This window comes from Tamandua tetradactyla, chromosome 17, assembly GCF_023851605.1.
Source record: "Tamandua tetradactyla isolate mTamTet1 chromosome 17, mTamTet1.pri, whole genome shotgun sequence".
Classification (NCBI taxonomy): domain Eukaryota; kingdom Metazoa; phylum Chordata; class Mammalia; order Pilosa; family Myrmecophagidae; genus Tamandua; species Tamandua tetradactyla.
The window spans coordinates 60,584,389-60,728,567 of NC_135343.1; the positions used below are offsets into that span (position 1 = coordinate 60,584,389).

Sequence of the window (144,179 nt, forward strand, 5' to 3'; positions counted from 1 at the left end):
GAACCCTCTAGATTTCAGGACTTATCTGAACCAGGGACACTTCTGGAGGTTGCAAGTTTTTGGAAAGCTACACTAGTGCATGGAACCCATGTGGAATCCTGTATATTGCCCTAGGTGTTCTTTAGGATTGGCTGGAATGGTCCTGATTGGGGTTTGGCAGGTTAGGAAAAGTAGCGATGTCTAACTGAAGCTTGTATAAGAGCAATTTCAGAGTAGACTCTCGACTCTATCTGAACTCTTTCTGCTGCTGATACTTTATTAGTTATACTTCTTTTTTCCTTTTTGGTCAGGATGGAATTGTTGATCCCACGGTGCCAGGGCCAGATTCATCCCTGGGGGATGACAGGGAAGCATAGCATCTTTAAGTATCCACTGCTGATGCCCCTATCTAGGACAGGTTGAAACAATGGCTGCTCTCAGAGCCAGCCTCCAGTGATCTGAATTTGCTAATCCAAATCTCTGATCAACGATTGGCTGTACCCACCCCTGTTCTTGGCACAGGGAACTTTTACATTCCTTTTTGTCTCCAGTGAGCTATCTAGAATTTGGACCCCACCACAGCCTGCCAGGAGACTGGGGAATGGGTGGCATTGGCTGCAAGGTGGAGAAGCAACTTACTGTTTTTTTATCATTATTTATCAGTCTCTCTCTTCTGCTGTTCCCTAAATGCTGTACAGTATTCTTCTTGGGTTTTGGAATGTCTAAACAATTGTTTCAGACAGTTCCTCCCTGTTTAACAGCTATTTTTGGTGGAAGGACCAAGTCCTGGAGCTCCCTATTCTGCCATCTTCCCCAGAGGTGTTCCTGCTCTGTTACACAAATTGTTATTTAATTCTCACAACAACTCTACTTCCACGATGAGTAAACCACAGTACAGAAAGATTTAAATAACTTGTCCAAGGAGTAATTTGAACTGTCTGGCTCCAGATTCCAAGTTTTTAAACACTACACTATAAGGAAATCAGGATGAAATTTGAGAAAATAAAATGGCCCTAGCAGCTAGAAGCTGACAGGGAAGCTGCTGTGTTCCCAAGTAAACATTAAAAACTCACACACAATATAAGTAATAATTGGGAAGTACCACTTGGGAAAGTGGTGGAACAAGACAGACAAGGTCATGCTGCAAGCACAAAAATCATCAAACATCCACCTCTTCTGGCTAACAGAGTGACGACTATCGCTTTATTAATGGAACTTGAGCTCTGCTGGAGTACTCCCACCTTTTAGATAAAACCTACTAAGATAGAGCTCAAGTGCTCTCTCTTGTTTTGTTGATGAAAAACAATTACAAGCCAGAAGCAAATTGACTTAAAAAGAAAAACTATCAAAATGCAGCCCCAATTTGGTCTGTATAGGATACTTTCATTGTTTGTACAACATTTAATTTGGGTACTAAATTGTCACATACTTTATCTACAGAACAAAGATGCTAGTTATCACATAGTGGGAAATCTACCAAGATATCCAATCACCAATATGTCCTAGATTCTCGACAACATGCACTCCAAAATCAACCTCTGCTTTCCCCAAACCCTACTTAGAATCACCCACCACAAAACCAAATCCTAAAAGCTTCTCTCAATTCCTTTTTTTCCCATTGTTCCTTTCATGCAGATTCTTCAGCAAATTAGATAACCCTAACTTTGGTTGATGACAAATGGGATGGTCCTTGGATGGTGGGCTTCTACATCTTGAAAATCCTATCATGGGTAGTCACTATACATTTACTTATAGACAAAGGTGGGCAGCTGACCAGCTAATTAGATTGTTTCTTAGTTTACTTCCATATGTGATCAGAGCCTACTGTATGAATTAAGCAGCACCTCTTCCTTCTCTTCCCAAGGATTACATGACTCTACAACCAGCAACTGCTCCAGTTTTATGCAAAGGGCATTTGTTTAAAAGATTCACATCAAAACTTGCCATTATTTGCAGACCACAAATTATACAACCAAAATTATGGATATTAGAGCATAGATGCATGTGATGAAAACACTTATGTGGTAGTTAGGTTTAGGTGTCAACTTGGCCAGGTGACAGTGCCTAGTTTTGTGGCTGTGGACATGAGCCAATGGCATGTGATTGGCTCATCTGTTGCTGATTACATCTGCAGTCGACTAGGAGGTATGCCTGCTGTAATGAATGATGTTTGATTTATCTTGGCTGGTGCTTAAATGAGAGAGCTCAGTGTAGCACAGCCCAAGTGGCCAGCACACCTCATCTCAGCCTGGCAGTTCAGCCCAGCCTTTGGAGATGCAGAAAGGAATCACCCCGGGGAAAGTTGTTGGAACCCAGAGGCCTGGAAAGAAGGCCAGCAGAGATCGCCTTGTGTCTTCCCGTGTAAAAAAGAACCTCAGTTGAAAGTTAGTTGCCCTTCCTCTGAAGAACTGTACACTTTTAAGTAAATAAATCCCCTTGTATTAAAAGGCAATCCACCTCTGGTGTGTTGCATTCTGGCAGCTAGCAAACTAGAACAATTTGTATCCCAAGTTTCTCCAGGAGTAAGTATGTGTGATGAAAACAGTTAAACCCCAAGTTTCTCACATAGCGGACCTAACGTGGGCAAGGGATGAAGGACAAAACCCAGACACAGTATATTTTCCCGTGATTTGGGAACAAAAAGTTTAAGAAGATAATTGTTAATATAAAATGATATTTTCATATTAAAACTAACTGATATTTTATGGAAAAGATGCAAAATTCATACTCCAAGGCTATTTCCCACTTAATGATCTTTCTCCAACACTCCTACTGGGCTGTGTTAACTTTCCTCTGCAGTCACCTGCACTTCAGGGGAAAATCTGAAGCTCCACTTACTGTGACTGTCAATATTATAAAGCACATCAAATAATTCAGCAGACTTTTCAGTCAAGGTTGGCTTTAGTTCACTAAGGCTGCCAGAATATAATATGCTATATATGGTCTGGCTTTTATAATGGCAATTTATTTAGTTACAAATTTACTAATTTTGGAAGGCACATGGCAACATCTGCTGGGAGAGTTGCCCTCTCTCCTGGCTTCTGGGTTCAAACAGCTTTCTTGGGGGTGTCTCCTTTCTGCATCTCTGAACCTCTGGGTATGAACTGGCTCTATATGCTGAGCTGTGCTGGGTGTGCTGAGGTGTGCTGGGCTACTGAGCTGTATCTCTTTCTTCTGACTTCCCCCTTTTAAGTCTCCAGCTAATTAAATTCAAGGTCACTCATTGCAGAAGGGTCTCCCTTTAGCCCATTACAGATGCAATCAGCCATAGATGAATTTCACATGCTGATGATTTAAGTTCACAGAACAACTGGACACCATCATCTGGCCAAGCTGACACCTGGGCCTAACTACTACAGTCACTGTTCAACCAGACACGAACCAGCTGGAGATATATATTAAGAGACTGTTGCAAAAAATTGGATTTTGTGATTTGGGGGGATGGCTAGGCAAGTCCTAAAGCCAAAGGGTAGGTTTTCAGGAAGGGTGGGTGAAAACTCTTGGGCCTGAACAGAAGCTGCTGTTCACAGGCATAATTCCTTCTCAGGGAAGCTTCAGCTCTGCTCTTAAGGTCTTCCCACTGATTGAATCAGACCCACCAAATTATCTAGGATAACTTCCCTTACCTAAAGCCAACTAACTGATTATGGATTTTTATCACATCTACAAAATACCTTCATAGAAGCATTTAGAGTTTGATTGAATAACTTCAGACTGTAACCTAATCAAGTTGACACATCAAAAAGACAATATATAGATCCTCATTTACATAACTCTTGTACTTAGTTGAGAATATATAAACATTACAAAACTGTTGTGAAGTTATTTAAAGTTTTAAAATAATTCTGTATTTTATTAATTTTAATAGCATATATATATTTGAAAAGTTATGAGGTAAACAATATGTTCTGAGTCTATAGACATAGTGCTTGTTTTCATGGCCCTTAGCCATGAACTGGTGCCTTTCTCCTTAAATTATAGTTGGCTTATTGTGTGACAGCTACTTCAAGGGAAGGATGTTAAAAGTACTGCAGGTAAACAGCTGTCACCTAGACTTTCTGCCGTGATTACATTTAATTTCGGAGTACTTTTTTTTTGTTTAAAAAAAATATATGGAACGCTTCAGGAGTTTGCGTGTTATCCTTGTGCGGGGGCCATGCTAATTCTTCTCTGTATCGTTCCAATTTTAGTATATGTGCTTCCAAAGCGAGCACTAATTTGGGAGAACTTTTGAAGAAGTTGGATTCTAAAATTAGGTACGCTCATCTTTTAAAAAAAGATCTCACTTGCAAAATAAGACAATCAGTATGATTATACCTGTGTGATATAAAAATAGTCTTAACCTCCACTACGTATCAACTGTAATATTCAAGGCTTTTATGGTTAAAAACACTTCTGTTAATTACCTCTTTTTAGCTGTAATAACAGAAGACATTTTCCTTCATCCCTTTCGCCATTCCTATATTAAAATTACTTTTTCAGACAGTCTGAGAGACACCATCTGGCTTGAGATTTTGTCAAATATCCCACTGAAAAACAGCTTACATCCATCCATTTCTTCCTGAAAAATAACAAACCACGTAGTGTAGCGGTACCCTACCCTGAAAAATCGCCCACTAAGCATAAAGGACGCAGAGAACACCCCAAGTATAAAGGAACCTGGACGATCCTCCAGTTTCTTCCTGATAGTATTTACTTTCAGAGGCGGGAGAGTAGGGCTGAAGGAGGTAATGGCAGCACTCATGGCCTCACTGTCTGGACCCAGTACAGAGGGCCCCTGCCAAGAGGCCATGGGCGGCGAGGGGCGTGGGGCACGCACCCATGCACCACTGCCAGGGAGGCATCAGTGAGGCTGCCACCTAGCTTGGGCACGACTGCGGCCTGAACCAAAGTTGTGACAGCTGGGAAGGAAGGGAGGGAGGGACGGCTAGAGGTCAGACACATGGATGGAAAAGTGAGACTTGCTGGGGCTTGGAAAGAGGAGGAGGTGATGTCCAGGTGCTCATGAGTGGGGCGGGCGCCCACACAGACAGGCGTAGACTTGTCAGGAGGAAGGGGAGGTCATTTTTAGCTTGATGCACTTAGGTGCCCAGGGAACTCAGAGGCTAGGCTGCTCGGAGAGCGGGTGCAAACGTACGTGGCCGGTAATAGATACAGACCCCCGCGCAACAACAGACTGGCTTAAGCGAAGGGGTCAGGAGCCAGTAACCACCAAATGTAGTATTAGAAAATAATAATAATAAATAAAATTATCGGGCGGGCCACGGTGGCTCAGCAGGCAAGAATGCTCGCCTGCCATGCCAGAGGACTCGGGTTCGATTCCCGGTGCCTGCCCATGTAAAAAAAAAAAAAAAAAATTATCTCCCACAGAAATAGTTGTGACCCTTCCCAAAACAGCCCATCCTCGGGATCGGCAGCGCCCCACCCCTGACCTGCGCAATAGTGCCCTTCCTTCAGACCCACTCCTGCGCACGCGCACTGTCCTCGCCGCCACCGCTCCCTCTGCGGGCGCCTGGGCTCCCTCCTCTTGGCCGGCCCCGCCCAGGCGGCTGCCCGGTAGGGAACGGAAAGCCGGAAGGGGCAAGCCGAGTCCAGTTCGCCATGGGGCTGTTTGGGAAAACCCAGGAGAAGCCGCCCAAAGAGCTGGTAAGGGACAGGGTAACGGCACATGAGTGGGTAGGTTTCTGGGGGGCGTACAAGAGTCGTTTAGCCTCGGAACACTCTCTCCCCTGCGGTCCGCTGAGTACCGCCCGCCCCTCATTTCCGGGGCTTTCCACTCGATAGGGGCCGGGAGGAAGAGTCTCTGAGGGGATTGGCTGTGAAGAGATAAAGCCCCTGTACGTGGACCCTTAAGCAGGACGCCGAGGGATAGATCGAGAATTCCTCGGCCTCGCCCCAGGGCGCGGAGACAGCAACGCGGTCCGGGCCTCGGCAACCCCCCCTTCGCTCGTTGGTACGTTCCTCCCGGAAGCGTTTCCAGCGCAGGCTCCGCCCTCGCACCCCGGACTACTGTCCTGCGCACCCGCCCGGAATGTTTTTCAGGGAGGACCCGTTCCGGCAGAGGGTAAATTCTTGGCACCGCACCTACACTGAAGTAGAGAAAGGCTTCGCCGCACTGCAAATTTACACCGAGCCCAGACCTCAGAGCAGGGACACGATTCAGAAAAGCGCTCCTCTAGGGCGCTCAGGACTCGTCTTCGAATTCTGGACCTGCCTCTTACCAGAGCCGCGGTCTGGAGGCGGACAGGAGTGCCCTGTAGGGTCGCCACACCCCAGCGTGGGATTTCGGCAAAGTTTACTTGTCTTTGCCTTGGTCCCACGGTCTAGTGGATGATGGTCCTAGCGCTTCAGAAAGATTGAAGGTTAAAGGTGTAACGTGCCGAGGGCTGTTTCTGACACATAACATGTACATTAATGTTTTTGTTATCATTCAAAGATCCTTGAACCGTAGGCAATTAAATACTGGTCCCTCAGGCATATTATTCAATTTCACTCTCTGCCAAAATAAAAATATTGGAACATATGTGAGATAGGGTGAGTGATATCACTTTGCAAATGGTGGAGTGTTAGAATATTATATAGATGGGCATTTTGTGGCATGTAAGTAGTAAGCATGTAAAACGCTTGTTATTGTAGAAGTGTGGGGGGTTTTTTGTTTTCTTTTTTTTACATGGGCAGGCACCGGGAATCGAACCCGGGTCCTCTGGCATAGCAGGCAAGCATTCTTGCCTGCTGAGCCACCGAGGCCCGCCCAGAAGTGTGTTTTTGATGGTAGGGGAAGGTTATTTATTACCTTTAAGTGTTTGGTGTTACCTTTGCGATTCATAAAATTCTACAGCCTATACTTAAAACTGTTGTGCCTTTTATGCTGCTTCCCAGAGTGAAGTAACAATGAAATAAGCTGCCAAGGACATTATCATCTAGCAAGTAAGAAAATCATTTCAGGAACAAGTCTGGGTTGGATATCACATGTACATATAGCACAGTTCCGAGATTGGAGTGATCAACCATAGAGTGGGGTTATCAGAAATGATTGGACCCTGCACTCAGGTTTTCCACACATCTCCTGCTTATGAATTGGTTCTTTTTAAAAAATGTGTATTTTTTTATTGACAAGACAACATACAAACACAAACATTCTTAACATACAAACATTCCATACTTGGAGTATGTGCTGGTTTGAAATGATTTATGTACCCTAGAAAAACCATGTTTTAATCTTAATCCCATTTTGTAAAAGCAGCCGTTTCTTCTATTCAGCATTTGTATGTTTGAAAGTATAATTAGATCATCTCCCTGGAGATGTGACTCAATCAAGAGTGGTTGTTAAACTGAATTAGGTGGAGATGTGTCTCCACCCATTCAGGTGGGTCTTGATTAGTTTACTGGAATTCTATAAAAGAGGAAACATTTTGAAGAATGAGGGAGATTCGGAGAGAGCAGAGAGAATGCCACAGCACCAAGAAGCAGAGAGTCCACCAGCTAGCGAGTTTTGGAGATGTAAAAGGAAAATGCTCCTGGGGAGCTGGAGAGGAAGCTAGCAGATGATGCTGTGTTCGCCATGTGCCCTTCCAGCTGAGAGAGAAACCCTGACTATGTTCGCCGTGTGCCTTTCCACTTGAGAGAGAAACCCTGAACTTCATCAGCCTTCTTGAACCAAGGTATCTTTCCCTGGATGCCTTTGATTGGACATTTCTATAGACTTGTTTTAATTGGGATGTTTTCTCAGCCTTAGAACTGTAAATTAGCAACTTATTAAATTTCCCATTTTAAAAGCCATCCTGTTTCTGGTATGTTGCATTCTGGTAGCTAGCAAACTAGAACATTGTACAGTCAATGGCTCACAATATCATGTGAATTGGTTCTTGACTAATTAGTATGTTTTTTCATGTTAGATGGTCTTCTGTCTGGTGCTGGAGATACTCTACCCAATATTTTCTTCCTTTCCCCTTCTCACTAGTACAAGGTACTCTTTCAGTTCTGATTATATCTTGTTCTAGTTTGTTAGAAGAGTATCTATGTGCTTTATGTTCGGCTTCTACCAGGCAACCAAGGAAGGTGTTTGGTCACCTGCCACAGTTAGTACTGAGTTTGTCAATTTCAGAAGGTGCTAATAAAGCAGGAATGAAAAATGCTTTTTTCTCTGTAGAGCTGCTGACCCTGAGATAAAGTATTAGGAGCTATATGTGAATAAGAAGCCAAGTAAGTTTGGCATTTTTAAAAAAATGTTCAAAGTTATAAATGAAAAGGACAGTTTAGAAAGAGATAATGAAGGCAGAGAGAAAAAGGAGCTAGAGAGAGGGAAGCAATCAGCTAAATACTCTCTTCTCAGCTAAGCAGCTGTTAAGTTGGGATAAATTTACAGTGTGCGTTCACCTGGGGAAGAGGGTGGTGTGTGGGTCCTGGTTCCGACAGGATAAGAGGGGCTGGGTATAGCCGTGCCACATCAACATGGTTGTCAAGCATAGTACCATTTAGGTCATGGTGACTGGTCAGATCAGAGAAGAAAGTTAACTTATAGGTGGAGTTCCAAGACCTCTGGTACAGTATACAGCAAAGAGTAGAAAAATAAATGTTTAAGTGTTGAATGAATATCAGATTAAGGTTAGCTAAGATTTAAAGTCAAGTAATCCCATGAGTAGTGTTACAAAAGAATACTCCAAGGAAACATTTGCTATGTAAGGAGCCTCTACAGACTGAAGGCTTTTCCGCTAGGTTGTCTAAGAGACACTTTGGCAGTCATATCTTAGCAGAGGAACCTGTTTTATCTGAAAGGGTCCAAGCAGGACTAGGCTGGGCCCGATGAGGGAGCCTGGTAATCCGTTTAGAAACCTTGTGACTATGGTGGAATGGGCGGCAGGGGGTTACATCTTTTCCTGCACTTCAGATTCTGCTGGTAGGTTTTGTGGTCCTTATTTAGGACTTAATTGATTTAGCCTTTGGGTGGGGTAGTCACCTTTCATGGAATCAGAATTCTTAAGTCAAATAGTTATATGTTATGTTCTTAGACGTGGTTGTGGGATGCTCTAAGAAAGAGGAAGCAAATGAGAAGAGGAGAGATGGGGAGGAAGGTGGAAAAAGCCTCCTTCATTTAGTTCATATCCATTTATTGAGATATTTTGCTGTCCATTAGGTTGGGTACTAGGTTCACAAAAAGAAATGACATTGAATAAACTTCAAACAACACCAAGTTTACTGGGGAAGAATGACGTATGAACAAATACTTATACTATAGGGAGATAAAAGCAGTAATAGAAGTCTGTGAAGTCACAGTGGAGGGAGTGATCAACTGTCCAGAGTGAGGAAGGGGTGTTGGTCAGGGGAGGGTATCTGTGTCTGGTTGGATGAGGATTGACAAGGATAAGAGTAGGAGAAGGTATTCCTAGCAAAATGAACTGCATATGCAAGATGTGGCAATGTGGAACATAGGTTGAAAGAACTAGAAAAAAAAGTTGAGAATGAACTGTTATATCTGAGTGAGGGAGGAAGAATCATTGGAGTGATAAGAGAGGTGGGTTGAGGCCAGGTTAGCAAAGCCCTGTGTGTTTTGTCTGCCAAGGTTAGGGAGCATTGATAACGGGTTTAGAACCTGAATTGGAGTGAAGAGAGACTTGGGTAGGGAGGCTAGTTAGTGACCCAGGTGAGAGGTGATGTGATGTGAGTCAAAACGAAGAGTGGCAGTGGGAATGGAGAGGAAAGGATGAATGTTAGAAATATTTAGGAGATTTAGTCAGAATCTGGTGACTTACTGAATGTGGGTGAGAGTAGAAAGATGATTCATAGGTTTTCATATAATCCCATTCCCAATCAATCCTCTTTGTCTCCAAAGGGTGATGCCATGAATGAAATGGAGAGAATTCAGATAACAAGTATGTGTGTTGGGCTGGTGATGGTAGAGGAGAAAGGAGCCAAGGAGCTCAGTTTTGGAAAACATTTAAGAGATCCAGAGAAAACACTAGATAAAGGGTTATCTCAGGAGAATAGTTTCTGTTATTTGTCTCCTCAGCAAAATTGTTAGCTTCTTGAGAGCAAGGATCATGTTTTTATTTATTCTTTATCATCCAGTGAGCCAGCACAATGCTAACTCCTTGTAAGGTGCTCGTTGACCACTTTTTTGATGAACAGAAGTAGAGACATGAAAGTTAAAAACACTTAAGACTTTGAAGTGTCTAGCATGATAGACCATTTTCCATTTACTCAGCAAACAGTGATCTGAATAGGTATATTTTGATCTAAGTTCACTTTTATCTAAGGCTTTTTAGTTTTCTATATGTTTTGCTGCATATTTTCAGTATATTTTTCTGTATATTATAGAGTGTCTTCAAGGATGCACAAAATACTAGTTACAGAGATTGCCTCCCAGTAGAAAAACTAAGTAATTGGGGGTAAAAGTAAGAGGGAAAGTTACTTTCACTCTGTGCCTTTCTACATTTTTTTATTTTATCCATTAGAATATATTATCTTGTCAAAAATTATTTTTAAAAGTTTTTCTAGAATTGGTGTTGTATTTCCCCTTAAATAGTTTTTTAAAAATAAAACTAAAGAAAAATGTAACTCCCAAAAATTGCATTAAAGAAAACAGTCAAAACTGAAATGATGGTCTAAAATGAACAAAAATGAGAACATTATCTATCAAATCTTGTGAGCTGAAGTCAGAGTAGTTTTTAGGTAAACATTTTTTAGCCTCAAATAGAAATATTTGGGTAGATAGAAAGTGCATTGTAAATAAGAGCCTGGGCTCTGGAATCAGACACCCTAGGTTTGAATCCCAGCTTTAACTTTGATGACTTCTAGCAAGTCACTTAATCTCTGTTTCAGTTTCCTAATCTGTTAAATGGGATAATATCTTAGCTAAATCACTGTAAGGATTCAGTTACATAATGCCTGCAAAGTGGTCAGTACTGGGCCTCAAATACAATAAAGGCTTGATAATGTTTATTATTAAGGTATTAAATTATAAAACAGTTGGATAAAAATTATCGATGTTGCTCTGTATCCTTGTTTTTATTTACTTGAGTTTTTCGTCTCAGAGATATGTTAAAGTCTCCTGCACTATAAGCTAATTTGTTAATTTTTCCTTTTATTTCTCTAGTTTTTTACTTTATAGTTGAGTTACAACAGTAAATAAAGCTTTGAAAACTACTGTCTTCTTCATAAATTGTTGAATTTTTATCTGTGTGAAGTATTTTTTCCTTTTTAATTGTTTTTGCCTTTATGTGATATTTCTGCTTTTTAAAAAGATTTTTTTATTATATTTCGAACCTTTTATTTCTCTTAAAGAGAAATTTATGTAATTTTGAAATTATATAATTGAAACAGGATATGAGATAACAGTATATCTGTTCTTCTGTTTCAGTTATGTAATTGTGGTAGGCTAAAAATGGCCCCTCAAAAATATGAGGCCCTAATCTCTGGAACCTGTAAATGTTATCTTATTATAATTCTATAATTTCTTCCTCATTTGTTAGCTGGCAGTCTTCTGTAAAAATCTACTCCTCATCAACTGGCGCTGAAAAGGCAGGATATGTGCTTAATGCTTTTCCTTTAATTACTAATGATTAGAATGAGGAATTGGAATAATTTCTAATGGTGTCAGAAGCTTTCTTTCTTTCTCTTTCTCTCTCTCTCTCTCTCTCTCTCTTTTTTTTTTTACCTGGGCAGGCACCAGGAATTGAACCTGGGTGTCTGGCATGGCAGGCGAGAACTCTCTCCCTCTTTTAAGTATTCTTCTTGTCTCACAGATTTTTATATATTTACAGAGTTTGTATCAGTCGTTTCCAAAGCTGTTATTCTTTTGATACTGAAATTTGGCCAGTGAGAGTTACTTCAAGCCAATTTCTGTGTCCTTTTGACATGACATTATGAGTTATTTTTTTTTAATGTTGAGATTATATTTTATTCTAGAATTTCCAACTTCAAGATTCTAAATAAATTCATATTTTCTACTATTAGATGCATACCACATTTTATATTCTTACTTTTTTGAACACATGATTTAATTGTGCACAGCACTGCATAAGCTCCTGAATCAAGAAAATAGCCATGGAGTTGCATGCAAGGTAGAAAATTTTAGAGTAGAGTTGAAAGAACTGGATGATTGATTGGCAGAGGAGAGGGTGAGTGATTTGGCAGATTCTACCTTAGAACCATGGGTGGGTCCAAACAAAAGCACAAGGGAGAAAGCGAAAATTTGGAGGAGTATGGTAAATCTAAACTGTTTATTAATTCTTACTGCATCATACATATAATTTCATGGTGGTAGGAGATTTTTTTTTCTAAATCTGTATGTACTAAGGGCATGTTTCTTTTTTTAAATATTTTTATTGACAAATCTTCACATGCAGTCCATACATGGTGTGTAATCAGTGCCTCACAATAGCATCACATCGTTGTGTATTCATCACCATGATCATTTTTAGAACATTTCCATCACTCCAGAAAAAAAGAAAAAACTCATACATCCCATGCCTAATGCTCCCTCTCATTGACCACTAGTATTTCAGTCTACCCAATTTATTTTACCCCTTATTCCTCCTTTTATTTATTTTTTATCCATGTATTTTTTTACTCATCTGTCCATACCTTAGATAAAAGGAGCATTAGACACAAAGTTTTCACAGTCACACAGTCGTATTGTAAAAGCTAAATAGTTTTAAAATTGTCTTCAAGAGTCATGGCTGCTGGAACACAGCTCAACAGTTTCAGGTACTTCCCTCTAGTCACTCCAATACATCATAAACTAAAAAGGGATATTTTTATATAATACATAAAAATAACCGCCAGGATAACCTCTTGACTGTGTTTGAAATCTCTCAGCCACTGAAACTTTATTTTCTCTCATTTCTCTCTCTTCCCTCTTTTTTTTTTTTTCTTTTAAATTTTTTTATTAATCAAAAAAAAGAAAAGAAATTAACACAACATTTAGAAATCATTCCATTCTACAAATGCACTCAGTAATTCTTAGTATCATCACATAGATGTATGATCATCATTTCTTAGTACATTTGCATCGATTTAGGAAAAGAACTAGCAAAACAGGAGAAAAAGATATAGAATGTTAATACAGAGAAGAGAATTAAAATAATAATACTAATAATATATATATATATATAAAAAGGAAAAAGAAAAAACAAAAACAAAAGATACAAACACACAAACAAACAAAAAACCAGATTTCAGGTGCAGCTTCATTCAGTGTTCCAACCTAGTTACATTACACTTAGGTATTATTGTGCTGTCCATTTTTGAGTTTTTGTATCTAGTCCTGTTGCACAGTCTGTATCCCTTCAGCTCCAATTACCCATTATCTTACCCTGTTTCTAACTCCTGCTGGTCTCTGTTACCAATGATATATTCCAAGCTGATTCTCGAATGTCGGTTCACATCAGTGGGACCTTACAGTATTTGTCCTTTAGTTTTGGGCTAGACTCACTCAGCATAATGTTCTCTAGGTCCATCCATGTTATTACATGCTTCATAAGTTTAGTCTGTCTTAAAGCTGCATAATATTCCATCGTAGGTATACGCCACAGTTTGTTTAGCCACTCGTCTGTTGATGAACATTTTGGCTGTTTCCATCTCTTTGCAATTGTAGATAATGCTGCTATAAACACTGGTGTGCAAATGTCCGTCTGTGTCTTTGCCCTTAAGTCCCTTGAGTAGATACCTAGCAGTGGTATTGCTGGGTCGTAATCCATTCTGCCATTCTATGTCTTTTGATTGGGAAATTCAGTCCATTAACTTTTAGTATTATTACTGTTTGGATAATATTTTCCTCTACCATTTTGGCTTTTGTATTATATATATCATATCTGATTTTCCTTCTTTCTACACTTTACTCCATACCTCTCTCTTCTGTCTTTTCGTATCTGACTCTAGTGCTCCCTTTAGTATTTCTTGCAGAGCTGGTCTCTCGGTCACAAATTCTCTCAGTGACTTTTTGTCTATAAATGTTTTAATTTCTCCTTCATTTTTGAAGGACAATTTTGCTGGATATAGGAGTCTTGGTTGGCAGTTTTTCTCTTTTAGTAATTTAAATATATCATCCCACTGTCTTCTAGCTTCCATGGTTTCTGCTGAGAAATCTACACATAGTCTTATTGGGTTTCCCTTGTATGTGACGGATTGTTTTTCTCTTGCTGCTTTCAAGATCCTCTCTTTCTCTTTGACCTCTGACATTCTAACTAGTAAGTGTCTTGGAGAACACCTATTTGGGTCTATTCTCTTTGGGGTGCGCTGCACTTCTTGGATCTGCAAATTTAGGTCTTTCATAAGAGTTGGGAAATTTTCAGTGATAATTTCTTCCATTAGTTTTTCTCCTCCTTTTCCCTTCTCTTCTCCTTCTGGGACACCCACAACATGTATATTTGTGCGCTTCATATTGTCATGCAGTTCCCTGATCCCCTGCTCAAGTTTTTCCATTCTTTTCCCTATAGTTTCTGTTTCTTTTTGGAATTCAGATGTTCCATCCTCCAGTTCACTAATTGTAGCTTCTGTCTCTTTAGATCTACCATTGTAGGTATCCATTGTTTTTTCCATTTTTTCTTCTTTGTCCTTCACTCCCATAAGTTCTGTGATTTGTTTTTTCAGATTTTCTATTTCTTCTTTTTGTTCAGCCCATGTCTTCTTCATGTCCTCCCTCAATTTATTGATTTGGTTTTTGAAGAGTTTTTCCATTTCTGTTCGTATATTCAGCATTAGTTGTCTCAGCTCCTGTACCTCATTTGAACTATTGGTTTGTTCCTTTGACTGGGCCATATCTTCAATTTTCCGAGCGTCATCCATTATTTTCTGCTGGTGTCTGGGCATTTGATCAGATTTCCCTGGGTGTGGGACCCAGCTGGTTGAAAGGTTTTTCTGTGAAATCTCTGGGCTCTGTTTTTCTTTTCCTGCCCAGTAGGTGGCGCTCGTGGCACTCGTCTGTCTGCACGGCAGTCGGCCCGGGAAACTGCGCATGGAGGCGGGGGTCGCTGGCCACCGCGGCTTGGGAGAGTGCCGGTCCTAATTGCCCAGCTGGCCTGAAATGCCAAGCGTGACAGGAGGGCCCCGCTATCCAACGTTCCCAGTCAGACCGGGGAGCCACGTGCGTGGAGGGGACCCCAGTCGCCAGCCGCCCCAGCCGGGAAAATGCGCGCCCCTCGTGTCTCACCGCAGCAGATTCTCCCTGCCCGTTCAGCTGTTCCAGAATGGGGTATGCTGTCTTTTTGGTCTCTGTCGTGACTCCGGGAGCTGTTTCGTATTGTTTCTGTTTCTTTAGTTGCTTTTCTGGAGGAGGAACTAAGACCCGCGCGTCTTACTAAGCCGCCATCTTCTCTCTCTTCCCTCTTTTGATCAAGACGGCTTACTCGATCCCATGATGCTGGGTTCTGGCTCATGGTAGGAGTTCTGGGCTTTGTTGCCAGGGAGATTTACACCCCTGGGAGTCTGTCCCACTTGGGGGCTGGGGGGAGGGCAGAGGCCACATATGGGCAACAAAAGAGGTACTCTTGGGCTGACTCTAAGGCATTATTATCAGCAAGCTTAGCCTCTCCTTTGCAGGAGTAAGCTTCATAAGGGTGAGCCCCAAGATTGAGAGCTCAGCCTATTGAATTGGTTGTCCCCACTGCTTGGGAGAATATCAGGAATTCTCCAGATGGGGAAGTTGAATTTTCTTCCTTTTTCCCCAGTCTCCCCAGGGGACATTGCAAATATTTCCTTATTTACTTCCCAAATTACTCTAGGATATAGTGGGGAATCACACTAACCTGGACAAGCCAATGAGATCTCACGGCCTATTCAAGATTCCATGTACTTACGGTGTTCATCTAAACTGATCATACAAGTTAAGTTAGGTAATGTACTACCCAGAATATAAATTTTTCACCAACTAAACATCTCTCCCTTTGGTCACACATAGAAGTTGAAGTTTTTAGATATGGGTGATATCATCCTTTAACCTGTCTTCTGCTGTACCTTAGTCCTATCCAGATCAGCTTCATTTATATCTCTAATCAAAGTCTGATCCCTTTTTCAACTGTTTAAACAGTTCTGTGTTGGGAAATACTGGCTTTCATAGCTTCAGAGCTCTAACTCTGAGTCACATAAACCCCTGAAGTTTCTGGGAATGACCATGTTATAAACGAACAGCTCAGTATCTCAGAATTTAGAAATAACAGTTAAATTCATGAATATATGTGATTGGTGTAAAGAGTTTACAATCCGGGACTCTTTACAATAGGCCCAACCTGATAACCCATACTCTCTACTTCAATTCACTGTTTTTATATTATGTTAGTCTGTATGAGTGAGGCATGATAGTATTTGTCTTTTTGTTTCTGACATTTCATTCAACATGCAGTTTTTAAGGTTCGTGCAGTTAGTTGCATGCCTCGTGACTTTGCTCCTCTTGCGGCCAGTCCGGAATCCACTGTATGTATGCACCATAGTTCCCCCTTCCATTCCACAGTCATTGTACCCTTAGGCCGCCTTCATCCATTGTGGATTGTGAACACTGCCACCGTAGACACCAGTGTGCAAATGTCCATTCATGTCCCCACACTCAGTTCCTCCAAGTATATTCTGAGCAGTGGGGTTTCAGGACCATATGATAACCCTACCCCTAGCCTCCACTGGAACCACCACACTCATTTTCCCTACTAATTGCCAAGAGATGGAAACAGCCCAAATGTCCATCAATGAATGAGTGGCTAAACAAGCTGTGGTATGTACATACAATGGAATATTATGCAGAGTGAAGTCATGAAGCATGTAACAACATGGATGAACCTTGAGATGCTGCACCTCTCATTTTCCCTACTGGCAGTGAATAGGTACATCTCTTTCTCTGCATTTTCTCTAACTTAATTTTCTCTGTATATTTTTAAATGGTTTTATTCAAACATCATATAATACAACCTAAGTGTATAGACATGTCTTCACCACCATAATCTACCTAAAGACATTTCCTTTTCTTCCACAATGAATCCATACCCCTTGCCCATGCTCCCCTCCTGTTGACATTTAGTTTTGGCATAATGCCTTTCTTACATTCAGTGGAAGTATATTACAACATTAATGTTGACTACAGACCCTAGCTTGTGTTGATTGTACATTTTCCCATATACTGTCTATTTTCAACACCCTGTAATACATTCATTTGTTCTCCCTCACACAAAAAAACATTTTTTTATTTGTACATTTAATCACCATCATTGTCGACTCTAGGCATTCCTAAATTATACTGTCTTTGTCTTTTTCCTCTATCTTCTGATTTCATATGTGTCCTCAGCCCTTCTCCCTCTATTGTACTCACATTCAGCTTCATTCGCTACTTATATTATTGTGCTACAATCAGGTAGTATTGTGCTATACATTCTGAATTTTTACAGTCCTGTTGCATAATGTATATTCCTTCAGTACTAATTGCCCAATCTCTGCCCTGTTTCTGTCACTAGTATTATGCTATCCATTTCTGAATTTTTACAGTCAGTCCTATTGCATAATTTATATTTCTTCTGCACCGATTGCCCAGTCTCTGCCCTGTTTCTAGCTCCTGATAATCTGTATTCTTAACTTCAATTCTCCAAGTTTGCTCATTAATGTTAGTTCATTGTAGGGAGACTATACAGTATTTGTCCTTTTGTTTCTAGCTAATTTCACTCAGCATAATGTTCTCAAGGTTCATCCACGTTGTTACATGCTTCATGACTTATTCTGTCTTACAACTGCTTAATACTCCATTGTATGTATATACCACAGCTTGTTTAGCCACTCATCCATTGATGGACATTTGAGCCATTTTCCTCTCTTGGCAATTGTAAATAATGGTGCTATAAACATTGGTGAGCAAATATCCATTTGTGTCCTTGTCCTCATGTCCTCTGAATAAACACCTAGCAGTAGGATTGCTGGATCATATGGCAGTTCTATACTTAGCTTCCTGAGGAACTGCCAAACTGCCTTCCAGAGCAGTTGTACCATTTTACGTTCCCACCAACAGTGGATAAGTGTGCCTCTTTCTCCACATCCTTGTCATTTTCTGTTTTTTGAAAATGGCCATTCTACTGGGTGTCATATGATATCTGATTTTGGTTTAGATTTGCATTTCCCTAACAGCCAGGGAACTTGAGCATCTTTTCATGTGACTTTTAGCCATTTGTATTTCCTTTTCTGAGATTTTTGTGTATAGATATTTTGTATGCTTAGTTAAATTTATTCCTAAAGATTTTATTCTTTTGTTTGCTATTGTAAACTGAATTTTCTTCTTGATTTCCTCCTCAGATTGTTCATTATTACTGTATAGAATCCCTACTGATTTTTGGATGTTGATCTTGTACCCTGCCCCATTGCTGTAATCACTTATTAGCTCTAGTAGCTTTGGTGTAGATTTTTCAACATATAGTATCATATCATCTGAAAACAATGAGAGTTTTACTTCGTCCTTTCAAATTTGGATGCCTTTCTTTTCTTTCTCTTGTCTAATTGCTCTGGCTAGAACTTCCATCACAATGTTGAATAATAATGGTGACTGGGCATCCTTGTCTTCTTGTTCCTGATCTTAGAGGGAAAGCTTTCAGTCTTTCCCCATTGAGGATGATAATAGCTGTGGATTTTTCATATATTCCCTTTATCATGTTGAGGAAGTTCCCTTCTCTTCCTATCCTTTGAAGTGTTTTCATCAAGAAAGGGTGTTGAATTTTTGTCACATGCTTTTCTGCCTCAACTGAGATGATCATGTGGTTTTCCATGTTGACTTATTGATATGGTGTATTACATTAATTGATTTTTTTATGTTGAACTATCCTTGCATAACTGGAATAAATCCCACCTAGTCATGGTATATAATTCTTTTAATGTGCTGTTGGATTCGATTTGCAAGTATTTTGTTTAGGATTTTTGCATGTGTATCATTAGAGATTGGTTTGTAATTTTCTTTTCTTGTAATATCTTTGTCTTTAGTATTAGAATGATGTTGGTTTCATAGAATGAGATAAGTAGCTTTCCCTCCTCTTCAATTTCTTTGAATAGTTTCGGCAGGATTGCAACTAGTTCTGTCTTAAATGCTTGATAGAATTCCCCTGTGAAGCTGTCTAGTCCTGGGCTTTTCTTTTTTGAGAGCTTCTTGATGACTGATTCAGTCTCTTTACTTGTGATTGGCTTTTTGAGGTTGTCTGTTTCTTCTTGAGTCAGTACTGATTGTCATGCCTTTCTAGGAAGTTGTCGGTTTCATCTAGGTTGCCTAGTTTATTAGCATATAGTATCATCTCATTGCATCCGTTATTTCTGCACAGTCAGTGGTTATGTCTCCTATTTCTGATTTTATTTATTTGCATCGTCTCTCTCTCTCTCTCTCTCTCTCTCTCTCTCTCACTCACTCACTCTTTTGTCCACCTAGCTAAGGGCCCATCAATTTTTTTTTTTTTTTGGTTTTTCATTCCAAGATTTATTCACTAGTAAATTATTTCTCTAATTACAGGAATCATGGGTAGGACTCTGAGTTGGACAAATAGAGCTGCTTTCATTATTATTCCTAATTTAACACTTCATTCATTCAAAAAATGGTAAGCTCCTCTCATTGTTTTTAACTTTTTTTTATTGTATAGTATAACATATATATATATAAAGCAAAGAAAGAAGAAAAAAGCAATAGTTTGAAAAGTACTCTTCAACAAGTAACTACAGGACAGATCCCAGAGTTTATCATGGCCTACCATGCCATCATCTCAGATATTTCCTTCTAGCTGTTCCAGAATATAGAAGGCTAAAAGGAATACATATTTTTTTTATCATCACAACTGACTTTTTTCTTTTTTTGTGGAAAATAACATATATAAAAAAAGCAATAAATTTCAAAGCACAACACACACAACAATTCATTGTAGAACATATTTCAGAGTTTGGTATGGGTTACATTTCCACAGGTTTTTTTTTTTTTTTTTTTTTTTTTTTACTTCTCTAGCTGTAAGATGCTGGAGACTAAAAGAAATATCAATTTAATGATTCAGAAGTCATATTTGTTTGTTAATCCCTACCTTCTCTGTCTAACTCCACCATACCCTTGATCTTCCTATCCCACTGTTTAGCGGTATTGGGCTATGACCATTCTAACTTTTTTATGTTGGAAGGGGCTGTCAATAATATGGGGTAGGGAGATGGCACTAGCTGATGTTCTGGAGAGGCTGGAGGGCCCATCATTGATTTTATTGATTTTCTCAAAGAACCAACTCTGGTTGTTCTCAATTTCATTTATTTTTGCTCTAATCTTCGTTATTTCTTACTTTTACTTTGCTTTGGGGTTAGGTTGCTGTTCTTTCTCTAGTTCTTCCAAGTGAAGAGTTAATTCCTCGATTTTGCTCTTTCTTCTTTATTAATATGGGCATTTAAGGCAATACATTTCATTCTTAGTACTGCCTTTGCTGTGTCCCATAAATTTTGATATATTGTGTTTTCATTTTCATTTCCCTTGAGATATTTACTGATTTCTCTTGTAATTTCTTCCTTAACCCACTGATTGTTTAAGAGTATGTTATTTAACCTCTATATATTTGTGTATTTTCTGGCCCTCTGCCTGTTATTGATTTCCAACTTTATTTTTTATGATCCAAGAAAGTGTTTTTTTGGTAACTTTAGTTCCTTAAAAATTTTTGAGACTTGCTTTGTGACCCAGCAAATGGTCTATCCTTGAGAACGATCCTGAGCACTTGAGAAAAATGTATATCCTGCTGTGTGGGATGAAATGATCTGTAAATGTCTGTTTAGTCTAGTTCATTTGTTGTATTATTCAAATTCTGTTTCTTTACTGATCCTCTATCTAGATGTTCTAGCCATTGATGAGGGGGGAATTGAAATCTCCAGCTATTATGGTACACACGTCTGTTTCTCCCTTCATGTTGTCAGTGTTTGCCTCATGGACTTTGGAGCACTCTGGCTTAGGGCATACATATTTATGATTGTTATGTCTTCTTGTTTAATTGTACTTTTTATTAACACATATTGTCCTTCTTTGTCTCTTTTAATTGTTTTTCATTTGAAGTCTAATTTGTTGGATATTAGTATAGCTATTCCTGTTCTCTACTTATGGTTGTTTACATGAAATATCTTTTCCCAGTCTTTCACTTTCAACCTGTTTTTGGCCTTGGGTCTAAAATGAGTTTCCTGTAGACAGCATATAGATGGGTCCAGTTTTTTAATCCATTCTGCCAGTCAATGTCTTTTGATTGGGGAGTTTAATCCATTAACATTTAATGTTATTACTATAAAGGCAGTACTTCCTTCTACCATTTTATCCTTTGGATTTTCTATGTTCTAGTTTGCTAGCTGCTGGGATGCAATATACCAGAATCAGAATGGCTTTTAAAAAGGGGAATTTAATAAGTTATTAGTTTACAGTTCTAAGGCTGAGAAAATGTCCAGTTAAAACAAGTCTATAGAAATGTCCAATCAAAGGCATCCAGGGAAAGATACCTTGGTTCAAGAAAGCTGGCGAAGTTCAGGTTTTTCTCTAAAGTGGAAGGGCACATGATGAACATGGTCAGGGTTCCTGTCTCATCTGGAAGGGCACATGGCAAACACAGCGTCATCTGCTAGCTTCCGCACCTGGCTTCCTGTTTCATGAAGCTCCCTGGGAGGCATTTTCCTTCTTCATCTCCAAAGGTCACTGGCTGGTGGACTCTGCTTCTCATGGCTATGGTGTTCTGCTCTGCTCTCTCTGAATCTTCTCATTCTCCAAAATGTTTCCTCTTTTATAGGACTTAAGAAACTGATCAAGACCCACCCAAATGGGTGGAGACACATCTCCAGCTAATCCACTTAACAGCCACTCTTGATTAAATCACATCTTCAGGGAGATGATCTAATTACAGTTTCAAGCATACAGTACTGAATAGGGTTTAGAAGAAATGGTTGCCTTTACAAAATGAGATTAGAATTAAAACATGGCTTTTCTAGGGTATGTACATCATTTCAAACCAGCACATATGTCATATCTAATTTTTTTTTCTCTTTTTAACTTTACTGATAGTCTTCATTTCTACACTATTCTCCAGACCTCTCTCTCCTGCCTTTTCCTATCTGCCAGTAGTGATCCCTTTAGTATTTCTTGCAGAGCCAGTCTCTTGGTCACAAATTCTCTCAGTGATTGTTTGAACATATTTTGATCTCTCCCTCATTTTTGAAGGACAGTTTTGCTAGATATAGAATTCTCAGCTGGCAGTTTTTCTCTTTTAGAAGCCTAAATATAATCATACCACTGCCTTCTCACCTCCATGGTTTCTGCTGAGAAATCCACACAAAGTTTTATTAGGCTTCCCTTGTACATGGTGGATTGCTTTTCTTTTGCTGCTTTCAAAATTCTCTCTTTCACTTTGACATCTGACAGTCTGATTAATAAGTGTCTGGGAATATGTCTCTTTGGATCTGTTCTGTTTAGGGTATGCTGCACTTCTCGGATGTGTAATTTTATGTCTTTCATAAGAGATGGGAAATTTTCAGTAATAATTTTCTCCATTAGGCTTTTTCTTCCTTTTCTCTCTTCTTCTTCTCGGACACCTGTTCTAGTTTGCTAGCTGCCGGCATGCAACACACCAGAGATGGATTGGCTTTTAATAAAAGGGGATTAGTTTTGTTAGTTCTTCAGAGGAAAGGTGGCTAACTTTCCACTGAGGTTCTTTCTTGTGTGGGAAGGCACAGGATGGTCTCTGCTGGCCTTCTCTCCAGGCCTCTGGGTTCCAACAACTTTCCTTGGGGTGACTTCTTTCTGCATTTCCCAAGGCCTGGGCTGAGCTGCAAGTGCTGAGATGAGGTATGCTGAGCTGCTTTGGCTGTGCTACGTTGCACTCTCTCTTTTACGTACCAGCCAGTTAACTCAAACATCATTCATTGCAGCAGGCATGTCTCTTAGCCGACCGCAGATGTAAATGAGCAACAGATGAGGTTCAGGTACCATTGGCTCATGTCCATACCAACTGAACTAGTTGTCAAGTTCTAGTCAGATTGTCAACCTGGCCAAGTTGACAACTGAATCTAACTACCACAGGTCCACCCCTTGTCAACTTGGCAACTACACGCATCACCTTAAACAGGTGCAAAAAAATTCTCTTCTGGCTGTGGACCTGTGAATCTCAAAACAATTTATCTGATGCCAATGTGCAAAGGAGGACAGTCACAGGATCCATAGGGAGAAACTGGAAGGAAAACCTGCAGGGCAAACACCACTGGATTTCAAAGTCTGAAAGTCATTTATCCTTCGGCTTAGAAAAACACCAACGACACGTATATTCATGTGCTTCATATTGTCATTCAATTCCCTGAGACCCTGCTCATGTTTTTCTTTTCTTTTCCTTATGTTTTCTTTTGTATGTTGGATTTCAGATGTCCAGTCCTCTAGTTCACTAACCCTTTCTTCTGCCTCTTCAAATCTATTGTTGTAGGTTTCCATTGTTTTTTTAATCTCTTCTATTTTGCCTTTCATTCCCACAATTTCTGTGATTTGTTTTTTCAAGCTTTCTATTTCTCTTTTTTCACCCAACATCTTCTTTATATTTTCCCTCTTCTCAATTATTTGATTTTTGATGAGAATTTCCACATTTGTTCACACATCCTGAATTAGTTGTTTAAACTCCTGTATCTCATTTGAATTGTTGGTTTGTTCCTTCAGCTGGGTCGTATCTTTGATTTTCTAGTATGTCTTGTTATTTTTTACTGGCATCTAGGCATTTGATTTCCTTCTTTAGTTATTCTGGAGGTTGTTTTCTTTTACCTAGGTTTTTTTCACCTAGAATTTTCTTGCTGGTTGGCTTTGTTCTCTATCTGTTATTTGACATTCAGTTTAACTTACTCTAGAGCTCTAGCATAGGTTCTGTTTGAGCAGAATTTTTCAGTCCTTAGTTTTCTTTTTCTTGCCCTGCCTATATGGAGCTTTTTTTTGAGGAGGGTCTCCTCAGGAATTACAGTCCCCAGTCAGATTTTCCTAGACTGGACTGATCCATATCTTAGAAGGAGAATCACCAGCATTAGTTTTCCCCAAGGGTGAGACCCAGCAGATTGTCAGACTTTCCTAAGAAACCTCTAGACTGTGTTTTTCCTATCCTTCCCAGCATATGGTGCTTCTCTGCCCATGGCTTCCCACCAGTGTTATGCCTTTAATTTCAACAGACTTGCCCTGTCAGGGTGTGGTTGAGACAGAGGTGAGGGTGTAGGCTGTTCTTAATGGCTTCAATTTTCCAGCCCCTGGTGCCTGTGTTCCTTGAAGGAGGAATTCCAGTTGATCTGGGCCCCACCTTTCCCTGTGTAAGATACACCCTTTAGGGAATTAACTCCTTTCACCTGAGTAGTTACCTTGTCTCTCAGGCAAGCTTAATTCTGCCCTTGTCTGGGCACTGTTGGAGCCTGAGAAGACTTCCGGTTCTATCTGATCAGCTGTTAAGAGGTAGAGGGTAAAAAAAAAAAGCCTTTTCAGAGCAGGATCCATGCTCTTAGGGTTTGTCAATCAAGAGCTTAAATGGGTAGGAGGCTCTGTGTATCTCCAGGCTCTTTGTGCCCCCTGTTTTTGGAGTCCAGCTGTTTGCAGTATTTTGTTCTGTTCCACTCAAAAAGCCTCTTTTTTATTTTTTTCCCCATCAGCCCCACACTCTCTCTGCCAGGGCAAAAACTCCTAGTACCTTGAGCACTTATTCCAGGTTTCTCTGTGCTGGGGACTATTTTCACTAGTCAGAATTTGTTAATTAATTCCACAAGTGAAGCTTGTTTGAACTAAATGCTTGCTGCTTGTAAAGTCTGTTTCATTTCCCCTGGGGGAACCGGCCTGCCTTGCCCATGGGCAGGGGTCACTGCGTCTGTGGCTTGGGGGACTTATAGTTCTGTGTGGGTTCTTAGCTGGTCCACCTGGTCCAGACTGGTGTACAGTGTGTGTGGTCACTGGTGTGGCTTTGGTAGTTGTTTTGTACTGTTCCTGGCTATTTAGCTGTTTAGCTGCTCTGGAGGACAAACTAAAATTCTACACCTCAGTAAGCTGCCCTCTTGCCCTGCCACTCCCCTTCACTCTTGAAGTATAATTTTGTTGGACATAGAATTCTAGGTTGGTGTTTTTGTCTTTCAGCACTTGAAGTAAATATTTCACTCCACTCTCTTCTGCTTGCGTGCTTTCTGATGAGAACGCTATTGTATATCTTATCCTTGTTTCTCTATTGGTAAGTTTATCCTTGCCCTCCACCTCCAGGATTTTGTATTTTGGTTTTGTCATTAATTTTGGAAAGTTCTCAGCCATTGTTATTTCAAATAGTTCTTATCCATTTTCTCTTTCTTTTTCTAGTCTTGCAACTAGACTTATGTTTCATCTTAATTGTCCCACTGTTCTTGGATATTCTGTTCTTTTTAAAAAAATCTTTTTATTTCCTTGCAGTTAATTTAGGGAGTTTCTATTGACTTGTCTTCAAATTCACTGAAAGTTTCCTTGGCCATGCCCAATCTACTAATGAGTCCATCAAAGGCATTCTTTATTTCCATCGCAGTATTATGGTCGTTTCCATTTCTGACATTTCCTCTGTATTCCACCCCAGTGTTTCCATCATTGTGCTTGCATTACCCATCTATTCTTGCATAATGTCTGCACCTTCCATGAGAGCCCTTAACATGTTAATTGTGGTTATTTTACGTTCCTTTTCTGATAATTCCAAAATCTACGTCATATCTGAGTCTGTTTCTCATGTTTGCTTTGTGTCTTCAGATTGTGATTTTTCTTGTCTTTTAGTGTGCCTTGTAATTTTTTGTTGAAAGCTGACATGATGTATAGGATAATAAGCAACTGAGGTACATAGGTCTTTAATATTAGGTTTTATATTTATCAGGCTAGGAGTTAGGCTTTGTTTAATTTTTGCTGTAGCTATAAGTACCAGCAACTTCAAATTCCTCTGATGTCCTCCTCTCCCCTGTTGTCTTTGGGCTTCCTTAAGAACTCCTCTTCATAGAGTCCGCACCTCACAGTGCTTTCAGCTCTAACCCACTGTTGTTATACTGGGGGTTCTGTTAGTGTGACTGTGATGTATGGGAGAGAGGAAGTGTTTTATAATCATGTGATTAAGTCAGTCGTTTATTTGGGCCTGCGTTCCTTGTCTGTGACCTTCACAAGTGTTTCTTAACCCCCTCCCTAATTCTTTAGAGAAGCTGAAAGGCTTGAAGCAACCGGAATTGGGTAAATGCCCTTCCCCAGGGTGGGTGTTTTAGTTTGTGAGGTGTCAAAATGTGATATACCAGAAATGGAGTAGTTTTTTTAAAAAAAGGGGAATTTACTAAGTTTACAGTTCTAAAGCCATGAAAATGTCCAAATTAAGGCAAGACCACAAAAATATCCAAATTAAGGCATCCAGGGACAGATACCTTGGTTAAAGAAGGTTCATGACATTCAGGGTTTCTCAACTGAAAAGGCACATGGCAACATCTTCTAGCTTTCTCTCCAGGCTTCTTCTGCAGCCTCTCCAGGGATCTCTTGGTTGTGTTGGCTCTCTTGGTTCTGGTGGCTCTAAATCTTTTTCCAAAATTCGTTCCTTTTAAAGGGCTCCAGTAAGCAACCCTACCTTGAATGGGTACAGATGCATCTCCATGGAAACCACCTAATAAAAGCTTACACCTGCAATTGGCTGGGTCACATCTCTGTGGAAACAGTCAGAAAGATTGTACCCAGCGATACTGAATGAGGATAAAATGACATGGCTTTTCTGGGGTACACAACAGATTCATATTGGTACATTGCACCCTTTGGATCCCAAAAGACATGTTCTTTCTAAATGCAACAATACATTCATTCCATCACAACATCACAAAGCCTTAAACCATTTCAGTAACAATAAAAATACAATACAAAGTCAGAAGTAGCATAAAATCTCATCAAAGTCAGCTACAAGCATGGGTCTGTCCTAAGGCAAAACCCTCCTCTGGCTCTGGACCTCTAAAACTTAGACTGAGTTAACTGCTACCAACATACAAAGGAGGGATAGTCTTAGGATACATGTTTCCATTGCCATAGGGAGAAATTAAAGGGAAAATGGGTCACTGGACCCATACAGATCTGAAAGCCTGCAGGGCAAACTCCATTTATCCTCAGTGGTTTGAAAAGCGACAGTCCCACCCTTTCCAAGGACCTACACAACAGGCTGGCTCTCTCACCATGCAACCTTGGAGGATATTGTGGAGGCCACCTTTTTTTTGCCTCCACCCTCTCCAACCATCGGGGCTGCACCCTTTGCCATCTCCGGGGCACATGCTCACCCCCTCTAGAACAATGGGGTGGCAACCAGGCTCTCCCCAGTCCCCAGAGAATGTGCTGTACTTCTCCAAGGCCTGAGGCAGCACATCTCTTCCACTGCAATGAGGTGGAAGTCCCAGCCTCTGCTTTTGGGTCAAACTCACCCTCTCAAAGCACTTGGGTATATCCACTCTCCTGGCCTGACCTTAACTTCCATGGTTCTGCCTTTGAACTTATTTTTCCTCCAAAGTGCAAAGTGTCCCTTTTCTGCCCCTCTCAGTTAAGATTAGCAGTGGTCCCGTTTATACAGATCCCACAGCACTCTTGTTGGCTTTCTATGTAGTAGACAAGAATCATGCCATCAGACAAAAGGAGTTTGCACAAATCCTTGCTGGATAACTCCACTTCCAATCCTGGCTTTTTCTGAAATGCCTGACTGGTTCCATGTTGGATTAAATTCTCATGTGGGGCACTATTCTCTGGGGTCTCCCTTTCTGGAATGCCAGAATTTTTTAGAACATCATTTTCTAGTTTCTTTGTACCCAGGTGTTCCGTTCTCAGCTTATCTCTTTCCTGTTGCATTTTGCTATAAGCTGCAAGGAGAAACCAGACTATACTTTCTACACTTAATTTGGAAATCTTTTCTGCTAAATATCCAAGTTCATGGCTTTTAAAATCTGTCTTCCATCTAAAACTAGTGGTCAATTTTGCTAGATTCTTTGCCATTTTAAAGCAAGGGTCACCTTCCTTCCAGGTGGCAATAACACATGCATCATTTCTGTCTAAGGCCTTATCAAAAGTATTTTTAGAGTCCACATTTCTACCAACAGTCTCTTCAAAGCATTCTAGGCCATCTCTGTCATGCATCTCACAACTCTGCCAAAATTTTCCCCTTATCCATTTGAAAAGCCATTCCAACATGTTTGTTATTTGGAAACTGCAGCAGCACCCCACTTTTCTGGTACCAAAATCTGTTTTAGTTTGTAAGCTGTCGGAATGCAACATACCAAAAATGGCTTTTTTAAAAGAGGGAATTTATTAAGTTGCAAGTTTACAGTTCTAAGGCTGTGAAAATGTCCAAATTAAGGCAAGTCTATAGAAATGTCGAACCTAAGGCATCCAGAGAAAGATACCTTGGTTCAAGAAGGCCAGTGATGTTCATGGTTTGTCTTTCAGCTGGAAAAGCACGTGGCAATGTCTGCTAGCTTTCTCTCCAGGTTTCTTCAATGGCTTCCCCAGGGCTCTGTCCATTCTGTTGGCTCTGTTGGTTCTGGTGGCTTTAAAGCTTTTTCCAAAATGGTTTCCTCTTAAAGGGCTTGTTCTAGTTTGCTAGCTGCCAGAATGCAAGACATCAGAGATGGATTGGCTTTTAATAAAAGGGGATTTATTTCGTTAGTTCTTCAGAGGAAAGGCAGCTAACTTTCAACTGAGGTTTTTTCTTATGTGGAAGGGCACAGGGTGATCTCTTCTGGCCATCTCTCCAGGCCTCTGGGTTCCAACAGCTTTCCCCAGGGTGATTTCTTTCTGCATCTCCAAAGGCCTGGGCTGAGCTGCAAGTGCTGAGATGAGGTTTGCTGAGCTGCTTCGGCTGTGCTATGTTGTGCTCTCATTTAAGCACCAGCCAATTAAGTCAAACATCATTCATTGCAGCAGGCACGCCTCCTAACCAACTGCAGATGTAATCAGCAACAGATAAGGTTCATGTACCATTGGGTTATGTCCACAGCAACAGAACTAGGTGCCTTCACCTGGCCAAGTTGACAACTGAATCTAAGTACCACAGGACTCCAGTAAGCAACCCCAATTTGAATGGGTGGAGATGCATCTCCATGGAAACCATCTCACCAGAGTTTACTACCTGCAATTGGGTGGGTCACATCTCCATGGAAACTTATGAAAAAGATCATACCCAGCAGTATTGAATGAATGAGTATTAAACGACATGGCTTTTCTGGGGGTACACAACAGATTCAAACTGGCACAGTGGGAAACACACCTGTGCAGTTTAACCCCTGGAAAATAAACCTTGTAATAGAAAACCCTCTGGGGGCGTATGTTTCAGTTTGTTAAAGCTGCTGGAATGCACATACCAGAAATGGATTGACTTTTATAAAAGGGATTTATTAAGTTACAAGTTACAATTCTAAGTCCATGAAAATGTCCAAATTAAGGTACCAACAGGAGGATACATTTACTTAAGAAAGGGCCAGTTGAGTCCGGAGTTTCTCTGTCACATGGGAAGGCACTTGGCAATGTCTCCTGACCCCTTCTCTCCAGGCTTCTGGTTTCAAACAGCAATCTCCAAGTGAATGTGTCTGTGTCATCTCTCTGCTCTCTGTATCAGCTTTGGGGTCTGTCTATGCTTTCTGCTTTTTATTATCTTCATACAGGGCTCCAATAAAAGGATTAAGGCTCACCTTGAATGGGCGATGTTACATCTCCATCTAATCAAAAGGTCTCACCCAAATAATAAATCTACACCCACAAGATTGGATTAGGATTAAAATAACAAGGCTTTTCTGGAGTTGCCTTTACCTCTGAAAGATATTTTCCGTTCTAAAGTCGTTATGGAAGATTGAGTCTTATACCCCAACAAAAGACAAGTTCTTAGTCTTAATCTGCATTCCTGTGGATGTGAACCTATTTGAAAAAAGACCCTTAGAAAATGAATTATGTTAAATTGTGGACTCATTTGTGAACAAAAGAGGAAACACAAGGAGGGAGTGCCCCAATGACAGAGAAGAGGTGCCAGCCAAGGCACCCGAGATGAGGTAAAAGTATGGCTTGCCAATTCCTTGATTTTGGACTTTAGCCTCTGAATTTATGAGACAATAAATTCCTGTTTATTGTTAAGTCAAACAATGTGTGGTATTTGTCACAGAAGCTCTGACAGACTGAGATAGTTATTATATGTCACAGTGTATAGATACATGTTTATTCGCTATTGTCTGTCTTCATTTGAATGTAAGCTTCATCAGGGTGACATCTCTGATTGTTTTGCATCCTACTGCATTGCTATTTCAGTGACCTGTGCCTGGTAGGTGTAGGTGCTCAGTAAACCTTTGAATAAATGTGTGAATCTTGAATTCACCTAGTTTCAGAGAGCTCTGGTTTGCCTCCAACAGTGTCTTCAAACTTCTTTGTTCATCTATTGCCTAAATTAATTTCAAGTAAGTGTACCATCTAGGGAAAATTTTAAATTGGCTTAATTAGAGTTGGATAGGATCCGATTTTCTGCATGTTGTAAATATTGTTGTGTATAAATAAAACTGTCACATCAATTTTTAAAAAGTATCCAGTTGTCTATCACTGAAATTTGATATGCATCATTATATAAAACATACATGTTCAAGTAATTATTTATAGCCAGATGTTTTTCATTATTTTTATCCTTGACCTTTTATTTCCATTCTACTTTCACCTCATGGATTTCCCCCTAAAATGTAGTAATTTTGTGTTTGAAATAATTTATTAACCTTTCTATTTTATTTAGAATAAAAATATGTACACAGACCTAATATTAAAATTTTTAAAAAGTTATGACCATACAGTTCTGAGTACTTAAAATCTTTCTTCCAGGTGGAGTTATTGCAATTATAATTAGCTTATGTAAATACTTTACAGATTTTGTTATACAATTATTAAACAGGAAAAAGTAAACTTTATTGAAAAATTCAAATGATAGGTATTTTATTTTTATTTTTTTGCCATTCAGTTCATGTATCCATGGATGAATATTACATGGATAAATTCTCTGGGGTTCATCATCAATCCAGTCCCTATTTTATGTTTTATTAAGCAGTTGAGAAGCCTGGTGTTGAGGAACCTCAAGTGTTGAGAAACCTTGTTAACCTAAGTAAGATGAGGAAGGAAGGAGTTTTTTAATGGCAGTGCCCCTCAATTCTTTGAACTTCCTCTGAGTCATATACCAAAAAGCAGAATTTAGTATAAAAGTTACCTTTAATGACTTAGTAACAACTCAGTTAAATCCTCCAATTTTTTTTTTGAAAGTAAAGAATTGGAAAACACTTGCTTGCATAAAATTTGATAATCATTAGAGACATTGGCTATGTTCTCAACACCTACACCAGTACTTCCAGTTTACCCTTTGTATTGCGCCTTATAGGTTTTTTTTTTTTTACATGGGCAGGCACCGGGAATCGAACCGGGTCCTCGGGCATGGCAGGCAAGCACTCTTACCTGCTGAGCCACTGTGGCCCACCCTGCCTTATAGGTTTTTGCCACTCAGGGAAATATATCATACTAATGAGAGAGAATGGTTAGAAGAATCCCTTCCTTTTGTAAAATAGAGAAGTGTTATTGTGAAAGGGAAGATAGAAATGGTGAATTCTCATGACACAAGTATGTTCCAGACAGAGTAATTTTTGACCTGATTATGTATAGAAAATGAAAATTTGTAAATTGATGCCCTTGAAACTGTCTATACATCTTGAAAATTTTTTTTGTGTACCTGAAATGTATCATACTCCCTCTGAGGTCTTCTATGAAGTGCTTCTTACTGCTACCTTTATTTAAGAATCTTTGTATAGCTTTGGGCATCTGTGTACTGTGAATAAAAAGAGGTGGGTAAAGAAAAAATATAATTTGGGTCTCGCACTCTTTTGTTGACAGTGGTTTTATTTTATTTTGTGTCTAGAATGAGTGTAGAAATAACATAAAATTCTTTAAAAGTTAAATTAGGAGTATTATCATTTTTATTTTTTTACTTTTTCCCAGGTCAATGAATGGTCATTGAAGATAAGAAAGGAAATAAGAGTAGTTGACAGGCAAATAAGAGGTAAATTGTCATTTTATGTCTCCTATTCCCCACCTTCTTGCTATATTTTGCTTTATTTAATTCATAAAAATACTGTATTTATATCCTTCAAGATATAATTTATATTCTTTCATTAATTGTAGCTGTCCTAATTATTATACTTTTTAATTCTATACTCAATATAGGAAAAATGAAAGAGATAATGAATTCAAAGGAACTTTACATTTTGTATCAGGAATAAAAAGGAACAAAAGAAATCTCTTGCTACCTATAAAGAAATGTCTTTTATGGAATTCAAATTAAAGAAATTGTGCATAAGTAAGAAATATAATTCCATTAAAGTTGTTGAAGTTGTGTATCTTAGCATGGCATAAATTGAGGAAACTATATTTCTAAAGTTGATTTTTTGAGTAGCACTTAAAAGTAAGGTAACTTGCAAAGGAATGATAACATTAAGACTTTCATGGTTTTAATAGTTTCATGATTAGAGAAAAATTAGTACAAGAAAGGTATTCCAAAATCACTTCCTTTAAAAAAAATTGGAGAAGATGTATTTACAAAGAAAAGAAAGACAAAAGCAAGAATTTTCAAAGCACACTTCAACAAGCAGCTACAGAACAGATCCCAGAGTTTGTCATGGGCTACCATGCCCTCATCTAAGATTTTTCCTTCTAGCTACTACAAAGCACTGGTGGCTTTATCAGAGAAGAGACTTCTAGCCATGATGGAGTAGTTGGTTTCAGATTTGTCCTCTGGTCATAAATAAATAAAAAACTAGATAAAAATCTATGAAACAACTGTGTCCAGACATTGAACAACAGGTGGTACAGGGTTGTAACCACTGAGAGAAGGGAGGCAAAAGGAAAGAACCCCATTTCGCCCCAACTTTCTATCTAGAGATGCCTTCTGGGTCGTAGCCCAGGGAGACGTTTTCCAAACAGTGCATGGTGGTCTCATTGAGTTGATGAGAGTTTACAGAGACTTAAGTGGCTAGAATTTGTGGGACAGAATACCAGAGAGAAGAAAATGTCCAGATAAATGACTCCAGAGATCTGCATGGGTCCCTTTGAGTCTTTAGCTGAGTACTAAGCTGTTCAAGATTAAAGTGAGATCTTAAGAGCTTGGGCAAAAAAGCGGTCATGAAGATGCCAGGAGCCTTAAATTAAATAATACCCAGAGCGCACACAGGATTGAGTTCTAACCAGCCACAGTGGAGAAGATTTGTTGACTAGATAGGATATTCAATCGAGACCCCAGAAGGGTCACACTTTAATGTTAAGGCTAAGGTAGACCTAGAATAAAGGCGATCATAAACCTGCACTAACAAAGTTTACAACTAATTTGCAGGTGACCTACCTGCCTACTGACCACAGATCAGACATCTAACAATGAAAGATTCAAAGCATCCAGCATTCAATGAAAAATTACTGGGGAGAATTAGGAAATTGTGATCACATACCAGGAGAAAGATCAGGCAATAGAAATAGACCTGGAAATGACAGAAATAATGGAACTAGCAGATAAGGATTTTAAAGAGTGATTATAAATATGTTGAGAATTTTAAAGGAAATGCGAACATAATAATGAGATAAATAGAAAATATAGAAAAAACAAAATGGGACTTCTAAAGATGAAAGATACAGTATCTGAGCTAAAAAACTCAATGTGAATAGACTTCATGGCAGATTAGAGATCCCCTAAGACAAGATCAATATATTGAAAAACAGAATACAAACTATCCAAACTGTAGTACAGAAGAAAAATGTCTTGAGGTAAAAAAGTGAACAGAGCCTCATGACCTGCTGGACAATGTCAAATGGTCCCCAGAAGAGGAGAACTCCAAACAAGATAAACCTAAAGAAACCATACCAAAGCATGTCATAATTAAATTACTAAGAACTAGCAATAAAAAGAGTAAACAGCCAGAGGGAAAAAAGACACACTAAATACAGGAAACAAAAATAGGAATGATTGCAAATTTCTCACCATAAATAGTGCAAAATGGAACATTCTTAATCTAGTAAAGGGGGGGGAAACAGCAATCAAAAAACCGCCACATCAACCAGAAATTCTCTATCCCATGAAATTAGTCTTCGAAAGTGAAGGTGAAATAAAGATATTTTCAAATAAAAGCTGAATTTGTTGCAGTAGAGCTGCGCTATAGGAAATGGTAAAGCAAGTTCTTTGGATTGAAGGAAAATTTTGCCAGATACAAACTTAGATATATACAAAGCAATGAAGAATGCTGGAAATGATAAACTTGTGAGCAAATATAAATGGCTTTTTTATTTCTTTTTTTTAAAAATTTCTTTTAAAAATTGACTAAGGCAAAAATTCTGTATACATGAGGTAATATGTAGAAGTAAAATATACGGCAAGGATGGCACACGTGATTGATTAGTGTCACCTTAGAGACTTCATAGAGATGCATAAGCATCTGCCAGCCTTGTTTATTCTTTGTGCTTTGCTCATTTTATTCCTTCTCTCAGCTGTGGCTCATCCATCCTTTTAAATCATTCTCAAGCCCTGTTCTTCCATTGAAGTTTCCTAAAAGCAGTTATTTAATTAACCAGCTCTAACATGGTTATCAGAGAAAGATCCTGGGGTTTGGAGTCTCAACACTATCAGGTTTAAACCTCCTCTTTGCCGTTAATTAGCCTTGTGTTCTTACTAAACTTTGAGCCCTATAGAATTGTTATGACAATTAAATCTGTAAATGTATGTGCCACGCTTAGGACAATGCCTGACTGATGGTAGGTCTTTTCTAATTATTGATGGTAATACCCAAAAACAAACAAACAAAAAAGGCACTTTATAGACAGTGTGAGACCATCAAGTGATGTGATTGCTTTACCTTTGACTGGTGGAGGCCCATGAAGACTAGTCATAGATACACTTTCCGGAATGTTTTATTTTAAATATTAGTGCTGTTAGAAGTCAGGATAGCAGTTGTCCTTGCTGGATGTGTGGTGATTTAAAAGGAATGTTAGGGTGCCTAATGGCATGCTGTTAGTATTCTGTTTCTTGATCTGGGTACTGGTACACGGAAGTGTTAATTTGTGAAAAGTCATTGAGCTCTACACTTACGTGTACTTTTCTTCATGTATATTATATGTTAATAAAAAGCTTAAAAAGAAAAACAAAATAGTACCTTCAATAAAGCAAAGTATAAATATGGGTAATCCTCAGCTTCTCATGTAAGCCTCATAGTAGTCCACATGTTTAGTTTTATGTCAAATGTAACACATTGGCTTGAAGAAAGGGGCCACATCTGAGCAAAAAAGAAGCTCTCCAGGAGTGACTCTTAGGCATGATTATCAGCAGGCTCAGCCTGTCCTTTGCAGGAATAAGCTTCATAAGGGTGAGCCCCACGATTCAGCCTATTGAATTGGCTGTTCCCACTGCTTACGAGAATATCAGGAATTACCCAGATGGGGACGTTCAGTATTTCTTTCTTTCTCCTTGGTCTCTTAAGGGAACTTTGCAAACACTTGTATTCAGTGTCCAAATTACTCTGGGATATATTGTGGCATCACACCAACCTATACAAACCAACAAGATCTCATGTCCTATTCAAGATTCCATGTACTTATGGTACTTAAGTTAAATTAGATGATGTGCTACCTGAAATATAAATTTTGCACCAAATAAGTGTCTCTCCCCTTGGTATTACACAGAAGTTAAAGTTTGAAAATATGGGCCATATCATTCTTTTTTTGGGGGGTGCATGGTCCGGGAACTGAACCCAGGTCTCCCGCATGAAAGGCGATCATTCTACCACTGAACCACCCGTGCACCTGGGCCATATCATTCTTTAACCAGTATTCTAATTTACCTTAGTCTTATCTAGATCAGCTTCATTCATATCTCTAATTGAAGTCTGATCACTTTTTCAGCTTTTTTAAGTTGTTTAATGGGGCAGTGCTGGCTTTCATAGCTTTAGTGTTCTAACTCTGAGTCTCAGGTGTCATATAAATACCCAAAGTTCCAGGGAACAACCAGGTTATATATAAATGGCTCAGCATCTCAGAATTTAGAAATATCAGTTACAAATCCTGAATATATGTGACTGCTATAAGAGCCTACAGTCTAGGAACCTTTACAGTAGGCCCCAACTTGTTAACCCATGCTCTCAATTTCAATTCTCCGAGATTATATATTATAGTTAGTCCGTATGAGTGAGGCATGTTACTCTCTTTTTGTTTCTAACATTTCACTCAATATACTGACCTTAAGGTTCATTCATCTAGTTGCATGCTTACAACTGCATTCCTTCTTTCAGCCGCTAGCTCAGAGTGTGTTGTATGTAAACACCGTGGTTCCTTCTCCCATTCCTCAGACATTGTACCCTCAGGCCACCTCCATCCGTTGGGAATACCAAACAGCAGTGTGCAAATGTTCATTCTCAGTTCCTCTTGTAACCCAGCAATGAAGTTACAGGATCATATGGCTACCCCACCCCTAGCATCCTATAGAACCACCATACTGCTCTTTGGAGAAGCTGCCCCTCTCAGCTTCCTTACCAATAGTGAATAGGTATATCTCTTTCTCTACATTTTCTCTAGCACTTATTTCTCTCTGTTCATTTTTAAGCAATTTTATTTGCACATCATACAATCCAGCCTAAGAATATAACTGTGCCTTCACCACCATCATCTACATTTCCTCTTCTTCTGCAGAGACTCCCATACCCCTTCCCCATGTCCCCTGCTTGTTGACGTTTAGTTTTTGCATGATGCTGTTGTTACATTCACGGAAAGCATATTACAGTGTTACTGTTGACTATAGACTCTAGCTAGCATTGATTGTATTTTTTCCCTGTATACCATCTGTTCAAGTTTGCTAGCTGCTGGAATGTGATATACCAGAAATGGAGTGGCTTTTACAAGGACAAATTCATTAAGTTGCACATTTACAGTTCTAAGGCCATGAAAATGTCCCAATTAAAGCAAGTCTATAAAATGTCCAAATTACGGTGCCACCAAGAGTTTACCTTCACTCAGAAAGGCTGATGAAGTTCAGGATTTCTCTCTCAGCTGGACAGGCACATTGTGAACATGGTGACCTCTGCTAGCTGTCTCTCCAGGTTTCTGGTTTCATGAAGCTCCCCAGGGGGCCTATGTTTTGGTTCGCTAGCTGGTGGAATGCAATATACCAGAAATGGAATAGCTTTTAAAAGGGGGAATTTAATAAGTTTCTAGTTTACAGTTCTGAGAAAATGTCCCAATTAAAGCAATCCTATAGAAATGTTCGATCTAAGGCATTCAGAAACAGATACCTTGATTCAAAAAGGCTGATGAAGTTCAGGGTTTTTCTCTCAAGTGGAAAGGCACATGGCGAACACAGTTAGGGTTTCTTTTCGGGCTCGAAGAGCACACGGCGAACATGGCATCATCTGCTAGCTTCCTCTCCAGCTCACCAGGAAGCATCTTCCTTCTTCATTTCCAAAAGTCATTGGACTCTCTGCTTCATGCTTCTGCAGCATTCTGCTGTAGCTTTCTTGTGGTTCTGTCATTCTTCTCTGCTCTCTGAAATCTCCTCCTTTCTCCAAAATGTTTCCTCTTTCATAGGATTCCAGTAAACTAATCAAGACCCACCTGGAATGGGTGGAGACACTTCTCCATCTAATCCAGTTTAACAGTCACTCTTGATTGAGTCACATCTCCAGGGAGATGATCTAATTAATGTTTCAAGCATACTGTACTGAATAGAGATTAGAAGAAATGGTTGTCTTTACAAAATGTGAATAGGATTAAAGCATGACTTTTCTAGGGTACATATATTCTTTCAAACCAGCATAGCATATTTCTTCTTCAGTGTGCCAATTTGAAAGGATTACACACCTAGACGAGTTGGAAACTTGATTAGATTATCTGCACAGAGATGTGATGTGCACAATTGTGGGCATTAACTTTTGGTTAGAGGGAGATGTGATTCCATTCATTTCAGGTGGGTCTTGATTAGTTTGCCAGAATCCTTTAAAAGAGAAAGCATTTTGGAGAACACTTCAGAAGGATGGCATTTATCATAGTATATAGAAGAATAGAATATTTAGGAACAAATTTAACAAGAAAAGTATACAACTTGTAAACTGAAAACGACAGAAATTGTTGAAAGAAATTTGAAATGGCCTATATAAATGAGAAGGCATCTTCAGTACATGGATTACAAGACTTAAGGTGGTAATATGCTCCAAATTGATCTACAGAGTTAACAAAATACAGCTGCTTTGGGGGCAGAAATGGAAAAACTGATCCTTAAAATCATAAGGGAAATACATAGGACCAAGAACAGCCATAGTAACCTTGAAAAAGAAGAACAAATTTGGAGGATTCATACTTGCTATTTCATAACTTACTTCAAAGCTACAATAATCAAGACTGATGCTGACATAAGGATAGACATGCAGATATAATAGAATTGACAGTGCAGACATAAATCCACATATCTATGATCAGTTGATTGCACAGGAGTGCCAAGACACTTCATTGGGGGAAAGAATAGTCTTTTCAACAAATGATTCTGGGACAACTGGATAGCCACATGCCAAAGAATGAATTTGGACCCCTACCTCTCACCACATATGAAAGTTAACTCAAAAATGTGTCAAAGACCTAAATATAAGAACATTTTAAAACTATAAAGCTCTTAGATGTAAACAGAAGAATTAGTCTGTGCCCTTCACAGTGGTTTCTTAGATTTGGCACTAAAAGCACAAGCAGACATTAAAAATTAGATAAATTGGACTTCATCAAAATGAAAAACTTTTGTGCTTCAAATAGCACTGTAAAGAAATGGAAAAGACAGTATGCAGTGTGGGAGAAAGCACTGGTAAATCATGTATCTCAAAATGTTCTAGTATCCAGAATATATAAAGGCCCCTTGGCACAAAACAGTAAAAAGGATAAACAACCCAATTTAAAAATGGGCAGGGATTGGGGGCAAGATGGCTGCTTGGTGAGATATGGCTTAGTTCATCCTACAGAGAAGCTAGTAAATAGCCAGGAACCAGTACAGAACAACTGCTGGGGCTACATCAGTGACCAGATACACAGCATACACCAGTATAAACAAGACCCAACACAAACTGTAAGTCCCTTAAGCTGTTGGAGGCCAGTGCCCCTCCCCCTCAGGCACAGCAGCCTGGTTTCCTGAGGGGAAAGGGAACAGACTTTACTAGCAGCAAGGGCTTAGCTCAACCAAGCTCCAATTGCAGACTTAATTAACAAATTCTGACCTCTGAGAATAGGCCCCCCAGCCCAGAGAAACCTGGAATAAGTGCTAAAGGTACTAGGAGTTTTTGCCCCAGCAGAGAGGGAGCAAGGCTGATAGGAAAAAAAGGAAAGAAAGAAAGAAAAAAAAAAAACAGGATTATTTTTGAGTCAGCGCAAAATATCAGAAAAGGGCTGAACCCTTGCAAAAGGGGGCACATAGAGCCTGGAGATACATAGAGCCACTTACCAACTTAAGCTCTTCATTGACAAACCCGTGGAGCAGGGATCCTGCTATGAAAAGGATTTGTTTTTTCTACTACTTAATGGCTCATTAGATAGAACTGGATGAACTCTCAGGCTCCAGTGCTGCCCCAGGCAAGGGCACAATTAAGTGTGTCTGAGAGACAAAGTAACTAGTCAGGTGAAAGGAGTCAGTTTCCTAAAGGCTGTACCTTCCCCAAGGGAAAGGTGGGGCCCAGCTCAAGTGGCATGGCTTCTTCAAAGAATTCAGGCTCCAGGGTCTGGAAAACTGAAACAATTAATACCAGTTTACAGCCTCACCTCTGTCTCAACCACACTCTGGCAGGGAGAGTCTGCTGGAATTAAAGGCATCATATCACTTTACCATGTTGGGAAGCCACAGGCAGACAAGTGCCACATACTGGGCAGGATGGGAAAGTCAGAGTCTAGAGGCTTCTTCGGAAAATCTCACAACCTGCTGGGTCTCACCCTCAGGGAAAAAACGATGCAGGCAACTCTTTCCTCCAAAGAGGAGGTCAGTCCAATCTGGGAAAATCTGACTGGGGTCTATAATATCAAAGGAGACCCTTCTCAAAAAAGAAAAAAAGTTTCATATAGGCAGTGCAAGAAACTGAAAAATTCTGATCAGTTTCTGATCAGCACTGAAAATGCTAGAGCTCTAGAATAAGTTGAACTGAATGTCAGAGAACAGTTAGAGAACAAAGCCATCCAGCACGAAAATCCTAAGTAAAAGAGTGAAAACATTTTCCAGAATAAGCTAATTAAGGAAATCAAATGCCTAGATACCAGCAAAAAATAATGAGTCATACTAAGAAAATTGAAGGTATGGTCCAGTGGAAGGAATAAATCAACAATTCAAATGAGATACAGGAGTTGAAACAACAAATTCAGGATATTCGAACAGACAGGGAAAATATCAAAATTCAAATCAATGAATTGATGGAGGATATAAAGAAGACATTAGGTAAACAAAAACAAGAAATCTGAAGTTCGAAAAAATCATAGAACTTATGGGAATGAAAGGAACAATACAAGAAGTGAAAAACCAATGGAAACCTACAATGATAGATTTGAAGAGACAGAGGCAAGGATTAGTAAACTAGAGTACTGGACATCTGAAACCTGATACACAAAGAATATATAGGAAAAGAATGAAAAAATATGAATAGGGTCTCAGAGAATTGAATGACAGCATGAAACACATGACTATACATGTTGTGGGTGTCCTAAAAGGAGAAAAGGAGGAGAAAAACTAATGGAGGAAATAATCACTGAAAAATTTCCATCTCACATGAAAGACATAAAATTACAGACCCAAGAAGTGCAGTGTACCTCAAACAGAATAGATCCGGATAGATTCAAGACACTTACTAATCAGATTGTCACATGTCAAAGAGAAAGAGAAAATTTTGAAAGGAACAAGAGAAAAGCAATCCATCACATATAAGGGAAGCCTAATAAAACTATGAACTATGTGTGAATTTCTCAGCAGTAACCATGGAGGCAGTGGTATGATATATTTAAGATTCTAAAAGAGAAAAACTGCTAACTGAGAATTTTATATCCCGCAAAATTGTCCTTCAGAAATGAGGGGAGCAGGGCACAAAGGTAGTTCAGTGGTAGAATTCTTGCCTGCCATGCAGAAGACCCAGGTTTGACTCCCAGCTTGGGTACTTCCCAAAACAAGCAAACAAGCAAGCAAACTAACTAACTAAAATTCAACATAAGGTGCTGCAGTAATTGGAATCCTTGTATGGAAAAAGAATGAAATCTGACCCCTGTCATACAGCATACAAAAAAAAAATGAGGGAGAGACTAAAACATTTTCAGACAAACTGAAAGAATTTGTGACCAAAACTGCAGCTGTGTAAGAAATGCTAAATGGCACTCTGCAGGCAGATAGGAAAAGGCAGAAAGAGGTCTGGAGAAGAGTGTAGAAATGAAGACTATTAATAAAGATAAAAAGAAAAAAAAATCACATAGAAAATCCAAAAGGCAAAATGGTAAAAAGAAAGTACTGCCTTTACAGTAATAACACTAAATGTTAATGGATAAAACTCCCCAATCAAAAGACATAGACTGGCAGAATGGAATTAAAAGCAGAACCCATCTATATGCTGTCTACAGGAAACTCATTTTACACCCAAATGACACAAATAAGTTGAAAGTGAAAGGTTGGGAAAAGATATTTCATGCAAACAATAATCTGAAAAGAGCAGGAGTAACTATACTAATATCTGAAAAATTAGACTTCAAATGTAAAACGATTAAATGAGACAAAGAATCACTCTATGTATTAATAAAAGGAACAACGTAACAAGAAGACAAAACAATCACAAATATTTATGCACCGAACCACAGTGCCCCAGAATACATGAAGCAAACACTGACAACACTGAAGGGAGAAATAGACACCTCTACCATAATAGGTGGAGACTTCAGTATGAGACCCTGCTCATATTTTTCCATTCTTTTCCCTATATATTCTTTGTGTATCAGATTTCAGATACACAATGGGTAGAACATCTAGACAGAGGATTAGTAAGGAGAGAGAATTTGAATAATACAATAAATGGGCTAGACTTAACAGTCATTTACAGAACATTACACTCCACAATAAAAGGATCCAATTTTTTCTCAAGTGCTCATGGATCATTCTGAAGGATAGACTATATGCTGGTTCACAAAGCAAGTCTCAATAAATCTAAAAAGATTGAAATTATGCAGAACACTTTTTTGAATTATAATGGAATGGAATTGGAAATCAAAACAAGCAAAGGGCCAGAAAATTCACAAATATAGGAGGCTAAACAACCACCAGGTCAAGGAAGAAATTACAAGAGAAATCAGTAAATATCTCGAGGCAAATGAAAATGAAAATACAACATATCAAAATTTATGGGATGAAACAAAGGCAATGCTAAGAGGGAGATTTATTGCTTTAAGAGCAATATATTAATTGTGCAATATATTACTATATTAATAAAGGAGAGAGCAAAAATTGAAGAATTACGGTTCATTTGGAAAAACTAGAGAAAGAACAGCAACCTAACTGCAAGGCAACAAAATGAAAGAAATAACAAAGATTAGAGCAGAAATAAATGAAATTGAGAACATGAAAACAATTGAGAAAATCATGAAAACCAGCAATTGGTTCTTTGAGAAAACCAGTAAAATTGATGGACTGTTAGCTAGGCTGACGAAATGAAAAAAAGAGAGGATGCGAATAAACAAAATCAGAAATGGAAGAGGAGACATAACCACTGACCTCACAGAAATAAAGGAGGTAATGAGAGGATACTATAAACAACTATATGCTAATAAATTAGACAAATAGATGAAATGGATAACTTTGTAGAAAGTCATGGACAACCAACACTGACTCGAGAAGAAATAGATGACTTCACCCAAGTAATCACAAGTAAAAAGATTGAATCAGTCATCATGAAGCTCCCAAAAAAGATGGGTTCAAGACCAGATGCCTTCACATGTGAATTCTACCAAACATTCAAGAAAGAATTAGTACCAGTCCTGCTCAAACTCTTCAAAAAAATTGAGGGAGGGAAAGCTACCCAACTTATTCTGTGAAGCCAGCATCCCCCTCATACCAAAGCCAGACAAAGATACTACAAGAAAAGAAACTTACAAACCAATCTCTCTAATGAATACAGATGCAAAAATTCTCAAAAAAATACTTGCAAATCGTATCCAGCAGCACATTAAAAGAATTATGCACCATAACCAAGTAGGATTTATTCCGAGTATGCAAGGATGGTTCCGCATAAGAAAATCAAGTGATGTGATACACCATATCAACAAATCAAAGCAGAAAAACCACATGATCATCTCGATTCATACAGAAAAGGCATTTGACAAATTTCAGTATTCTTTCTTGATGAAAACACTTCAAATGAACAAATAGAAGGTGTTCTAGTTTGTTAGCTGCCAGTATGCGATATACCAGAAATGGAATGGTATATTCCATTTTTATATATAAAAAGGGGAATTAAATTATTAAGTTATAAGCTTACAGTTCTAAGGCTGTTGTGCTGGTTTGAAAGGATTTATGTATCCTAGAAAAGCCATGTTTTAATCCTTGTTCTAGTTTGCTAGCTGCCAGAGTGCAATATGTCAGAAATGGAATGGCTTTTTAAAAGGGGAATTTAATAAGTTACTAGTTTACAGTTCTAAGGCCAAGAAAATGTCCCAGTTAAAGCAAATCTATAAAAATGTCCAATCGAAGGCATCCATCTATCCAAGGAAAGATACTTTGGTTCAAGAAGGCTGATGAAGTTCAGAGTTTCTCTCTCAAGTAGAGAGGTACATGGTGAACACAGTCAGGGCTTCTCTCTTAGCTAGAAGGGCATATGGTGAACATGGTGTTATCTGCTAGCTTTCTCTCCTGGCTCCCAGTTTCATCAAGCTCCCAGGAGGCGCTTTCCTTTTTTCATCTCCAGAGGTTGCTGGCTGGCTCATGGACTCTCTGCTTCGTGGTGCTGCAGCGTTCTCTGCTCTCTCCGAATCTCCTTTCTCCAAAATGTTTCCTCTTTTATAAGACTCCAGAAACTTAATCAAGATCCACTCAAGTGGGTGGAGACATGTCATCACCTAATCCAGTTTAACAATCACTCTTTTTTTTCCTTTTAAAAAAATTCTTATTTATTAATTAAAAAAAAATTAACAACAAATGAACAAAAACATTCTTAACATATGATCATTCATTCTACATATATAATCAGTAATTCATAATATCATCACATAGTTGCATATTTATTATCATGATCATTTCTTAGAACACTTGCATCAATTCAGAAAAAGAAATAAAAAGACAACAGAAAAAGAAAATGAAAACAGAAAAAAATATGTATACATACCATACCCCTTACACCTCCCTTTCATTGATCACTAGCATTTCAAACTAAATTTATTTTAACATTTGTTCCCCCTATTATTTATTTTTATTCCATATGTTCTACTCATCTGTTGACAGAGTAGATAAAAGGAGCATCAGACACAAGATTTTCACAATCACACAGTCACATTGTGAAAGCTATATCATTATACAATCATCATCAAGAAACATGGCTACTGGAACACAGCTCTACATTTTCAGGCAGTTCCCTCCAGCCTCTGCATTACACCTTGAACAACAAGGCGATATCTACTTAATGCTTAAGAATAACCTCCAGGATAACTTCTCGACTCTGTTTGGAATCTCTCAGCCATTGATACTTTGTCTCATTTCACTCTTCCCCTTTTTGGTCGATGTTTTCTCAATCCCTTGATGCTGAGTCTCAGCTCATTCTAGGATTTTTCTCAATCCCTCTATGCTGAGTCTCAGCTCATTCTAGGATATCTGTCCCACATTGCCAGGAAAGTTCACACTCCTGGGAGTCATGTCCCACGTAGATAGGGAGAGGGTGGTGAGTTTGCTTGTGTTGGCTGGAGAGAGAGAGGCCACATCTGAGCAACAAAAGAGGCTCTCTTGGGGGTGACTCTTAGGCCTAATTTTAAGTAGGCTTGACCTATCCTTTATGGAGTTAAGTTTCATATGAACAAACCCCAACACTAGGGGCTCAGCCTGTAGCTTTGATTGTCCACACTACTTGTGAGAATATCAAGAATTCAACTTGGGGAGGTTGAATTTTCCCCCGTTCTTACCATTCCTTGAAGGGGACTTTGCAAATACTTTTCCACTCACTGATCAAATCACTCTTGGATTCATCGGGGCATCACTGTGGACAAACCAACAAAATTTCATGTCCTACCCGAGGTTCCATGTACTTATGGTGTTCAACCAAGCTATCTACATAAGTTACAAGTTTAACAATCACTCTTGATTAAATCACATTTCCAGGGAGATGATCTGATTATAGTTTCATACTTACGGTATTAAATAGGGATTATTATTATTCATAAAAGTAGCTTTATGAAATGGAATTTTGATTAAAACATGTCTTTTCTCTAGGGAACATATATCCTTTCAAACCAGCACAATCCTAATCCAATTTTGTGGGAGCAACCTTTACTTTTGATCCCTATTCAATGATACAGGTTGGAATCCGATTAGATTACCTCCATGGAGACATGATCCCCTCAAGTGTCAGTATTAACTTTTGATTAGAAGGAGATATGACTCTACCTATTCAGTTGGGTCTTCATTAGTTTACTGAAATCCTTTAAAAGAGGAAGCATTTTGGAGAAAGCTTCAGAATGATAGCAGAACCTCGAGAATCACAGAGCCCACACAGCCAGAAACCTTTGGAGATGAAGAAGGAATATATCCCCAGGAGAGCGTCATGAAACAAAAGGCCTGCGGAGAAAAATAGCGGATGTTGCCACGTTTGCTTTGTGCCTTTCCAGTTGAAAGAGAAACCCTGAACTTCATTGGCCTTTCTTAAGTGAAGGCCTCTTGCTGGTACCTTAATTTGGACATGATTATAGATTTTCTTTAATTGGGATGTTTTCATAGCCTTAGAAATGTAAACTTGCAACTTATTAAATTCCTCTTTTTAAAAGCCGTTCCATTTCTGGTATATTGCATTCCGGCAGCTAGCAAGTAGAACAGCCATTAAAATGTCTAGACTGTTCAGATATAGACCCTCTCATCTATGGAAACTTCATCTTTGATAAGGTGGTCAAGCCAAATCACCTGGGATAGAGCAGCCTCTAAATGGTATGTGGTGAACTGGATATCCATATGAAAAGAATAAAAGGGGATCCATATCTCACACCCTATATAAAAATTAACTCAAAATGGATCAAAGACCTGTACATTAGAGCTAAAACCATAAGACTTTTAGAAGAAAATGTAGGGAAATATCTTCTAAAACTTGTAATAGGAGGGGGTTTCATAGACCTTACACCCAAAGCACGAGCACTGAAGAAAGAAATAGATAAATGGGAACTCCTCAAAATTAAACACTTGAGCATCAAAGAACTTTGTGAAGAAAGTAAAAAGGCAGCCTGTGCAATGGGAGACAATATTTGGAAACCACCTTTCAGATGAGGGCCTAGTATCCAGAATATATAAAGAGATTGTTCAACTCAACAACAAGAAGACAAACAACCCAGTTACAAAATGGGCAAAAGACATGAACAGACACGAAATATAGATGGCTGAAAGGCACATGAAAAGATGCTCAACTTCCCTGACTATTAGGGAAATGCAAGTCTAAACCAAAGTGAGATATCATATGACACCTACTAGAATGGCCATTTTCAAAAAACAGGAAACAACAAGTGCTAGAGAGGATGTGGAGAAAGAGGTGCACTTATCCACTGTTGATGTGAATGTAAAATGGTACAACCACTCTGTAGGGCAGTTTGGCAATTCCTCAGGGAGCTAAGAATAGAATTACCATATGATCCAGCAATCTTGCTAGATATCTATTCAGAGGACATGAGGACAAGGACACAAATGGACATTTTGCGCACCAATACTTAAAGCAACATTATTTATGATTGCCAAGAGATGGAAACAGCCCAAATGTCTATCAACAAATGAGTGGCTAAGCTGTGGTATATACATATGATGGAATATTATGCAGCTGTTAGACAGAATATAGTCATGAAGCATGTGACAATGTGGATGGACCTTGAGGACATTATGCTGAGTGAAATTAGCCAGAAACAAAAGGACAAATACGTATGGTCTCACTAATAAGAACGAACATTAATGAGTGAACTTTGAGAATTGAAGTTAAGAACATAGGTTATTAGGAGATAGTAATAGGGTAGAGAGGGGTAGTTGGTGCTGAGGGAATGCATATTATGCAACAGGACTGTCTGTAAAAATATAGGAATTGATAGCACAATACTACCTGCTTGTAGCACAATAATATAAGTACACTGAATGAAGCTGAATATGAGTATGATATAGAGAGAAGGGCTGGGGGCAAGTGTGAAACCAGAAGGAAAGATAGTGCATAAAGACTGAGATGGTGTAATTTAGAAATGCCTAGAGTGTACAAATGACTGTGATTAAATGCATGAATTAATATTTTTGCATGCCAGAGAACAAATGCATGTCAGTATTGCAGGTTGTTGTAAATAGATGGTATATGGGAAAAAGTCCAATCAGTGTAATCTAGGGTCTGTAGTCAACAGTAACATTGTAACATATTTACACTGAATGTAGCAAAAGCATTATGCCAAAAGTGAATGTCAGCTGTCAGGGTGATCAGGAAAGGGGTATGGATTCTTTGTGGAAGAAAAGAAATATCTACAGATAGAGTATGGTGGTGAAGGCATGTCTATACTCTTAGGTTGGATTGTATGGTATGTGAATAACACTATTCAAAAATGAATAGAAAGAAGCAGGTGCTAGAGAAGATGCAGAGAAAGAGCTGTATCTGTTCACTCTAGGTAGGAAAATGAGAGGTACAGCCCCTTGAACGGTGGTGTAGTGGTTCCACAGAAGGTTAGGGGTATGCTTGTGATATGATCCTGGAACCCCGCAGCTCAGTTTATACCTGGAGGAACTGAGTATGGGGACATGAATGGTCATTTGCACACTGGTGTTTCTGGTGGTAGTATCCCTGATCCACATGAATGAAAGTCGCCTAAGGGTACGACAATTTGAGGAGTGGAAGGGGGAACTATGGTGTATATACACAGCGGACTACTGAGAGGCAACAAGAAGGAATGAAATTGTGAGGCATGCAATTAGGTAAATGAACCTTATGAGCTGTATGTTAAATGAAATGTCAGGAATGAAAAGACAAATATTATCATGCCTCAATCATGTAGACTAAGAATAATATAAAAATTTGGTGAACTAAGGTTGAGAGCGTGGGTGATCAGGTTGGGACTTATTGTAAAAGGTCCTAGATTGTAAGTTCTTAACAGGAGTCACATATATTCAGGAGGTGTAACTGCTAATTCTAAATTCTGAGATACTGAGCTGTTTGTATATAACCTGGTCTTTCCCAGAAACTTCGGGCATTTGTGTGACACCTGACACTCAGAATTAGAGCTCTGAAGCTGTGAAAGTCAGCAGTATCCATACTGGAACTATTTAAAAATTTGAAAAAGTGGTCACACGTTGAGTAGAGATATGAATGAAGCTAATCTAGATAGGACTAAGGTATTTCAAAAGACTGGGTAAAGGATGATATCGTCCTATTTTAAAACTTCAAGTTCTGTGTCAGACTGAAGGGAGAGAGATTTATTTGGTGCGAAATTTATATTCTGCGTAGTGTGTTTCCTAATTTAACTAGTGTGGTCAGTTGAGTTGAACACTATAACTACATGGAATCTTGAATGAAGCATGAGATTTTGTTGATTTGTCGAGATTAATGTGATGCCCCAATAAATCTCAGAGTGATTTGGGCAGTGAATAAAGAAGAATTTGCAAATTCCCCTTGAGGGAACAGGAAGAAAGGAGGAAATATAAAACTTCCCCATGTGGAGAATTTCTGATATTCTCACAAGCAGTAGGGACAACCAAATCAATAGGCTGAGCCCTCAACCTTGGGGTTCATCCTCATGAAACTTACTCCTGTAAAGGATAGGCTAAGCCTACTTAAAATTATGCCTAAAAGAAAAGAGTCATCCCCCCAGAGAACCTCTTTTGTTGCTCAAATGTGGGCTCTCTCTTTAAGCCAGCTTGGCAGGTGAACTCTGCCCTCCCAGCTATGTTGCACATGACTCCCAGGGGTAGTCAACATGGGATGGAAATTGCAGGATGAGCTGGGACCCAGCATCAGGAGATTAAGAAAGCCTTCTTGACCAAAAGGGAAAGAGAGAAATGAGAGAAAATAAAGTTTCAGTGGCTGAGAGATTTCAAATAGAGTTGAAAGGTTATCCTGGAGGTTATTCTTATGCATTATATAGACATCTCTTTTTAGTTTATGGTGTATTGGAGTGGCTAGAGGGAAGTAACTGAAACTGTTGAGCTGTGTTCCAGTAGCCTAGATTCTTGAAGACAATTATATTAAAATATAAAATTTACAGTGTGACTGTGTGATCATGAAAACATTGTCTGATGCTCCTTATATCCAGGGTATGGACAGATGAGTAGAAAATATGGATTTAAAAAATAAATAAATAATAGGGGGACAAAGGGTAAAATAAATTGGGTAGATGGAGATACTGGTGGCCAGTAAGAGTAGGTATTTGTTATGTATGAGTTTTTCCTTTATATATTTTTTTATCTTAAGTGATATAAGTGTTCTAAAAAATGATCTTGGTGATGAATATACAACTATGTGATGATATTGTGAGCCATTGAGTGTACACCATTTATAGAATGTATATGTGTAAAGATTTCTCAATTAAAAAGACATTCGATTCTTGGTGCCTGTCCTTGCAAAAACAAACAAACCAACCAACCCAAATAGCCAGTAAGCACACGAAAAGATATTCAACATCATTAACCATCAGGGAAATGCAAATAAAAATCACAATGAGATATCACTTCACACCCACCAGGATACCTAAAATCAAAATGACAGACACTAACAAGTATTGGTGAGGATGTGGAACCATTCAAGCCCTGATGTTACTAATGGGAATATAAAATAGTGCAGCCTCTTTGGCAAACAATCTGATAGTTCCTTGAAAACTTAAACATGATTTGCTGTATGACCCAGCAGTTCCATACTTAAGTATATACCAAGAGAAGCAAAAACCTATATCCACAGAAAAACTTAATAGCCAAAAAGTAGAAACAACCTGAATGTCCATCATTTGAGGAATGAATAAACAAAATGTGGTATATATGTAGAATAGAATATTATTCAGCAATAGAAAGGAGTGAGGTGCTGATTCATGCTACTACATGGATGCACCTTGTAGACATGCTGAGTTGTGTGGTGGAGTAATGGGTGTTATCCTTGTGTTTCTCCTGTCAGGGGCAGGGGCATTTTAGATTGTGGGCATGGTAAGGATTAGAATTGAGACCTCAGTGTTTATATACTCACAACCTTTTGTTCACAAAGCATATGATACAAACATGCCCTTCCACTAGTTGATACTGATGGGATGCTTTTAATATATACAGCTTTCCTTATGTTGCAGGTTTGCAAAAATTGTACATTATTATATACAGATTGTACTCCCATCATTGCGGACATACTTCTTATTGATTACTTGATGAAGTGCTGGGAGACATTTATAGTATTTTTAAATTTCCTGGGTAGCAGTACCGACAAATGTTAAAATGGGCTGTGCACAATCTAAATCAGCCTTCCTGACTTAAAAGATAGCTCATTTAAACAACCCAAACACATGAAGCCTAGAGGGCTTGTAATTCTGTATAGCTTAATGTAATACCCAGATATATCCTAATGTATCTTGGGCAGATAATTAAAAAGTATTCACAAAGTCCCTTGAGGGACTGGAGAAAAAAGAATGACTCTCATAAACTTTCCCACGTGGGAAACCCCTGATACTCTCTCAAACCTTAGGGATTCCCAAATTAATAGGCCAAGCCCTTAATCTTGAGGCTTGCTTTTCTGAAAAGTATTTCTTTTGTGGAGAAGACAAGCCTACCTATAGTTATGCCTAGGAGTTACTTCCAGAGAACCTCGTTTGTTGCTCAGATGTGGCCTCTCTCTCTCTAAGCCCATCTCTGCAAGTAAAATCATTACCCTACCCCCTATGTGGGAAAGTCTCCCTGGGAATGTGAGACTTGACTCCCAAGGATGAGTCTGGCCCTGGCACTATGGGATCTTCAATGCTTTCCTGACCAAAAGGGGGAAAAGAAATGTAACAAGTAAGCTATCAGTGGCTATGAGAGTTCAAATAGCGTTGAGAGGCTATTCTATACAGGCTAGTCTTAAGCAAGCTTCAGCTAGATATTGCTAATAGTCACCGTTTGCCAACCTCCAAACGAAATCATTCCTATTAACCCTAAAGAATACTCAAGGGTCTTTCTGAGATTCTACAAAAGTTTCATGCACTAAGTTTACTTTCCAGAAACCTATAACCTTCAGATGGTTCCTAGGCCAAATAAGTCCTGAAACCCAGAGGGGCCAGCCTCTCCAAGAACCTCAACTAATTCCATTCCCCTGTCTCATATTGTTAACACCTCTTTTCAACATGAAAAAGTTAGAATGGGCATAACTCAAATATCCCTAAAGATTGGGAGAAGGATCAAAGGAAGAGGAGTTATAACAGAGATGGTAGGTTTTGGCAAATGGTTATGGATCCTGAGTCATTATATTGATATTTCTTTTAGTCTGCAGTGTTTGTCAGCTAGAAGGAAAAACCTGAAATTGTGAAATTATAACCCATACCAAACTTTGGTATCTGTTCTATAACTGCTTGTTACAGTATATTTGGAAATTTATTGGAGTTTTGTGTAGTTATATTTCATACAGAAAAACAGACTGTGCAAAAGCGCTTCTGAAATTTTGTCAGATATAATAGGATTATTTCTCTCCTTTTACTCTTAACCTATTGAATGTTGTTTCTAGAAATAATGACTACTGATAACATTAATTATTTTGGATTTGTTTATATCCTGTTCTCCTATTTAATTTGGCACATATAGATCACGATAAGAACGGATTTGAGTGCCAGTAAGTCTTCTGGTTTACCTATGATTTTGGCCGTTTGTGTTATGTTCTAACTATAGATATCCAAAGGGAAGAAGAGAAAGTGAAACGATCTGTGAAAGATGCTGCCAAGAAGGGCCAGAAGGACGTCTGTGTGGTCCTGGCCAAAGAAATGATCCGCTCGAGGAAGGCCGTGAGCAAGCTCTATGCCTCCAAAGCGCACATGAACTCAGTTCTCATGGGAATGAAAAACCAGCTTGGTAAGGCGACACTTTCTATGCCAGTGCCCCTGCCGCTGTCTCTGTTGGTGGTACTCTTGAGTAGGAAGATGTAACTCCACTCTGGTTTTATTCTTTGTGTTATCTTGAGTGAGGCATATTACTATCATTTTTTGTTGGTATTTGTTTTCTTTTGCCAGTGTTTTTGATGAAATAATGACAAAATCTACAAATAAATCTGCTCTGTTTAGAATTTAGAATATCTTTCCCAGGTTAATATGTCAGTGACCTGATTGTTGAGTCTTAGGAGCAGGATCCTGGCCTGTTTGTTAGAAGGAGGAGGAAAGTAGCCCTTGGCAAAATTTAAAAACGGGGCATTTGTCTTGGCTTCCCCCCACCTCCTTTTCTGCTTCATCTCTGCCTGTGTTCCTATGGCCGCCTCAGCTCTCAGGGATCAGTAGACCTGTGAACTAACAACTTCTAGATACTTTTAAAAACTCATCACAGTGTTTAAAATTAAAATAAATCCTAATTTAGCTTCCTTTCAGTGTCTGGTAAAGTAATGTTTACGGTCTTTCCCAGGTACTTGTCTCCAGGTCAGTGACAGCTTGAGAAATAGGTCAGATTTCACACTCATTTGGGTTTTTTTCTTAATTAGTTTCTACTAAATTAGAAAGTCCTAACTCAGAATGAGAGTTCTTTGAGAATGGTAATAGTCATTGTCACATTTAGATTGAATATGAACTCAGAAATTGAGGAGATGTTTTTCACTAAGTGGTATTTTCAGCACTCTGTCAGATACTATGGTGATGAATACATCAAACTCAAAATTTGGAAGACCAAATGTTTCAGTTTAGGCAGTGGTGTCAGGTTCATTCCATTACAATAATAATAATAATAATAATAATAATAATAATAATAATCCATTATTTGGTTCTATTTGGCTCTAAAGGTGTTTCTTAATGTTCAATTTTGACACTAGGATATTGTTTTTTGTCATGTCTAATAATGAACGTATTATGAGTTTCTTTCTCCAGAGACTGAAAAAAATCACAGAGGGTTAGGAAAGAGTTAAAAAAAAAAATAGGGCAAACTGTTTGTACTGTATCTTCTTTAAAAATACACCAGCATGATTTTTGCTTTTAAAAATTCTGTTATTTCAGCCATAAGATGATGGCTCTTCAAAATATGGGATGTATCACCTAGATATGCTTTCTGAACAAGCTGAGTATTCAGTGTCAAGAAGAAATGATTTTATCTTATCTGTCATTTCAAAAGCTTAAGTAAATACCTTTGCCTTTTACAGCTAGCTTTGAAAGTTTCATATTTATTGCCTATTTTTTCTGCACTGTACAGAAAAGCTGCATGTTCACTTAACCATGATAACCTTATTTTTAAAAATGTTCACTGTTTCCTTACTGGATCAAGATAAGGAAATATGTTGCTTACTCTACCATTTTTTCCCTTATGAATAAAACAGTATATTTACAGCCTCTCTTTTCCCCAGTGGTGAAGATAAAAATACGTAGAATAATATAATAGATGGCTATGTACTTATCACCCAGAATCAAGAAAATTTGGCATTTTGTTATATTTGCCTCAGGTTGTTTTTTTTGTTGTTGTTTGTTTGTTTGTTTTTGCATGGGCAGGCAATGGGAATCGAACCTGGGTCTCCCGCATGGCAGGTGAAAAATCTGCCTGCTGAGCCACTATGGCCCACCTGCCATTTATTTATTTATTTATTTACCTCAGGTTTTATGGTATAAAAGAAATAGACCATGATTAATAAAAGTTGAAGCTCCTTTAATACCTCTTCCCAAGTCCATTCTCTTCTCTTTAACCTGCAGATGTACCACTGTCATGATTCTTAAAATTTGCATAAATGGTATCATACCATAGATACCTTTCTACCTCTTTTTTTTTCCCCATTCATTGTTGTGTGTTAAATATATTTGTAATGATAAATACAGAGCTAGTCCATTCATTTTAATAAGTGGTGCCCTGTCATGCAAAAATACCACTTGCTATTTTTCTGTTCTTTATGTAAGATGTTTCCAGGTTGTGAACATGGCTGGTATGAGTTCCCTGTGGCACATAGGAGAGGGTTTTCATATTTATGTACCCAGAAGGAGAAGTGCTGAGCTACAGACACTTAAACATTGTTAGACTTGCAAAATTCCTCTCCGAAGTGACTTCACTAATTTAGAGTCCTACCAGCAGTGTATGAGAATTATTTTTTGCCTACTTTTTTCAGCAACACTTGATATTGTCAGACTTTAATTTTAGAGGAATTTATTGTTTTAACATTTCTCTGGGAACCAGTGAACTTGTGCATAGTCTTTACCCTTTTCTGCTGTGCATGATTTCAGAGTACCTTTTTGAGCAATGATAGCTCACAAATAATCATTAATCTTAATGAAAAAACAATCTCCTCTAGCCTGCACTTTCAATAGTAAACATAACAGAAGTTCTCTAAAAACTGCAGTAAGAGCCTATGACACTTTAAATACATATCCATGGAAATATATTACATTGTTTATTTCAAATATATGTTATTTTATACAGATGTATACCCTTCACAGCAGTAACTTTATCACAACTAAAAAGCAAAGTATCTGCTATTTAATCTCTGAATATTACAGCTCTCTAGGACTCAGTTCTAGGTTCCTGTCCTCTCCTCTCCTCCATCTTAATTTGTTTCCATTAGGTGATCTCATGTAATCCTGTGCCTTTAAGTACCATTTCCAAGTTTTTATCTTCAGGACTTTATCACCAGCTGTGGAGTTGGCATCTCCATTCAGCTCTCTGACGGATATGGCCCAAATAGAACTCTTAATTTCCGTCACCCACCATAAATACTTGCTTCTTTTCCAATCTTATCTCTGTAGATGGACCCATCATCTACCCAGTTTCCTTGAGCTGAACACTTAGGATTCACTCTTCATTTCCTCCCTTTTCCTCACAATCCTTTCACGTAGCCCCCAAAGCAGAGCATCACATTTCCCCTCTTAAATAAACTGCTGCCACCTTTGGTCAAGCTGGTGTCATCTCTTACCTGTATTACTTCAGCAGCCACTTAATCTCTTAGCCTCCTTACTTGTTGACTCACGCGACGACAACAAATTGTTGATTTGTTCCTTTAATTAATACATAGTATCATTCTGTGTCTCTTAATTGTTTACCTTTGAAGTCTAATTTGTTGGATATTAGTATAGCTACTCCTGCTCTTTTTTTCTGATTGTTGCTTGCATGAAATATCTTTTCCTAACCTTTCACTTTCAACCTATTTTTGTCCTTGAGTCTAAAATGAGTCTCCTGTAGATGGCATATAAATGGATCCTGTTTTTTAATCCATTCTGCCAGTCTGTGTCTTTTGACTGGGTGATTTAATCTATTAACATTTAATGTTATTACTGTAAAGGCAGTACTTCCTTCTACCATTTTGTCTTTTGGATTTTATATGTCATATCTCATTCCTTTCTCTTTTTACCTTTACTGATCATTTTAATTTCTAAACTCTTCTCTAGACTCTCTCTCCAGCCTTTTGCTATCTTGCTGTAGTGCTCCCTTTATTATTCCTTACAGATCTAATCACTTAGTCACAAATTCTCTCAGTTATTGATTTTCTGAAAATATTTTAATCTCCCCATCATTTTTGAAAGACAACTTTCCTGGACATAGAATTCTTGGTTGGCAGTTTTTCTCTTTTAGAATCTTAAATATACCACTGCCTCCTCAATTCCATGGTTTCTGCTGAGAAATCCACACATAGTCTTCTTGGGCTTCCCTTGTATGTGATGGATTGCTTTTCTTTTGCTGCTTTCAAAATTCTCTCTTTCTCTTTGACATTTGCAGTCTGATTAGTAAGTGTCTTGGAGTATGTCTGTTTGGATCTATACTGTTTGGAGTTGGCTGCACTTTTTGGATCTGTAATTTTATGTCTTTCATAAGAGATGGAAAATTGTCAATGTTTATTTCCTCCATTAGATTTTCTCCTCCGTTTCCCTTCTCTTCTCCTTCTGGGATACCCACAAACACATATATTTGTGAGCTTCATATTGTCATTCAGTTTCCCTGAGACCCTGCTCAAATTTTTCCATTCTTTTCCCTATATTTCTTTTGGGTGTCCATTTTCAGATGTCCAGTCCTCTAGTTCACTAATCCTTTCTTCTGCCTCTTCAAATCTGTTTTTGTAGGTTTCCATTGTTTTTTTTTTATCTCATCTATTGTGCCTTTCATTCCCATAAGTTCTGTGATTATTTTTTCAAACTCTTGAGTTCTTTTTTGTGTTCACCCAGTGTCTTCTTTATATCCTTCCTCAACTCATTGATTTGATTTTTTAATTTATTTTTATTATTTTTTTATTGATTTGATTTTTGATGAGATTTTCCATGTCCATTTGAATATCCTGAAAGTTGTTTCAACTCCAGTATCACATTTGAAGTTTTGGCTTGTTCCTTTGACTGGGCCATATCTTTAATTTTCCTAGTATGATTTGTTAGTTTTTGCTGGTGTCTAAGCATTTGATTTCCTTAAGTAGTTTATTCTAGAGGTTGTTTTCAGTCTTTTACCTAGCGTTTTCTTGCTGGATGGCTTTGTTCTTTATCTGTTCTTTGACATTCAGTGCAGCTTATTCTAGATATCTAGCATAGGTTCTGTTTAGTCATAATTTTTCAGTTCTTGTTTTTCTGTTTCTTTTCCTGCATATAAGGAGTCTTTGTTTTTTCCTTTTTGAGGAGGGTTTCCTCAGATATTATAGACCCCAATCAGATTTTCCTAGACCAGACAAGCCTCTGACTTAGGAGGAAACTGTAGCCAGCATCATTTTTCCCTGAGGGTGAGACCCAGCAGGTTGTCAGAATTTCCCATGAAGCCTCTAGACTCTCTTCTTTTCCTGTCCTGCCCAGCATACGGTACTTGTCTTCCTGCAGCTTCCCACCAGCTTAAAGTAATGTGGTGCCTTTAATTTCAGTAAACTCTTGCTGCTGGGGTATGACTGATACAGAGATGAAGTTGTTGGATGGCTTAAATTGCTTCAATTTTTGAGGCCATGGGGCCTGAATTCCTTGAAGGAACCATTCCATTTGAGCGGAGTCCCACCTTTTCTTTGTGGATGACACACCCTTTAGGGAATTAACTCCCTTCACCTGACTAGTTACTTTGTCTCTCAGACAAACTTAATTCTGCCCTTGCCTGGGGCAGTGTAGGAGCCTGAGAGTGCTGCCAGTTCTACCTAATGAGCTGGGGGTGGGGAGGGAAGTAAACAAACAAACGAAACACCTTTTCAGAGCAAACCTCTCCTCATTGGGTTTGACAATCAAGAGCTTAAGTTGGTGCACGGCTCTGTGTGTCTCTGGGCTGTATGGGCTCCCTTTTCTTGGGGTCCATCCCTTTTCCAGTATTTTATGCTGTACAACCCAAAAAGCCTCTTTTGTTTTGTGTTTTGTTTTATCCATTGGTCCCAGCTGCCTCTAGGGCAAAAACTCCTAGTGCCTTTAGTGCTTATTCAAGTTTATTTGTGCTAGGGGCCTATTTTCAGTAGTCAGAATTTAACTATTTCTGTAGTTGGAGCTTGGTTGAGCTAAGTCCTTGCTGCTAGTAAAGTCTGTTTCCTTTCCCCTCAGACAACCAGCCTGCCAAGCCCACTGGGGAAGGGTGCCGCTCTGCCTGGTCCTGGCTGGTGTACATACGCTGTGTTTGTTAACTGATGTTCTCCCAGAACTTGTTCTGTATTCCTGGCTATGCACTAGCTGCTCTGGAGGACAAATTAAATTCCATACCTCACTATGCTGCCATGTTTGACAGAGCTCATCCCATAGATTTTGATATGTCATATTCTCATTTTCATTCGATTCCAGATAGTTACCCATTTCTCATGCAATTTCTTCTTTTACCCACTGGTTGTTTATGAGTATGTTGTTTAACCTCCATATATTTGTGAAAATTCTTTTTCTTTGGTGGTTATTGATTTCCAGTTTCATTCCATTATGGTTTGAGAAAGTGCTTTGAATAATTTCAGTCTTCTTAAATTTATTGAGACCTGTTTTGTGCCCTAGCATATGATCTATCCTGGAGAACATTTCATGAGCACTAGAGAAGAATGTATCTCCTGTTGGGATGCAACAATCTATATGTATCTGTCTGTGTGCACTTCCCAAGCTGTGTGGCGGGGACAGTAGAGGACCGGTCAGTATTGGATGAAAGTTTCCTTCCTGATATTTTTCTTTTTCTTTGATTCTGCTTTTGCAAAATCTTTCTCCAGTCTATACTTTTCTCTAGATTTCTGTTCAAGTAGAAATAGTACTTTTTTCCCACTGTATCTCTACAGAGAAGTTACCAGTAGTGGTTTATGTTGCCCTGTTGATCATTCATTTCATTGTAACTTTTATGTTGTCTGCCTTCTCCCTCTTGCTCTTTTATTTCCAGCTCCCAGAACTGTGTATGGCTTCATTAATATTTGTCAAAAAATAAATCTGCAGCATGTTCAAGTGATTCTAAGTTCTCTCCCAGATTATACATCTTGATTTATTGTGTAGCAGGATTACTGAACAAAAGAACTTTGCCAGTAGACTATTCTTTCTCTCCCAACGGAATATTTTTCATGGACTTTGCAGCTAGTTTTATGAATTTACTGGCAATAGTATGGCCTTTCTTGGTTTTGCTATGGGGAATGCAGTCTTGAATGATGTCTTTTGAATTCTGGTATCTTCTCTACCTGTAGAATCAGCCTCATCAGTTTCCTGTGGGTCAGCATCAGCTTTGCACATGTTATAGAACAGTAGTTTCCAAGTATGGTCCGTGGATTCCTAGGAGTCCTAGCACCCTTTCACAGAGGTCCACAAGATCAAAACTGTTCTTATAATGATATTAGCATGTTTCTTGCCTTTGTCATTGTGTTGGTACTAATTGTGCAAAATTAGGTAAAACTGCTGAAATCTTAGCACAAACCAAGCCAATGGCACTAAACTACTCACAGTTTTGTATTGTTCACTGCCCCACAATTGTGATTGAGAAAAACATCAATTTCACTTAAGAATGTCCTTGATGAAATAGAGCGTTTTATTTTATTAAATCCTGACCATTTTGTACATGTCTTTTTAATATTCTCAGTGAAGAATGGAAAGTTGTATAATTTATTGTATAAATTTCCCTTGATTGACTGTGAATTATGGCTTTCAGACAACTGCTTATCTTAAACGTTAGATTACTTAGGACTGTATTTTTATTTCTTCAGAAGTAATTGAAGTGTATTTCTGCACCTCTCATTCATCACATTTTTAAAGCAGTTTTATTGATTATATACCATATAATCATCTGAATTGAACAGTTATTGGTTCACAATATTATCATAGTTATATATGATATATAGCTGTGCATTTGTCATCATAATTGATTTTTGATCATTTTTAATACTCCAAAAAAAGAAAAAATAAGAAAACAAGTAGAAAAGAACACCCCAAACTTAATTATCCTCTCCTCTCTATTATTTATTTAGTTATTTTCTTACTCCTCTGTTCATACATTGGGTAAAGGGAGTGTCAGTCATGAGGTTCTCACCATCACATGGTGTGCTGGTTTGAAAGGATGTATGTCCCCTAGAAAAGCCATGTTTTAATCTAAATCCCGTTTCATAAAAGCAGAATAATCCCTATTCAATACTGTATGTTTGAAACTGTAATCAGATCATCTCCCTGGAGATGTGATTTAATCATGAGTGGTTGTTAAGCTGGATAAGGTGATGACATGTCTCCACCCATTTGGGTGGGACTTGATAAGTTTCTGGAGTCCTGTAAAAGAGGAAACATTTTAGAGAAAAGGAGATTCGGAGAGAGCAGAGAATGCTGCAGCACCATGAAGCAGAGTCCATCAACCAGCACTTTGGAGACAAAGAAGGAAAATGCCTCGCAGGGAGCTTCATGAAACAGGAAGCCAGGAGAAGAAGCTAGCAAATGACGCTGTTTGCCGTGAGCCTTTCCAGATGAACGAGGAACCCTGACCGCGTTCACCGTTTGCCTTTTCAGATGAGAGAGAAACTCTGTGTTCGCCATGTGCCCTTCCACTTGAGAGAGAAACTCTGAACTTATCAGCCTTCTTGAACTGAGGTGTCTTTACCTGGATGCCTTAGATTGGACATTTCTATAGACTTTTTTAATTGGGACATTTTCACGGCCTTAGAACTGTAAACTAAAAAAAACAATAATTTAATTAAATTTCCCTTTTTAAAAGCCATTCTGTTGTGGTATATTTCATTCTGGCAGCTAGCAAACTAGAACACATGGTCACACCTTAAAAGGTGTATAGTTATTCATTCACCATCAGGAATGAAAGCAATTGAATTATAGTTCAACAGTTTCAGGTATTTCCCTCTAGCTATTCCAATATACCAAAAACTTTTAAAGGGATCTCTGTATACTGCATAAGAATAAACTCCAGAATGACTTCTCGACTCTATTTGAAATCTCTCAGCCACTGAAACTTTATTTCATTCTCTCTTCTCCCTTTTGGTTAAGAGGTCTTTCTCAATCTCGTGATGCCAGGGCCAGGCTCATTCCCAGGGTCATGTCCCATGTTGCCAGGGAGATTTATGCCCTGGGAGTCATGTCCCACATGCGGAAGCTTACCTGTGGAGTTGGCTTAGAAAGAGAAGCCACATCTAAGCAACAAAAGAGGTTCTCTCTTTGGGTAACTCAGGTATAATTATAAGTAGGCTTAGCTTCTCCTTTGCAGGAATGAGTTTCAAAAGAGGAAGCCCCAACATCAAGGACCTGGCTCATCAAATTGGCAGTCCCCAATGATTACAGGAATATCAGGTCTTCCCCAGGTGGGGAAGTTTAATATCTCCACTTTTTCCCCCAGTTCCTCAAAGAGACATTGCAAATACTTTTTTTTTTTTTTAATATTTTTAATCCTCTACCCAGATTACTCTGGGATCACTCATCATATTCTTATATACATTCATGGATTTTATTGTGAGGAGGGAGAAAAATGAAAATGTTATAGCTTCTTACTGATACATCTATATTTCTTTAGATTTTTATTTTTTGGTTTTGATAATAAAATAGAAACCAAGAAATATCTTGCTTTGGGGACTGGGGCATGATTTTCTAGCACTTGCTCAGCTTCTTGACCATGTAGAATGGTAGGAAAAGCCTTTATTAGCAGTCATTTTATTGGGTAGAATTTAGTCTTTCTTGACATTTATGTTGAATATATAGAGGCTAAGAATCTTGACAGAGGGCATTGTCTTTTTCTGTTGTTGACTTAATTCATTGCATATGTAATGTCTAAGAAGGGTATGGCAACCTTATGTTCCTGATTCTCTTATATATATGTGTGTGTGTGTGTATATATATATATATATATATATATATACACTTTTTTTTTTTTTTTTGCATGGGCAGACATGGGAATCAGACTGGGTCTTTGGCATGGCAGGCTGGAACTCTACCACTGAGCCACTGTCGCAGCAGCTTCTGATTCTCATATATTTTTATGTATTTTATCCCATAGCCCTGATAAAGGATTATCATATCCCAGAAAATACAATACTCTGAGGTCTAGCAGGGTCTTAATAGAAGCAGCACAGAATTTACCCTAAATTTTGGTGTGGAAAGTACAATCACTTCAATCATGTCCCACCTTTGAGTGTATTTTAGAAACGTGTTCTTTCCTTTTACCCATATAATTTCCAAGTGTGGGTCAAAGATTAGCTATGAAAAATTAAAATCATAAAGGTACTGGAAGAAAACAGGTTCAGTATTTTTGTAATCTTGATGTGGGGAAACCTTTTTGAAACCTAACATATAAACTTTAGCAAACTTAAAGAAAAAGGGTTGTTATATATTTGACAACACAACATTTATAGCATCTGAATAAGAGCAAAAACCTCATTACAAAAAGTCAAAAGATATACCAGTTAAGCATTTGCATTAAACAAAGGACTTTTATTCAAAAAGCTTTTTCACATCAGTAAGAGAAAAAATAAACAATTTAAAGAAGAAAAGAGTAAAGGCAAATATAAAAACATGTTGCTCACTAATAATGTAAAAGGTGTACTTTAAAATGAGATACCACATTTCTCCTATCAAATTGACTTGAGAGTTGGGAAATACACTCTTAGATACAGTTTGGTATAACTGTAAATTGGTGTAAAAATTTGAAGTGCATTTTGGCAATGATAATATAAGTATACACCTCCTTTCATGCACAAATATACCTTCAGATGCAAAAGCATTTATTTATAAAAATTTTTGTTAGGCGAATTTTCCAAACATGATGCTAATAAACCCCTGCAGGGAATATATTCTAGTGCCTTTGATTTTCTGTTTGTTTGATTTTTTAAACTTTTTTATTGTATAGTATAACTTATATACAAAGCAAAGAAATAGAAAAGCAATAGTTTCCAAAGCACTCTTCAAAAAGTGGTCACAGGAGAAACCCCAGAGTTTGTCATGGACTACCATATGATTCTCTCATATTTTTCCTTCTAGCTGCTCCAGATTATAGGCGTCTAGAGGGCTTAAATACTTTTTCATCATCACACTCAACCTTTTTTTTTCTCCTTTTTTTTTTGTGAACAATAACATATATAAAAAAAAACTATAAATTTCCAAGCACAGCACCACAATTAGTTGTAGAAAATATTTCAGACTTTGACAGGGGTTACAGTATCACAATTTTAGGTTTTTACTTCTAGCTGCTCTAAAATACTAAAGATTAAAAGAGGTATCAATTTAATGATTCAACATTCATATTCATTTGTTAAGTCCTATCTTCTGTGTAAAATTCCACCATTACCTTTGATCTTTCATACCTTTCATTGGGGTTGTTTGGGCTATGGCAATTTTAAATTTTTGATATTGGAAGGGTCTGTCACTGATATGGGGTATGGAGATGGAACTATCTGATGTTCTGAAGAAGCTGGGCTGGCTAGATGTCAGGACTTATCTGAACAAAGGACCCATCTGGAGATTGTAGGTTTCTGTCAAGTTACTTTAGTGCCTGGAACTCTTATGGAATTTAAAAAATTGTCTTAGGTGTTCTTTAGGATTGACTGGAATGGTCCTGGTTGGTGCTTGGCAGGTTATGATAGGTAGCAAGGTCTAACTGAAGCTTGCATAAAAGCAGCCCCAGAATAGCCTTTTGACTCTATTTGAACTCTCCCTGCAACTATACTTTATTAATTACATTTCTTTTCCCCCTTTTGGTCAGAATGGAATTGTTGATCCCAAGATGCCAGGTCTGGATTCATCCCTTGGAGTTATCTCCCACTTTGCCAGGGAGACGTTCACCCCTGGATGTCTTGTCCCATGTAGGGGGGAGGGCAATGATTTCACTTGCAGAGTTGGGCTTAGAAAGGCTGAGGCCAGATCTTAGCAATTAAAGGGGTCCTCCAAAAGTAACTCTTAGGCATGCCTATAGGCAAGCTTCTCCACCACCTACATAAGCTTCACAAGAGCAAGCCTCATGATTGAGGGCATGGCCTATTGATTTGGGTGTCCTAAAGTTTAACACAGTATCAGGGGATTCCCTGATGATTAGGTTTAATAGTTTCGTAGTCTTTCTCCCCTTCCTCAGGGGACTTTGCCAATACTTTTTGATTATCTGGTTAATATACTCTAGGATGTTTCCAGGCATTGCAATAAACTATGCAGAATTAAAGAACCTCTTTCTCATTTTGTGTTCTCTGTGTTTTAGTTGTTCGAATGAGCTATACAGATAGATTGAATTAGATTATGTACTACAGAAAATTTCAGTTCCAGAAGAAATAAACCATTCTTCCATTGGTCTCAAAGAGTATGCGTGCTTCTGAAATATAGATACTATCTTCTTTACCCCTATGTTCTGAATTACTTTAACCCCAACCTGTTTGGCTTCATTCTTATCTCTAAATATCAGGTTGAATATATAAAACAGCCTTTCAGAATCCAGAAATAATAATCACCACTCTGGACTTAATGTGTCTGCTCTAAAAGCTTACAATCTAGGCCCCTGTTTTCTTATGAAAGCATTTTCTAAAGGTGACCATACCATTGTTGTTTTTTTGTTTCTGGCTTATTTTGTCTCACCAAATGACCCACATGTTCATTCACATCGTTGCACGGTGTGGTAATTAGGTTCAGGTGTCAACTTGGCCAGGTGAACATGCCTAGTTCTGTTGCTGTGGACATGAGCCAATGTTACATGAACCTCATCTGTTGCTCATTACATCTGCAGTCGGCTAAGAGGTGTACCTGCTGTAATGAATGATGTTCGATTTAATTGGGTGGTGCTTAAATGAGAGAGCTCAACGTAGCACAGTCCAAGCAGCTCAGCATACCTCATCTCAGCACTCGCACCTCAGCCCAGGCCTTTGGAGATGCAGAAAGGAATCACCCCGGGGAAAGATGTTGGAACCCAGAGGCCTGGAGAGAAGACTAGCGGGGATCGCCCTGTGCCTTCCCATGTAAGAAAGAACCTCAATTGAAAGTTAGCTACCTTTAATCTGAAGAACTATATGTCAACTAAATAAATCCCCTCTTATTGAAAGCCAATCCATCTCTGGTGTGTTGCATTCCAGCAGCTAGCAAACTGGAACACGTCTCAAGACATTGTTCCTTTTGGTAGCTGCACAGCCTTCATTCATAAGTATACACCATCTTTTACCTTTCTACTTCTCGATCAGTGCATCCTTCAGCCACCTGCATTCATCGGGATTGTGTAGAGAGCCGAAAGTCCACAGTCCATCAGCATTCTCAATTTTAGATAGTTTCATTGTTCCCAAGAGGTAGAAAACCAATAAAGATACCCTCACCTAATAGGAAATCTGAACCTCCTCTTAACTCTTGTCCTTCATCCCATTATTTACCTCTGCTGTTGCTGTGTTAGTGCTGATGGTTTCCTTTTGAACATAGGTCGTAGCATGCAAAAGCAGATTTCCCCCTGTACCCTGAACTTAAACACCATACAATAATTTTATCTTTGAAGTAATTCTTACAATAATTAATTCATATTTCTAGTGTGAGTCAGTGGGACTCATAGGTTTATATAACCCCTTTCAATCTTGTTCATCTTCAATATAGTAATATACTTCTAGACCCACTAGAGAATCACCTTCGCTCCTATCTATTCCCTTACATTGAAGCTCAATCTCATTAGCTAACTGTTCACTCATCTCTAGCTTCTGTGTATCCCTAAATCCCCTGCATTCTGTATAATGAGTCTCTGATTATTCCTTTATGCAGGCCATAAAAGCAGTATCATACAGTATCTGTAATTTTGTGTCTGGCTAATTTCATTTAGCATTATGTCCTCAAGGCTCATCTATCTTGTCATGTGCTTCAGGATGTCATTTTGCCTTCTTGCTGCATAATATTCCATCGTATATATATACCACATTTTGTTGACCCACTCATCTGTTGATAGGCATTTGGTTTGTTTCCATCTTTTGGCAATTGTGAATAATGCTGCTATGAACATCAGTGTGCAAATGTCTGTTTGTGTCATTGCTTTCAGCTGTTTTGGGTATATACCAAGTAATGCTGTTGCTGGGTCATAGGGCAGCTCGATGTTTACTTTCCTCAGGAACAGCCAAATAGTCTTCCATAGTGGCTGCACCATTGTACATTCCCATTGGCAGTGCATAAGTGTCCCAGTTTTTCCACATCCTCTCCAAAATTTCTAGTTTCCTGATTGTTTAATAGCAGCCATTCTTATAGGTGTGAGGTGGTATCTCATTGTAGTCTTGATCTGCATTTCCCATATAGCCAGTGAAAATGAACATCTCTTCATGTGTTTTGAGCCATTTGTATTTGCTCTTCAGAAAAATGCCGATTCATATCTTTAGCCCATTTTATAATTGGATTGTGTGGTAGTTAGATTCAGCTGTCAACTTGGCCAGGTGAAGGTACCTAGTTCTGTTGCTGTGGACTTGAGCTAATGGTACATGAACCTCATCTGTTGCTAATTACATCTGCAGTCGGCTAGGAGGCAGGTCTGCTGCAATGAATGACATTTACTTAATTGGCTGGTGCTTAAATGAGAGAGCACAGTGTAGCACAGCCTAAGAAGCTTGGCATTCCTCATCTCAGCACTCGCAGCTCAGCCCAGGCCTTTGGAGATGCAGAAAGAAGTCACCCCGGGGAAAGTTGTTGGAACCCAGGGGCCTGAAGAGAAGGCCAGTAGAGTCCATCCTGTGCCTTCCCACGTAAGAAAGAACCTCAATGGAAAGATAGCTGCCTTTCCTCTGAAGAACTAACAAAATAAATCCCCTTTTATTAAAAGCCAGTCCATTTCTGATCTCTTGCATTCCAGCAGCTAGCAAACTAGAACAGATTGTTTGTTCTTTTGTTGTTGAGTTGTATGATTTCTTTGTATATACAACAAATCAAACCTTTGTCTGATATGTGATTTCCAAATATTTTCTCCCATTGAGTTGGCTGCCTTTTCACCTTTTTGACAAAGGCTTTTGAGGTACAGAAGCATTTGATTTTGAGTTCCCATCTATTTTTTCTTTTGTTGCCTGTGCTTTGGGTGTGAAGTTTCGGAAGCTACCTCCTATTACTAGGTCTTGAAAATGTTTCCCTACATTTTCTTCTAGAAGCTTTATGGTGCTAGTTCTTATATTTAGCTGTTGAATCCACTTTGAGTTAATTTTTGTGTAGGATATAAGAGAGGGGTCTTCTTTCATTCTCTTGACTATTAATATCCAGGTCTTCCATGCCCAATTATTGAAAAGACTATTTTGTCCCATTTCAGAGGATTTGGAGGCCATGTGAAAATCAGTTGACCGTAGATTTGGTGGTCTATTTCTGCACTCTCGATTTGATTCCACTGGCTAATGCTTCTGTCTTTGTGCCAGTACCATGCTGTTTTGACCACTGTAGCTTTATAATAGGTTTTAAATTCAGGGAGTGTTAATCCTCCTAAGAATTTGTTCTTTTTAAGGATGCTTTTAGCTATTTGGGGTCTCTTTCCCTTCCAGATGAATTTGGTAGTTAGTTTTTCCAAATCTTCAAAGTAGGTCATTGGAATTTTGATTGGTACTGTGTTGAATCTGTAGATCTATTTGGGAAGAATTGACATCTTAACTATATTTAGCCTTCTTATCCATGAGCAGGGAATGTCTTTCCACCTATTTAGATTGCCTGTGATTTCTTTTAGCAATGTTATGTAGTTTTCTGTGTACAAGTCCTTTACATCTCTGGTTTACTCCTAAGTATTTGATTCTTTTAGGTGCTATTTTGAATGGAATATTTTCCTTAACTGAATCCTAAGCTAGCTCACTGCTTGTGTATAGATATGTTACTGATTTTTGCACATTTTTTTATATCCCATCACCTTGCTGCATTTGTTGACTAGCTCATGTAACTTTGCTGTAGATTTCTCGGGATCTTCCAAGTAGAGTATCATATCATCTGTAAACAGAGTTTTACTTCTTCCTTTCCAATTTGGATGTCTTTCATTTCTTTCTCCTGCCTGATTGCTCTCGTTAGAACTTCTAGCACAATGTTGAATAATAGTGGTAACAGTGCACATCCTTGTCTTGTACCTAATCTTAGAGGGAAGGCTTTCAGTTTCTCTCCATTGAGTATGATGCTAACTATTGTTTTTTCATATATTCCCTTTTTCATTTTGATTCCTATCTTTTAGAGTATTTTTTATCAGAAAAGATTTCTGAATTTTGTCAAATGCTGTTTCAGCATCAATCGAGATGATCATGTGATTTTTCCCTTTTGATTTGTTAATGTGCTGTGTTACATTATTTTTGAACCATCCTTGCATTCCTGGTATAAACCCCACTTGGTCATGGTGTATAATAAACAACATGGTGTGTTGTTGATTCGATTTGCCTTTATTTTATTGAAAATTTTTGCATCACTGTTCATTACTGAGATTGACCTGTAGTTTTCCTTTTTTATAGCATCTTTATCTGGCTTTGGTATTAAAATGACTTTAGCTTCATTTAGGTAGAGTTCCTTTTTCCTCAAGTTTTTGAAAAACTTTGAGCAGAATTGGCGCTATTTCTTTCTGGAATATTTGATAAAATTCCCCTGTGAAGCCATCTGGCCCAGGGTTTTTCTTTCTAAGAAAATTTTTGATGACTGATTGAGTCTCTTTACTTGTGATTGGTTTGTTGAGATCTCCTATTTCTTCCTGAGTTAATGTAGCCTGTGTGTGTGTGTTTCCAGGAATTTGACCATTTCATCTACGTTGTCTAGTTTGTTGGAACATATTTGTTCATGGTATCCTCTTATGACTTCTTTTATTTCTTCAGGGTGTGTGGTAATACACCCCTTCTCATTTCTGATTTTGCTTATTTGCATCCTCTCTCTTTTTTTCTTTGTCAGTCTTGCTAGTAGCCCATCAATTTTATTGATTTTCTCAAAGAACCTACTTTTGGTTTTATTGATTCCTTCTATTGTTCTTTTGTTCTCCCATTCATTTATCTCTGCTCTAATCTTTGTTATTTCTCTTCTCCTGTTTGCTTTGGGGTTAGTTTGCTGTTCTTTCTCAAGTTCCTCCAGGTTTGCTGTTAAGTCCTTGATTTTTGTTCTTTCTTGTGTTTTAATGTAGGCATTTAAGGCAATAAATTTTCCTCTCAGCACAGCCTTTGCCACGTCCCATAAGTTCTCATAAGTTGTATTCTCATTTTCCTTCATCTCCAGATAGCAATCGATTTCTCTAGCAATTTTTTTTTGACCCACTGGTTGTTTTATAGTCTGTTATTCAATCTCCATATATTTGTGAATGTTCTCATTCTGTGGTGGTTTATGAATTCAGCTTCATCCCATTGTGATCAGAGAATGTGCTTGAATAATTTAAATATTTTTAAGTTTATAAAGACCTCTTTTGTGCCCCAGCATATGGTCTATTCTGGAGAATATTCCATGAGCACTAGAGAAGAATGTATAGCATTGTATTTTGGGGTGCAATAACCTCTAAATGTCCATTAGGTCTAAGTCATTTATCAAGTTATTTAACTTTATCAAGTTATTTAACTTCTCTATTTCCTTGTTGGAAACCATCTCTGTCTGGCTGTTCTCTCTATAGAGGAGAGTGGTGTATTGAAGTCTCCTACTATTATTGTTGAAACATCTATCACTCCCTTCAGTTTTGCCAATGTCTGTCTCATGTACTTTGGAACTCCTTGAATGGGAGCATAAACATTTATGATTTTCGTTTTTTTTTGTGTATAAACATTTATGATTGTTAAATCTTCTTGGTGAATTGACCCTTTAATTAGTATATTGTGTCCTTCTTTGTCTATTATAATGTCTTTACATTTAAAGTCTATTTTGTTCAATATTAGTATAGCTCTTCCTGCTTTCTTTTGGTTAAAACTTGTGTCGAAAATCTTTTTCCATCCTTTCACTTTCAATCAATTTGTATGCTTGTGTGTAAGACGAGTCTCTTGTAAGTAGCATATTGCTAGGTTATGTTTCTTAATCCATTCTTCCAGTCTGTATCTTTTAATTGATAAGTTTAGTCTGTTAACATTCAGAGTTATTGCTGAAAAAGCGTTTCTTGATTCCAACATCTTATCTTTTTAATTTTCTTTGTCAGATCTGTATATTCTTTTCCCTCTTACTCTTTGTACTCTTTAAATTATGCTTAGTTGTTCTCAATTTTGTGCCCTCCTCCAGACCTCCCTCACCTGTCTTTTTCTTGAGCTGCCGGATCTCTTTTTAGTATTTCTTATAGGACTGGTGTCTTGTTGACAGATTCTTTCAGGACTTCTTTGTCTGTGAAAGCTATAATCTCCCCCTCCTTTTTAAAGGACAGTTTGGCTGGGTACAGAATTCTTGAAGGTCTTTCTCTTTCAGGATCTTAAATATATCATACCACTACCTTCTTGCCTCCAGCGTGCTAGTTGAGTAGTCTGAACTCAGTTTTATTTGATTTTTTTATTGTATGTAGTAGATTGTTTTTCTGTTGCTGATTTCAGGATTTTCTGCTTCTCTTCAACATTTCACAGACTGATTAGCATGTCCCTAGAGGAAAGCCTATTTGGATTTATTCTGTTTGTTATTCTTTGGGTTTCTTTGATTAGTATATATATGTCCTTTGTGAGGGTTGGGAAGTTTTCCCCCATTATATCCTCAACTACTCTTCCTATCCTTTTACTCCTCTCTTCTCCTTCTGGGCCACCAATGATTCTTATATTTGTATGCTTTGTTTTGTCTATCATTTCTCTGAGTTTCCTTTCAATTTTTTCCTTTTTTTTTTTTTTTTTGCCATTTGCTGTTTTGAGTCTTCAAAGTCAGTTATCCTGTACTCTAGATCACTTATTCTTTCTTCTGACTCTTCAAATCTGGTGTTGTGTGCCTCTTGTATGTTTTTTATTTGGTCAACAGAATCTTTAATCTCTGTGGTTGCCACTATTTTTCTATTTATTCTTTCAAATTCCTCTTTGTGCTCTTCTACTGTCTTCTTGTTCTACTTTATGTCATTTGCTATCCCACTTATTTTATTAAATAGAGTTATATGAACATCTTTGATTAGTTGTTTCAATGTCTGTGTCTCCTCAGGTGTTTTAATTTGGTCATTAGGCAGCGCTGTATCTGTCTGCATTGTGATATGCTTAGTGATCTTCTGGTGTCTTCATTGCATGTAAATATCTTGATTGATTTACTTTGGGAGTTGCTTTCGTTTAGTAGCCTAAGGCCTTGTGTTTGTGGGATGGTTGGACAGCAGGGAACAGGGCACGATGTTGAGCACTCAACACGGTGATTTGTTTCAGGGTAGGTATAGGCACAGGTTAGGGATGTTATGCTTGTGCTTTGTGAATGTGGGTGCCCAGCAACCAGGGAGGATGTAGCTGTGTGGGTGCACTGGTCTGGGGGATGTAATCCTGGTGTGTGTTGGTCTAAGACATGGGGCCCTTTGTGTGCATGCATAGAGCTGTGATAGCAGGTTGGTGTTACACCTTCGTGAATTGGGGGCAGATGTGACCTGGCTGTGCAGGTCGGCACTTTCTCAGAGCTAGGAAGTGAGAGCTATGTCCCTATGCGGATCTAGGACTGCTGTAACATACAGTTTACAGAGCTGAATGACATGATTGGGGGCCCATGTGCATGGGCCTGGGAGTACCATAACTGGATGGGCTGAGCTCAGGGATGGCGGGGTGAGGCTGTGGGACACTATGGGCGGGGGTGGGGACAGGGTTAGCCTAGGTATGGAGGTTAGTGCCCGCAATCTTTATGTACTGGTAACAGCCTGCAGGGAACAGGGAAGGGGAGGTAGTGCTTGGGAGGGGTGCAGGAGAGGTTTGTTGGGCTGGGCTGTACTTGGGATGGGGGTGTGGGTCAGGTGTGTGCAGTGGGGGCTGGTGGGGTGAGGGTGCTGGTGGGGTGGGGGCACTTGGAGCACTGGGATTGGGAGTGGGTTGGGGGTAAGGATACATGGGGTGTGGAGTTAGTCGCTTGTCACAGGGCTGTGCCAGTGAGGGTAGCATGCCCAAGGAACATGGCCTAGCTTACTTCCTAGTCCCATGTACCTGTTTGTGTGCTCCCACAGGCTCCGCTGCTCCGTACCTCCATTCCATGCTAGGCTCCAGCTTTCTGCCTCTCAGTTCCTCGACCTCTGCAATCAGGGCTGCCACATGTGGTACAGAAGGCTCTCCCAGGTCAGCTGCACTCCCCAATTACTGCCTCAGTTGCAGTTCTCTCTCTTCTCTAACTTTTCCATGGAGCAGGGATAATCTCAAACTGCTGTAGTCGCCATCTTCCCAGAAGTCCCCCACCTTTGAGTTTTCTATGAAAATTTTTTTTAAAACTTTTATTTATGCTTCAGCGTCCTTTAAGAATTTAATATGCAAATACTCAGGATCATATTGCAATTGCTTACTTTTATGAGATTTCAATACCCTTATTTTCAATTTTGTTTATAAGGTTTGGTCCTAAGTTTATTCTGGCCATCTAATGCTAAAAAAGGAGAATCCAATTTACCCTGTAAATGGTCTTGCCAGGTAAGTCCCAGGTGGTGCAAAGATTTTCCACATTCATGATAGAGGAAAAAGTGGGAAACAAACTTCATGCACAAGGCAGGGTGCAGATGTATGGTTCTCAAGTGTTTTACCTCTGACATTACCCATGTTGAAAGTGACAGCTCTATCAGCAAAGCATCCATCCCATGCAACTTATGTTGTTAATGGGAATTTTATTGATTTTATTCTTTTTTTATTTTGCATTTTCCTTTTTAAAAAATATTTTTATTGAGAAATCTTCACACATTGTTCAGTCCATACATGATATACAATCAAGGGTTCACAATATTATCACATAGTTGTGTATTCATCACCATGATCATTTTTAGAACATTTGCATCTCTTCAGAAAATGAAATAAAAAGAAAAATTTTCTAGATCCCATACCCCTTATCTCTCCCCCTCATTGACCACTAGTATTTCAATCTACCCATTTTTTTACCCTTTATCCCCCCATTTATTTATTTTTATCTTTCCTTTTTTTTAAATTTTTTTAATTTTATCTTTTTAAATACCAAAAAACACCATCATAGCAAACATTCCTATTTTGATCATTCTGTTCAACATATATAATCAGTAATTCACAATATCATCACATAGGTGCATATTCATCATCATGATCATTTCTTGGAATATTTGCATCTATTCAGAAAAAGAAATAAAATGAAAACAGAAAAAAAATTTATACATACCATACCCCTTACCCCTCCCCTTCATTGATGACTAGCATTTCTAACTAAATTTATTTTAACATTTGTTCCCCCTGTTATTTGTTTTTATTTGATATATTCTACTCATCTGTTGTCAAGGTAGATAAAAGGAACATCAGACACAAAGTTTTCACAATCACACGGTCACACTGTAAAAGCTATATAGTTATACAATCATATTCAAGAATCAAGGCTACTGGAACATAGCTCAACAGTTTCAGGTACCTCCCTCTAGGCACTCCAATATACTATAAACTGAAAAGAGGATATCTGTATGATACATAAGAATAACCTCCAGGATAATTGCTCAACTCCATTTGAAATCTCTCAGCCACTGAAACTTTGTCTCATTTCTTTCTTCCCCCTTTGGTCAAGAAGGCTTTCTCAATGATGCCAGGTCCCGGCTCATCCCTGTGATTCAGGCAGATTTACACACCTGGGAGTCATGTCCCACATAGTGGGGAGGGCAATAAACTCACCTGCTAAGTTGGCTTAGAGAAAGAGACCACATCTGGGCAACAAAAGAGGTTCTCTGAGATTGACTCTTAGGCATAATTATAAGTAGGCTTAACTTCTCCTTTTCAGGAATAAGTTTCATATGGGTGAACCCCAAGATTGAAGGCACAGCCTATTGAATTGGTTGTCCCCACTACTTGTGAGAATATCAGGAATTCCCCAGATGGAGAAGTTTAATATTTCCTCCTTTCTTCCCAGTCCCCCAAGGGAACTTTGCAAACACTGTTTTATTTTATTCTCTGTCCAAATTACTCTGGGATATATTACAGCATCACAATACTAACCTATACAAACCAACAGGATCTCATGCCCAAGATTCCATGTAATTATGGTGTTCAAATAAACTGATCATAGAAGTTAAATTAGATAGTGCACTACCCAAAATACAAATTTTGCGCCAAATAAACATTTCTTCCTTTGGTCTCACACAGAAGTTAAAGTTTTAAAACATGGACCGTATCATCATTTACTCTGGATTCTGACTTACCCTAGTTCTATCCAATTCAGCTTCATTCATATCTCTAATGGTTGAAGTCTGATCGCTTTTTCAACTTTAAATTTTCTTTTTGCATTAATTTTTAAATCTTACAAATGTTATAAGCATCAGGAATTTTTTACCCACTTAGTAAAGATAATTAAACAACAGGAAACCTCTAGGAATAGGGGAGCTGTTAATGTTTTCTTTCTCTCAGTAGAGAATTGGATCAGTAAATTATGGTACATTTCAGATTTGGGCTTAGTACAGCCAGCAGGAAGATGTCAGTGGTGCATTATTTAATAAGAAAGCAAGTTGCAGAACAGCATTTATAGTATGAGCCCATTTCTGTAAATAAATGAGAGGAGACTGTGGGTAAGTAGATTGACAGGGATCTAGAAAGCTATATTCTAAACTTAACAGGATTACTTAGGAGGTAAATCAGATTGGTGGAATGGGAATTTCACTTTTTACTTTGATACATGTTTTTATATTGTTTGAATCTTCCTGCTCTTTTTTTAAATTTTTAATTAATTTTTAAATTAAAAAAATACATATGACAAGAAAGAAACACAAACATTGTTAACATACGATCATTCCATTCTACATATATAATCAGTAATTCACAACATCATCACATAGTTGCATATTCATCATCATGATCATTTCTTGGAACATTTGTATCAATTCAGAAAAATAAAAATAAAAAGACAACGGAAAAAAATTCATACATACCATATAGCCCTTACCCCTCCCTTTCATTGATCACTAGCATTTCAATCTAAGTTTATTTTAACATTTGTTCCCCCTATTATTTATTTTTAATCCATATGTTTTACTCGTCTGTTGATAAGGTAGTTAAAAGGAGCATCAGACACAAGGTTTTCACAATCACACAGTCACATTGTGAAAGCTGTATCATTATACAATCATCTTCAATAAACATGGCTTCTGGAACACAGCTCTAGATTTTCAGGCAATTCTCCCCAGCCTCTCCATTACATCTTGACTAACAAGGTGATATCTATTTAATGCACAAGAATAACCTCCAGGATAACCTCTCAACTCTGTTTGGAATCTCTCAGCCATTGACACTTTATATTGTCTCATTTCGCTCTTCCCCTTTTGGTCAAGAAGGTTTTCTCCTGCTCTTTTTAAATAAACTTATTATGGAAAATTTTCTGCATTTTCAAAAGTAGAATACGTAGTCCAAAGAACCTTTCTCCCCACTTAAACAGTTATCAACTCTTGGCTGTTTTTACTTCATCTATATCCTCACCTACTCCCTCTCTTTTCCCCTGGGTTATTTTGAGGCAGATGGAAGACATCATATAATTTCAGGTGGAAATATGTCAGCATGGATCTCTAAAAGATAAAAGAGTTCTTTTCCTTTTGTTTCTTGGTAGGCTCTCATAGTTTGGGGACTTGTGTTCAATTTTATGTGTTCAAGTGATCATTTCCTTTCCATTGTATTTTTTCTTTGTTTTCTTTCTGAAAGAGAAAGATTGTAGTCATTTGTTAGATCTCCCAAACTGATCCTCTAATTTTCTGTTTCCCATTTTGAAAATAATAATAGTCCCTTCCCCACAGGGCAAAAGATTAATTCAGTGCCTCGCATGTGGTAATTGCTCCCTGCATAGGTTATAAATATCCTCTCTATTATCATCATCAATTCTGTCTTCCTCTGAACTCCCTTTCTATCAACTCCTTCCTTATCCCTCTCCTCGTTTTTAAGAAAGAGAGAGGGGAGGGGAGGGGAGGTATAGGCCTCTTGAATACCTTCAGGCAGGTAGACCAAGCTACAAAGAGCAGAATGGTTGGTTGTTCTGTAGATGTGTATTATCGTCTCTCATGTGCTGGGCACAGTGCAGGGCCCTGGGGATAAAACCATGAGCAACAGACCAAGGCAATGCCCTGCAAGGGGACAAATGTGTCATTGAGAATGATGATGAGCACTAGAGGCTGGAAACAGAAAAGTCGAGAGGGCCCAGCAGGTGTGAAGTTGTGGGGCTGAAAATAACTGTGCATGCAGAGTGCCCAGGGAAGGTCTGGGGCCTGGAGTCCTGAGAGCTGTTAGGAGATCAGGGTTCTCTGAGACAGGCTCACAGTAGGGCATGTTGTAGCGAGGTACAGATAAAGAGTTTAGAGGTAGAGGACGATTTGGGGGAGAATGAAGAGGCATGTGAGTATAGAGGGTTTAGTGTGTGCCAATGCACAGCTGAAGCAGGCTGTGTTCCACAGTGTTCTCCTTAGTTTGAGAGGGGTGCTTCAAGGGGCATAGTGAGAGGTAAACCTGAAAGGTCGGTTGCAGTCAGTTTTTGGAAGGCTTAGAGAGAGCCAAGCTGAGATTGCCACTTGAATTTACCAGGCAGTGGAGAGCCTTGGCTCCTGGTGAGCAGAGGTGTTAGGTATAGGGAGGGACTAATGCTGTGAGGCTGGAGACCCTGGGAGCTGAGAGGTCTTGGGATCCTGAATTGGGTGGTCTGGTGGTGTGGGAAAGAAGGGAGGGAAACAAGAGAGACTTTTTCTCGGGGTACAGAAAGACACCCCTGAAGGTGTACACACAAGCCCGAGACTCTAAGCCACGGAGCCTCGGAGCCTCGGAGAGAGGAGCAGGCTAAAGGGAGAAAGAGCTCGGGGGGCAGGGGTTAGTAGTCATTGGGTTCACCCTGCTTCCCCACCCTCAAGCACAGTGCCTGCGGGAGAGACCCCAGGGAGGGTTGGGGTGAGGGTGAATAAGGCAGGGTGCTCTTGGAAAATTAGAGAGGGCAGCAAGGTCATGGAGCTTGGGGGCAAGGTAAGGGTGATGATCTCCATTTGGAGAGTGGGAGAAGAAAAGAGAACACAGGGAGGAGCAGAATGAGAGTGCCCAAGAGACGTTTGAATCCTGACTTATCCCTGGATGTTCCTGTCCCACCCCCACCCTGTCACAGCTGAAAATCCACCATGTGAAAAGTCAGTCCTTTTCTTGACATTGTTCCCCTATTAGAATTCAGATGCTTTGTGAGGGGCTAAGTCATATGTCACCCTTGGCAGCTATCCATGTGTTGTTGTGATTCGAAGTTTTCCAAGTGACAACTTTCTGACAGCAGCCCCGAGCAGAATGAGACACATGACGCGTAGGCTTTGGCTGGGGGTGAAGGTTCTGAGAGGTTCAGAGGCAGAGTGGGCCTGAGTGCTGAGACTGCCAGAGAGCTGTCAGCCCCTGGAGAGCACGGCTAAGCCAGGCATGTACAGATCACTGACTGTTTCCTTCTTGTTTTTTCTGCATTTTCCTTCTGCACTTGAAATGATACTTCTCTGCTTCTGTGTTTATTTGTAATTCTACGTATTAAATGTTTAAAAATTAATCCTTTCATGTGCATTTCAGGTTTTTTGTTCCTTTTCCTACAGCTACTAGTCAATTTTTGTCGAACAGTGTGCAGTTCTACATCTGTAGATGTAGAGCTTCAGGAGAACTGGTTTCTATTTGTTTTAAACTCCCCACCCCCTTTTTTGCCATCTGAAATTGGTTACTGTTTTATTCATTTCTGTAAAGAGAAGTTCTAGAATTTTTTATGGTCAATAATAATAATAAAAAAAAGATATTTCTGACCCATTCCTAAATATATCATTATATTTGGGAGCAGTTGGAGCTTTATGAATCACCTCAGTATTTGCTATCAGGACACTAATATGTTTAGCATTTTTTTCCCAACTTGAATATGATAGTTTTCCCTGTTCTCTTCTGTTTTTGTTTCCTGGCTGTTAAAGCGATAACATATAATGGATTGGCTTAAATTATGGGAATTTATTGGGTCATGATTTGAGGCTAGAAGAAATCCAATCGAGGCAGCAGCAAGGGGACACTTTCTCCCTGAAGACTGTAGGGTTCTGGGCCGGCCGCCAGCGACCCTTGGGCCTGGGCTTTTCCATCACATGGCAGTGCACTTGGCAGAGTCTTTCTCTTCTGGTTCCATTGACTTCCAGATTCAGGCTGCTCCCTGTGTTGGATTTCCCTTGCTTACCAGGCCTTCAGCTCTGTTGGTTTAATTCTGAACCTCATTCAGTTTGGGCACAGCTTAACTAATAATACCTTCAAAAGCCCCACTTACAGATGGGTCCATACCCACAGTGCCTTTTGTGGGAGGCACAATTCAATCCCCAGCATCTCCTAACTTCCTTCACTGGTTTATTCAGTTATCTGGGTGTTGTCTGTGCCTAGCCTGGTGCCAGGCCCTGGAACTATAACAGTGAGTCCTCTATGTGGAAAAGAACTGGTCCCTCAGGTCCCCAATGCATAGAGCTGTCCTTGGGGTCCTGCTTCTCCCTGCAGGGGAACACGTGGCAGGGCCCCAAGGTTGGAAGAGTCCTGTGAAAGGCCTGGGTCACAGGGCAGGAAGAACTGTGCCTGGTGAAGTGGCGCTCATTTTTTTTCAGGGTCTCCTCTGCGTGGCTTTGATCCTCATTTAAATAGAGTCAGCTAGATTTTATAATGTTTTCTGTAGTGTTTTGTTGACATTTTGATTAAGCATAAGACAATACTTTAAATGCTTTGGGTTTTGAAGATTTTATGTAAATTTATTTTTCAGTTTAACAAGTGCTGAGATTTTCTGGCAGTAAATAGTTCCTTTTTTCTTTCTGTGTCTGTGGATTGATCAATTCATTTATTCATTCAGTAAGTAGTTATTGATTGCATTCTGTATACAGCTTATATTTTAGTATATGACAAATGTTTGCTGAGGTTTGTTCTGTAGTTTTATTTTTTAATTGTAGTAATATATATAAAAAAACATAAACTTTGCCATTTTAACCATTTATAAGTGTATAGTTTAGTGAAATTAACTATGTTTACAATGCTGTGCTATCCAGCACTACCTTCCATTACTAAAACTTTTCATCATCCAAAAGAGGAATGCTTTACTGCTTAAGATATAACTCCCTGTGCCCCTCCCCCAGCCCCCAGTAACCTCTGATGTGCCGTCTGCCGCTGAATTTGCTTGTTCTAGATACTTCATGCAGGTGGACTCATGCAGTATTTGTCTTTTTTGTCTGGCTTATTTCACTCATCATAATGTGTTCAGGGTTCATCCATGTTGTCACATGTATCAGGACTTCATTCCTTTTTATATCTGAATAATATTCTATGTATGAATATACTACATTTTGTTTATCCATTCATCTCTCGATAGGCGTTGGGTTATTCCCACCAGTGCTATGAACACTGGTGTAAAAGTATCTGTTTGGGTCCCTGCTTTCAGTTTTTTTTTTTTTTTTTTTTGAGTAAACACCTAAGAATGGAATTTCCAGAATATAATGTAATTATATAGTTACTTTTTTAATACAATATTTTAATATTAAGCCATCTATTCCTGTCACGTAATTAACTTGATAGCTGCACTTAAGGTGGTTACATAAATCTTTGTTCTTAGGAAACATATATGGAAGTATTACGTGTTGAAGGAGTATGATGTATACAACTTATGCTCAGATGTTCAGAAAACAGACAGGTAGATGAATGAATGGATGGGTAGATAGAAGAATATGGCAATTATGGAAAGATGTTTAAATTGGTAGATCTGGGTATCTGGAGGGGATGGTATATGTTGGAGTTCTCTGTATGAGGTTTGTATTATTTTTGCAACTGTTCTGTAAGTTTGAAATTATTTCATAATCAAAGTTTAAAGAAAAATAAATAATCTGAACAGTCAAAATAGACAATAAATTATATGTGTCATTATAATGACCTCAAAAAGACAGAAATCCTGAAATATTTATTGTTGAAGATTGCAAAAAGGTAGATGATAGGATTAAGGAGTATTAATAAAACCTAATCATCTAAGTATGTTTGTCTTATGTAAGTCTGTTATCTACACAGGCCTGTGTTTTACCCTTTTTTTGTGTCCTGAGTCTGTGTCCCTAAGTGAGTGTCTGAATACTACATGTGCTGAATACACTAGTACAAATAAGTAAAAAGATGGAAGACACGGAAAACTATATGTGACTAGAAGTGTTAAGCTAATACTGAATTGTTTATATTTTTTAAAAAGGTATAAATTCCAGTGTTAAAGGGATAAGAAAAGAGTGAGTCATTATAGTGGGGAAAAGAGGAAGCCAAACAAATCTAGGAATAAACCTTATTACAAAGTATTTAATTTCATACCCAATCAGAACAAGATTGGGGGTGCATGGGTGGTTCAGTGGTAGAATGCGCACTTGCCATGTGGGAGTCCTGGATTCAATTTCTGGCCCACGCACCCCAAAACAAGTAAATAAATAAATAATTTTGAAAAAACAAGATAGGGGAAATAGATTTTTAAGAGGCCAAACTAAAAGTGTATTATACACTGGAAACTCAAAACAAAGGAGCTACATGTGCAGATAAAAACAAAAGATTGTACTAAAATGTATTTTCCATGTTTCACAAGGAAAAAGCAGGTATGGCAGATAAAACTATTTCATAATAAAAAGCCATAAATAGTCACAAAATAGTCACATAATAAAAATAGTTGCAAAATTATAATACTATTCAAATTACCATATGCTTTCAATGACAATTGAATGTTCATAAATATTTCCATGTAAATCCTATTCCAAAAAGATATGAATATCTACTGCCAATTTTAGACAAGTCTAACAGATAAAAACATCAAAATATGCATTTTAATTAAATATGTATTAGATAAATAATAGGGGGAACAAATGTTAAAATGAGTTTAGTAGATTGAAATGCTGGTAATTGGTGAGGGGGAGGGGTAGAGGGTATGGTATGTATGAATTTTTTTCTTTTTTCTTTTTATTTCTTTTTCTGAATTGATGCAAATGTTCTGAGAGGTGATCGTGGTGATGAATATACAGCTATGTGATGATAATGTGAGTTATTGTTTATATACCAAGAATGGAATGATCATATGGTAAGAATATTTGTGTTTATATGTTATGTTTAAAAAAAATTTAAAAATTTTTAAAAATCACATATTAGAGATAAATAAGAGATATTCTGCATGGAGAGAACTAAATATATATGCAAGGTAATACACTTTTCTCACTTTTACAGAATTTTTCTAAAATAATTCACATTTGCATCATTCCAAACAAGATCCCTGAACATTTGAAGCGCTAACTTCCCATTCCTTAACCCCACCCCACCCCCTGGTAATCTATATTCTTGATTCTGACTCTATGAGTTTGCTTATTCTGATTGTTCAAATCAGTGAGTTCATATAGTATTTGTCCTTTTGTGTCTGACTTATGTCACTCAGCATAATGTCTTCAAGTTTCATCCATGTTGTCCCATATATCAATACTTCATTTTTACAGCTAAATGATATTTCATTGTATGTATATACCACATTTTATTTATCCATTCATCAGTTGTCGAACACTTGGGTTGCTTCCATCTTTTGGCAATTGTGAATAATGCCACTATGAACATCAGTGTGCAAATATCTTTTCAAGTCCCTGCTTTCAACTCTTTGGGTATTTATCAAGTAGTGGGATTGCCAGATCATGTGGTAGTTCCATACTTAGCTTTCTGAGCTAAGTATGGAACTGCCAAACATTCTTCCACAGTGGCTGCACTATTTTACATTCCCACCAGCAATGAATGAGTGTTCTTATTTCTCTTCATCCTCTCCAACTTATTTTCCATTTTAATAGCAGCAATTCTTATGAGTATGAAATGGTACCTTATTGTGGTTTTGATTTGCATTTCCCTCATGGTTAATGATATTGAGCGTCTTTTCATATGTTTTCTGGCCATTTGTATATTTCCTTCGGAGAGATGTATATTCAAGTTTTTTGCCAATTTTTAAATTGGTTTGCTTTTCTTTTTTGTTAAGGTGAAGGGTTGCTTTATATAATCCTTTACTGGATATGTGATTTCCAAATATTTTCTCCCATTGTGTAGGCTGTATTTTACTTTCAGGATAAACTCCTTTAAGGACCAAAAGTTCGTCATTTTAATGAGGTCTCATTCATCTTTTTTGTTGCTGTTACTTGTGCTTTGGGTGTAAAGTCTAGAAACCATAGAGTAACACAAGGGCCTGCAGATACTTCCCTACATTTTTTCTAGGAGTAGATAGTTCTACCTCTTATATTTAACTTTGATCCACTTTGAGTTGATTTTTGCATGTGAAGTAGGGATCCTTCTTCTTTTCTGCAAATGGAGATCCAGTTTTCCCAGTCTCGTTTGTTTATGACTTTATTCTTTTCTGATTGAGTAGCCTTTGTCGCCTTGTCAAAAATCAGTTGGCCATAAATGTGAGGGTTGATTTCTGAGCTGTCCATTTGATTCCATTGGTCTTTATGTCTGTCCTTGTGCCAATAAACATACTGTTTTGATTATTTTTGCTTTGTAATAAATTTTAAGTTTGGTAAGTATGAGTCCTCCAACTTCATTCTTCTTTTTCAAGGATGGCTTTTCAGGGCTTGTTCTGGTTTGCTAGCTGCCAGAATGTGATATACCAGAAACAGAACAGCTTTTAAAAAGGGGAAATTATTAAATTGCACATTTATAGTTCTAAGCCCAAGATAATGTCCAAATTAATGCAAAGCTATAGCAATGTCCAATCTAAGGCATCCAGGGAAAAATACCTTAGTTCAAGAAGGCCAATAAAGTTCAGGGTTTCTCTTTCAACTGGAAAGGCACATGGCAAACATGGAGACATCTGCTAGCTTTCTCTCCAGGGTTCTTGTTTCATGAAGTTCCCCCAGGGGCATTTACCTTCTTCATCTCCAAAGATCTCTGCCTTTGTGGGACCTCGTGGTTCTTGTGGCTCTCTCATGTCTCTGCTGCTCTCTCAAAAATGTTTCCTCTTTTAAAGGATTCCAGTAAACTAATCAAGACCCATCTGGAATAGGTGGAGTCACATCTCCATCTAATCAAAGGTCACACCCACAACCGTGTCACATCTCTGTGGAAATAATCTAATCAAAATCACAGTACTGAATCAAGATTTTAGAAAATGGCTGTCCTCACAAGATTGAATCAGGATTAAAACATGGCTTTCCTAGGGTATGTAATATTTTCAAAACAGCATATTCCACCTTCTGAACCCCCAAAAAGACATATTTTTCCATATACAGCATACGTTCACTCCCTTACAATATCACAAAAGCCTTAAACCATTTCAGTAACTATACAAATAGAATGCAAGGTTAAAACCAGTACAAAGTCTCATCAATGTCTTTTACGGGCACGATCTGTTCTAAGGCAATGATTTTCTTCTGGCTCTGGACCTGTAAAACTCAGAACAAGTTATCTGCTGGTAAAATACAAAGGAGGGACAGTCATAGGACACATGTTTCCATTTCCATAGGGAAAAATTGGAAGGAGCAGAGAGGTCACTGGACCTATACAGTTCCTAAATCCTATAGGGCAAACTCCATTAGATTCAAAGCCTGAGAGTCACATATCTTGAGGGCTTTAGAAAGCAGCAGTCCCACCTTTCCACAGGCCTACGCAGCAGCCTTGTTCTCTCTCCAAATGCTGAGATGAGTGGCAACACTGGGGTTAATCGAGGAGACCACCTTTTTCTTGGCTCTGCCTTCATACATCAGGGCTGCATGTGGCATCTCTGCCATCTCTGGGCACATGCTCAGCCCTTCCAGAACAATGAGGTGGCAGCCAGTCTCCCCCAATCCCCAGTTTATGTGCTCCACCCTCTCCGAGGTCTGATACAGCACAGCTCTTCCTGAACAACGAAGAGGAAAGCCCACCCTCTGCTTCCAGAGCAGACTTACCCTCTCCATGTATATGGGTCTGTCCACTCTCCTGGCCCAAGGTTTCCTGGCTCCAGACCTTAACCTCCACGGTTCTGTCTCTGAAGACATTTTTCCTTCACTTTTTTTTTTTGGTCCCCATTTGTCCAGAATTGCAGTGGTTCTGTTTATACAGATCCCACAACACTCTTACTGGTTTACTATGCAGTACTCTGAGATCATGCCCATCAGACAAAAGGACTTTCCATAAATCCTTCCTGATAACTCCTCCAATCCTTGCTTATTCTGAAATGGCTGACTGTTTCCATGTTTGCTTAAATCTTCATATGGGGCCCTATTCACTGGAGTCTCACTTTCTAGAAGCCCAAAATTTTCCAGTCCATCAGGTTCTGCTTTCTTTGTATCTAAGAGTTCAGTCCTCAACCTATCTCTTTCTTCTCACGTTTTACTGTAAGTTGCAAGGAGCAGCCAGGCTGCATTTTCCACATTAAGTTTGGAAATTTCCTCAGCTAAGTATCCTGGGTTATCGCCTTTAAATTCTAACTTCCATCCAACAGCAGTACACAAGTTTGCAAGATTCTATGCCACTTTAAAACAAGGATTGCCTTCCTTCCAGTTTGCAATAACACATACATCATTTCTGTCTAAAGCACACCCCCGACATTCTGTTAATGTGGTATATTACATTAATTGATTTTCTTACATTGATCCAACCTTGTATACCAGGGATAAATCCCACTTGATCATGGCATATAATTCTTCTAATACGCTGTTAGATGTAGTTTACTTACTTTTTTTTATTAAATGCCATTTTATTGCAATATATTCACATACCATACAATCATCCAAAGTATACAGTTGGTGGTTCACAGTAACATAATAGAGTTGTTCATTCATCACCATAATAAATTTTTGAACATTTTCATTAACTCCCAAAACAAGAGAAATAAGAATAAAATTTAAAAGAAAAGTAAAAAAGAATGCCCAAAATATCCTATACTCCCTTTCCCCCCATTAGTATTTTATATACTGTCTTTATTTTCTCACTCATCTGTCCATACATTGGATAAAGGTAGTGACAGTCCCTAGGTTTTCACAATCACACGGTCACACCTTAAATGCTATATAGTTATTCACTCATCTACAAGAATCAAGGCTATTGGATTACAATTCAGTGGTTTCAGACATTTCCCTCTAGTTACTTCAATACATCAAAAAGTGAAAAGGGCTATTTATATAATGCATAAAAATAACCTCCAGAATGATCTTTCAACACTATTTGAAATCTCTCAGCCACTTAAACTTTATTTTTTCATTTGTCTTCCCCCTTTTAGTCAAGAATAATTTCTCAATCCCATAATGCCAGTTCCACACTCATTTCTGGGGCTCATGTCCCACATTGCCAGGGAGATTTACACACCTGGGAATCTTGTCCCACATTGGAGGGCAAGGCAGTGGAGCTTACCTGCGGAGTTGGCTTATAGAGAGAGGCCACATCCAGGGAACATATAAGAGGTTCTCTTTTGTTGGTGTCAAAGTAGTCTTAGTTCAGTTTCATAAGGGAAAGCCCCAAGGTCAAGGGCTTTGCCTATTAAATTGGTTGTCTCCAATGATTGCAAGAATATCTGCAAATACTTTTTAATCTTCTGCCCAGATTACTCTGGGGTATATCAGGGCATCGCGCTAACCTGTACAAACCAACAAGATCTCATTCCCTATTCAAGGTTCCATGTAATTATACTGTTTGAATAAGCAGACCATACACGTTACATATCTAATTTATCTAATTATCTATTAAATTATCTAATGTGCTGCCAAAAATATAAATTTTCCACAAATAAACATCTCTCCGTTTGGTTTCACACAGAAATTTAAGTTTTAAAATACAGTCAATATTATCTTTTACCCTTTACTCTGATTTACCTGAGTGCTAACCAGATCAGCTTCATTCATAGCTCTAATTGAAGTCTGATCTTTTTTTCAGCTTTTTAAACAGTTTCAATATGGGGTAAATCTGACTTTCATAGCTACAGAACCTTAGCTGTGAGACCCAGGGTGTCACACAGATACCAGAAGTTCCAAGAAACAACCAGGTTATATAAAAAGAGCTTAGCATCTCAAAACTTAACTCCAGAATAGATGGATCTGCTGTTAGAGCTTACAATCTAGGAACCTTTACAATAGATCTTTACCTAATAATCTATATTCTTGAATTCAGTTCTCAGAGTCTGCACATTATAGTTAGTCCATATTAGTGAGCATTACAATACCTATTTTTTCATTTCTGGCTTATTTCACTTAGCATAGTCCTCAAAGTTCATTCACCTTGTTGCCTGCCTCACAACTTCCTTCCTATTTGCAGCCACTCAGTGTTCCATTGTATGTATACACCACGGTTTCCCCTTCCTTTATCAGTAGATGTACCCCTAGGCCACCTCCATCCATTGCAAATCGTGACTACTGCTAATCTAAACACCACTGTGCAAATATCCATTCATGTCTCAGTTCCTCCTAACTACAGGGTTGCAGGATCATATGGCAAGCCTATACTTAGCCTCCAGTGGACCTGCCACACAGCCCTCCAGAGAGGCTGCACCATTCTACTTCCCTATCAACATTGAATAGGTACATCTCTCTCTTCACATTTTCTCCAGCACTTGTATCATTCTGTTTATCTTTTACACAATTTTATTCACACAACATGCAGTCCATTCTAAGTAAACAATCTGTGGTTCCCAGTATAATCACATAATTATGCATTCACCACCATAATCTATATGAGGACATTTCCAGTTCGTCCACAAAGAAGAGGAAAAAGAACAGAAGAATAAATAAAAATAAAATAAAAAGGAGAAGCAACAACACCAAAAATTCCATACTCCTCCCTTATAGCCCCCTCTTATTGACATTTAGCTTTGGTATATTGCCTTTGTTACATATAATGGAAGTATATTACAGTGTTACTGTTAACTGTAGACCCTAGTTCACATTAATTGTATTTTTTCCATAAACCATCCCATTTTTGCTTCCTTGCACTGTTGACATTCATTTGTTATCCCTCATGTAAAAACATTCTTATGTTTGTACATTTAGTCATCATCATCGTCCGCTCTCGGTTTTGCTAAGTTATACAGTCCCAGCCTTTATCTTCTGTCTTTCCTTCTGTTATCATACATGCCCCTAGCCTTCTTTCAGCCATACCCACATCAAGTTTTGTTCAGTGTACTTAAAATATTGTGCCACCATCATTTTATTGTACTGTCCATTTCTGGATTGTTACAAGCAATTCTGTTGAACACTCTGTATTTCATCAGCATCAAAGCCCCAATCTCTGCCCTCTTTCTATCTCCTGCTAACCGGTGTTAACAACTTTAACTCTCAAAGTTGATTCATTAATGTTATTTCATATTAATGAAACCATAGAGTATTTGTCCTTTTGTTTCATGCTTATTTCACTCAACATAATGACCTCAAGGTTCATCCACATTGTTGCATGCATCATGACTTTATTCTAATAGATTTTATTTTTTTCTCTTTTTTTATTCCTTTAGTTACCCTTAGTGATATTTTTCATTTCTATACTCTTCTTCTCCAGACACTCCTCTCCTGTCTTTTCTTATGTGCCTGTAGTGTTCCCTTTAGTATTTCTTGTACAGCAGGTCTCTTGTTCACAAATTCAGTTTGTATTTGTCTGAGAAGTCTTCATCATTTTTTTTTCTTTTTTTTTTTAATTTTTTTTATTAATCAAAAAAAAGAAAAGAAATTAACACAACATTTAGAAATCATTCCATTCTACACATGCACTCAGTAATTCTTAGTATCATCACATAGATGTATGATCATCATTTCTTAGTACATTTGCATCGATTTAGGAAAAGAACTAGCAAAACAGCAGAAAAAGATATAGAATGTTAATATAGAGAAGAGAATTAAAATAATAATACTAATAAAATATATATATATATAAAAAGGAAAAAGAAAAAACAAAAACAAAAGATACAAACACACAAACAAACAAACAAAAAACCATATTTCAGGTGCAGCTTCATTCAGTGTTCCAACCTAGTTACATTACACTTAGGTATTATTGTGCTGTCCATTTTTGAGTTTTTGTATCTAGTCCTGTTGCACAGTCTGTATCCCTTCAGCTCCAATTACCCATTATCTTACCCTGTTTCTAACTCCTGCTGGTCTCTGTTACCAATGATATATTCCAAGCTGATTCTCGAATGTCGGTTCACATCAGTGGGACCATACAGTATTTGTCCTTTAGTTTTTGGCTAGACTCACTCAGCATAATGTTCTCTAGGTCCATCCATGTTATTACATGCTTCATAAGTTTAGTCTGTCTTAAAGCTGCATAATATTCCATTGTAGGTATACACCACAGTTTGTTTAGCCACTCGTCTATTGATGGACATTTTGGCTGTTTCCATCTCTTTGCAATTGTAGATAATGCTGCTATAAACACTGGTGTGCAAATGTCCGTCTGTGTCTTTGCCCTTAAGTCCTTTGAGTAGATACCTAGCAGTGGTATTGCTGGGTCGTAATCCATTCTGCCATTCTATGTCTTTTGATTGGGAAATTCAGTCCATTAACTTTTAGTGTTATTACTGTTTGGATAATATTTTCCTCTACCATTTTGGCTTTTGTATTATATATATCATATCTGATTTTCCTTCTTTCTACACTTTACTCCATACCTCTCTCTTCTGTCTTTTCGTATCTGACTCTAGTGCTCCCTTTAGTATTTCTTGCAGAGCTGGTCTCTTGGTCACAAATTCTCTCAGTTTCTTTTTGTCTATAAATGTTTTAATTTCTCCTTCATTTTTGAAGGACAATTTTGCTGGATATAGGAGTCTTGGTTGGCAGTTTTTCTCTTTTAGTAATTTAAATATAGCATCCCACTGTCTTCTAGCTTCCATGGTTTCTGCTGAGAAATCTACACATAGTCCTATTGGGTTTCCCTTGTATGTGACAGATTGTTTTTCTTTTTTTTTTTTATTTTTTTTTATTTTTATTTTTTTATTAATTAAAAAAATTAACTAACACAACAATAGAAATCAATCCATTCTACATATGCAATCAGTAATTCTTAATATCATCACATAGGTGTATGGTCATCATTTCTCAGTACATATGCATCGATTTAGAGAAAGAAATAGCACTACAACAGAAAAAGAAATAAAGTGATAACACAGAGAAAACACAAATAAGAATAAAAAGTACAAAAATATATACGAGAAAAAAAAACAAAACAAACAAAGAAAAAACTGTAGATCAGATGCAGCTTCATTCAGCGTTCCAAGATAATTACATTACAATTAGGCAGTATTGTGCTGACCATTTTTTTTTTTTAGACGTCATACCATTCTACATATGCAATCAGTAATTCTTAACATCATCACATAGATGCATGATCATCGTTTCTTAGTACATTTGCATCGGTTTAGAAGAACTAGCATTATAACAGAAAAAGATATAGAATGTTAATATAGAGAAAAAAAATAAAAGTAATAATAATAAGAACAAAACAAACAAGACAAAACAAAACAAAAACCTATAGCTCGGATGCAGCTTCGTTCAGTATTTTAACATGATTACTTTACAATTAGGTATTATTGTACTGTCCATTTTTGAGTTTTTGTATCTAGTCCTATTGCACCGTCTGTATTCCATCAGCTCCGATTACCCATTATCTTACCCTGTTTCTAACTCCTGCTGAACTCTGTTACCAATGACATATTCCAAGTTTATTCTCAAGTGTCGATTCACATCATTGGGACCATACAGTATTTGTCTTTTAGCTTTTGGCTAGACTCACTCAGCATAATGTTTTCTAGGTCCATCCATGTTATTACATGCTTCATAAGTTTATCCTGTCTTAACGCTGCATAATATTCCATCGTACGTATATACCACAGTTTGTTTAGCCACTCGTCTGTTGATGGACATTTTGGCTGTTTCCATCTCTTTGCAATTGTAAATAACGCTGCTATAAACATTGGTGTGCAAATGTCTGTTTGAGTTTTTGCCCTTAATTCCTTTGAGTAGATTCCCAGCAATGGTATTGCTGGATCGTATGGCAATTCTATATTCAGCTTTTTGAGGAACCGCCAAACTGCTTTCCACAGTGGTTGCACCATTTGACATTCCCACCAACAGTGGATAAGTGTGCCTCTTTCTCCGCATCCTCTCCAGCACTTGTCATTTTCTGTTTTGTTGATAATGGCCATTCTGGTGGGTGTGAGATGATATCTCATTGTGGTTTTGATTTGCATTTCTCTAATGGCCAGTGACATTGAGCATCTCTTCATGTGTCTTTTGGCCATTTGTATTTCCTCCTCTGAGAGGTGTCTATTCAAGTCTTTTTCCCATTTTGTAATTGGGTTGGCTATCTTTTTGTTGTTGAGTTGAACAATCTCATTATAAATTCTGGATACTAGACCTTTATCTGATATGTCGTTTCCAAATATTGATTCCCATTGTGTAGGCTGTCTTTCTACTTTCTTGATAAAGTTCTTTGATGCACAAAAGTGTTTAATTTTGAGGAGTTCCCATTTATTTATTTCCTTCTTCAGTGCTCTTGCTTTAGGTGTAAGGTCCATAAAACCGCCTCCAATTGTAAGATTCATAAGATATCTCCCTACATTTTCCTCTAACTGTTCTATGGTCTTAGACCTAATGTTTAGATCTTTGATCCATTTTGAGTTAACTTTTGTATAGGGTGTGAGATATGGGTCTTCTTTCATTCTTTTGCATATGGATATCCAGTTCTCTAGGCACCATTTATTGAAGAGACTGTTCTGTCCCAGGTGAGTTGGCTTGACTCCCTTATCAAAGATCAAATGACCATAGATGAGAGGGTCTATATCTGAGCACTCTATTCGATTCCATTGGCCGATATATCTATCTTTATGCCAATACCATGCTGTTTTGACCACTGTGGCTTCATAATATGCCTTAAAGTCTGGCAGCGCAAGACCTCCAGCTTCGTTTTTTTTCCTCAAGATGTTTTTAGCAATTCGGGGCACCCTGTCCTTCCAGATAAATATGCTTATTGGTTTTTCTATTTCTGAAAAATAAGTTGTTGGGATTTTGATTGGTATTGCATTGAATCTGTAAATCAATTTAGGTAGAATTGACATCTTAACTATATTTAGTCTTCCAATCCATGAACACGGTATGCCCTTCCATCTGTTTAGGTCTTCTGTGATTTCTTTTAGCAGTTTTTTGTAGTTTTCTTTGTATAGGTCTTTTGTCTCTTTAGTTAAATTTATTCCTAGGTATTTTATTCTTTTAGTTGCAATTGTAAATGGGATTCGTTTCTTGATTTCCCCCTCCGCTTGTTCATTGCTAGTGTATAGAAATGCTACAGATTTTTGAATGTTGATCTTGTAACCTGCTACTTTGCTGTACTCATTTATTAGCTCTAGTAGTTTTGTTGTGGATTTTTCCGGGTTTTCGACGTATAGTATCATATCGTCTGCAAACAGTGATAGTTTTACTTCTTCCTTTCCAATATTGATGCCTTGTATTTCTTTTTCTTGTCTAATTGCTCTGGCTAGAACCTCCAACACAATGTTGAATAATAGTGGTGATAGTGGACATCCTTGTCTTGTTCCTGATCTTAGGGGGAACGTTTTCAATTTTTCCCCATTAAGGATGATATTAGCTGTGGGTTTTTCATATATTCCCTCTATCATTTTAAGGAAGTTCCCTTGTATTCCTATCCTTTGAAGTGTTTTCAACAGGAAAGGATGTTGAATCTTGTCAAATGCCTTCTCTGCATCAATTGAGATGATCATGTGATTTTTCTGGTTTAATTTGTTGATATGGTGTATTACATTAATTGATTTTCTTATGTTGAACCATCCTTGCATACCTGGGATGAATCCTACTTGGTCATGATGAATAATTCTTTTAATGTGTTGTTGGATACGATTTGCTAGAATTTTATTGAGGATTTTTGCATCAATATTCATTAGAGAGATCGGCCTGTAGTTTTCTTTTCTTGTAATATCTTTGCCTGGTTTTGGTATGAGGGTAATGTTGGCTTCATAGAATGAGTTAGGTAGTTTTCCCTCCACTTCGATTTTTTTGAAGAGTTTGAGGAGAGTTGGTACTAATTCTTTCTGGAATGTTTGATAGAATTCACATGTGAAGCCGTCTGGTCCTGGACTTTTCTTTTTAGGAAGCTTTTGAATGACTGCTTCGATTTCTTTACTTGTGATTGGTTTATTGAGATCATCTATCTCTTCTTGAGTCAAAGTTGGTTGTTCATGTCTTTCCAGGAACCCGTCCATTTCCTCTAAATTGTTGTATTTATTAGCGTAAAGTTGTTCATAGTATCCTGTTATTACCTCCTTTATTTCTGTGAGGTCAGTAGTTATGTCTCCTCTTCCATTTCTGATCTTATTTATTTGCATCCTCTCTCTTCTTCTTTTTGTCAATCTTGCTAAGGGCCCATCAATCTTATTGATTTTCTCATAGAACCAACTTCTGGTCTTATTGATTTTCTCTATTGTTTTCATGTTTTCAATTTCATTTATTTGTGCTCTAATCTTTGTTATTTCTTTCCTTTTGCTTGCTTTGGGGTTAGCTTGCTGTTCTTTCTCCAGTTCTTCCAAATGGATAGTTAATTCCTGAATTTTTGCCTTTTCTTCTTTTCTGATATAGGCATTTAGAGCAATAAATTTCCCTCTTAGCACTGCCTTTGCTGCGTCCCATAAGTTTTGATATGTTGTGTTTTCATTTTCATTCGCCTCGAGGTATTTGCTAATTTCTCTAGCAATTTCTTCTTTGACCCACTCGTTGTTTAGGAGTGTGTTGTTGAGCCTCCACGTATTTGTGAATTTTCTGGCACTCTGCCTATTATTGATTTCCAACATCATTCCTTTATGGTCCGAGAAAGTGTTGTGTAAGATTTCAATCTTTTTAAATTTGTTAAGACTTGCTTTGTGACCCAGCATATGGTCTATTTTTGAGAATGATCCATGAGCACTTGAGAAAAAGGTGTATCCTGCTGTTGTGGGATGTAATGTCCTATAAATGTCTATTAAGTCTAGTTCATTTATAGTAATATTCAGATTCTCTATTTCTTTGTTGATCTTCTGTCTAGATGTTCTGTCCCTTGATGAGAGTGGTGAGTTGAAGTCTCCAACTATTATAGTATATGAGTCTATTTCCCTTTTCAGTGTTTGCAGTGTATTCCTCACGTATTTTGGGGCATTCTGGTTCGGTGCGTAAATATTTATGATTGTTATGTCTTCTTGTTTAATTGTTCCTTTTATTAGTATATAGTGTCCTTCTTTGTCTCTTTTAACTGCTTTACATTTGAAGTCTAATTTGTTGGATATTAGTATAGCCACTCCTGCTCTTTTCTGGTTGTTATTTGCATGAAATATCTTTTCCCAACCTTTCACTTTCAACCTATGTTTATCTTTTGGTCTAAGATGTGTTTCCTGTAGACAGCATATAGAAGGATCCTGTTTTTTAATCCATTCTGCCAATCTATGTCTTTTGATTGGGGAATTCAGTCCATTGACATTTAGTGTTATTACTGTTTGGATAATATTTTCCTCTAACATTTTGCCTTTTGTATTATATATATCATATCTGATTTTCCTTCCTTCTACACTCTTTTCCATATCTCTCTCTTCTGTCTTTTTGTATCTGACTCTAATGCTCCCTTTCGTATTTCTTGCAGAGCTGGTCTCTTGGTCACGAATTCTTTCAGTGACTTTTTGTCTGAGAATGTTTTAATTTCTCCCTCATTTTTGAAGGATAATTTTGCTGGATATAGGAGTCTTGGTTGGCAGTTTTTCTCTTTTAGTATTTTAAATATATCATCCCACTGTCTTCTAGCTTCCATGGTTTCTGCTGAGAAATCTACACATAGTCTTATTGGGTTTCCCTTGTATGTGATGGATTGTTTTTCTCTTGCTGCTTTCAAGATCCTCTCTTTCTCATTGACCTCTGACATTCTAACTAGTAAGTGTCTGGGAGAACGCCTATTTGGGTCTAATCTCTTTGGGGTGCGCTGCACTTCTTGGATCTGTAATTTTAGGTCTTTCATAAGAGTTGGGAAATTTTCAGTGAAAATTTCTTCGATTAGTTTTTCTCCTCCTTTTCCCTTCTCTTCTCCTTCTGGGACACCCACAACACGTATATTTGTGCGGTTCATATTGTCCTTGAGTTCCCTGATACCCTGTTCAAATTTCTCCATTCTTTTCCCTATAGTTTCTGTTTCTTTTTGGAATTCAGATGTTCCATCCTCCAAATCACTAATTCTATCTTCTGTCTCTTTAAATCTATCATTGTAACTATCCATTATTTTTTCTATGTTTGCTACTTTATCCTTCACTTCCATAAGTTCTGCGATTTGTTTTTTCAGTTTTTCTATTTCTTCTTTATGTTCAGCCCATGTCCTCTTCATGTCCTCCCTCAATTTATCGATTTCATTTTTGAAGAGGTTTTCCATTTCTGTTCGTATATTCAGGATTAGTTGTCTCAGCTCTTGTGTCTCATTTGAGCTATTGGTTTGTTCCTTTGACTGGGCCATATTCTCAATCTTTTGAGCGTGGACAGTTATCTTCTGCTGCTGGCGTCTGGGCATTTATTCAGATTTCTCTGGGTGTTGGACCCAGCAAGGTTGTAAGATTTTTCTGTGAAATCTCTGGGATCTGTTTTTCTTATCTTGCCCAGTACGTGGCGCACGTGGCACACGTTTGTCTCAAGTGTTTGGAATGGGTCTCCCCCAGTCACCGATCTCCGTGGCCTGGGGCTTTCGGATCCAAATCTCTCCGTTGGTTCAGGGGCCGCGCGTGGTGGGGGCGTCAGCTGCCGCGGCTTGAGGGGACCCTGTGGCTGGTTGCGGGCCGCAGCGGGCCTGGGGGATTCCCCACCGGACCAGGAAGCCTCCCGTGGGGGGGGGGCTTCCGCGGCTTGGATAGCCCTCCTATCTGAGACTCGTATCCGCGGACTCGAAGCAGAGACTCGAAGCCGCCCGCAAAAGAGGGGTGCCACCTGCCTCAGCTTGGGAAACTTGCTTCTCCAATACTCTCAGCCGGCCCGGAAAGGGGGGAGGGAGTAGCTCGGACCACCGCAGCTGCCGCTGATCGGGAGATTGCACGCCGCTGTGGGTCTCAGTGCAGCCGAGTCTCGCAGTCAGTCTAGCCAGCCCAGACTCTGGATAGCCCTCTGATCCGGGACTCGTAGCCGCGGACTTAACGCCGAGACTCGAAGCCGCCCGCAAAAGAAGGGCGCCGCCTGCCTCGGCTTGGGGAACTTACTTCTCCGATACTCTCAGCCGGCCCGGGAAGGAGGGAGGGATTAGCTCGGACCGCCGCAGCTGCGGCCGCTCGGGGGTCTCGCCGCAGCCAAGTCTCGCAATCAGACTTGCCAGCCCAGACTTTGGATAGCCCTCTGATCCGAGACTTGTAGTCGCGGACTCGAAGCCGCCCGCAAAAGTGTTGCGCCGGCCGCCTTGGCTGGGAAGCTTGTCTCTCCAAGTCTCTCAGCCAGCCCCGGAAGGAGGGAGGGATTAGCTCGGACCGCCGCAGCTGCGGCCGCTCGGGGGTCTCGCCGCAGCCAAGTCTCGCAATCAGACTTGCCAGCCCAGACTTTGGATAGCCCTCTGATCCGAGACTTGTAGTCGCGGACTCGAAGCCGCCCGCAAAAGTGTGGCGCCGGCCGCCTTGGCTGGGAAGCTTGTCTCTCCGAGTCTCTCAGCCAGCCCCGGAAGGAGGGAGGGATTAGCTCGGACCGCCGCAGCTGCAGCCGCTCGGGGGTCTCGCCGCAGCCAAGACTCGGAATCAGACTTGCCAGCTCAGACTTTGGATAGCCCTCTGATCCCAGACTTGTAGTCGCGGACTCGAAGCCGCCCGCAAAAGTGTGGCGCCGGCCGCCTTGGCTGGGAAGCTTGTCTCTCCGAGTCTCTCAGCCAGCCCCGGAAGGAGGGAGGGATTAGCTCGGACCGCCGCAGCTGCGGCTGCTCGGGAAATCGCCCGCCGCTCGGGGATCTCACTCACCGCAGCTGAGTTTCGCAGTCAGACTAGCCAGCCCAGACTTGGTTACGCTGTGTGTCCATTCCCTGCTGTAGCCCCGGGAGTTGTTTTGTACTGTTTCTGTTCACCTATTAGTTGATTTGGGGTTGGAGGAACTAAGACGCATGTACCTTACTAAGACGCCATCTTGGATCTCGACAGATTGTTTTTCTCTTGCTGCTTTCAAGATCCTCTCTTTCTCTTTGACCTCTGACATTCTAACTAGTAAATGTCTTGGAGAACGCCTATTTGGGTCTATTTTCTTTGGGGTGCGCTGCACTTCTTGGATCTGTATATTTAGGTCTTTCATAAGAGTTGGGAAATTTTCAGTGATAATTTCTTCCATTAGTTTTTCTCCTCCTTTTCCCTTCTCTTCTCCTTCTGGGACACCCACAACACGTATATTTGTGCGCTTCATATTGTCATTCAGTTCCCTGATCCCCTGCTCAAGTTTTTCCATTCTTTTCCCTATAGTTTGTTTCTTTTTGGAATTCAGATGTTCCATCCTCCAGTTCACTAATTGTAGCTTCTGTCTCTTTAGATCTACCATTGTAGGTATCCATTGTTTTTTCCATTTTTTCTTCTTTGTCCTTCACTCCCACAAGTTCTGTGATTTGTTTTTTCAGATTTTCTGTTTCTTCTTTTTGTTCAGCCCATGTCTTCTTCATGTCCTCCCTCAATTTATTGATTTGGTTTTTGAAGAGTTTTTCCATTTCTGTTCGTATATTCAGCATTAGTTGTCTCAGCTCCTGTATCTCATTTGAACTATTGGTTTGTTCCTTTGATTGAGCCATATCTTCAATTTTCCGAGCGTCGTCCATTATTTTCTGCTGGTGTCTGGGCATTTGATCAGATTTCCCTGGGTGTGGGACCCAGCTGGTTGAAAGGTTTTTCTGTGGAATCTCTGGGCTCTGTTTTTCTTTTCCTGCCCTGTAGGTGGCGCTCGTGGCGGTCGTTTGTCTGTGGGGCAGTCGGCCCGGGAAACCGCACGTGGAGGCGGGGTTCGCTGGCCGCGGCTTGGGGGAGTGGCGGTCCAAATTGCCCAGCTGGCCCGAGACGCCAAGCGTGATGGGAGGGCCCTGCTATCCAATGTTCCCAGTCAGACCGGGGAGCCACGTGCGTGGAGGGGACCCCAGTCGCCAGCCACCCCAGCCGGGAAAACGTGCGCCCCTCGGGTATCTCACCGCAGCGGATTCTACCTGCCCGTTCAGCCGTTCCACAATGGGGTACTTTTTGGTCTCTGTCATGACTCCGGGAGCTGTTTCGTATTGTTTCTGTTTCTTTAGTTGCTTTTCTGGAGGAGGAACTAAGACCCGCGCGTCTTACTAAGCCGCCATCTTCTCCGGAAGTCTCGTCTTCATCATTTTTGAAGAACAGTTTTGCCAGATATAGAATCCTTGGTTGGCAGTTTTTCTCTTTCAGCATCTTAAATATATCATACCACTTGCCTTCTCACCTCCATGGTTTCTGCTGAGAAATCCACACATAATTTTATCAAGCTTCCCTCGTATGTGATGGATCATTTTTCTCTTGCTGCTTTCAGAATTCTCTCTTTGTCTTTGATATTTGACAATCTGATTAGTAAGTGTGTTGGAGTAGGTCTATTCAGATCTATTCTCTTTGGGGCACACTATGTTTCTTGGTTCTGTAATTTTATGTCTCTCATAAGAGATGGGAAAATTTTCAGGGCTTATTTCTTCCATTATTCTTGCTGTCCCTTCTGTTCTCTCCTTCTGGGACATCCGTAGCATGTTTATTTATGCTCTTCATGTTGTCATTCAATTCCCTGAGACCCTGCTCATATTTTTCCATTCTTTTCCCCATCTGTTCTTTTGTGTGTTGGATTTCAGATGTCCTGTCTTCTAGTTTGCTAATCCTTTCTTCTGCCTCTTCAAATCTGCTGTTGTAAGTCTCCATCATGATTTTCCTTCCCTCTGTTGTGCCTTTCATTCCCATAAGTTCTGCCGTTTGTTTTTTCAATCTTTCAGGTTCTTTGTCTTTGCCCAATGTCTTTTTATATCCTTCATCTCTTTTGCAAGATCTTCCCTCAGCTTGTTTCGATTTGATTTTTGAGTTGATTTAGTATGCTTATTTGAACATCTTTCCAGTTAGTTCTTTCAGTTCCTTTATCTCGTTTCCAGTGTTAGTTTGTTTCTTTGGGCCATATCTTCATTTTTCCTAGTATGACTCAATTTTTTCCTGGTGTCTTGGCATCTGATTTCCTTGATTAGTTTATTCTAGAGGTTGTTTTTACTCTTTTAGCTTGCGTTATCTTGTTGATTGGCTTTGTTCTCTAGTCTTTGGCATTCAGTTCAGCTTATTCTAGACCTCTAGCATAGCTTCTCTTTAACTGATCAGAATTTTTCACCTCTTGTGTTTCTGGTTTTTGTTCTGCCTGCATGGAACATCTTTTTGAAGAGCATCTCCCCAGATGACTGACCCCAATCAGATTTTCCCAGACAAGGCAGGCCCAGGTCTCAGGAGGATTGTGTAATCAGTATCAAGTTTCCCTGAGGATGACACCCAGCAAGTTGTTTAACTTTCCTGTGGCTCCTCCAGACTCTATGCTTTTCATATTCTGCCCAGCATGTGGTGCTTAAAAACTCACAGCTCCCCACCAGCATACATTGATACAGTGCCTTTAATTCTCAGTAGACCCTGTCCCTGCAAAGGATGTGGTTGAGACAGAATCTGAGGTGGAAGGCAAGCTTAAGCTGTTTCTGATTTCCAGCTCATGAGTCTGAATTCTCTGAAGGAGGGCCACTACTTGAGCCTGGCCCCACTCTGCCCCTCTTTTCTCAAGAAAAGCTATGCCCTTTAGGGAGTTGCCTCCTTCACTTGACTCATCACTTTGTCTCTCAAACCTATCTTAACTTCTCCCTTGCCTGATGAGCTACTTGGGGTACTTTTGAAAGGGGAAGGGTAAGGAAAAAAAATTTTTTTAACAATTAAAATAAAATCCCTTTTCAGAGCCCCTTCCCAGCCTAAAAGTTTCTCCATTCAAGAGCCAGAGTTGGTACCCAGCGCCATGTGCCCCTTTTCTTGGCACACAGCCCTTTTCCAGTATTGTGTGGTCACCCAACTCTAGAGACCTCCTTTTTTTTTTCTATTAGCCCCATTTTCTCTCTGCTGGGAGAGACCCTAGGTTCCTTTCCTGCTTTTTCTGGGTTTATCTGAGCTTTTATTCAGCAGTCCAGATTTATTTATTAAAACTGCATTTGGTGGGGGTGGGGGTGGGCAACAGTGGCTCAGTGGCAGAGTTCTTGCCTGCCATATCAGAGACCTGGGTTCTATTCCCAGAGCTTGTCCATTGGAAAAAAAAAACTACATTTGGGGTGGTGTGAGTAGTTCAGTGATAGGATTCTCGCCTGCCATACAGGAAACCTAGGTTTGATTCCCAGCCCATTCAATCCTCTCCAAAAAAAATTGTGAAAAATATTTCCTGTGATATACATACCACATATCTGCATCTGTGTGTATGTATGTATAGATATAGAAATACATATATGTAGGGAAACACATAAGAATAAATAAATGCAAAAAATTTAAATGCATTTGGAGCTTGGTTGAGCTGCCTTCCTTTGTTCCTAGTAGAGACTGCTTCTTTTTCCCATGGGGAAGTATTTACAACAGCCTGCCATGCCAGTAGGGGAAGGGTGCCAGCCTCTCCAGTTTGGGACCTTCGCTTAACAGTTCTGCACTGTGATCTTGGCCCTTTCACCCATTCCAGATTGGTGTATGATGTGTATCTGATCACAGATATCCCCCAAACAGTTGTTTCAGACAGTTCTGGCTATTTTCTAGGTCTAGAGGACTAACTAAATCCCACACCTCCCTATGCTTCCATCTTCCCCCTGTGAATTGTTGTGTTTGCTTGTATTTTGTTAAGGATTTTTGTATCTATATTCCTAAGAGATGTTAGTCCGTAGTTTTCTTTTCTTGTGGTATTTTCCTTTGGTTTTGGTATGTGGGTGATGTTCACCTCATAGATTGAATTAGAAAGTGTTCCTTCCTTAGTTTTTTCACTGAGTTTGAGTAGAACTGGGGGTAAGTCTTAGAATGTTTGGTAGAATTCCCCTGTGAAGCCATATGGTCCTGGACTTTTCCTTTGTTGAGGGGGTTTTGAATATTGATTCAATCTCTACTAGTAATTTGTTTGTTGAGATCTTCTATTTCTTGTTGAGTTAATGTAGGTAATTTGTATACTTCTAATAATTTGTCCATTTCATCTAGGTTATCTAATGTATTGGTAGATAGTTGTTTCTAGTATCCTCTTATAGTTCTTTTTATTTCAGCAGGCTCAGTAGTAATGTCCCCCTTTTCATTTCTGATTTTAGTCATTTGTATCCCCTCTCTCTTTTGCTTTGTGAACCTAGCTAACAATATATATATTTTTATCTTTTCAAAGAACCAACTTTTGGTTTTGTTTATTCTTGCCATTGTTTTTCATTTATTTGTTTTCTATTTCATTTATTTCCTCTCTAATCTTCATTCTCTCCACCCTTCTGTTTGCTTTGGGTTTAGTTTCCTCTTCTTCTAGTTCTTTCAGTTTTGAGTTTAGGTCTCTTTGATTTCAAGTCTTCTTTTTGAATGTAGGCATTTAGAGCTATAAATTTTCTTCTCAGCATTGCCTTTGCTACATCCCATAAGTTTTGGTAGGTGTATTTTCATTTTCATTTGCCTCAAGATATTTTCTTAATTTTGTTTCGTATTTCTTCTTTAACCCATTTGTTGTTTCAAAGTATGTTAATTTCCACGTATTTCTGAACTTTCCATTTTTCCTTTTGTTACTGATTTCTTACGTCATTACTTTGTGGTCAGAGAATATACATTGTATGGTTTCAGTATTTTTGAATTTGTTGAGACTTGTTTTTTGATCTAACGTATGGTCTATCCAGGAGAATGAGCCACGTGCACTGAAGAAGAATTCATGTTCTGTTTTGTTGGGTGAAGTGTTCTACATATGTCATGTCTAGTTGGTTTAGAGTATCTTCCAGGTCTAGTATTTCCTTACTAATCTCCTGACTAGATGTTCTATCCATTATTGAGAGTGGTATGTTAAGGTCTCCTACTATTAATGTAGAACCTTCCATTTCTCCCTTCAAGTCAGTCAATATTTGCTGTATACATTTTGGGGCTCTGCTGTTTGGTGCACACACATATATAATTGTTACATCTTCTTGTTGAGTTGTCCCTTTTATCAGTATATAATGACCATCTTTGTCCCTTTTGACTGTTTTTTACTCAAAGTCTATTTTGTCTGATATTAGTGTAGCACCACCACACCTCCCCCTCAGCTCTCTTTTGGTTGCTAATTACATATTATATTTTTTTCTATTCTTTCACCATCAACTTACTTGTGTCTTTGAATTTAAGGTGAGTCTTTTGCATACAGCATATAGTTGGGTCATACTTTGTTACCCATTCTTTGAGTTTCTGCCTTTGGACTGGAAAGTTTAATCCATTTACATTTTAAAGTCACTACATTTAAAGTCTTATTATCTTTTTTGTCCCACACTTTCATTAATGCCTCCTTCTATGTTTATTTTTTTTTCTGTAGTTCCAGCTTTTATATTTGCCCATGTAGTTACCTTTACCAGAGTTCGATCTTTCTTCATGTGGCTTCAATCTAGTGTCTAGGCTTTTCCTTTCAACCTGAAGAACTACCTTTAGCATTTCTTGCAGAATCAGTCTCATGGTCACAGTTTTCCTCAAGTTTTTTTTTTTTCTGGGAAGGTCTTAATCTCTCCCTCTTTTTTTTTTTTTTTGCATGGGCAGGTACAGGGAATCGAACCCAGGTCTCCAGCATGGCAGGCGAGAATTCTGCCACTGAGCCACTGTTGCACCGCCCTCCCTCATTTTTGAAAGACAATCTTGCCAGATACAGAATTCTTGTTTGGGAGTTTTTTTCCTTTCAGGAGTTCAAGTAGGTCATCCCACTGCCTTCTTTACTTTATGGTTTCTAATGAGAAAATGGCATTTAATCTTATTGAGGCTCCCTTGTATGGGACATGTTTCTTTTCTCACGCAACTTTAAAATTTTCTCTTTGTCTTTGGCATTCAGTATTTTGATTATAATGTTTAATGGTATGTGTATTTGAATTTATTCTGTTGGAGTTCATTAAGCATTTTGGATGCATGTATTTATGTCTTTCATTAAATTTGGGAAGCTTTCAGCCATTATTTCTTCTAATATTCTCTCTGCCTCTTTCTCTCTTTTCTTTGCATCTGGGAATTCTCCACAAGATATATTGGAATGCCTGATGGGGCCCCACAGAGTCTCATTTTTCTTCCCTTCTGTTACTCAGACAGGATGATTTTAATTGTTTAACTTCAAGCTCAGTGATTCTTCTGTCAGTTCCAATCTACTGTTGAACTTCTCTGTGGAATTTTTTTCCTATTACTGTGGTCTTCAGCTCTATTTGGCTCCTTTTCATAATTTTCTTTTTATTGATATTTTGTTTGTGTTCATCTATTGTTTTCCTAATGTCCTTTAGTTCTCTGTCTATGTGTTCCTTTAGCTTTTTGAGCATATTAAGGGCAATTTTTAAAAAGTCTTTGGTATATCCCAGGCCTTGTCTTCCTTGATAGTTTTTAATACTTTAATCTGCTCCTTTGCATGGGCCACACTAACTGTTTCTTATATGTTTTTTAATCTTTTATTGCAACTTAGAGATTTTGGTATTTTAATATGTTATTGCTAGAATTTAGACTCTGTCTTGTCTGTTCCTTAAGCTTGTGTTCAGCTAGTGTTATGACGAAGTTTCATTGAATGCCAGGAGCTAAAACAATTTTTTTAAGGAAACATCTTTCCTAGTCTTTGAAGACTGACCTGAGATCTTAGATTTACAGTGAGTTTAGAGAGCAGCCCAAGGCAAAAAGCATAGAGACTCCCTTATCTTTTCTGCATATTTGTCTTGTCCTGGGCCTGTGCATACAGCTCTAGGGATTCTCCCTTTTACATAGAAATGAATGTCCCCATTTCCCCCAGGAAACAGTGTCCTACAGCTGGCACTCCTTTGCCCAGGTGGCTGGGATTTTACTGCTCTTCCTCAGTGTTGCATGGGAGCACACTGAGATGCCTTCAGGTATAGGGCCTGTTCTGGGACTTGGAGCCTATGAAGTGTGTCCTGGTTCAGTCCTTGAGGCTGCCCCCAAACAGATGGTACCACCCATACATGCACCTCATATATATGCATAAAGGTTATACTTTGTCCCCTCCAGGACCAGGAACCCACACTGGTTGTGCAGTTCTGCTTGGTCTGAGCCAGTAAGAGGATGGGGCAGGACCAGCCAGGGCACCCCAAGATCCTACTGTTGTTAAGTTTCCTTTTTATTGATTCAGCACTCACCCTGTTACTTCAGTCCTTTCTGCCAGTTCTTGCTGATTGTTCAAAGCTTCTTTTGTGTGATGGAACCGTGAACTTCTGACTCTACCATCTCAATTAGGGTGGGACCCTCAAATGCCATACGGATTCTTGACATGTCCTCTGTAATTAAACTAATATTAATAAGTAGGCCAATGTTTTGAGTTCTCATTCCAATGTTAACAGAAATTAAGTATTCTCAAGCATCTAGCAAACTTCCTTTCCCCCTTAGAAAAGCCCTAAAATACTACATATGTCACCATGACCCCTCCTGGTTCCTTGCCTATTCTTTTAGATCTGTAAGCTTCCTAGAGTCCTTAATTCAGATTTATTCAGATTGAGATAAAATTGTAGTAGCTTCTGGCTTAGTCTGTGTTTTAGTTTTTCAAATGCTAAACAAATATCACCCAATGGGTTGGCTTAATGACAGGAATTTATTGGCTCACACTTTCTGAGCCTATAAGGAATGCTTCCTCCTAGGGTCAGTATCTTCTGGCTAGCTGGCGATCTCTGGGGTTCCTTGGCTTTCCTGCCACATGCACATTGCAGTCTCCTCTGGCTCCTCTCTCCATATGACTCTCACTCTGCTTATAAACAGCTTCAATATCTGGATTAGAGCCCATCCTGGTTCAGTGGGTCCTTAACTGAAGTAGCATCTTCCTTACAATGGCTCCACACCCACGAGAATGCAGACCAAGTCCAAGAATACGCGCAAACTGGGGTATGCAATTCAGTCCACCGCAGCCTGGTACTGTAATACCAGAGGAAGTCTGTGTGCCAGTTTGTGTGAACAGCTTAATATAGAGAAATTCTGAAACCTTTAAGTCTCATTTCAGAACAGATTTTGAGAGTTTTACCACCTCTTTTTATTTTACTTGTTAAAAATATTAGGAGAAAGTATCATCTGCTATTGCCTTGCTTTCATATAAAGAAGATAGTAGTGTGTGTACAATCTCAGATGTTAGGAGCCATTAGAAAGGAACTGTTGACCTCCATACACTGACACACATGTTCTCACTATATCTTTCCTGGTTTCTCTCATATTGCTGAGGACTATGACAGGATCCATACAGAAGAGTCATCCTCCAGAGTCTGGTGTATGGGGAGCACTACTTGGGTAAACTACAGCCTTCTGCTTTCCAGTGTGGCCCTGTGAAGGTCTGGAGCTATGTACCCCATTTGTGACTTGTCCTGGTTATCACCACCATTCTATTCTTTCTTCTAGCATAAAGCCAGCCACAGCTTTCCAGCTCCTCCCTGACCAGCCAGGTGGTGTGTGCACTCAGAGAATATAGGCCAGAGGTAGCTAATGAAGCACCAAGTTTAGGAAAATCAGTCTCTCAGCCAGCTAGCACACTAATGTACTCTAAATATATAACTCTGGGAGTCCACTGCTACTTTTCCTTTTTATTGGGGCAGGCTGTAATAATGGCTGTCTGTCTCTTTATTTCATCTTGTTGAGTCCTGATTCTGTGCTTTCCCTTTCAGCGGTTCTGCGAGTGGCTGGCTCTCTGCAAAAGAGTACAGAAGTGATGAAGGCCATGCAGAGTCTTGTGAAGATCCCAGAAATCCAGGCCACCATGCGGGAACTGTCCAAAGAGATGATGAAGGTGATTGGGGCTAGCAGCCCTGCTTCCCCTCCCAACCACGGGCATCCCACATACCAAATGGCTAGGGTGGGGATGTGGCAGCTGGGAGTGGACACACCTGTACTGCCATAAACACTGATTGAAACCATGCAAACTGAGCATTAGAGGGGCTGAGTCATATTGCCAGAGTTTTCCTTAGAAGAAGCAGAGATGGGGTACCCAGAGCTCTAGGGAGGTGGGGGGTCCAGAAAGCAGCCATCTGGGGTTCAAGGAGGTTGGGTTTGGTGGCTCCAGCCTCTGCAAGGAGATGGGAAGAAACCCAGTGTCCCAGTTCACACAGCTGTTCTAACAAATACCACAAACTGGTATTAGCTACTTAAACAACATAATTCTATTGTCTGACAGTTTGGAAGCTAGAAGTCCAATGTCAGGGTGTCCACAGGGCCATGCTTTCTCTGAAGTCTACAGCATTCTGATGGTGGCTGGCTGGCAGTCAAAAACTCGGTCTCTGCCTCCATCACTTGCCATCTCCCTCCTTGACTGTCTCCTACTCATTGTATCCACATTTCCTGTGCTTGTAAGGACTCCAGTCATACTGGATTGTGGCCCTCCCAGAGTCATTTTGGCTTTTTCATCTTAACCAATATGATCTTCACAATCCTATTTACAAGTGTGCTCCCATCCACAGGCTCGGTGTTGGGACTTGATGTGTCTTTATGGGGAGTAGGATTCAATTCATAATACTCTGGCTGCTCCAGGAACATTAGGGATGCTGGCGAGGAATGTCATTGTAGACCGGGGATGAACAAACTTTTCCTCTGAAAGGCTAGGTAATAAGTATATTTTAGGCTTTGCAGGACATATATCTCTGTTGTAATCCTCATTTCTGCCTTTGTAGCCTGATAATAGGCATAGGTAATATATAAACAAATGAATATGGCTATGTTCCAGTAAACTTTATTTACAGAAGCAATAGACCAGATTTGGCCCACAGATCATAGTTTGCTGACCTGTATTCTAGACTGAGAAAAGGGGAGATGGAGAACCAAATAGAAATCACCCAAATACTGCAAGCCCATGGCACCCCGTGCAAGCTGCTCCTCCTGGCAGCTCAGCGAGATAGGTGTTTTTACCCCTTTCTCACACAGGAGTTGTGGATGACTTGCCCAAGGTTACATTGGTAGTAGGTGGCAGATCTCAGGGTGGAGACAAATGTCAGACTTTATCACCTGAACTGCCACAGAGGAAGGGGTGATAGGATATAGTGGTTGTAACAGTGCTGTTTCATGATTCAAGTATGTGGCCTGAGAACCAAGATCGTATACTACAGATTCTTTAGTTTGTCCACAAAATGGCCTCCCTTTGTCCTAGGGAATTTCATTTATGTATTTGAATTATATACAGGGCTAGAGGGCCTAAAGGAGAGTGACTGGAGAAGAAAAGTATTGGGAAAGTAAAGCAGCGTAAAGACTTAAAGGCCCAGGTGTTTGGAGTGAGAAATTCTTGGGTGGTATTGGTAAGGAGCAAGCCAGGTTGGGAATATATGTCCTTTCAAAGTGCTGTGTGCATGTCTCATCTCCCAAGTAGGTAGCTGACTCTCCACCTTAGAACTGGAGTGACTTCAGGCCTGTTTTCTATTTTTGTGTGTGTGTGTGTGTGTGTGTGTGTGTGTGTGTGTGTGTTTAACCAGTAAGTCTTTATTTATTCATTATATTATTCCAGGGTAAAAAGAGAAAGGGGGAAAGAGCATATGTTACAAAATGATAGCAGAAGGAAAAGGAAGTACCGGTACAAAATCAACCATCAAATGAAACACACCCTAGTGATGGGGTCACCAAAGCCCAAGGGGGCTTGGTCTTCTGCAGTTCAGGGATGAGGGGAAGACAGACAGGTACATGCTCTCCTACCCTCCCTTCCTCCCCGTAGATCCAAGATTCAATACAAAGCTTTGGTTTCCAGCAATAAGCATGGAGTTCCATTATTCCATCTATTAAACAGTCTTATGGCCACTTAATATAAGTTTCTTGCATCTGCATAAAAATTCCTGAGTAACTTGGATGTACACTTGTCTTCCCATTATTGATCTTTCACTCCAACTTTCTACATGGAAACATCTCTTCCCCCACCCCTCCAATTTTTCTCTATATCCTTAGATTGTGATTAAGTAGGTTTGGTCAATCCAAACACAACGGTGTGTAATGTCCAGGAAAATGGAGGACTAGGGAGGGAACTACAGAGCCCACTACTCACCAAAAGCAGCAAGTAGACAGGAAGAAACTATCCAAAACAACTCTTCTGAGGTTCCAGAGACCAGGGATAGTTCTGTACAGCATCCAGGGAATTGCAAGATAAAGAGACTGAGAAACCATGGTCAGAGACTGTAGCTCCTGGCGCCCATTCCCAGCCTCAAGGGAAACAGCAGCAAGTGGCCCAATTCTTGTCTTGGGGGGCTGCTGTGGACTGGGGCAGCTAGTGGAGTCCTCTGCCCCAAGTACAGAGGAGGACATGGCCCAGAACTGATCCAGCTATTGGCCAGTGAATTTAGATCACAGGACCCCCTGTCCTAGCCCATCATAGTCAAACACTGCCACACCACTGTTTTGATCACATCAGATGCACAACTGGCAAAGGGCCAAAAATAGTCTTCTTTCCTAAGGCTAAAGGGCATAGGTTGCCAAAGAGCACGATCTGGTGAGCAGGCCTTGTGAAGTGAAAGGAGAAAATAAAGACTTTTTAGAGTCTTTCCAGACTCTTTCCCCAGGGTCCTTTGGATCTTGTCTGTATCCCCTGCACAGGTACCTGGCCCTGTTTTGGCTGAGAAATACTGATAAACCAACTGTCAAAGAAGAGCCTTAACAAAAACCCAATTAGCAACAAAGTCCTAGACAAGAGAGAGGAAACAATTTTCAGAATAAACCCAGAAATAATCAGATGCCCCCAAATCAGCAAAGAATCACAAGCCATACTAAGAAACTAGAAGATATGGCCCAATCAGAGGGGATACAGAATAACTAATCAAAGATGGTCAACCGAATCTCCTAAATCAAATCAAGGAGATGAAGGAAAATATGGCTAGAGAGATAAAAGGTATTTATGGGAGAACACACAGAATTTAAAAGCATACCAAAAAAGTAACATTTCATTGGAGTGAGAGGCACAATAGATGAAATTTACAAACTAGAGGCATACAACAGCAGATTTGAAGAGGCAGAAGAAAGGATCAGTGAGCTAGAAGGTAGAGCATCTGAATCCAAACAGAAGAGAGAACAGATAGAAAAAAGAATAGAAAAATTTGAACAGGATCTCAGGAAAATGATTTGCAACATAAAGCATGCAAACAAGTGTCATGGGTAGCCCAGAAAGAGAAGAGTAGGGAAAAATAATAGAAAGAATATTTGAGGAGATAATGACCAAAGTTTTCCTAACTCTTATAAATAAAAGACATAAACATGCGTGTCCGAGAAGGTGTAACATATTCCAAACAGAATAAATCTGAATGGACCCACTCTAAGACATATATCAGACTGTCAGATACCAAAGATAAGCAGAGAATTCTGAAAGCAGTAAGAGAAAAGCAATCCATCACATAAAAGGGACACTCAGTAAGACTAAGTACCGATTTCTCAGTAGAAACTGTGGAGGTGAGAAGGCAATGGTACAATATAGTTAAGATACTGAAAGAATAATTGCCAGCCAAAAATTCTTTAATGCAGCAAAGCTGTCCTTCAAAAATGAGAATTTGAAATATCCATAGACAAACAGAAGCTGAGTGAGTTTGTTAACAAAAGACCTACCCTCTAAGAAATACTAAAGGGAGTTCTGCAAGCTGAAAAGACAGGAGAAGGAGACTTCGAGGACAGTGTAGAAATGAAAAATATCACTAAGGGTAACTAAAGGGATAAAAAGAGAGAAAAAGATACAACAAAAAAATAGCCAAAGGATAAAATGGTTGAAGTACTGCCTGTATAGTAATAACATTGTTAGTGGATTAAACTCCCCAATGAAAAGACACAGAATATCAGAATGGATTAAAAAAGACATGGTCCACCTTGGTGGAGGAGACCACAGCAGAGTCCAGCAAGGATGAGATAGTAGCGCCTTCCCAATCACTCCTCTCAGGTTATGTGACCCCCTCTTAGGTTAATTGACCCCAGCCAATTCCTAGGCTTCAGAGGCCACTCCTTGACCAGATGCAAATCCCTCCATTTCCTCTACTCCAGCCACCAAAGATGTCCCAGATGGCAAGCTGGAGGTGGAGCGCCAACAAGCAGCAACTACCATGTCCCCTAAAACAGGCAGGAAAGGGGCCACCTCAGGTACCAGACCTCAGAAGCCCAAGAAGGAGGCCATGAACCCCCGAGCCTCAACACTAGCACTGCAGAACAACATCACCAGCACCTCCTGAGCAAGCCCTGGTCCCTGAGTGAGACCCAAGTGTAAGCCTTGGTGGCAAAGGTGGCAAAGGTCCTAGCGGAGCTGCTGGAGCAGGAAAGGAAGGTGACCATAGATGCAGTCACAGAGCAGCAGGAAGGCTCAGGTAGACTGCAAGCCAAAGCTGTCAGAAGACCAGCCAGCTGCCAAGGCCCCTAAGAATAAGAACAAACTGGCAGCTGGGAAAGGCAGAGAGGATGCTGTTTTCCCAGAAATGACCCCCCGGGACTCCAAGCAGAAATCAAAGAGAGACAAAGTGAGTGGTAATGTCCAAGAGAAGAAGGGGAAGGGGTTTCCTAACTCCCGAGTGGCCAAGGACAAACTAGGAGAGGAGCTGGTGATGGAGACGATTGAGGGCAGAGACCAAGGCAACTCGAAGAGCAAGAAGAAGAAGAGTTTCAACAAGAAAAAAAGGACCAAAGAAAAGGAAAAGGAAAAGAAGAAAACCAAAAAAAAGGCCTCAACCAAAGACACTGACTTGCCATCCCAGAAAAAAAAAGACAGCAGAGCAGACAGTCTGAAGGGCACAAAGCAGCAGCCCACTCTCTCCTAACCTTTCTGCACCACCTTCCTGTTTTGACTGATTTCCAGTCTTCCTGTAGAAGATCAAGTCATGGGATGACCGAGTTGAAACCTTTGAAACACTTTAAAGCTGGAGAGATTTCAAGAGGACACCATGGCAGAAAAGCCAGCTCTAATCGGCAGAAACGAGGTAGTTCAAGCAGTTTTTCTTCTTGGTAATAAAGCAACAACAACAAGCACTCCTGCTCTGCAGACCTCAAACTGCTGCCAGCTCACCCCTGAAGTTGCACGTACCTGAGAACATAGCGCAGGAATGAGGACCTTAGAGTAAAATGACCAGAAGTACAAAACGAAATTAGGAAAAAAGACCCATCGTTTGCACACAACTGGTGCAGTTGGCATCCTGGAGAAAATGGGACCCAAAATGCAGTTATCCAGGAAAGTAAATAAACAAAAGCATATTCGCCCAGAATGGGGAAGGCGTGACCTTAGCAGCAGCTAAGTCTGCAGCTGTCCCACCACCCACCCCTCTTGCCTGTCATGACAGCCCACTGCTTGGGACAGTTCCCAGCACCCTATCCCAAGAGTAGGCTGTGAGCAGACAAGACATGGAAAACCCAGCCTACTCTGTGTTCCCCCCACAGAAGGTAGTGGCACCTGGTGGGGCCATTGATATGCTTTTGTACTTAATCTTCTCATACTGGCATGAGAAAATTATTTTATAAATCCTTCTTTCAAGGAAAACAACTCCTTGTTCAGGCCGCTTCAGAGGACTGAGGATTCTAGGGGCATTTCATTCAGGCTCTAGGGGTATTTCTCCTTGTATTTAGATAGAGCATGGCTCGGGTTCCTTTGCCTTACCTTTTTCACCCACCAAGATGGAAGAGGGGGTGATGCTGTGGACCCTGGCCTGGGACACACAGCAGTACCAGCTGCCCCCTACCCATCCCATCTCACTTTCCCCACTCCGCGGATGGATGTCTGCTCCTTGGAACTTCCTGACCACAAAACGCTTGCTCCCACATACCATGGCTCAATTCTGGACCTCTGGGATCAGGGCAGGACTGTGGAGTTCTCTAAAAAGTAAGAGGGGTTCCTGCGAGCTGGGGACCTGCTGAGGCCACTGTGGGACTGAGGCTCTGGAAGAAGTGGCATGCCTTGGACTGGAGTGGCAGCCTGCATTCCTTGGCAGGATGGCGGAGACCTCCAGAGCTGAAGCCCCGGTCTCCTTTATATCTGCACTTCTACTTGTTTGTCCCCATTGATCAACTCTCACTCCTAGTACAGCACATCTGCCAGGTCCAATGACATGCATAGATTCCAGGCCCTTAGCAGGTTCTTAAAGGTGAGCTCTACTGCCGCCCCACCTCAGGGTTCCGGAAGCCCTCCACAAGCAGTGATGCACAGAGATGGCCCCTGGGGACAGAAACACCATCGCATGAAAGCCCTTACAGAGGCTTGAACCATGCAGCAACTGCAGCTCCTCTGCCCCCCAGGCTGCGTTCTCCAGTGCCTCCTCCCCAGCCTTGGTGCATTCACCTGCAAGCTGCTGCTGGTTGCACATGGAGCTGGTCATTATCAGATGAGTCAGCAGCCCCGGCCCCTGGTCGGGTGGTTACTGGCCCCAGAGAAGTCTGGAGGCAAAGGAGTGGCTCAGAGAAGAGGCAGCAACATCGTCCTGGCATCAGGCCTGCTTATTTGAACTCATGTAAACCCCAGAATCTGAGGGACAGCCTTTTTTAGAATCTGCCATCATTTTCCACAGTGGTTTCTGAATAGTAAGAGTTGATGTAGACCTGGAGGAGGCCTGTGGATGGTAATTCATGTTGGACAGTTGCATCTGGAGGTGCCTCCCCATGTGTGCTGCAGCCCAGCTCCTTGAGGCAGGGCAGGTCCAGTCACCATAATACGTAGAGCCCCCCCAACTCAGCCACCATGTGCAGCCTGAGCAAGTGTTTGACGGATGGCCCCAGTGGGCTGAATAAGGAACCGAACAGCAAGTTCTTCCTCCAGGACACTGAGAGCCATAGACAGTCAGGATGCACAGGGCTGCTCTTAGACAATTGCAGATGTCTCTCTAGCCTCTTTTATGGCTAGAAGGCAGCTGTGTTCAGGAGACAGCTGTCTTCAGCTAGGCCGGAGGCTGCCACTAGTTGGCTGTGAATGTGAGTTTGTTTACCTGCTCGTTTTCTAGGTGAGAAGGGTTCTGTGAATGGATTCACATCAGTCGTCAGAAGCAGAAAGGCTGGCAGGAGGGTGGGTTGCTTTGGGTATGACCTTGTGCAGGGTGTGAGCAGTGAGTGGGGCCTTGGCCGGGTGTAGGGGAGCACATGGCCCTTGGCACCCCTATCCACTGGGACGTCTGGGTACAAAGCAGGTGGCAAAGTAGTCGGGATTCTGCCTCCTGCCCAGCAACATTGCAGCTGCCTTTTGACACTGGAGGCTGCTGCTCTGATCATTTGCTTCAAAAGCAAACTGCCCATGGGGCTATGTCTGGGCCCTGAGCGGCCTGTTCAGTGGGGAAGCCTGTGGGCCTTGTGGGGTCAAGTGTTGGAGAGCAGTTTTCTCGCACCCCCAGTGGTGCCATGTTGCTGCATGAGCTGGGGTGATGGATCAAGGGATCCTTGCCCAACTAACTAGACCAGCCTGTGGACTGCCCAGCACACCCCTTCCTCACATGGGGGGTCTGATGATTCTGGAGAGCCTTGCTTCTGGCCTTCTCAGGCCTGATGCAGGGCCTGGTGGCTGCCAGCAACTATAACCTGGACCTGCCCTCTGGCTTCCCTACCCTACTTTTAGCATTTGTTATTACAGAGTCTCATAGCTGCAAGCGGCTTTCAGGCCATGTTTTGGCTCCCTAAGTCACAAATGGTATTTGCAGTGTTAGGAAAGTTGCTGCCCAGCTCATCCTTCAGCAAGTTCTTCGATTGCTGCTCATGAGGGTCCCATGGCTTGGGTAGTCTCTGCCGATAGTCCCTGGTGGCCCTCTCCAGCCTTGGTACTCAGTTCGGAGAGCCAGTTCCCTTAGGGCCTTTAGCCTCTGTAGAGGGGCAGCGTCCAGCATTCCCTTTGGCCCTACTGTCTTGCCTGTCAGCCCTGGAAGGGTAGACAGGACTTGAAGGGAGTGGCAGGTGCCTTCGAGACTGAGGGCAGTGATGTGTGTGTGTTCTGTGTTTAGGCTGGGATCATAGAAGAGATGTTGGAGGACACTTTTGAAAGCATGGATGATCAGGAAGAAATGGAAGAAGCAGCAGAAATGGAAATCGACAAGATTCTCTTTGAAATTACAGCAGGTATCGCCATGGGATCCATCCTGTTTTCTGGTCTTTTTATGGCTGCTCCTGTGGTCCCTTATTTGCATAACAGCTCTTTAGGCTGTAACTCCTTTACCTCTACATTTTGTATTTTAGATGACACAAGTTATATCCTGAAAAACATGACATCTATAACCATCTTCAACACCCCACAAAGATAAAGAATTTTTTTAATTCCTAGAGTTTTTTGTAAGCATAAGTTTTTGTTTTGTTTTGTTTTTTATTTTTTTATTGATATATATTATATATTCACATACCATATAATCATCCAAAGTGTACAATCAGTGGTTCACTGTATCATGTAGCTGTGTGTGTATTATCACAATCGACATTTTTTTTCTTTTTTGTAAAAAATATCATACATACAAAAAGCAATGAATTTCAAAGCACATCGCAACAATTAGTTATAGAACAGATTTCAGAGTTTGGTATGGATTACAATTCCACAATTTTTGGTTTTTACTTCTAGCTGTGCTAAGATACTGGGGACTAAAATATCACTATAATGATTCAGCAGTCATACTCATTTGTTAAGCCCTATCTTCTCTGTATAACTCCCCATCACCTTTGATCTTCCTGCCACTCTTTAGGGGTATTTGGGCCATGCCCATTCTAACTTTTCATGTTGGAAGGTGCTGTCAGTAATATGGGATGGGGGATGGAACTAGTTGATGCTCTAGAAGGAATGGCCCCTCTGCATTTTAGGACTTATCTGGTCCAGGGACCCATCTGGAGCTTATAGGCTTCTAGAAATTTACCTTAGTACATGGAACCTTTGTTGAATCTTATCTAGCATCCTAGGTGTTCTTTAGGATTGGCAGGAATGGTTTTGGTTGGGGGTTGGCAGCTCTGTTTGAACTGTTTTAGCCACTGATACTTTGTTACACTTCTTTTCCCCCTTTTGGTCAGGATGGCATTGTTGATCCCATCTGCTAGGTCCAGGCTCATCCCTGGGTATCATGTTCCACATAGGGGGGAGGGCAATGATTTCACTTGCAAAGTTGGGCTTAGAGAGAGAGAGGCCACATCTGAGTAACAAAAGAGGTCCTCCAGAAGTAACTCTTAGGCATGCCTATTAGTAGGCTAAGCTTCTCTGCTACATACTGAAGCTTCATAAGAGCAAGCCTCAAGATCAAAGGGCTTGACCTATTGATTTGGATATCCCTAATATTTGACACAGTCTCAGGGGATTCCCTGAGGTAAAATGTAATAGTTCCATAGTTTTCCTCCCATCCCTCAAGGGACTTCGCCAATACTTTTTGAATATCTTGTAAGCATAAGTTTTTTATATTTGTTCTCATATACTGCATGGAAGTTTAAATTGCTACAGACTCTCTTGAAAGCATCTTGGCAATAGCTGTCAAAAGCCTTTGGCCTAGCACATCCACTTTTGGGAGTTGACCCTAATGAAATAATTAAGATGTGCTGAATGATTTAACTCAAGGATGGTCCATAGTGACAGGGTTTATAGTATTGAAGTTTAAAACAAACTAAGTGCCTAGTAGTAGAATATTGGCTGAATCAATTGATCTCTGTTTTAATGGAATACTATCTAGCTGTGATAGATGATGTAGAAATATACTCACTGACATGGAAAGATGTTCCATCCAGGAGAAAAAAAGCCTTTTGACAAAAGTACACACTTCTGTGTAAAAACATCTGGAAAAGGGATAAAAATGTCGACAGCAGTTATCTTTGAGTGAGAGAGTTTTAAAATTTTATTTTTCTGGCTTTTCTGAGTTTTATGTTTAATAAAAAATATAATTGGTCTGTTTAAAATTTTATTATTTTAATTTGTTTGGAAAAAGAAGAGTAGTTAGGGAAAAGTTTGTGAAAAATTTAGAAACAATTTACTTGGAGAGAAGATTTAGCATCTTCATGAATCTTGAAAATTAAATTTTCAGTAGTTTTTAGGAAATTAGATCAGGAGCGTCAAAACCGTGATTCTTAAAATCCTTATAATTATTATGATTTGGTATTCCTATGAGTCGGTGTTTGCACACTTGCCACCATGAGCAAAACCCCAGAACAGCTTGTTTTGTTGCCCCTTTTCTGTTTCCTATCAGGGGGTCCAGGTGTGAAGGGGTGGGGGGAGGACAAGGGGCACCTCTGAAGTGGGCATTTTGTTCATTTGTTTGCTGTTTCTTTTCAGGGGCTTTGGGGAAAGCACCCAGCAAGGTGACCGATGCCCTTCCGGAGCCGGAACCCCCAGGAGCAATGGCTGCCTCCGAAGAGGAGGAGGAGGAGGAGGAGGAGGAGGAGGCCCTGGAGGCCATGCAGTCCCGGCTGGCCACGCTGCGCAGCTAGGGGCCGCCTGGCCCGGCCCAGCCCTCGCTCTGCTCCTGGCCCAGCCCGGGTACACACACACTCCTCTGAAGCTGCTGCCTGCTGTGTGTCTTCTTGCACTACACCTCTGTCTTGAGGCATTGCACTTGGGGAAGGTTCTCTGCTAACATCTGTCCTCTGCAGAGGTCTGGAGCTCTCTTAGGTCTCAAAGCAAGTGTTACTGTAGAAGGTGGTGTAATTAAATGAGTCATTTTAAGGGTTTAAAAAGGTATCTTTTTGGGGGGAGGGCAAAGAATTCTCTCTTCTCATGAAGTATGTCTGAGAATAGAGTTGATTGTCTGAATGTTGAAGACTCTACATTTTTTTTGTCTATAAAACACTATATAAAAGGATTTTAATAAATTTCTGCTTTAACACTTGGTCCCCTTGTGGACTGTAATGTGCGATGAGCTTTCAAGGTGTTTGCTGTCCCAGATCATATCGTATGTTGGCCCTGGAAAGAGAGGAAGGACAATAATCAGGCATATGGGGTTTGAAAGCTCAACAGAAATGGCTTCTGCTCAGTGGATCTGAGACACATACACACACCATGGGAGCCTCTTCTGAATTTGCCAACTTTTTAAACAAAAAGAATGCTTGGGGATTGTACCCCTTGTCCTGCTGGCTGGTTAGTGTTGGGTCTGGGCTGTAAGTCTGGCTGTGTCTTTGCAGCTTCCTTCCCTTCCCTTCCATTGCAGGATGAATTGCTACACGATGTGTTGTGGGAACATGGGCTCAGGCATGGCGGAAACTGTCGGCAAGTGACCACTTTGTTACACAGCACAGAGGACCCCCCAGAGCAGGGGAGGAGATCCCACTGTGGTCAGTCTCCCAGGGAGGCCAAACTGCTCAGGCCAGGGCCAGGGGATGGTAGCTCTCCCGTCCCACATCATTCCAGAAAGGAGAGACCCTGTTCTATTTGAGGATGAAGTATTTATCCACCCCAGGGTAAGGGGCCTGCCACTGAGAGTTCCCACCCTGATAAGCAACTGGGATTGCTTGTTCCCAGTTTCTGCTCAGCCTTTTCATTAGACCTAATACCTCCCCTAGGGTGAAAGAGATGGGGTGTGGGCAATGGCTGCTAGGTGTGTCCGTGACTCCCCCCATAGTCCACCCCTCGGCCTCTTGACTGGCCAAGCCTACTCCTTTGCATTGGCTTCCACAACATAAGCCCACCTCCCACCTCAGACATGAAGCTGGAGATGGGTCGGGTCTTCCAGCCCAGAACTCAACAATGTTGATGTGAAGGTTTGGGAACACCAGCAGTGACAGCACGTTAGGAAGGCTCAGGCCTGTCTGGAGGAATGGTGACATCATTGGCCCCATCTCCCAAGGCAGCCAGCTGAAACGGTCCCCCATGGAATCGGCTGGTATGCTGTGCAGCCAGTGGGCTTGTCATTGGACTTTACTCACCTGTTCTATCTCCCCTGCAGGAAGTGTTGGCAGTAGTGTAGACGCCTCCTTCCTGGGCTAGGGGGAATTCTAAGGGGGCACGGTTATCAAACACTCCTTTGGCCAGAGTTAATGATTGTTGCTGAGCCTGAAGGGCTCATGCTGTGAACTCAGTGTATCATGTACTCCTTGGTGTTTACTCCTAGCCAGGACAAGGATGATCTGCCAACAGGCAAATCCAGCTTCATGGACCTCCCTCCCCAGGCAAACCATAATTTGCTCAAGATAATACTTTGGAAAGATGGCTGGGCCATTTGCCAGCTTCCTTACATTGGAAGTTGGTGCATCCCAATAGGTCATCCAGAGGTGTGCAGAAGAGTACACATGCACTGGCCTTGCCACAGGGCACAAATGAAGGGCTCCCTGTTGTTAGTTCAAATGGGAGGTAGGGAAAATCAGCTTTGAGGGTCCATCTGGACTTGGCAAAGAGGAGAGAGCAAGGGGTATGATTGCAGATGCAACAGTCAGGTTCCCTTCTACTGCAATGGCCCAGGTCAACTGGGTTAACCTTCCAGGTTGCCACTGGGCTAACTGTAGAAAACAGGAAGCAAGCAGTAACTAGTCTGGCAGGAAAGTTGTGCATTCCATCTGCCTATTTGCAGTAACTTACCTTTTCCCTCTAAGGTCACCCAGCCTGTCTGCCCCTTGCCCTGAGTTATAACCTCACCCCTTTCCCACTGATCTGAGTCTTACCCACATTTCCCAGCCCACTTCCACCTCTTCCTGATAAATGGGAGTTGTCAGGACTCCTTATAGGTGTCCCACGACTGTTCCCAAGGGGCCTTGGTAGCTCAAACAGGCAGGGATTGCCCACTAACTTCCATTATGCATTGATGGGTCCCACCCACTGGAGTGTCACCACATGTATGCTAAGCACTTCTAGGCCTGCCTCCACCATCCCACCCCTCCCCCTGAGGCGCCACTCTCCCACAATCCTGGGAATCCTGTGAAGGGTGTAATGGAGTCAAGAGCAAAGGGGTCTCCTGAGAGCAGCTGGAAAGGAGAGTCCTGAGTGGTGTGTTGTTGATCCCCATCCTGGGGCCAGTTCTCCTGATGGGTGTAAGGGTGGTCACACGGCAAAGCCTGGGTTCCTGCCCCAGCCTCGGCCCCTCCTGTGCTTGGATGCAGGACCAGGCCGTGTTTCCCCTTTGGAGTGAGGCTGAGTTCAGCCTCCAGAGTGCCTGACTAAGGAGGACAGTCCATCTGGTAAGAGTCATCAGAGGACAGGGGCCAAAGCTCCCTTCTCAGGCAGCTGTTAAGGTTGTCTCCAGGCTGTCCTGGTGGTGGGTGACATGGAAGATCTATCTAATTCTGCAAGTCTGGGCCCATCATTTCATGGTGTCAGAATTTCCATGTCCAGTTTAATGGGGAATTCACCCATTGGCAGAAGCAGCCATGGGAAGTTCAGCTATTTCACAGTGTTGCCAAGGGTAAGTTTGTTGTCCTCGCCCTCCCAGCAGGCTTACCTCGGCCTCTCTTCCAGCAGCATCTCCGGCCGTGTCGGGGGCAAAGAGCAGCTCTGTGCATCCTTCGTTGGCAAGGCCATTCCAGTGCCAGGCCACCAATATGGGTGGCATGGATGGTCCTCTCCAGGCCACCAAGTGTTTCTAAAAGTCCCTTCCCCGATGGAAATCTACTCTCCAATCATGTGCTCTCCAAGAACCTGACCAGATTTCCAGGTCATTGGCAACATGAGCCAGGAAACAGGTTCACATGGGGTGCATGAGTCCCAGTGTTCCAAGGCTAAGAGGACCATACACAGTGCAGCCCATCAGGCCCTCCTTCTAGTGCCAAAGGTGGTTTTGTGGTCTGCCCGAGCAAGGACAAGTTGTCAAAGGCTATTGTCTAAGGGATGCCAGATGCCTTCAGCTGGGCGGCTGAAGTTGGGATCCCCAGGATGCCAGTGCAGGGAGGGAAGAGCCCTCGTCTGGTGTGGTAACGGGGTCACCACTGAAGGGGGCCTCTGCCTCCCACTCACGAAGCCAGTCACTCCCTCAGGGCCAGGAGGGGACAATCCTGAATGTGCCAACTCCATTCAATGGTTCTCTGTTGTCGGTACTGCCTGTGTGTCCTGACTCCCAGGACCCAGGACACGGTGAGCATTTCCGGGCTCAGGAGGACATGGGAGTGCTCAGTGACCCTTTCTGTTTCCACCAAAGCCCATTAGCACACCAGGAGTCACCATTCAAAACGGGAGGAGTACTGGGCTGCACCTGCTTCGGTCTAAAAACCCAAGGATCTGCAACTTCCCGTTGCTCCCTCTTTCTGCCAAGGAGACCAATCATCACAGGGCAGCTGGCAGCAGCCCATGGCTCCAACGGAGATGCAGGATCTGAAGAGCCTCAAGCCCATGTGGCTGAAATGGTCACTTTTACCTCCTTCAGGGCCTGCTCCTCCTCTGTGCCCCAGTGGAAAGTACCACTTTCCATGCCACCTGATACAGGGTGCCAGGAGGACTCTGAGATGAGAAATATGCTGACGCCAACATGCAGATAATCCGATGTCCAGGACCGCGGGCACCAAAGGGGTCTACAGTCAATGCCATGCTCTGTCATCTTCTTCCCTGCCCACACTGGGCTCTTACAGACAGAGGCAGTGGAGAGACGGACACCTACCAATAAAAGCCCTTTATGAATAAAGTTCAGTAATGTCCTCTTCCCCACCAGCGAAGTGGTTTTGTCACTGCTGGAGACTGTGGGGATGAGGCGGGCACAAGGGCTGCCTGCTATGTCGTGTGCCCAACCGTGACAGCCAGAACTCAGGATGGGGCAGCACATTCTTGCAGTTGCCTCTGGGAGTTGCAACAGTGCAGGGCATCAATTCCTATAACGCATTCCCCGGCAGGAAGCACAACCACAGGGATGGCCAGAAGGACAAAGTAACCAACCCACATCTCCCAGAATGGCAGTGACCTAGATGCCTGGATCCAAAAGCCCCCTACAGGTGTGTTCACTACCACCAGTCACACACACACACAGGGGCACAAAGACCTTAGGCCCCCGGGGTAGCTGGGGGGGGGGGGGGGTATGTGTGTGTGCAGGAGAGGTGCAGCCTTTGGCCCCACCCCAAGGCCATTCTGAATTTAGCCCAGTCTGGGTAAAGAGGCCCTTCCTGGGGGCAGACTCCTTAGTCAGGGCCAGAGGGAGCAGGAGGTCTTCAGGATCTGGGGCTTGTGGGCAGTAGTCCGGTAGGGACAGTTGGTCTCTGGGGAGCCAATGGCCCTCATTGTGGTTTGGTATTTCCCAAAGTTCTCTATTGGAAGTCCCGATATGGTGTCCCTTGGGACCCCGTGCTCTGGTAGCCACAGGATAACAACGAGAGAAAAGGGAGGTCACTGACCCATCCCCCATCACCACGGCAGCCACTCTCTCAGCCCAGGACCCACCACCCCAAGCAGGGAGGGTATAAACCTGCTCAGTCAGCACCTCCCAGGGGAAGCCCTGGGGTGAGCCACAGAATCAGTTTCCACTGATAAAACCAGCATGTCTCGCCCCGAAATGTAAATCTGATAAGGGACCAAATCCCTAAGCAGTGACAGAATATGCACATGCAAACACCCACTTGTCACAGCATGGCACGGTTTCCTCCTCATTTCTCCGAGGCTTAGTTGGGAAAGCTCTCACTCTGGTGCTCAGCTAGGGTTCCCCATCTTCAGTTTCAGTAGTGTCCTGAGTGACCAGCCTCACGGTCACCCACACCCAGACTGGGGGCCTGATTGCACCGAGAGTGCCTGGTTCCAGACCAGATCAGACAGACAGAAGAAGCCCTGAACCAGGGGAGACTGCTGGGGGCCGTGCAAGCCACAGCCCTTTGATCTCAGTGAGGAACCAGCTCGCCACCTCCCTGGCATTCAAGGAGGGAATTCTCAAAATCCCATTTATCACCACCCTTCCCCCAGGAGACAGAGATGGCATGCCCTGGGTTCCCCAGCTGCAGGTCCTACCTCTACCCAGGCTGGAAAGCCAGGGGTGACCGACCCTTCAGTTTAGCCCACAAAATTTCAAGTTTTCTGTTGCCCAAGATGCTCCTGTACAAAAGGAAGGCAAGAGTGATGAAAATGACAGCCAAAAAATCCGCCACTCCACTCTTCCCATGCAACCTGCTCACTGCACCAAAACCTGTGGCGCGAGCTGTTGCACGGAACGTCATGTAAACACAGGCTCGAGCAGAAGAGGTCCCATCCTGTCTGGTTCCCCAGGCAGGTGGAGGGCAGCTCCACACACCCCACTTCTCTTCAGACAGGAGGGACAGTCCTGTGTGGCCCGAGGGCAGTGTGTTTATACCACCCAGAGCAAGAGCCCTGCCATACAGAGTTCCCGCCCCAGTGAGCAGCTGGGGCTGCTCATTCCCAGTGTCAGGCTCCAAGGCCTAGGCAGGCCCTTTCACTGGCTCTAACGGCACCCCTGGGCTGCAGAATGGAAACAGAGGGAAACCTCTGCTGCAGTAGAAAGGAGGCACAGTCCAGGGCTAGGAGAGGCACTGGCTCCTGTCTGTGACTTCCCCAGCATCACTGCAAGTTGGACTTGGAGCTGACAGTGGTGGGAATAAGGGCTCTTTCGACCTTCTGCCTGCCTCTAGTTGCCCTGAGTGGGTGATCTGGGAGGCCTGGGGTTCCGGCCTGCCCTTCAGGGCTTCCTCAAAGCCAGCAGCTGAGCAGGGAGCATGAGGGGCCGTCACCTTCATAACCAGCACTCACAAATTGGGACGTCCTTAAAGCAAAAAGTAAACAGCTCAGTAGCAGCATTTTGTGTTGGTATGTGTTTGATGCTTACAAAACACTTTGACGTGTGATGTGATCTCATTCCATCTTCACAGGAGAGGAAAAAGAGTTCGGTGTGCTGAAGTGATGTGGGTGAAATCAGTCAGGAAGTAGAGTCATGGTTCAAATCCTGTGCGCGCTAAACCTGCCATGAAGAAGGAAACCTCAGCCCCCTCCTGCAGGTGGGGTCTGTAGATCGGCAGAGAGACCCTCTCATCCTGGTTGTGGCTGCTGCGGGTCCTTCCCATAGAACGTCAGCCTTGGACACAGAAGGCCCTCCCATGACTCCGGGTTTTATCTTCAGGATACAGATTTATGGTCACATTTGTCCAGCAGGTTTAGTTTTCTCAAAGACCGATGCTGGAATGAAGATGTGCTTGTAAGCCCCGCCATGCCTGTTCCCACATGGATCATCAGGCTTGTCCTGGCGGATGACTGCGCGATTGGAACAGAGCCGCCACCTCTCTTCCAGCTATTTCAATGGAATAATCTCAACACGGTCTTGACTTGCTCTCATTTCGGAAGAAGTCCCAGCCTCCCCCATTCTGCTTCAGGCTAAGGAACAAACACGGATGGCTTCCTGTCAGGCTGAGGACCTGGGGGGGGGGGTGCCATGGGGAGCAATTCGCATCAGGCTCTGGGCCTTGGACGGCTGCAGTCTGTAAAGTCTCTTCTCCTCAGGCTGTCTCCCTCTCCACCCTAGCCAGGCGGCGTCTACTTAATTCACCTAAAAAATTCCAAGGGCATCCGAGTACCACCTCATGCCACCAATGTATCATTTTTGTTGCATGTTTGAACCTGGCTCACTCAAGAAATCTCTCCCCAATTGCGGTGACCCCCCAGCGGTGCACACGGGGCACGGGGCACCTGCCTTTCCTCATCCCCATCCCGGCCAAGAAACCACATCTGTCTCAGAGCCCACGCCTGTTCCCAGATGGTTCTCATCGTTCCTGCCTCTGATGCCCTCCTCCACCACCAGCCCCACAATTGTGGCTGCCCAAACGCCTGAAAACCATCCAGCTTTCAAAGCTTTGAAAAACAGGGACCACACCTTTTTTATTATTTACTTTTGATGTTGAAATAATTTCAAGTTTACAGGACAGCTGCAAAAATAATTCAAACCCCATATAGAGGACTCCAACATAGCCAGATCCACCAATTTTAACATTTTGCCACCATTGCCACGTCATTCTATCATTTGTTTACTAACATTTGAGAGCAGGTTGCACATATCACACTCCTTGAACACATAATACTTCCATGTTCATATCCCATGGACAAAGATATCACCTTAACTGCTGTTATCAAGTTCAAGAAATTTGATGTTGATATAAAGCTTACGTTCTACATTGCAATTTTTTCTTTTGTCCTTTTGAGCCTTTTATCCTCCACTATTGATCCTGTCCAGGATCACATATTGCATGTAATTGTCATTGTCTCTTTGGTTTTTATTACTTTTGTTTTTTAATTGAAGATATATATGTACAACATCATTCTCCCCATCCTAACCCTTCCCAAACACAATGCATTCAGTGGGATTAACCGGTCACAGTGTTGTTTACCCTCCCCACCCTCCATTGATAGAACTGTCCCTTCCCCTCAAACAGAAATCTTACAGACATTCTGCATTAACTCTCCTTTCCCCCTGCACACCCCACCCCTGTAACCTGTACTCTACCTTCTGTTGTCATGAATTTGCACATCCTCTCATATTTTCTTTGTGATTACCATGAGGCACAAATTTAACATCCTAAATCTGCAACAATCTTTCTTGCTTTGATACTAACTCGCTTCCAATAGAATACACACACTATGTTCTTCTGTCCTCTCAATTTTATGTAGTCCTGACACAAATTATATATTTATTCATTATGAGTCCAAAGCCATGGCTTATCATTACATTTTATGTGTTTGCCCTTTAGATCTTGTAGGCAGTAAAAAGTGGAGTTACAAACCAAAAATGCAATAGTACTGGCATTTATATTCACCCATGTTGTTACATTCACCAGAGATTTTATTTCTTTAAGCAGCTTTGACCTATTGTGTAGTGTCCTTTTCTTTCAACTTGCAGAACTTAAAATACTTCTTGTAGGGCCAGTCCAATGGTAACAAAGTACTTCGGCTTTTGTTTATCTGTGAATGTCTTAATTCTTCCTTTGTTTTTGAAAAACAGCTTTACCAGGTACAAAATTCTTGGCTGGCAATTTTTTTGCTTTCAGCATTTTAAATCTTCTTACCTTCCTGGTTTCCAGTGAGAAATCAGCACAATATTATTGAGGCTTCCTTGTATGTGGCATGTTGCTTCCCTCTTGTGGCTTTCCAAATTCTCTCTATCTTTGGCATTTGACAGTTGAATATAACATGGCATTCTGTGGGTCTCTGTTTGGAGTTCATGGAGCATCTTAAATGTGTATATTCATCTTTTTTTAATTAAATTTGGGACATTTTCAGCCCTTAGTTCTTTGAATATTCTCTGCCCCTTTCTTTCATTTCCTTCTGGAACTCCATGATGTGTTTATTGGGACACTTGATGGTGCCTCACAGGTTCCTCGGGCTCTGTTCACTTTTCTTCATTCTTTTTCCCTTCCGCTCCTCAGACTGGATGATTTCAATTGCCTTATCTTATCCCACTATGACTGCAATTTTATCAGTATAACATCAATATATTGATGCCGTTAGGGTCACACATGTTCATGATTATTAACTCCTCTCTGTGTTAGTCAGGGTTCTCTAGAGAAACTGCACCAGCAGGAGAGATCTGTAAATATGAGACTTATAAAGGTGTCTCATACAGTGATGGGAATAGAAGAGTCCAAAATCCATAGGGCAGGCTGTGAAGCTAGTGGCTTCGATGAAGTTCCTGGAAGTTCTCCATAGGAGAGACTTGCTGGCTGAAGAAGCAGTGAAAGAGTGTTTCTTCTACCTTAAAAGCCTTTAACTCATTGGATTATCTTGTTGTGGGAGACATGCCTTAGTTGATCACAGATGTAATAAGCCACGGATGCAATCAACTGACTGATGATTTAAAACACCATCCTTCCAATTTATCAATCAGCCACGAAACATACTTGCAATAATGTTTAGGCCAGTGCTTGCCTGACCAGACAACTAGACATAATTACGTGAACAAGTTGACACCAAACCTAACCATCAGAGTCTGCCCCTTGACAACTTGGCAGCTATACATGTCACCTTGAAACATATTTAATTTCCAAATAGAACTCAATAACAGACATATATTTTGCTTAACAAAACTCAGCTGCCCTGGGTACTGTTAGGTCGGGGGAATAAGGGAGGGCTCTATGACTGGGATCATGAAGTCACTCCAGGAGGAGAGGTGAACCATTAATCAAGGTCCTTGTGCAGCAAACATCTATTAATGGACATCTAACCACCCGCTGCTCAACCCGCTAGCATAATAATCCTTTGTTTAATGTGCCGCCCCTTTCATGTCATCACCTAACCCCTGCCCTTAAAAACTCCACTTGCCAAAATCTGTGCGCAGCCTCACCTCACTCCCTCTTGGGTTCGGTGAGCTCTGCCCGGGAGCGCAGCCAATAAAGCACGCTCATTTACAATCATTTCGTCTGCTTTCCTTTCTCTCAAATACCTCATATCTTAAAACCTTTCATCTTGGTGCTGAAATCCGGGAGAGGAGCGTGGGTGCTACCCGCCTGGCCAGGGGCACCCCGGCTTCCTCTCACTCCTCCTCCACAAATCCAGAGACCAGGGATCCTTCGGCCTGCCGCTGCGTCCATCACTCATTGGGTAAGTCCCTCCCCTCCTAGCCCAGCTGCCGGGTCTTGCAGTTCCGAGAAGGAGAGAGCCTGTTGGTAAATCACTCTCCGAAAATCGTGAATTCACGTCAGGTTCTCTCCCGAGGGCTGAAGTGAACAGGGACACCTGCAAGACTCATACCCTTTTTCTGGGACTCAATAAGTTGTGGGGACCCCCGCTTCTCGTTTCCCTCCCAAACTCAGGTCCAAGACCTGGACGGGACTTTAAACCCACCCATAAGAGCTTTAAGGACTCTCTCAGGGTGTTGGGACGCTGAGGTCCCTGGGCCAGTCCTCTGTTCTTAGAGCCAGTCCTTTGTTCTGCGAGGCCAATCAGCATGGGCAATACATCTTCTAACACCCAAACCCTTACGCTCTGAGTTGCCTGCTGGCAAACTTATCCGCACTGAATTTACTGCCAGACATCGGCTGAAACACCTCTCTTACTTTTGTAAAAAGGCTTGGCCACAATACCAATTGGATAACCGTTCTCATTGGCCTGAGGGGGGGGGACTTTCGATTTTAAGGTCCTTAACGACCGTGATTTCTGCCAAAAGAATGACAAGTGGGCCGAAATTCCTTATGTCCAGGCTTTTTTTTCTCCTGCGCTCCCATCCCTCTCTTTGTACTCCTTGTTCCACGGCTCAGGTTCTCCTAGCCAAGGAAACTCCCAAACCCTCCCTCTCCTCTGATGAGACTTTCTCCTTTTCTGAACCCCCTAACTCATCATTTTTCAAGTGACCACTGTCTCCGCGAGATCCTTCCACACAATCCCCTCCTCCCTCACTCTATCCCTCTCTCTCTACAGCGGCGCCTCAGATGCCATCTAGCCCCTTATATTCTTCTTCTCCTCCGGCAGCTCCTCAAACGCCATCTTGTCCCTTACCCTCTTCTTCTCCTCTGGTGGCATCTCAGACACCATCTTGCCCCTTACCTCCTCCTTCTGCTCCAGCCACACTTCACCCACCATCTTATCCCTCACTTTCCCCGCCTATCTCAATGGCAGTCCAGCTGCCATCTTACCCATCTCTTTTTCCACCTGCACCCTCACTGCCATCTTATCTGCCCCCCTCCTCTCTTCCCACCACCCTGGCAGCACTCCTGCCACCATCTTATCCTCCCCTTCCATCTCCATCCAGTCCCCCCCACTGTCCTCAACAGCCTTGCTCTCCTCATCTATAAGCTCTCAGACCCGCTCAAAGGACTCTTTACTCTGTCCACTACGGAAAGTAGCGGGATTTAAGGGGTTAGTTCGAGTACACACCCCTTTCTCCCTAGCTGACCTCTCTAATATTGAGAAATGGCGAGGTTCATTCTCCAGCGACCCGACTGCCTATACTAAAGAATTTCAATATCTACCTAATGCCTACGATCTAACCTGGCATGACATTCGTATAATCTGTTCTTCTTCCCTAACCCCAGATGAAAGAGACTGTATTTTCAGTGCAGCCAGGGCCCATGCTGACCAGGTCCATACAACTGACCACACCATGCCGGTAGGAGCCGAGGCTGTGCCAGACCAAGAGCCAGGGTGGGAATATCAGGTTGACACTCCAGCAGGGAGAAACGGGTGAACTAGGCGGAATAAAATGCTTACATGTCTCACAGTGGGTATGCAGAAAGCTTCACATAAAATAGTAAACTTCCATAAACTAAGGGAAATCACCCAAGGTCCTGCGGAAAACCCAGCAGCATTTCTACACCAACTCACAGAAGCCCTCTCTCAATACGCCCGCTTAGACCCTGACTCAGAGGCTGGTAAAACCGTGTTAGCCACACATTTTATATCCCAGCCAGCCCCAGACATAAGGCGCAAACTTAGAAAAATTGAGGACGGTCCTCAGGCCCCTATTCGCAACCTGGTAAACCCGGCCTTTAAAGTTTTCAATACACGTGATGAGTTGGAAAGGGCGGAAAAGGAGTCCCGAGACGGCCGAAAGGCAAACGTACAAAACCCCATCCCTGATTGCGGCCCTGCGGCCTACCGCAATGGACAAGAAGCCGGCTACAACTAATCCGCCACCAGGAAAGTGCTTCAAATGTGGCCTCAACAGACACTGGTTCCGCCAGTGCCCCAATTCTTGACGGCCCAAGGGACCATGCCCTCTCTGTGGAAAAAAGGGACACTGGAAAAGTGACTGCCCCTCAGCGCCTGGCCGTGGGGGGGCCGTCCTTCCAACCCCTAGTCCACCACTGGCAGTCCTGGGCCTGGCCACTGACGACTGACGACACCCAGCCTCGGCAACCCTGATCACCTTCGCGGAGCCCAGGGTAACAATCAAGGTAGCGGGTAAGTCCACATCATATTTATTGGACACGGGGGCTACGTTTCCCATCCTCCCCTCCTATTCAGGCCAACTCTGTCCTTCCCAGGTTACAGTTACAGGCATAGATGGCCATCCTTCACGCCCCTTAACCAATAAGCCACTCATGTGTTTAATAGAGGGACATCCTATTAAACATTCCTTCTTAGTAATGCCTTCTTGCCCTATCCCACTACTGGGGCAGGACAGTCTCGCCAAGTTTGGGGTATCACTACACTGGACAAAAACTCCTCCCACAAATCTACTACTGCCTCTATATATAACCTCCTCCTCCACCCAGGACCCTATCCTTCCCACTCACCCCTTACCACCTCACCTAATCAACCCAAAAGTGTAGGATACCTCCACCCCTATCATAGCTTCCCATCATAAACCTGTTCTAATCTGACTAAAAAATCCGTTCTCATTCCCCTCCCGGCCACAATTCCCCATTTCCGTAACCCATCCAAGGGGACTGCAACCCATCATTAACCAGCTCAAAGGGAAAAAACTCCTTATACCTACTAATTCACCATGTAATACTCCTATTTTACCTGTTAAAAAACCTGATGGTTCTTACCATTTAGTCCAAGACCTCAGACTAATTAATGAAGCTGTTATTCCTATCCACCCGGTGGTCCCCAACCCATATACTCTTCTCTCACATGTACCTCCTCACACTCCTCACTACACGGTCCGGGACCTCAAAGAGGCCTTTTTTACTATACCTCTAGACCCTGCCTGTTATAATCTATTCACTTTTACCTGGGAAGACCCGGACTCTTTAGCTGCCCAGCAACTGACGTGGACAGTGTTGCCTCAGGGGTTTCGCGATAGCCCCACATCTTTGGCCAAGACTTAGCCAAAGACCTAACACAATGCAACCTAACTCCCAGTGTTATTCTCCAATATGTAAATGACTTACTAATTTGCAGCCCTTCTGAAAACGCCTCCACAGAAGCCACGGCCACCCTATTAAATTTCTTGGTGGAGAAAGGATACGGGGTTTCACCAACCAAGGCCCAACTTTCCTGTTCCACCGTTACGTATCTGGGCCTCCTCCTTACTCCCACCTCTCGACACCTCACACTTGACAGGCAGCAAGCACTCCGCGAACTCCAGCCTCCAGAAAATGCTGAACAAATTTTATCCTTTCTAAGTTTCGTGGGATTTTTCCGGCACTGGGTCCCTAATTTTTCCGTTCTATCAAAGCCCCTCTATGATGCAGCCAAAGCAACACCTGCAGGTCCGCTGGTCAACCCCTCTGCCATATCCAAAGCCTTCTCGGCCCTCCACAGTACCTTACTTCAGTCACCTCCCCTTGCCCTCCCAAATCCTGACAAACTGTTTATTCTATTTACTGATGAAAAGCGGGAAATGGCGGTGGGGGTTCTAACCCAACCTCTGGGGCCAACCTATCCTCCAATAGCTTACCTCTCCAAGCAGATGGACCCTACTGCCCGCGGCTGGCTTCCCTGTCTCCAGGCATTAGCTGTAGCAGCCACCCTAACCCGTGAAGCTCTGAAACTCAGCCTGGATAAACCTCTCCAAGTTCTGTCCCCCCACCATCTGCAAAACCTCTTATCCCATAAGTCTCTGTCTCTGCTCACTCCTTCTCATGTCCAAGAATTTCATTTACTATTCCTGGAAAACCTGGACATTGCTCTCTCTACCTCACCTAGTCTCAACTCAGCCACTCTTCTCCCTCAAGAGCCCTTGTCAAACCCCTTCCCCCAACCCACACACCTTTGCACTGAAATCATGGAAGAGCTTGCCTCCCCACGCCAGGGTCTTTCAGACACACTGCTGCCAGAGGCAGATCTTACCCTTTTCATAGACGGCAGTTCAATCATACACCAGCAGGGGAAGCGCAGAGCTTCATATGCTATAGTCACTCCCTCTGAAATACTTGAGGCCATACGACTCCCAGAGGGAACCACATCCCAAAAAGCTGAGCTAATTTCTCTAACCAGAGCTTTACACTTAGCTAAACACAAGTCAGCTAATATTTACACCGATTCTAAATATGTTTTTTTAATAGCACATTGCCATTCAACTATCTGGAGGGAGCGAGGATTCCTTACCACAAAGGGCTCACCATTAATTAATGCTAAATTAATCCAACACCTCCTTCAAGCCCTTCTGCTGCCCTCGCAAGTGGCCATTATCCACTGCAAGGGGCACCAAACAGATGACTCCGATGTCACCCGCGAAAACAACTGGGCTGATGCAGTCGCACGGGAACTAACCAAAGACCCCTCAATTTCAAACCTACCGGTACCAATTCTTTTCTTTACTCTTCCTTCCCTCTAACTGGCCTACTCTTCCAGGGAACGTGCAGATCTCCTCGCACAAGGAGGTTCTGCAACACCGGAGGGCTGGACCTTCCTCAATAACAAGGTGGCTCTCCCAACCGAGCAGGCTCACAATATTCTTTCTCAGATACACTCATCGCTGCATGTCGGACCCAGAGCCCTCACACGGTTCCTCCAGCCTTTATTCCACCACTCGTCCTTGACTAACTCATAACGTCGGTTTGTTTCCTCTTGTCCTACTTGTCAAATGACAAGTCCACAGGGAGGGTTGCGCCCTACTTTCCCAACTCACCAGTTAAGGGACCACCTTCCTGGACAGGACTGGCAACTCAATTTCACACACATGCCCACCCATAAAAAATTACGGTACCTCCTAACTATGGTTGACACTTTAACAGGCCGGAAAGATGCTTTCCCCACTACACGGGAAACTGCTGATGTGGTGGCAGACATCCTTCTAAAAACAAATCATTCCCCGTTTTGGACTACCTACCTCCATTCAATCCGATAATGGCCCAGCTCTTATTTCTCAGGTGGTTCAACCAACCTCATCGGCCTTGGGAATAAAATGGAAGCTACATGTTCCTTACCGACCTCAACTTCTGGTAAGGTAGAACAGGCCAATGGCCTTATCAAAACTCAACTAACCAAATTGGCCATTAAGCTACGACAATCCTGGGTTGACCTCCTTCCTCTAGCCCTCACCCGACTACGTGACACTCCACAGGCACCTACTTTTCTAGGTCCTTTTTGAGCTTATGTATGGCCGCCCATACCTACTTAATCATCAGTTGCCGGTGCAGCCTCCTTCTTTAAGTTCTTACCTGCCATATCTCTCTTTAATCAGGCAATTACTGCAGGAACATGCTGACCAATTTCTGCCACAACCAGGGGAAACTGATCCTGCCAATTCCCCCCACAATCTTCAACCGGGGAACGAGGTACTCCTCAAACAGCTGCAGCCCGGACCACTCCAACCACGGCAGACTGGCCCACACATAGTGGTCCTTACCACTCCTACAGCGGTAAAACTACTGGGGGACTCTTCCCGGCACCACCTATCTCGGGTCAAATTATATAAGCAGGATGAGCCCTCCTACACCTGCCAGCCTCTGGGGCCCACTCGGGTCTGTATCACTCGTGCTGCTCACCCTCCTAACTCCCACTGAAAGCAAATCCTATGTCTGGGAATTCCAAATCAGAGAAACCTTTACCCAAAATGGAAAAGCCACCACTCATATAATTGGCACAGCAACTGCCCGTTCACAGGTTGTAGCCAACCTATAACCATTCCTATTACTCCAAAATCAGTTAAAAGGGCCCAAGGCCTTATGCCTGCTTTCCATACACCCACACCAAAAGCTGTTATAACCAAAACAACTATACCATCATATACGGGTCATGCAGGATACACAATGCTCACAATGAAGCACTTCATAAGGGTACCTTTTACATCGGTTGCCAGCAATTTTACATAAATATTGCAGATCTCTGGGACATGAAATGGGTAGCAGGAGTCCAAGGCAAACTATACTACAGCAGCTTGTCCCGATACCCTATAGGCACCATTGAAATACACCGCGAATATGTCCTTGTTAACACTACTTTTACCCAGGTGTCTGTCGACATTGCACCAGCTGAGCAAAGTCTCTCCGATCACCTTGTCCAAACCTCCGCCACAACAACCTCGCACACATGGCTTCAAATCCCCCAACAAACCTTGCAATTCCTCAACCAAACGCAAATACTTCCTGAAATATCCCGCTGTTTCCTGTGTGTGTCATTAAATAGGCCACTCTTGGCAGCCGTCCCTATAAACCTCACCCAAATACACCAAAACAGCCATAATTCCTGCCACACCACCCTGAAAAGTATCCCCCTATGGGAACCTCAGTCTAAAAACCTTCTCTATCCCCTAAAAACCGGCCACCGCACACACATAACTGTAAAACAAGCCAAACTTCAAAACCGATGCCAAACCAACGTCACTATCCACAACACCACCCATGCCCCCGAAGGGCAATATTTCTGGTGTAATGAAACTCTTATCAAGTGCCTTAACCCCACTGCCACAGGACCATGTTTCCTGGTAACTATTGTTCCTCAACTAACCCTCTATGGGGAGTCTGAGCTAGCTTGGTTATTACCCGCCTCGCGCTCAAAAAGGGCTGCCTTCCTTCCTATCCTAGTAGGCATCAGCCTGACTGCCTCGGTCACAGCCTCAGCCACAGTGGGAGGGGCAGTAGGACACAATATACTAACCTCTCAAAACTTTGAAACTCGACTACAGGTAGCTCTAGAATCAATAGCCGAATCTCTGTCATCTCTACAATGCCAACTCACTTCACTAGCTCAGGTAACTCTTCAAAATCGACGGGCCTTAAACCTGCTGACAGCCGAAAAAGGAGGGATGTGTATATTCCTCAAAGAAGAATGTTGCTATTACATCAATGAATCGGGTCTGGTAAAGCAAAACATTCAAACCCTAAACAAGCTAAAGGAAGATTTCTATCGCAAGAAACAAGAAACCTCCTCTGCTCTAAACTGATTCTCCTCTCCAATAGCAGCGTGGCTTCTCCCACTGCAAGGTCCAGTTATCTTAATTTGTCTCTTTTTTCTCCTAGCTCCTTGCCTCCTTAACTTCCTCCGGGGTTGTATACGAGAACTATCTCTAGTAGCGGTCAACCAAATGCTTCTGCATCACCTCCTGCCGACCTCACCAAACTCCTGCAGCCAGCCTCTCCTCTCTCCCGACCCTAACAATTTCAGCCCATAGCCCCCACGCCGTCCCACTGCAGCAGGAAGTAGCTAGAAAGATCTCGACACCCTATTGTCACAAAAAGGCTGGACTGTTAGGTCAGGGGAATAGGGAGGGCTCTATGGCTGGACTCATGAAGCCACTCCGGAACGGGAGGTGAACCGTTACAATCAAGGTCTTTGCGCAGCAAACATCTGTTCATGGACATCTAACCACCCGCTGCTCAACCTGCTAGCATAATAATCCTTTGTTTAATGTGCCGCCCCTTTCATGTCATCACCTAACCCCTGCCCTTAAAAACGGCACTGGCCAAAGCCCATGCGTGGACTCACCTCATTCCTTCTTGGGTTCAGTAAGCTTTGCCCGGGAGCGCAGCCAATAAAGCACACTCATTTACAATCATTTCGTCTACTTTCCTTTCTCTCAAATACTTCATATCTTAAAACCTTTCAGGTACAACCGGAAACAAACTACATCTCTCCGAATAGTGTGCAAGTCTTTAGGTAACGGTCATTCATAAACTTCATATCCTATGACTTAAATATTATAACATGAACAATAATCCCCTTTCATGCCAGTTGATTCAGTGGCATGAGAAGCCCAATGTGGCCAGGTCCAATCTTAACTTCTGGTTCGATGGAATCATTGTTGTGTCTCCTGGTAAGAGGACTCCTGCTTTTGGAATTAAGACCTGTAGACCAGCAGAGCTTAAGGTTTCAGGAACAGTAGCAAAAAATTTTCTAATGGATCACTAGGGGTGATGGTGTCACACCCTTAATTCCTGGACCCATGAATCTTGGCTATGGGACAAACAGCACCATGCAGTGGATGCTGATTCAGAGCACACACAGCCTCCTAAAGAACACTGCCCCAGCCCTGCAAGGTATGACATCTGGTAGGCACTGTAATTGGGTCTTCAAAAGGTCATTCCACTGTTCTATCAACCCAGTTGCCTCTGGATGATGGGGAACATGGTAGGTAAGACCAGGGAATTTCATGAGTATGTGCCCATTCCTGCACTTCATTTGCTATGAAGTGGATTACTTGATCAGAAGCAATACTGTGTGATGGTGGATAGGGCATTCTGTAAGCCCATGGATGGTAGTTTCTGCAGAAGCATTGTATGCAGGTAAGGCAAACCCATATCCAGAGTACGTGTCTATTCCACTTAGAACAAATTGCTGCCCTTTCCATGATGGAAATGGCCCAATGTAATCAATCTGCCACCAGGTAGCAGGCTGATCACCTTGGGAATGGTGCTATTTGGGCACTGAATGTGGGTCTCTGCTGCTGGCAGATTGGTCACTCAGCAGTGGCCTTGATGAATAAAATTCCATGTTACCAAGCCCATGCATAACCTCCATCCTTACTACCAAGCCCACTTTGTTCATGAGCCCATTGGGCAATGGCAAAAGTGGCTGAGGAGAGAGGATGATGTGTCCACAGGACAGATCATCTTATCCACTTGATTATTAAAACTTTCCTCTACTGAAGTCACACTGTGGTGAGCATTCACATGGGACACAAATATCTTCATGTTCTTTGTCCATTCAGAAAGGTCTATCCACATACCCCTTCCCCAGGCATCTTTGTCACCAATTTTCTCATCATGCTCCTCCTAAGTCCCTGACCATCCAGCCAAACTGTTAACAACAGCCTATAAGTCAGTATACAAACACACCTCTGGCCAGTTCTCCTTCCAAGCAAAATGAACAACCAGGCACACTGCTCAAAGTTCCACTCACCTGGAGGATCTCTCCTCAACACTGTCCTTAAAGGTCATCCTTTAGGACATCCTTAAAGGACATCCTTTAGGACATCCTTAAAGGACATCCTTAAAGGACATCCCAGAATGGGGTTGTGGTTCTGCAGCTGTCCACATTCAGGTGGTCCCTGCATATTGTGCAGAATAATCTATAAACCAGGCCCCAGTTTTCTCTTTCTCAGTGAGTTGACTGTAAGGAATTCCCCAAGAGGCCATGGCTCTGGTCTGAGAAAGAGAAAGTAATGTAGCAGAGTGGGGGGTATGAGCAATTGGGCCACTTACCCATGTACCTTACTTGTGCCTTCAGGACTGCTTGAGCCCTATCTCTCATATGCCATTTCCATTTTATGATGAAGTACTGCTGTGCACACCCAACTTTATGGCTTGGTGGATCAGACAACACTCAGCTCATGATAGGCAACTCAGGTTTCATGGTAACTTGGTGGCCCATGGTTAAGTGTTCAGTCTCTACTAAGGCCCAGTAGAAGGCTAAAAGCTATTTCTCAGGCTCCAATGAAGGTTCTGGACGAACTCCACAGGATAGGCTCACGACTGAAGAAGCAGTGAAAGAGGCTCTCTTCTACCTTAAAAGACTTCAACTCATTGAATTATCTTGTTGTGGGAGACACACCTTAGTTGATCACAGATGTAATCAGCCACAGATGCAATCAACTGACTGATGATTTAATACACCAGCCTTCTGGCTTATAAACCAGCCACAAAATATCCTTGCAGCAACGGTTAAGCCAGTTCTTGCCTGACCAGAAAACTGGGCATAATCACTTGGCCAAGTTGACACCAGAACCTAACCATCACACTGTCCACATTATTTCATTGTTCAGTGGCAGTCTATATTACCGTTATTACATTTATGTTAATTTTGCTTGCTACTAAGATTCCTACTATTAGTTTTCCTTTTGCTGTTATTTTCTTTCCTTTATTGACTGAAAATAAATCTTTCCCTTTTTTTCTTTGAGATTTAACAGCATGAATTTGAAGGTTTTCCCCCCTCATCCAGTCTGTTTTTCCCAGTCATTTTTTTTAATCCAAATGTGATTATCTTTCTTTTTGTGTGTGTGCCCTCCTTCTCTTCTGCCTTCCATTAGACTGATAATTTTTATTTCTCCACCACTCCCAATTTGTCTTGTTTTGCTTTGCTTTGACTTACTTCTATTGGTTTGGGAGTTGTACATTCAATTTCTGTTATTCCCTTAATTTTTTAAATGCAGTTTTATTGAGATATATTCACACACCATACAAATCATCCATAGTATACAATCAATGGCTCCCATTATCATCACATAGTTGTGCATACATCATCGTGATTAATTTTAGAACATTTTCATCACTCCAGAAAATAAATAAAAAGGAAAAAGAAAACCCAAACATTTCATACTCCTTATCCATCCCCCACATTAATGACCCATAGTATCATTATGGTACATTATTACTATTGATAAAAGAATATATTATGTATTATATATTAAATATATATAAGATATAAAGATACTATTGACTATAGTTTATAATTTGCAAATGGTACATTTTCCATATACCATCTATAGCTCCTTATAATAATATTATACATTTGTTCAAGTCCATGAAAGAACTTTCTTATATCTGTACAGTTAATCACAGGCATCGTACATCACAAGATTCACTGTGTTACACATTCTACGTTCTAACCTCCAACTTTCCTGGTGATATGCATGACTCTCAACTTCCCCTTTCCACTACATTCACCCACAATTCAATACTGCTACTTATTTTCACAATGACATGCTACCATTGCCTCTATTCATTTCTAAACATGTAAGTTCGCCCTAGTTAGGCATTCTGCAAATGTCAAACAATGGGTCCTCGTACTTTAGCCTCATTCTATATCCTGGTAACCTATAGTCCATATTTTATGGCTATGAGTTTATTTATTACAATTAGTTCTTAATAGTGAGTTGATACATTATTTATCCTTTTGTGTCTGACTTATTTCACCGTGTCCTCAAGGTTCATCTATGTTGTTGCATGCTTCAGGACTTCATTACTTATTACTGCTGAATAATATTCCATTGTATGTATATACCACATTTTGTTTATCTTTTCATCTGTTGATTGATGGGCACTCGGGTTGTTTTTATCTTTTGGCAATTGTGAATAATGCCACTATGTACATAGGAGTGCAAATGTCTATTCGTTTCTATTCATGTCCCTGCTTTCAGATCTTCTGGGTATAAATGAGTAACGGGATTCCCAGGTCAATAGAAAACTTTATACTTTGCTTCCTGAGGAGCCACCAAATTTTTCTGCACAGTGGCTATACTATTTTACATTCCTACCAGCAGTGAATAAATGTTCCTATTTCTCCACATCCTCTCCAACACTTGTACTTTCCTGTTTTTTTCATAGCATCCATTCATATAGTTGTGAGATATCTTGTGGCTTGATTTGCATTTCCCTAATAACTACTGACCATTTGTATTTTCTCTTTGGGAACGTGTCTATTCATGTCTTTTGTCCATTTTTAAATTGGATTGCTTGTCTTTTTACCATTGAGTTGTAAGATTTCTTTATGTATTCTGGATATCAAACCCTTATCAGATATATGGTTTCCAAATACTTTGTCCCATTGAATCAGCTGCCTTTTCACCTTTCTGACAAAGTCCTTTGAAGCACTGAAGTATGCAACTTTGAGGAGGTCCCATTTATCTATTTTTTCTTTCATTGCTTGTGCTTTGAGTGTAAAGCGTATTATTTGATCTTGAAGGTGTTTCCCTACATTTTCTGCTAGGAATTTTATGGTACTAGTTCTTCTATTTCAGTCTTTAGTTCACTTTGACTTACTTTTTGTATAGGGGTCCCTTTTCATTCTTTTGGTTATGGATATCCAGGACTCTGAATACCATTTATCAAAGAGACTGTTCTGTCCCAGTTGAGTGGGCTTTGGAGCCTTATCAAAAATCAAGTGACCATAGATCTGAGGGTCTATTATTGAACTCTTAATTCAATGCCATTGATTGATACCTTTATGCTAGTACCATGCTGTTTGACCATTGTGGCTACATTCATTAGAGAGATTGGTCTGTAGTTTTCTTGTCATGTCTTTATCAGGCTTTAGTATTAATGTGATAGCTTCACAGACTGAATGTGGTGAATCACTTCTCTCTTGCCATTTTCAAAATTTTCTTCTTTTGTTTGGCATTTGACAGTCTGATATGTGTCTTGGAGCGAGTCTATTCAGATTTAATATTTTGGGAGTATGCTGGGCTTCTTGGATTTGCATATTTATGTCTTTTATAAGGATTGGAAAAATTTCTGCCATTATTTCCTCGAATACTCTTCCTCATCCTTTTTACTTATCTTCTCCTTTTAGGACATCCATGATGCATATGTTTGTGCACTTCATATTGTCAATCATTTCCCTGAGAGCTTGCTCTAAGCTTTCCACTTTCTTTTCTCCATTTATTCTTTTGTCTGTTTGAATTTGGTTGCTCTTTCTTCTAGCTCCCTGATACTTTCTTCTGCCTCTTCAAACCTACTGTTATGTGTGCCTAGTATATTTTAAATTTCATCTACAGTGTCATTTATTTCCATAATGCCTGTCATTTTTCTATATATTCTTTCAAATTCTTCTTTATACTCTTCTAGTTTCTTCTTAGTATCCTTCATCTCTTCATGCATATCCCCCTTCATTTATTTGAGTTTTTTCAGGAAATTTGTTTGAACATCTTTGATTAGCTATTCCAGATTCTATATCTCCTCTTTCAGATTTGTTCTTTTGACTAGGGCATTTCTTCATGTATTTTAATGTGTCTTGTGATTATTTTTTTGTGCTATCTAGTCAACTGATCTTTTCTTTTCCTCATTGTGTGTTTTCAAATAGCTTTCAAGATACGCATTTCTCCCCACTTGAAAAAAACGCATGTTCTCAGTTTCTGCTAGTTGTCCTCATAGTCCCAAGCCCCTGTACCCAAGGGTGTGCAGAGAATGGTTGCCATCGGGCCTGTCCTGGCAGTGACCTTGGCTCAAGCAGCTCTCCCGGACTCCACAGATCAAGCAAAAAATGGCTACTGAGGAGCTAAAATGTCCATTTATTTCAAAGCAGTAATTTAAAATTATAAAAAGCGTTTCCGGTGCAACCACTGTGGAAGGCAGTTTGGCGGTTCCTCAAAAAACTGAATATAGAATTGCCATACGACCCAGCAATATCATTGCTAGGTATCTACTCAGAGGACTTAAGGGCAAAGACACAAATGGACATTTGCACACCAATGTTTATAGCAGCATTATTTACAATTGCAAAGAGAAGGAAACAGCCAAAATGTTCATCAACAGACGAGTGGCTAAACAAACTGTGGTATATACATACGATGGAATATTATGCAGCTTTAAGACAGAATGAACTTATGAAGCATGTAATAACATGGATGGACCTAGAGAATATTATGCTGAGTGAGACTAGCCAAAAACTAAAGGACAAATACTGTATGGTCCCACTGATGTGAACCGACATTAGAGAATAAACTTGGAATATGTCATTGGTAACAGAGACCATCAGGAGTTAGAAATAGGGTAAGATAATGGGTAATTGGAGCTGAAGGGATACAGACTGTGCAACAGGACTAGATACAAAAACTCAAAAAAGGACAGCACAATACTACCTAATTGCAATGTAATTATGTTAAAACACTGAATGAAGCTGCATCTGAGCTATAGTTTTTCTGTTTGTTTTGTTTTTTTATATATTTTTTGTATTTTTTATTTTTATTTTTTTCTCTATATTATCATTTTATTTCTTTTTCTGTTATCTTGCTATTTCTTTTTCTAAATCGATGCAAATGTACTAAGAAATGATGATCATACATCTATGTGATGATATTAAGAATTACTGATTGCATATGTAGAATGGAATGATTTCTAAATGTTGTGTTAGTTAATTTTTTTTAATTAAAAAAAAAAAAAAGCCTTTCCGTCGTTGAACATTTAGAAGGCGAGGTTGGAGAAGAGGGGAGGGAGGTCGCTGAGAGTGTCCGGCGGAAGGGACTCTGCCTGGAGCCTGCGGAGTGGACCAAGGTGGGAGGAGCCCCTAGACCCCCGTGAGATGGGTCCTGTGAGCCTCGGCTCCAATAGCATGGCGTCTCGAGTCTGCCGGTGGTCGTGGAGGTAGTATGGGGAGACAGGTAGAGGGCTCCTGTTGGGCACAAGCTGAGTGCGTCCCCGCCTACCACCTCTGCCTCGTGCAGGAATGGCAGGGGGCCTGTGCTCGCCCAGAGGCAGGGCGTGGGTGGGGTAGGCCAGGCTGGAAGGACAGGGCGGCGACTCAGCAATTGCTGGGCCCTTGGACCGGGAGAAGAACGACGACGAGGAGCAACCCATGCCCGCCAGCCCTGGCGTTTTTTGGCAGCATTCTGTCCCGTGAGGCTCTTCCAGCACACAGGGCAGCTGTGGTGCTGCTCCAGCCAGGTCAGCTGGCGAATGCTCTCGCCCAGCGCATGGTCGCCCTTGCGCACCCGGCACTCCAACCCCGAGCCCACGTGCTCCCGGGTGACGGGGACGGTGCGGAGGGCCTGGGTTTTCTCTTTGCGGGTGGGGGGCCCGTGTTTTCAAACTGATTGAGGAGCTGCGTGATGATGGCATCCAGGCCGTTGGCCCCCAGGCGTAGTCCATCGGATGAGAGAGCAGGGCACCCCAGGGGTCCAGGCCCAGGTTGGGGTTGTGGTGGGGTGTTGACGGCGTTGAGCAGCTGCTGGACGCCTTTGGGCCAGCGGGTGGCGAGCCGAGCAGGGAGCCGGGTGGGGGCTGCCGGGTGCCACAGCGGTGCCAGGACTGGTGCTCACGCTCCGCTCCCGCCAGCTCCAGGGGTCCCTGCCATCTTCGGGCGGCGCCCCAGAGTAGGTGGGAGGGCCGACATCTTTATGTCAAAAACAAACCGCCAGTAGCCCTGGGGCAGCGTGAACAGGTGCTAGTCCACGATCTGGAAAGGCTGCCCGCTCTGGTCCAGAGGTGCCGTGGAGAGGGCAGAACTGTTGTCGGTGTTCCTGGTCCGTTCGAGAAACTCTCGGATAAAACCGGACTCGCTTAGCGGGCAGATATAATCCTGGCTCGCCCCCCTCACAGAACTCGGGTCTCTGCTCAAAGGTCACCTCCCAGCTCCAAGCCCGCGTCTCCCCACCTCCCGAGCAGCAGTGGCAGAAGTACCCTCCGGCTGCGCAACACTTTGGACGTGGCCCTGCTGCCTCTTCGCCGCTGCGCACCCCTCTGATTATCTTGATGGGTCTACTCTGAAGGTTGGTTTCTCTCCTCAGGGTTTAGTTGTTGCCTGGGGTTTGTATTAGGGCACTGCTTTGAGTCATGCATGTTTCTCAGCCAAAACAGGGCTGCGTTCTCATGCAGGGCATTTAGATCAGCTCAGGTGGGCCTGGGACAGATCTGGTGCGCCTCTGAAAAGCCGTGCAGCTCCCCTGCGCTTTCCGCCAGCCCTGCAGATGGCGCCAGTCAGTGACCTTCTTCAGACGCTGTTCAACCCTGGAGCCCAGGCAGCGTTTCATCCGGTGGGGCGGAAACGGGGGTGGGGGCGTGGGGGTTCTGTGCTCTCACTTTGCTGGCTAAGGTCTGGCTCTGTGTCCTCCACTTTACTTGTGGCCGCAGATTCCTCCAGCTGCCCCAGTTTTCAGCACCAACCAGGTAAGGACCAGGCCTCCTGCTACAATTTCCCTCAAGGTGGGTGAGGGGCACAGGACCCAGGGCTGGAAACAGTCTCTGTCAGAGTTTGCTCAGACTCTTGGTCCCTCCCTGACCTGGGCCTTGAAATGTCCCTCCCTGTCCCTGAGGTATCCAAACAGTTGATTCTCCTTGGCTGCTTGCTGCTTTTGGAAAAGAAGTAGATTTTGCAGATCCCTCCCTAGTTCTCCATTTTGGAAATTCCTCCTTGCTGCTCTTATGAACTCCGCCCTCCTCCACAGTTTAAGTCGTGCCATAGCTTCCTATGAGCTCCGGTATCTGTGTCTCGATATAGGTGGGGATCTGTCTCTGGCTGTGAGATTTTATAGTCCATGTGCTGATGGGAGGTGGGAGGCATCTCAGCTGCTGCACTTCCTGAGGTGTGTGAGCCTGAGTGACGGGGAGTGAAGAGGACCAGACCGTCTAGAACAGAGATTTCCTACCTGATATTTTTCTTTTACTTCCATTCAGCATCCATGTGCTCCTTCTCCAGTCTATACCTTCCTCTAGAGTTCTGAGAAAGTGAAAAGTGTTCTTTATTTACACTGAATCTGTAGGGATTGGTTTTCAGTACCTGTGATACTTAAGTCACTGTGTTGATGATCATTGTGCTGTTTGAAACTGTTATGTAAAACAATTTCAAACCAGAAAAGCCATGTTCTGCTAATCCAGTCTCATGGGGGTAGACTTCATGTGGGTGGGATCTTTTGATTAGATTATTTCCATGGAGATGTGACCCTGCCCATTGAAGGTGGACCTTAGTGAGTTTACTGGAGTCCTTAAATGAGCTCATAGAGAGACAGCTGACACAGAGAGCAGAGAGATGAAATCAAAACACAGATGTTTGAAGATGCTAGACTAAGAAACGAAACCCAGAGTCTGCCACGGAGAAGCTAAGTAAGGAACCATGAATGTTCAGAGTGAAAGCCCCTGGAAATAGGAGCTGAAAGAGCCATTCAAATGGCTGGGAGAAAAGGACAGCAGATGTCACCATGTGCCTTCCCATGTAACAGAGAAACCCCGAACATGATCAGCCTTTCTTGAGTGAAGGTATCCTCTTGTTGATGCCTTAATTTGAACATTTTCATGGCCCTAGGACTGTAAATTTGTAACTTAATAAATCTTCTTTGAAAAAACCAATCCATTTATGGTATTTTGCACTCCAGTAGCTTTAGCAAACCGAAACAACCATTCCCTTTAAAAAAAATTTTGACTTTTTTTATTGGATAATATAACAGGTATACAAAGCAAAGAAAGAAAAAAGTAATAGTTTTCAAAGCAGTTTTCAACAAGTAGGTACAGGATAGAACCCAAAATTTGTTATGGGCTATCATACCATCGTCTCAGATTTTTCCTTCTAGCTGCTCCAGAATATAGGAGGCTAGAAGGAACAAATATTTTTTTAATCATCACAATCAACTTTTTTTCTTCTTTTTTGTTAAAAATAACATACAAAAAAACAACAAATTTCAAAGCATAGCACAACAATTAGTTTTAGAACAGATTTCAAAGTTTGGTATGGGTTACTGTTCTACAATTTTAGGTTTTTACTTCTAGCTGCTCTAAGGTACTAGAGACTGAATGAAGTATTAATTTAGTGATTAAGCAGTTTTATTCATTTGTTAAACCCTACCTTCTCTGCATAGCTCCACCATCACCTTTAGTCTTTCTAACCCACTCTTTAGGGGTATTTGGACTATGGCTATTCTAACTTTTTCATGTTGGAAGGGGCTGTCAATAATATGGGGTAGGAGATGGAACTAGCTGATGTTCTGGAGAGGCTGGGCCCTCTAGGTTTCAGGACTTACCTGGTCCAGGGACCTATCTGGAGGTTGTTGGTTTCTGGAAAGTTACCCTAGTGCATGGAACCTTTATAGAATCTTATATATTACCCTAGGTGTTCTTTAGAATTGGCAGGAATGGTTTTGGTTGGGGTTTGGCAAGTTATGATAGGTAGCAATGTCTAAATGAAGCTTGTGTAAGATTGACCTCCAGTGTAGCCTCTTGACTCTATTTGAACTCTCTCAGCCACTGATACTTTATTAGTTATACTTTTTTTCTCCCCTTTGGTCAGGTGAAATTGTTGATCCCATGGTGCCAGGGCTGGACACATCCCTGGAGTCATCTCCTATGCTACCAGGGAGACTTTTACCCCTCGATGTCATGTCCCATGTAGTGGGGAGGGCAATGATTTAACTTACAGAGTTGGGTTTAGAGAGAGTGATGCCACATCTGAGCAACAAAAGAGGTCCTCCAGAAGTAACTCTTAGGCATGCCTATAGGCAGGCTAAGCTTCTCCGCTACCTACATAAGCTTCACAAGAGTAAACCGCAAGATCAAGGGCTTGTCCAATTGATTTGGGTGTCCCTAATGTTTGACACAGTATAAGGGGATTCCCTGAGGGTAAAGTTTAATAGCTCCATGTTTTTTTTTATCCCTCGAGCATTCCCTTACATTTTAATATAAGTTTATATTTTCTTTTTTTTTAACTTTATTATTTTATTACTTTGTTATTTTTTTTTTCATTCAGTGTTTTAACATGATTACTTTACAATTAGGTATTATTGTGCTGTCCATTTTTGAGTTTTTGTATCTAGTCCTGTTGCACAGTCTGTATCCCTTCCGCTCCAGTTACCCATTATCTTACCCTGTTTCTGACTCCTGCTGGACTCTGTTACCAATGACATATTTCAAGTTTATTCTCGAATGTCCATTCACATCAGTGGGACCATACAGTATTTGTCCTTTAGTTTTTGGCTGGCCTCACTCAGCATAATATTCTCTAGGTCCATCCATGTTATTACATGCTTCATAAGTTTATCCTGTCTTAAAGCTGCATAATATTCCATTGTATGTATATACCACAGTTTATTTAGCCATTCTTCTGTTGATGGATATTTTGGCTGTTTCCATCTCTTTGCAATTGTAAATAACGCTGCTATAAACATTGGTGTGCAAATGTCCGTTTGTGTCTTTGCCCTTAAGTCCTTTGAGTAGATACCTAGCAATGGTATTGCTGGGTCGTATGGCAATTCTATATTCAGCTTTTTGAGGAACCGCCAAACTGCCTTCCACAGTGGTTGCACCATTTGACATTCCCACCAACAGTGGATAAGTGTGCCTTTTTCTCCGCATCCTCTCCAGCACTTGTCATTTTCTGTTTTGTTGATAATGGCCATTCTGGTGGGTGTGAGATGATATCTCATTG

The 144,179-nt window shown here is 41.0% G+C and overlaps 1 protein-coding gene, 1 non-coding gene and 1 pseudogene across 4 annotated transcripts; 1 reads left to right on the forward strand and 2 right to left on the reverse strand.

The window, feature by feature from the left end:
* Window positions 1-4,085: 4,085 nt before the first annotated feature.
* Window positions 4,086-4,193, reverse strand: LOC143661860 (U6 spliceosomal RNA). Its single transcript, XR_013164897.1, has one exon. It is a non-coding gene; the product is annotated as a U6 spliceosomal RNA (small nuclear RNA).
* Window positions 4,194-5,453: 1,260 nt separating this feature from the next.
* On the forward strand, window positions 5,454-115,509 carry CHMP3 (charged multivesicular body protein 3). 3 transcript variants are annotated; one of them, XM_077134837.1, is made up of 6 exons: window positions 5,474-5,625; window positions 31,931-31,991; window positions 52,029-52,208; window positions 104,437-104,558; window positions 112,669-112,783; window positions 114,957-115,509. In XM_077134837.1, exons 1-6 carry the CDS (start codon window positions 5,581-5,583, stop codon window positions 115,109-115,111), a joined length of 678 nt encoding a protein of 225 aa, XP_076990952.1. In that variant the 5' UTR covers window positions 5,474-5,580; the 3' UTR covers window positions 115,112-115,509. The 3 variants fall into 3 exon arrangements, with proteins under 3 accessions (XP_076990954.1, XP_076990952.1, XP_076990953.1); XM_077134838.1 differs by lacking the exon at window positions 5,474-5,625 and adding an exon at window positions 5,938-6,043; XM_077134839.1 differs by lacking the exon at window positions 31,931-31,991 and having other exon boundaries at window positions 5,454-5,625.
* Window positions 115,510-139,234: 23,725 nt separating this feature from the next.
* Window positions 139,235-140,799, reverse strand: LOC143661171 (E3 ubiquitin-protein ligase RNF126-like; annotated as a pseudogene).
* Window positions 140,800-144,179: the final 3,380 nt, after the last annotated feature.

Excerpts from the sequence above, each read along its gene's own strand:
- CHMP3 (XM_077134837.1), top strand. The coding sequence starts at position 5,581 with ATGGGGCTGTTTGGGAAAACCCAGGAGAAGCCGCCCAAAGAGCTG. Across the intron at positions 52,209-104,436 it reads GGGAATGAAAAACCAGCTTG|CGGTTCTGCGAGTGGCTGGC; the intron begins GTAAGGCGACAC and ends TTTCCCTTTCAG. Across the intron at positions 104,559-112,668 it reads TGTCCAAAGAGATGATGAAG|GCTGGGATCATAGAAGAGAT; the intron begins GTGATTGGGGCT and ends TTCTGTGTTTAG.